At 32.3% G+C, this 144,179-nt stretch overlaps 1 protein-coding gene across 1 annotated transcript; it reads left to right on the top strand.

The window, feature by feature from the left end:
* Positions 1–33,885: 33,885 nt before the first annotated feature.
* Positions 33,886–134,036, top strand: LOC140452764 (multiple C2 and transmembrane domain-containing protein-like). Its single transcript, XM_072547090.1, has 5 exons — positions 33,886–33,994; positions 102,291–102,573; positions 102,816–103,142; positions 107,339–107,546; positions 133,950–134,036. Exons 2-5 carry the CDS (start codon positions 102,407–102,409, stop codon positions 134,034–134,036), a joined length of 789 nt encoding a protein of 262 aa, XP_072403191.1. The 5' UTR covers positions 33,886–33,994; positions 102,291–102,406.
* The last annotated feature ends 10,143 nt before the right edge of the window (positions 134,037–144,179 follow it).

Genomic DNA, 144,179 nt, shown 5'->3' with positions numbered 1-144,179 from the left:
TTTTTATCTACCAAATTTCGAAAGTTCAACTTGCATAGTAAATTAGTGGCTCAGACATACGATGGAGCTTCTGTAATGTCGGGAGAAGTGAATGGTCTACAGGCAAAAATTAAATCTATAGCGCCTCAAGCCATGTTCATTCATTGCTATGCACATGTATTTAATTTAGTTTTAAGTAACGCATGCAGTTCAATTCAACAAGTTAAAGTTTTTTTCTCAACCTTATCCGGTTGGAGGAAATCGTATACCTTCTAATGTAGCAACTCGCTGGAATTTTACTTCACGCGCAGTTCTCACAGTTAATAATAATAAGGATAAATTACTTGAGACCTTTGATTTTATTATTAATAGTCGCGATTTTGATGACAAAACAATAAGAGAAGCAGTAGGTTTAAAAGCTTTTTTAGAAGATCCTCAGAACATATTTTTTTTAGAAATATTTTCGTTGATTTTTCATCAAACTGATACTGTTTTTTCCATTCTACAAAATAGAAATACACACACTGTTAAGGCCAGAAATTTACTTCAAAATACCCTAAGTAAAATACGTGAATTTAGGAGTAACAGTACTTATTTTGATACAATTTATGAAAAACTGGATACCGCTGCGTTACACTCGAAACGTCGTCGTAAGGGAGTTGAAATGACTGATAAAACTCAACAATTAAGGCAATTTTTTTTTGAAATTCTTGACATTATAGCAACCCAAATAGAGGTTAGGTTTTGCGACGTTGAAAAATTACATTTCTTTGATCTGTTGAATATATCAAAATTTCCCATTTTTGCTAAAGAATTTCCTCATGATCTATTAAAAAACTTGACAACGCAGTATAATATTTTTGATATAAATCAACTAAAAAGTGAGTTATCCGCTATGTACGGGAATGATATAATAGAAAATTGCGCAAGCCCTTATGACATGTTAACTTTTTTTCACGATTATGATTTAAAACTTTGTATGCCAGAAGTTTTTAAATTATTATGCATTTGTGTTGTTTTGCCAGTGACAAGTGCTTCTGCAGAAAGAAGTTTCTCCGCGCTAAAAAGGATTAAAAATTACATCAGAAATACAACTGGACAGACACGATTGAGTAATATGGCAAAAATCTCAATTGAAAAATCATTTATAAAATCACAGGATGAGAACGTTTTTATAGACGATGTAATAGATCATTTTGCAGAACAGAAGTCTCGCAGAATTCCTTTAATTTATAAAAAACTTTAAATTTTAGAACTCAGTTTTCCTTTTAGAATTTATATTTTTTGAAGTGTTTCTAAAATAATTATAATTTTTAAAAATCGTGAAATAAAAAACCAAGAAACAAAATTTAACCCTTTGTTTAAGTTTATTTAACGTAAACGGCCTCACGTTATGATGTCACAAAATCGACCTTCCGACTAACATCTTACGACGAGAACGATCAATGGAGATATGCTAGACCGAAGCTTCAACTGAAGGGATATGTGAGAGCGTGAAGAAGATGGCACTAGATTAGCAGTCGCCATTTATAACACTTACTAACAAATCTCCCAGATAAAAAATACCTACTAACCCCCAAAAAAATATAAAAATCCCAAAAAAATTAATAAAAAATATAAAGATTCAAAAAAAATATAAAATAATAAAAAATTCACAAAAAAATTATAAAAATAAAAAAAGGCCACGGGAGAGGCCACCTAGATCCTTGAGGCTACAACTTGGCCGCTAACCAAGGTGCAGGCTCGAGGATTAGAGCTCCCTCGTTTTTCGTTCGCTTTTATCTCACGATACGAGATTTCATGATAAACCGGAGTAAGTCGCTTAACGACACCTTGGGTATCATTTAAGTTACATTTATGAGCACGCTATTACACATGGTGCTCATAAATACAGCTCAATCGCGGACTTTTTCAAAAAGCAGTCAGCCCTTATGTTGCACCTTCAGTGCACATAAGGGAGGGTGGAGGAGGGCTTAGGAGAGCTTTGAGGTGAGGATGACTTTTGTTGATCCGCGCGCGTATCGTCAGAAGTCCTTCTCACACCAAGTCATTGTTTGCTGGCGCGAGCAATGCCTCCTTAGCCGGGTATGACTGGAGCAAAGAGAAGCTAACCATAATAATAATAATTTTCCTTAAGTGTAGTGTGCCTCACCATCTTGTACTATCACGAGCCGCCCCTGAGGATATGATATAACTATCAAAATAGGTGATATAAACGGTAGAGTGGGCCAAGAAGTAAAATACTGTGTGAAGCGATATGGATTATGTGGATCCTTATTAACGTAGGTGGCTGAATTCTGTATCAATGAGAAACTTTTGACAATAATTTGTTTAAACTTCCTATTATATTTTGTACATATAGAGGTCATCAAGTGACAATAGTAGCAAAAATTGTCACAAACCATATACAGTTGTATCGTCGATGAGAATGAAATTAAAAACTGTAGGTAACGAGCCTATGTAAAGATGCATGTAAATAACCAAAAAGAAAGGAAATGAAACGCAAACAATAGAAGACCATATCCACTGCTGGAGCGAAGTTAAAAAGGAATGTAGAGCAAAGGCAGGAGTGGGAATACTAATCAAAGATAAGTGGAAGAACAGGGTTAGAACATGGGAGCCAATTAACGAAAGGGTAAATAAAATGCATGTTCTGTCTCATTATAATTCACTTCATGTTATTGTCGATTTTATTTTATTATTTTAGATTCATATCGGTCATTCGTAAAGATTGGGTAAATTAGCTTCCAGAAATCTATTAAAAGATTAAAATGTTTGTCAGTTTTACATATTTCTGGTGAAAGTTTGTAGATTAAACCCTCCGTTTAGAAAGTAGGTACCCGGCAAATTCGTCGGCTATTATTGTCGCAGCCGCTGCGTCTGTAGATTGTTTTGATAAGGACAATATAAATAAATTTGTAGTGTACGTTATTTCCAAAAATAAAATCTTATAGTTTATAGAAACGACCCCCCTCCCCTAGGGGCTTTTGTTATACGTTTTGTAATGTATTTTTAGTAGTAGCATTCGACACTCAGTTCTGTAAACATGTATAGTTATGCAATAAATAGTTCTATTGTCGTCGTACATTATTTAAATTTAATAAAATAATATTTTATAGCAAATATAACTCACGATAAACTAATCGTGGGTCGTGACAATGCATATAGATATATACGGTAAAGAGACAGTGATACTCGGATTATATGCACCAACAACCGATTCTCCGAGAGTAGAAAAAGAAAATTTAACGAAACAACTTCAACACCAAATAGAGCTAATTAAAAATAACGTGGAGATAATTAAAACAGGAGACCTTAACGGCAGAACCGGAAGAAAAAGAAAACGATAAAGTAGTGAGGAGATTTGGAGAGGATGAACAAAATGATAACGGAGAACGTTTGATTGAATTATGCGAACTAAACAGCTTAAAAATTACCAACGGATTCTTCAGACATAAATATATTCATAACTATAAAAGAATAATCAATAAGAGAACTATACAAACAAACTCTAGACCACAAATTAATAGAATTCAGATACAGAAATATCAAATATACATACGAGCATATAAAGGTGGATATAAAACAAGCAGTATTCGAATCTCTTAGAGAGAAAGAACATATAACAAATAAAGAGCACTATTATGAAATACACGAACCAACAAAAAGAATAATTGAAGAAAAAAAGCAACTATACAGAAAATGTCTGACTACAAACAACGACCACATTTACACACTGGAAAAACTGTTGGAAAAGAAAAAAGCAAAAAATTGAGATATATATTTAGCATTTGTGGACATAAGAAAGGCCTATAACTCTATACCAAGGTCAGAACTATGGGAGGCAATGTAGAAATTAAAAATACAGAGAGAACTCATACAAGCTACAAAAGCTCTGTATAAAGAAAATAAAGTGTCCAATAAAATGGGAACAAATATCATAGGAGACTTCACCACAACAAAAGGGCTCCTACAGGGTTATTCCACATCTCAAACCTTATTCAAAATATACTTATAGAAAGCCTTGACTACATGGAAAAGAAAATGCGAAGGCATGGGAATACCGGTACGAAACGAATACCTATATACGATAAGCTTTTGCAGACGATCAAGTATTAATTGCACAAGACCATGAAGACCTCAGTTATGATGAAGAAATTACAAGAAGAATATACCAAGTCTGCTTCAGTATGTTACAAAGGATTCAGCAACACAAGCTCTAAACTCTTTTTGGCTTCCGAAGGATTTCCCACTAAGACTGAAAATCTACGAAAAATCCTTCTAGAATATAACGATGCCTAAGGAATTGATAAAACTGATGTGTAAGCTGATCTTGCCGATTTTAGGTGCTTTCTCACTCAGGAAAGAATTATTCACCTACAAAAATTAAGGAAAAGTCACCGAAACTACTATTTCGTTGCCTCTCCATAACGAAATTTTTAAATAATATGACGTGTTCTGTGGGACTAGAAACCTCACATTTTTATAATGATGATAACTTTAGCATGGTTCTGATTAATATTCGTTCTGTAAGATATAAAACAGATGAATTATTTTTGTTTCTAGAGGAATTAGAATTTCTCCTAATAGTTGCGGTAACCGAACACTGGCTTGAAGTTAACGAGCCTTTTTTTTTAGAAAAATATACCACAATTGCTAGGTATGATCATGCAAGTTCAGCTCATGGTGGCACCCTAATTGTTTCTACAAATAATGATTTCTCTCGTATAACAAAATATGACTTTCTGTTGAATGAATCCTTTTTTAAGTTTTCATTGGTTTATATCAAGTATCTAATCTATACATTTATAGATTACCTGACTCTTTTACAGAAGTATTTTTTCAGAACCTGTTAAATTTGTTAGACGATCTGCCTAATAAAAGCAGAAAGATTATATGCGGTAACTTGAATATTAATTACGCTGTTGGTTATGCTACCCAAGTATCCTTGGTCAATATGTTCGAATCGTATGGTTTCACAATACATGTTAATTCTTCAACAAGAATTACTAAAAACAACATCTACTATATTTGATTATATTGTCTCAGGTGTCCCACCCCTTGATGTACGTTCCACAATTATTAATGCAGACTTATTAACCATGAAGTAGTGTATACAGAGTTTAACACTTTTAACAAACAATCCTCAAAAACCCAACGTTTAGGTAGGATTTTTTCCGTTCAGAACTTTCGTAAATTCCAAAATTTATGCTTGACTTCTGGGTGGCATTTTCCCTCTGTAGACGTGTAGTATAATATCAGTGATTTTTTGTATAGGCTTGTCTGTATTTTCAATAAGGCAGTTCCTCTAACTAAAATTAAATCAAAACATCACAAACCCTGGACTACCAAGGGTATCCGCATATCAGCCAAGAATATGCGTTCACTACGGTACATTAAAAAATTTACTACCAATATCTTTGTCACTAAATATATCTCCAAGTACAGAGGATCCTATCTAAAACTTATCAAAACAGCTAAAAAAATGTACTGTTACGATAAATATGACGGCGTATAAAACTGTAAATATTTTATTACTAATTCTTTTCTATTTCTAGTAATTTCGGCGCTATGTTGAAAGACCTGTTTACCTGAATGATGATGAGTCACCCACGATTCGAAATTTTCAGGGCAGGCCGAATAAAACTAGCACGGGTGACTTTCTCGGCTCTTCGATGGGGGATCGCCGCGATTCTTGAATAACGTGATTTTATATTTAAAGAGGAATTTTGTTGTAAACAGTTAGTTTTTGAACATCACGTTGAGTTTTTAAAATATAACGCACGTAGATAAATTATATAATTATTAAGTGTAAGATAAATTAGTTATATTGTTCAAATGAAGACTTTAAATAAACTAATAAGTGTTATAAGTGTAGAACGTATAATAATAAATAAAAATAATAAATTAGAATAATAAAAACATTACAGTACTATGAGAATCGTCTGGGAATCTTTAAAAATGTTGCAAGGGAAACTTGGTTCCTAATAAATGATCTTCGAAATTTAACTAACACAGCTCAAACATTTTCTCTTCCAAACCCTGAAAATCTAAATGAATACTACGATAATGTGAGTAAACATATAACATCAGCTATTTTGCTACAACAAGATCCTACTTTCTAGCTACCCAAGTCAAAAAAGGTCTCGAATTTATTCTTAATAAGGCCAGTTGATAAATCTGAACTGATCCAAACAATCAGTAGTATTAAAAACAAATCTTCCTGTAGTACTGATGGACTATCCATAAAAATTTTCTTAAATCGCGCAAATAATGTGTTGGAAGTACTGGTTTCACTAATTAACGATTCTTTTGAAAAAGGTACATTTCCAGAGTGCCTAAAGACAGCCATTGTTGTTCCTCTTCATAAGGGTGGTAATAAATCTAATGTTTGCAAATATAGACCTATTGCCTTACTACCTGTCCTATCTAAAATTGTTGAGAGGCATATAAAAGCCCGACGTATGTTCTTTCTCGTTGAAAACAACATTTTACACACAACATAAAGTCAGTTCGGCTTTTTATCTAATAAATGTACCAGCGATGCTATGTTTTTTGTACTACATGAGTTCTATCAAGCACTAAACAATAATATTTATACTGGCACTGTTTTTTGTGACTATGCCAAAGCTTTTGATTGTGTAAATTATGACATTTTGATAAAAAAACTACATTTCTATGAAATTCGGGGTATTTCTTTGAATTGGTTCCAATCTTACTTGAGGAATAGAAAACAACTAGTTCGAGCAAATGATACTGACTCTAGCCATAAAAGCATTGTATGTGGAGTACCACAAGGTTCAGTACTGGGTCCTCCACTTTTCCTTACCTTTATAAATAACATCAATAACTTAAAAATCGATGGAATTTTTTTTTCTTTGGCTGATGATACCAGTATTACCTGGAAGAACTCTAATATTGCAACGCTTCATAGAATTATAAGTTCTGATCTACTTAAAATAAAAACCTGGTCGGACTCTAATTTACTCTCTTTTAACATGAATAAGACAGTAGCATTATCTTATAAAGGAGCTCTTTAATCCTTGCTTCTTAATAACAGCCAGATCAGTATAATTGATTCTGTAAAATTTCTTGGTATTTTTATAGACGGCAACCTGAAATAGTCCCTTCATATCGATTTGTAAAGTAAGAAACTAGCCTCAGCCTGCTATACAATAAGATCTGTTTCGAAGGAAATGAATTTAGCATATTCCAAAATAACATACTTTTCTTTGTTCGAGAAGGTAAGTCTATCTAGGGATCACTACGTGGAAAAAACAGAAAGGCAGGAAACAACGTTCTGTTCACTGGCCATCCTCACAGATAGTCAGGCAGTACTTAAGGAACTCAATTCTGTAGAGGTCAATTCTAAGCTAGTAGGGGATAATGTGTGTGCCCTAAATAAACAAGGAGACCGTAGCAAGGTTACGTTAGCCTGGGTACCGGGGAACGAGGGTCATAAGGGTAATGCAAAGGCAGATAAAATAGCCAAACAAGGCTCATCAATTCCATTCATTGGACCGGAATCCTTCTGGGGCGTTGCAAAGTCAGTAACAAGAACGGCTATAAGAAGGTGGGTAGCTCCCAAATCTCTGAAATGGTGGAGGAATTCACAAGTTCAAAGACAGGCGAAACAGTTTATTACAGAACATTCGTCAAACTTGACGGTAGACCTAATAAGCAAAGACAGGAAAACAGTCAAGGCCATAGTAGGTCTTCTAACAGGGCACTGTAAGCTGAATAGACACTTAAAGCTGTTGGGATTATCAGATTATGACCTGTGCAGATTCTGTCACCTCGAAGAAGAAATATCAGAGCACATTTTATGTCGGTGTGACAGTCTGGCAAATGTTCGGTTCTGTGCATTAGGAGAAGAAAATCCACTGGCAAATAGCCACATGGAAGTTATAATCCGCAGCTATTAATCTTTATAAAAAGGATTGGGCTAGAAAATGTTATCTAAAACTAGAGGACCATAATATATCTGAAAGAATCGTAGTCAAATATGCCAAAAGGCCACCTATCTAAATCTATCTATCTATCACGAAGGGCTGTAGCGCGAACTGATGATGATTCTGATTATGTAGTCAACAATTGATTTTTAAGGTAAGTCTTTTATAAACGTTTCTGTAAACCCACTATAGTCTTGAAATCACCTGCTATTATAGTATCTTGATGAACTTTGAATATAAATATTAGAGTGCTTAAAAATAAAAGAATATGTTTTGTTAGTTTTCCAGACACTCATCATTAGTTGTTTATTTATATGTACATATATATATATATATATATATATATATATATATATATATATATATATATATATATATATATATATATATATATTGTGATGATGTTTTATTATTTGTGAATTATGTTTTAATGAGCAATGAATGTTTTTTTTTAATATATATATATATATATATATATATATATATATATATATATATATATATATATATATATATATATATATATATATATATATATATATATATAGGGTTTTTATCGCGGTTCTCAAAGAATTAGTTTCTAAGCACTTTTTGAAATTATCTTTATTGTATCTATTATGAAACACACATATATATTTAACATAGCCAATGTAAATTTAAAATAAACTATCTTTAAATTGAAATTCTTATGAAACTAATTAAATTATATAGACAATGTAAATTTTAAACAAACCATCTTTAAAATTGAAATTGTTATGACACTAACTAAATTATATTAACAAAATTTTGTACCTTTCTGTCACTGAATGCCTAAATGAAACTGTTCTCTAAAATAAAGATTTTAATCACCACTCAATGTCTTCGTTCTCAGCTTCGGTTATCCTTGTTTTTGTGAAATTACTTTTTCCAATTATCAGCTTCCACCAATTTAAATTATTTTTCTTCTTAATAGCATTTATATTTATTCTTCTTTTTAATACACCAATATCCAATCACCATATAACTATTATAATTTGATTTCTACTAATCTCCAATCATAATGTAATTTTTAATTTCTTCCAATCTCCAACCAATATTCTTCTATTATACTTTCCAATACTATCAAATTTTAATACTAAATCACTGATTATTGCATACTTTATACTTTCTTCCTAATTCTGACTGACTAATCTTGAACTTACTGAACAACTGACTTCACTAACTGTAACTAACTGTGTCTGTCTTCTTACTAACTAACTGTCTGACCATTTTGAATCCAAATCACCGAGTATTTATATCTTTTCATTGTTTCAGAATCATATGGCAAGAAATCATATTCGAATTGTTCTATTTCCTAAATATATGAATGTTCTCGAAAAAGTATATGTTCGATTATGTCCATTTCACAGACATAACCATATTCGCGAAGGTTCTACCGTAAACAAAGGTTAAATTCTGTGTTCTAGAGAATTCTTTGCTTTTCTATCGAGAATTTTATTGACATTTAGGCTTTTCAGATCAGAATATAAACTTATATGTAAATTAAACAACCTAAATTAATAAACTACACTATTTCAAATCCGTAATTATATGTAAATTAAACATCTCAAACCAATAAATATCCCCACTTCTACATTCGCAACCATCACTTAACTGTCTGTCACTTATTCAGAGTATATTTGGTTGCCTATGCATATAGCTCACTTAAATATATCATAATTATTAAAAAAAAACTTTTTACACTTATTATATGTTAATTTCTTAAGAATGCCCTTACATAAATATATTTTATAATATTCTCTAGTATATAACTTATTAAAATAACCAAATACTTTTTATATCTAATATTACCTAGTATATAACTTATAAATTATTTTTTTTAAACACCATCTTTCTTTCTCCTGTGTTAATATCATCTATTTATATATATATATATATATATATATATATATATATATATATATATATATTGTTATGATGTATTGTTTGTTTGAATGATGAGCAATGAGTATTTTTAATAATATAGGGTTTTAATCGCGGTTCTCAAAGAATTAGTTTGTAAGTACTTTTTTTAAATTATCTTTATTATAACTATTATGAAACACATATATATATATATATATATATATATATATATATATATATATATATATATATATATCTAACCTAGCCAATGTAAATTTAAAATAAACTATCTTTAAATTGATATTCTTATAAAACTAATTAAATTTTATAGACAATGTAAAATTTAAACAAACTATCTTCAAAATTTAAACTGCTTTCACTGAATGCCTAAATGAACTGTTTTCCACTATATAGATTCTAATCACCACTGAATGTCTTCGTACTTCGGTTATCCTTGTTTTTGTGAAATTACTTTTTCCAATTATCAGCTTCTACCAATTTAAGATATATTTTTCTTCACCAGCATTTATAAACCACCAAGCAAACCAGCAAAACAGCATTTATATTTATTCTTCTTCTCCATATACCAATATCCAATTATTATAAGTTGATTTATACTAATCTCCAATCATAATATAATTTTAATTTCTTCCAATATTCTTCTAATATACTTTTTTAATTTTCAATAATTATTTGTGTATAATTATAAATGTGCATAATTTTTAATCTTCATTTAACTCACTATATTAAACAATTGGACTATTTGTAACTGATTGACTGTCTTGAAAATTCTGAACAATTGACTTCACTAACTAAATGAGTTTATCTTCTACTAACTTTCATAATAAAACTGGCCATCTTGAATCCAAATCACGGGTATTTATATCTTTTCAATCTTCCAGAACCATCTGGTAAGAAATCATGTTCGATTTAGTTCTATTTCTTCTATATGGATGTTCTCGAAAAAAGTATCTATTCGATCCACCGACATAATCATTATTCCAGAATGTTCCAACATAAACAAAGGTCAAATTCTGCATTCTGGAGAATTCGTTAATGTTCTATTGATAATTTTGTTGACATTTAGGCTTTTCAGATCAGAATAAACATTTAAATCATTAAATATATATAAATTAAACATTTTAAACTAACATTATTATTATAACCCCACTTTATATTCCTAAAAATTCTTAATTTCTGTCAGTCACTTACTGTATAGTTGGTTGCCTATTCACATGGCTCACTTAAATATATTTACAACATTAAAATACAACTTTTTACAATTATTATATGCTAATTTCTTAAAAATGCCCTCACATAAATAATTTTTATTAAATTCTCTAGTATATAACTTATTAAAATAACCAAATATCTAATATTATCTAATGTGTAACTTTTAAATTAATTTTTTAAATAATATCATTTCAATATATATATATATATATATATATATATATATATATATATATATATATATATATATATATATATATATATATATATATATATATATATATATATATATAAACTCTTAAATATTGGGGATCTGCAAGAAAGACTCTAATGAGTATCAATTGTTTTGCCGAACGTTTTCGCCAAAGAGAATTAATTTGGCTTCTTCAGGGCTGAAAGAGAATAAATTATAATTAGCTACTATATATTATCTATTGAAAACATTATTGATCTTACCGTAACTTAGAATTGTAGAGTTAGAATATTAAAAAAACTTTGCTAGTAACATAATGGTGTTTTTTGTTACTATGTGCAAAATAACAGTTTTTTTTAAGGTTTGAAATGTATGGTAGCTTTGAACTTAAAACGCAAAGGTTTACTCAAGGTTAATCGAAAAACCTTGGGGAGATAGTAAAATCTAGGACCATAGCCATTCTAACTATGGAAGGATTTGGCTAGTTTCTCGTCAATAATTTTGTTGTTTTTAAGTTTAGTGATATATCGGATGATTTTTTTGGTGTAAGTTAAAGTGGGATTGCAAAGAAGTGGATTGTATTTGCTATCATCTAGGAGTTGTTGGCTCAAGTTAATGTATTACTTCTCTTATCATAAGGATTGTGGCATTATCTTTATCACTAGTTACTTCCATTAAACAAGCAAGGGACCACTCCGTTAGTCACTACCTGGTACAAAAAAAGTGGCTAGCAACCGTTTTTTAAACTACCATTCGACAAACCGAATTAGATATAAAATTAAACCTGCTACAAGCCCTCAGCCTTAGAGTACACATGTTGACACAACCGCTTTATAAAGAAGAATCTCTCAATCTACTGAAGTACATTCTCATAGTTAACTCCTATCCTGCATCCATCATCAATAAATTTTTATATTCCAAAAACTATAAGCAGTCCATAACTGAAACACCCAATGGGCTAACATTAGCGTCCATTTATAACAAAATACAGGTGGATAGTTCTCCTCTCACTCCTGAACAAACTACAAAATATGCTTCACTCCCGTACTTCCCACAAATCAACGAACAAGCTAAACAAACTTTTCAAAAACTTATGTGTTAAAATAGCCTTAAAATAGACTACAACCTTAGGAAAGTTATTTTTGAAGACAAAAACTCCATTGGCCCCTCTAGAACAAACTAATGTCGTCTACAATATACCCTGGGCAGAGTGTAACTCCTGCTGCATTGGCCAGACCAAACGCTCTCTTCAAGGACTAACGTCCCACAAAAGCAGCATTAGGATTTCTAAACCATCTTGTGCCCTTACACAACATACCATTTCAACTAAACACAGTATCGATTTCACGCAAACCAAAATACTGTGCAAACAACACAATATTGTCACGAGCGATCCATCCTTAAAATATGCCAAATTATAAAAACATCCAGCGTCCCTAAATAAAAGAACCGACATCGACAACTTGAGCCAGATATATCACTCTGCCATCATACAAAACAAATAAAAAACCCCTTACAAGACATGAACTTTATTCCTATTCTTCTTCCCTGTTTCTTTTTTTTTACTCCAAATTGGTACATTTTCCATTGAGTATAATATATGAAATAAAAAGAGGTAAAAAAAATAAATACTTTTTTAAAAAAGATCGGTCCTTTCTCGTTTACCAATTCTCTCGATAATCGTACCTTACTGTGATGAAATTATGGCATTATACAACGGTTAGAAAACAATCGAAAATATTAGTGTGGTTTGACTCACGAAACTGTAAAGACCTTAATAGGCGAGCGGTTTACCCCTATAAGCAGAGCATCAACCGACTAAAATTTTTTTTGCATTTCTAATGCACCAAACCTTTTTTATTCGATTCTATATATTTTTCCAAGATGAAATGTATTTTTTTTTTAATTTTTACAAGTGGGCCGGCAATTGTTATTAACAAATAACTTATACAAAAAAGCAATTTCACCGAATTGTTTCGGAATCAATTTTTTAGGTGCATCTCATCAAAATAAACACTTTTTCTTTCTTGATAATTTTTCGAAAAATGCTTCCTTTTCGAGTTATTTGCATTTTTTTGTTGAAAAAATGCCGTAATTAGTGATTTTTGGGATTTTTTTTCTAAAAAACTTCTATATTAATTGCAATTTTACAAATAGTTTTATAATCTTTAAACCGTCGAGTACAAGTTAGAATATTTTGACAAGGATAAATGTTTTCTATCTCGCTAAAAACGTGGACCCAAATATTTCGAATATGCCTTTCGAGAGTATCCCGCAAAGCGTGTGCAGCGGTTGAGGTGCTGTAGGCGCTAAAAAAAATGCATCTAATGAAAAATTACCACCTTCGAAACCAGCATTATTACAACATTACTTAAGAGCAAAGTGGCAAATAAATGAATGGGTTCAAGCAAAAAACAATATTACTTCATCTCTTGATCCATTAACCCATGGTTGGACAATGGAAAATAATTGTTTCGATTTTAATTATTTTGAAGGCGAAACCAGTTTAGATATGTTACAAAAGTATGCTTGTCTGCTCATGTACCGGAAAATGTTCTACGAAAAATTGTAATTGTATTTCCTATAATTTAGAATGCTGCGCAGTGTGTGCATGTACACCAGAGAATTGTAAAAATGTTAAAGACGACTCTATTGAAGACAATGAAATCAGCTTATTAGATGGAAATCCTGTTGCTGTTGACGAAAATTTTCAAATTATTGACAATGAAAACGATGTATAATTAATATTATATTTTAATTTTATTATATTTTTCAATGAAAATTAATTATATATTGCTTAATGTATTTCACTATAATAAAACATTCAATAATATAGTCACCACGTATATTAAAAGAAAAATTACATTATTATAGCATTGTAAAAAATTAATTTTAATTGTTTAATTATAATATGTCTATATAAAAATAATTAGAAATATCTTTTTTTTTAATAAATTGTACGTAATATTTGTATTGAATTATTTTTTTAAATTTAAACAAATATTTCTACGTGCCGCACGCCTGTATCGCCGCAACCGCTGTACACACTTAGCGGTAGACTGCTCCCAAAATCCCAAAAATCACTAATCTAAAAAAATCCCAAAAATCACTAATTAAGGTATTTTTTCAACAAACAAATGCAAATAACTCGAAAAGGAAGCATTTTTCGAAAAATTATCAAGAGAGAAAAAGTGTTTATTGTGATGAGATACACCTAAAAAAAATTGATTCTGAAGCAATTCGGTGAAATTGCTTTTTTGTATTAGTTATTTGTTAATAACAATTGCCGGCCCACTTGTAAAAATTAAAAAAAAATACATTTCATCTTGGAAAAATATATAGAATCGAATAAAAAACGTTTGGTGCATTAGAAATGCAAAAAGAATATTAGTCGGTATATTGTGTTTCTAAGCGTCTTTTGAGGAGTAAACCGCTCGCCTATAAACTAACATCCAAACGAAGCCATCGGTAAAAATAAAAATATCACCAACAAATAAAATAAATGAACAATAGTGCTTACAGTTTTTCTTGTGTTTTTTAGTTAGTTAGTTAAGTTTTAATGTTAAGTTATCGTATGTTAGAGTTTTTATAACATCTAAAAAAAACCTACAAATTGTTTTTGTAAGTATGAACCCCGTTCGTTGTTTACTTATATTCTAAGATCATTTCAAAGCATATGTATATATATATATATATATATATATATATATATATATATATATACATATATATATATATATATATATATACACATATATATATATATATATATATATATATATATATATATATACATATATATATATATATATATATATATATATATATATATATATATATATATATATATATATATATATATATGCTTTCTGTGGTTTTCCGGATTTGACTCCGCGTTGAATAATTTTGGTTTGGAGAAAAACCATAATTTTGACGACGTTTCGACAAGATTGCACTTGCCGTTGTCAAGTCAGGTAGTAACGTTTCTCGCTGATGCTTAAAGTAGACTACTTCAATCAGTTTACTTTTTTTCTGTTTAAATTGTGTAAATTATTTACTAATAATCCTAATACATATGTAGTTGTCTCTAGGTACAATCACTTACAAATAATGTTTAATACTATGAAGAAAATCCGAAACCGTATTTTAAATTTCACTATTTATTGTTTCGCAAAATCTATTGATAACTGCACTTGAAGTATACTCAATGATTATTTGTAACGTTAACTTTTGTAAGGTATCATAAGTCATTTCGTAAGACGAATTAATAAGAAAGGATAAAAAGCATGACATCATGTCATGTGGCTAGTTCTAACTTCTTATAGACGTAATAACTGCATTTTCAATTAAACAAATTTCTCTAAAATCGAAAGTACTTGAAATAGCGCCATCTAGCGCCTAGTAGCTGTAGTTTAGACATGTTTTCTCACGATGACCTTATTACCAGCTGTACATACAATTTCAGTTTGATTTAGGTGTTGGTCAAAAAGGGTTGGGGTGTGTGATATCCCGGTACATCAGTGTTGTAACTTTTAATTGTTTTATGTTCTAGAGGTAAATTTACATGACATTTTTGATATTTTTTCGAGATGAGCTATGATTTTTATTTTTCTTTCACAGTAATCACAGTAGGAGACAAATGGAATACGAAGATCCAAAATTAACGTAGGCAGTCCTGGCAGAAGAAGATCATCATTGCGTAAAAATTAAAGATAACGGTACGAAATATCAATGAAGCCATGATAGAAAATAAGGCAGTCAACTCTATATCCAACCATCGTTAACGGTTTCGAAACTGTGTTTTGAAGAAAACCGATAACGAAATTTTAAGTTATATCAAAAAAATCAAACTGGGTTATTTCAAACGCATTTCCCTCTCTCTCTCGAATATCACTACAGTCTAAATCGAGCATTTACCTTTTCCAAACTATGCCTCTATCCTTGTCGGTCCCGGGCCAACCTTCCCCAAGTTCTCACGTCTATAACAGCAAATTTGGCGCGTCGGCTGCAACTAGATCCTCCCACTTTTTCTGTATGTGTTACAATAATCATTTTATTTTAATTGCCTAGTAAGTGAATACAATTTTTACTAGTGAACTGACGAAAAGTCGCATATTTTTCGAGAAAATCATAAAAAACCTTCAGAAAAAGTTAACAAATTGGCTGGTGTTCTCGGAAATGTGAGTGTTAGGCCTTTATTTTTTTAAGAAAACTTAACAGACGATCTTACTATGATTGAAAAGACCATTGAGCCTATTATTACTGTCGAGTTACAAACACAAATTAATAGTTGTAATATATAATTTAGTCTTAGTTTTTCCCCGTCTAATTAATTTTTTTTATTTACTTAAATATTTCAATATCGCGAACACATTGAGTGATATGAATAAAAAATAGTAAGTGCTTCTACTCTACGTCTATTTTTATAAGTTGTTTTATAAATAAGTAAGTTTATTTTAAACAATTAAAGCAGAATCATTTACTTACTTTTAATTCATAAACAGCATTGATTTAATTAAGAAATTCAAGAATCAGAAAGAGTATAATAAACATTCACCTGCGCTTGTTTTGCCAACGGTCGATATTTTATTTGAATTTTAATCTATAGAATATAAAGACCAAAGTATCTGCTCACAATTGAAGTAAAATATTCAAGCTAAGTGATAGAGGTAACTTACTCCTTGCTTTGCAATTTATACCAAGACTAACATTCTCACTCCAATGAAATAATGACAGTCACATACCGTATCAAACGAGATCTCGGAATAGGAAAATCATAGTAAAGAATAAATAACTCTAACTTTACTCTAACTCTAACTCTAACTAACTTCATGATTTTTTTTAGATTTTTTTTATTAACAAAATCTCATCAGCCAAATATTGGCTATTAGCGAAACAATAATAGCGAACAATAATTTGCATTACATTTATAATGTTAGTTTAGATAGCATTTAAAACGTTGATTGAGGTTAATAAACTTTTTATGTTTGAAATATTGTACTGTAGACCTAAAATATCGCTAAGTTTGTTTGGTATATTGTACAACATGCGCTTTGGCGTTAATGCTGGACATTTCTCTAATATATGTTTGATTGTTAATTTTTTATCACAGTTGTTACATCTTGGTTCTTGTTTTTTGGAGAATACGTAGCTATTAGTTAATTGCGTATGACCCAGTTGGAGTCGCGTTAATATTACCTGGTCTTTTCGACTTGTTGGTGATGTAGGCCAGGGTTTAATATTTTTTTTATTTCGCGTAGCTTGGCCGATGACACTTTACACTTTTCTTCCCACATATATCGCACTTTATATTTAACCGCCGCTTTTACGTCAGCACTCGTAAATGTTGTAGTATACTCCGCACTATCACTACTTGCAGCTTCTTTTGCAGCATTTTCTGCCTCTTCTTTTCCTGGAAATCCAATATGTGATGATATCCAGAATAACATAATGTTTTTTCCATTCAGTTGAGCGGTGTGGATTTCTTCTTTTATCTTGATGACTAGGATTAATTGTGTACACATATTGGATTGACTGTATGGAACTTAGAGAGTCTGTGAGTATAATATAATTGGTATTATTGGATGCGTTAACAGCAAGGATGGCCTGGTATAGAGCATATAGTTCAGCAGAGTAAATGAAGCTCCAGATATTATACGTAAAGATAGGTTGTGAAGACTGTCAAGTTTTTTTAGCAGTGTCTTAGTGGCTGTAGAATACACAATAGCCAATAGACATGTAGAATAATGTAGAATACACATAATCTAATTTTGATCTGATTAGTGTTCTGTATAACATTAAAAGTATTTGGCGATACGCACCCCCTTCTTTATTTGCCAGAGTTTTTAAAAGATTTAATCGCTTGTGACAAGATAAGATCAAATTGGTTATATGAAGTTTCCAGCTTAGAGTTTCTTCGAACGTCATGCCCAAGAATTTTATTGCCGTTACACGTTTTAGGTTCTCATCACATAGTCTTAGGTTGGGGGTGTTTGTGATATTTTTCTTGGAAAACAGGATGAAATAAGTTTTTTCAGTGGAAAAACAGAAACCTGTTTTTTGTTACCAGAGTTCCAAGTGTTTTATAAAGTTCTGTGTGTGACAAAATATATTTTGTATATTTTTATCTTTGCAAAAAACTACAAGACCATTGACGTAGACGTGTGCCATTATAGGCGGTTTTAGATTTTTAAGAATATCATTGATTGCCACTATAAAGAGCGTAGGACTTATAACCGATCCTTGAGGAATGCCATTTTCTGGATTCATTATATCTGATGTAGTGTTGTTGGATGTTTTAACTATGTAATTTTTTTATTATATAATCGTGTCAGGCTGTATCGAAAGCTTTTGATATGTCAAAGAAAACTGCTAGACATTTATTCCTTAGTGCGAATGCTTCAGAAATGCCACTTTCTAAATCTAGGATATTACCTATGGTTGACCTTTGCTCTCTAAAACCACTTTGTTCTGGAATAATTAAATCTTGTCTCTCCAGGTGCCATCTTAGACTATTATTAATATTTTTTTCTAGTAACTTACACATGACGCATGTTAAAGATATCGGTCGATATGACTCAGAACTTGTTTTAATACTATTAGGTTTTTGTATAAGTATAACTGTTGATTCATGCCACTTTTCAGGAAATCTGTGCTGTAGCCAAATATTATTAAACAGATTTAGAAGTTGTTTGTGAGCGCTATCTGGAAGCTATTTGCTAAAAATACTAGGAATATCGCCCGGGCCAGCGCTAGTTTCTTTGAGATTTGATAATGCTTCTGTATACTCTAATTGAGAAATGGGTAAATTTAACGGTTCATCTGTGTTAGGTATAATGCTAATTTTCTTATTTTTTTCTTGCTGTTTGTAATTAACCAAAAATTTTTTATAATTAGTATTACTGGATCGGTTTTTGTATGTTTTAGCAAAGATTTTGACAATCTCAGTATTACTAGTAACTGCTTTTCCATTTATTTCGAGGCTTTTAATATTCTGATTGCTATTTAATACGGATATTCTTCGGACTTTGTTCCATACTTCAGTCATGGGAGTGTTTGCATTTATCGTTGATACATATTGAGTCCATGACTGGCGTTTGGCATTTCTAATTGTCTTTTTGGCTATAGCACGTTGTTTTCTGTATTAAATTTTATTCTCAACAGTTTTGTAGCGATTGTAGCAACATGGTTGCGTTGTTTTATGCATGTGGTCTTTCCTATTAATTTTTCTGCTGCTTTTGTGATAATGGTAACAAGATTCTTTAGTGTCTCTTCTATATTTCAGGTACTTTTAAATGTGGTCATACTGCTTTTGATTAAATTGCAAAAAAGATTCCAGTTAGGGTTTTTTAAATTCCATTTTGGAGTAAATGTCTATCCACATTGGTTTTTGTTACTATGAATAAAAAGTGGATAGTTATCACTGTTGTATAAGAAGTCGAGCTTATCCCAGGTGAGCTGTGGGGTCTGACCTGGTTCGCATATCGTAAGGTCTATACATAAAGATTCACCATTCTATATATTAAATCTAGTGGGCCTGCCATCGTTTAAGACTGAAAGGTTGGTCTGTTCAAATGTCTCTTCTAGCAGTTTTCCTCTAGTATTTATAACAGAAGAGCCCCATAAAAAGTTGTGGGTATTAAAATTGCAACAAATAAGTCTGGGTTGGAGAATGTGTTGTAACAGTTCAGTTAATGCTTCTGAGTCGACTTGCGTTGATGAAGGTGGCTATAAGTTACAAACGTAGATATTTGGACTTGAGTTAAGTTTAATGCAAATTGCTTCTAAATTAGTTTGGAGAGAAATTACAGCTGTTTAAATTAACTTTTTTACAAAGATAGTCTCGGCCGCTGGCTTTTTCTTGGCTAGTTCGATTTTTGCAGTAAATTTTAAATTGTTTTAAAGCTTCTGTTTTTTCATTTTTGAAATTAGTTTTCTGAAGACAAATTATATCTGGATTGTATCTAGCCAGAATTATTTGGAGCATCGGAAGGTTATTGTAATAGCCGCTAATGTTCCATTGCAAAATTGAAGAGAAGCCCGTGTATAATAAATAAAAACTGAAACTTGGAATTTGTTTCATTTGTCTCCCAAAAAAGAAAAATGCTAGATAATGCACCGACCACCGTACTATAGGCTTGATGTCTCACACACTTAAATTGTTTTTAAAGATCACTCATAAACGCATTTACAAAACACTTGATATGGATATTGAAGAAACTCAATTTGGATTCCGTAATGGCGCAGGTACCCGTGAAGCTCTATTTGCATTCAACGTACTAATCTGGAGATGCTTGGATGTGAACCAAGATATGTACGTCTGTTTCATAGACTACAACAAAGCTTTCGACAAAGTCCGGCACAAAGAGCTAATGGACATCCTCAAAGCAAAACAAATACAACACAATGACCTTCGAATTATAACAAATCTATATTATAAACAGCAGGCACACATACACATTAATGAACACACATCAGAGGAGTTCGAAGTTAAAAGAGGAGTGCGACAGGGGTGTGTATTGTCACCACTACTATTCAATGCATACTCTGAAGAAATTATGAAAAGAGCTCTTGAGGGAGAAACAGCAGGAATCAAGGTCAATGGAACACCAATTAACAACATTAGATATGCGGACGATACTATCATAATAACAGACAACCTCGGAGACCTCCAAAAGCTAATGAACAAGATAGTTGAGTATGGAGAGGAATATGGATTATCAATAAACACCAAGAAAATAAAATTTATGAGGATATCAAAAACCCAAAATAATGGTGAAAGCCTGACAATTAACGGTAGTGCTTTAGAACAAGTTGAAAACTACCACTATCTTGGCATAATAATTAATCACACAAACGATTACTCCAAAGAAATCAAAGTTCGAATAGAGAAAGCACGTACAAACTTCAATAAAATGAGAAAGGTACTTTGTACAAGAGAACTAAAATTGGACTTGAGAGTTAGGCTGGCAAGGTGCTATATTTTCTCGACTCTGCTTTATGGGATAGAAGCATGGACACTTAACGCGTCGACTGCTAAAAAGTTGGAAGCATTTGAAATGTGGGTGTATAGAAGAATCCTGAAGATATCATGGACCGACCATGTAACAAACAACGAAGTCATGAGAAGAATCAACAAAAGAATGGAAGTATTGTAAACCATCAAGACACGAAAACTGCAATACCTGGGGCATATTATGCGTAATGAGAGATACAACCTACTTCAATTGATTATACAAGGGAAAATCCAGGGCAAGAGAAGTGTAGGAAGAAGAAGAATCTCATGGTTGCGTAACTTGAGGGAATGGTACGGATGCACATCAATTGAACTATTCAGAGCAGCAGCTTCTAAGATCAGAATAGCCATGATGATTGCCATCCTCCGTCGCGGAGATGGCACGTGAAGAAGAAGAAGAAACTTGGGATCGTTACAGATGTTTATGACTCGATCCCTGAGATAACTCACTTTCAATCTTTGATGTCTCACTATCCAAGTAAAGTCATCTGTAAATGTATCAGTAGTTTCTTTTTTATTTTTGTACATCTAGATTTAATGGACCTTTGTTTGAAGTAAGGGTATATTGCTGTTAGCATTTTCACTAAAGCTTCTAAATCGTTAGTGTAGTTTTTTATGACGCAGACTGGATCCTGTGCACCATAAACATTTTCAAATAGATCGGATATTTAATTAAAATCAAGAATAAATTAAGGGTTTTGCTCTGAGATGAATGCCTTGGCCAGTTCCATAAGTATGTGAGTTGGTGTCTTTTCCTTGCTTTTTTTTTGGTTTTTTGGATGGAGCATCATTTGGTTTAACAAACGGGTCTAGACTTGAGTTTTCTGAATCAGCGTCTTGCGCTGGAGGAGGTGTGACTATTTCTTAAAAACTGCGTTTTGAGCTATTTTGTGTAGACTGGGTTGTATCTATATTGATGATTGGTTGTGCGGTTGGAGTTTTTGAGGGGTTAGTTGGAAGTATTTGGGTAGGTGTGGATTGCGAAGATGTTTGGGAGTGATGATTTTCGTTATAATTTTCAGAAACTGATTCTTGGGCTGTTTTGCAATTTGCTGCAGTATGGCCTTGCCTTTTACATGAAAAACATACCAAGGAATCTTGTGACAAAAAATCCTACAGTTGGTGTTATCATAATTAATTAATATGGATTCAGGTATTAAGGCAAGCGGTGGTGTGATAAAAAATTGTCGTCTAAAACTATAAACGTGACTGAATTCCGACAAACCGGCACTTAATCTTGAGAAATGACATGGAAGACATGGTTTTAAAGCCCAATTTTTTAACGTCCTTTTATATCAAGCCGACTTATGATAAATACAATAAATTCCTGTGAAACGGCTCTGTTTTATATAATTTTAAAGAGTACTTACAGAATGGAAGAGAACACACTCTTATGCACTTATATTGTTAAAATAAAAAAATTTTAATCAATCATTAAGTTTTTGTTTGGAGCTGACAAATTCGCACTAATTAGTATACTTGTCAGGACCGAACTGTTTCTTTGGATTTATTATAAAACAACGAACCAATAATATATAAAGCCATAAATAAAACACTTGGCAAATAGGGAAATAATTATTGCACAAAGAAAACAGTACATTTTTTGCCAAGGACAAAATGAAAATAAAAAATAGTTTTGACATTTTAAACACTATAATTGACATTTGATTTAGGAGCAGACTAAACTGGCGGGCAAAAATTACGTCACTTTGAAATTGTGATGCTCTGTATCGGTACGTTTGCAAATCGTAAATCAGTTTAGTAATCAATGGGGAATAATTTATGTTTGGAAAACTGTCATCCGTCGCATATGTTACCTGTCAGGTATTGTGACGTATTTAAGATTTTTATATAGCGTGCGTTCGCTGTAATTCAAAATTTAAATATAAAAATTCACATTACGTTCCATGTTTTTCATTTTAGCTTTAATTTGTTTTCATAATACCTATTCATTGCATAGTGTACTGTCTATTTAAATCGTTTAAGGTGGCGCACTAGTGTACAAATATTTACGTTATTGTGCTACCAATACGAAGCACTTGTTACATGTAATCTCGTGTCTCGCCTTCTACATGAACCACTTGTATACACGTGTTATGGCAAACTATTATTAAAAAATGGTAACTAAAGTCCTTTTACCCTATCAAGGCCGATATGCAACTAAGATATGATCAGTAGGCTTTAAACAGTGGGGCGTTGATATTTAATTCCGATCGATTGAAAAGTAAAAAGATGTAATTTCCTGTATTTTTTGTTCAGTAATAATATTGGATTTTACTGTATAAAAGGCAAATAAAAAGCGGGAAGAAATATTTCAAATACTTGAATTTATTTGATATCAAATGTTCATTAAGGTCTCTATTAGTCTCTATTTTGCGTAGAGTGAAAATTATACGCATGGTTTTGCATGTAGAAAAATTGTAAAATACTTGCCAACTTGCTGGTATGTCCAAATTTAAATAAAATACATCCGAGACTTTACTTTCTGCAGACATTGTATTAAATATAACCTTGAAACAAAGTGGCACTAAATCATTTTCAAGTTTTCAGCAAAACAAAAGGTTTAAACATGTGTAGTCCAGTAATTAATACCAAAGCTATGGAGAGTATGCAATCCAGTAATTAGATCGAAGGTACTTAATCGTTTAATTAAAACACACCTCAAAGTCCGAATTGAATTCCCGAAATACTTTTCTGTTGCTTCTTTTTAGCAAACGATTTGTCCTATTCACTATATGATATTTAACTATCAGAGTCGTCACTTCTGAATTGTCTATCCGAATAATTAGAGGCCGGACCTCATCTATAACTCGCTCGGTTTAAAAAGACTGAACAATTATGACTTTCGTATATCTAATACAATTTTGCCATTGTTATGCCTTTATTTGTTTTAGCTATTCTTTCCATAAACTAAGAACGCTAGCTTCATCTGTTGTTTTAGATGTATGTTTATAATAAAACTTTTTGGCTATCCTCAAACTAACTCGATAGTATTAAAGTGGCAATGGTGGGGCGGAAGTCAAAGAACTTCGTGGCCATATTTAAGAGCCATTTGGTCAGTGACAAATTTCTTTTGAATTTTGTGCTCTCCACCCCTTTGAAGAAAATCGACTTTTAAAAATATGTCACTGTTATAAATTTTCTTTTCTGTCAACCACAACTTTAATTCTTCTTTTGTCCAGCTGCTTGAAGGAAACCTCTCTTCTACTTTTGAGTGGTGGATGCATTATACGGTCGCTCCGTATGAATGGTCGCTCCAATTTTTTTAACAACTTTTCTTCAAACCATTCTTCAAAAATATTTGCATCCATATTACCGGTAGAATTTTATTAATTACTAAATTCTATTACAAAACTTCCTAGTTAAAATTACATTTAAGTAAGTGTCTATGTCTAGAGGTGAGAATTACAAGGTACAAAGCAATGGACTTATAATTAATTGATGTTTTATTTGTAAGATTATAAATGGGGATTGAACGCTGTTGAACACGTTGTCTAATTAAAATATTCACCTCATATAGATCGTTAAGTGATTGTTTGAAGTTGAGTAAAGTGTAGTACTCATTTATTAGCTACCAGTAAAACATATACGAATATGCCACAAAAATGGAAATAGTTAAAATAAGTAAATAGAGATTTTTGGTACAGGTGAAGACATGACTACTTGTCATATATACAATGGCGATTAGATGAAACTTCACCGGCAAAGTGGCTACTAGCGAAGATAATAGAAACACATTCCAGAGCCGCAAGTTTTACAAGTGTCGTAGTATTTCAAAAGGCAAACGGAAAAATAACTACTCATCATATACACAAGTTATTACCAAGTATGGGAACCCAACTCAAGAAAGACAACTAGATCACGTAAGATATGGAAAAAATTTATTTTTTGTATACTATTTCTAGTATTTTTGAAACCGTCAAATGCAGAATTGAACAAAATATATGCTCCATCGTCCGGATTATACTTAAAGCATCTAAGCAGTGTATACATAGATCGAGGAATATTTAAAATGAAAACACAAATAGAAGAAAATCAACGAATTTTAGACGGTAAACGGAAGACAGAGTCCATTGTACAAAGCCTGAAAGATATGTGTCAGACAAGCAATACATTAAATTGTGAACTAGTGAATAAGGAACTAAAAAGTGAAAACTTGAAGGTAAGTAATAATGCTATTATCTATATATATATATATATATATATATATATATATATATATATATATATATATATATATATATATATAGATATATATATATATATATATATATCTATATATATATATATATATATATATATATATATATATATATATATATATATATATATATATATATATATATATATATATAGAAAAAGTAGTCCAAAATTTTTTGACTAGTTTGGAAAAAATATATGTAAATACTTTTTTCTTTTTGGGTGTGGTAGTCAATAAAAACAGAGCTTTGCTAAGGCGTACTATTTATTCTTGGATTCAGAATAAATAGTACGCCTTAGCAAAGCTCTGTTTTTATTGACTACCACACCCAAAAAGAAAAAAGTATTTACATATATATATATATATATATATATATATATATATATATATATATATATATATATATATATATATATATATATATATATCTATATGAACCTTAACAGTGGTAGCAGCGTTTTACGAACGTTAAGCTAAGCAGAATAAAAATTTAGTTTTTCTAGGATGTAGTTATCTGGCATAGACTGTAACTACTGCGAGAAGGAGTGGTATTGTTCGTCTGTGAAGAAAGAGTATGTGGTATTCTTAATTTTAGGGAAATATGCTGTTGATGATAATTCCGTCCATTCACTGAACCAAAATCAACTTCAAAATCATCCTTTACCTATAGCTGCTCTAGTCCATTTCCTACCAATTCCATCACGTCAGTTCTTTCATCATCATTTGAAACTCACTTTCTCGTATGAGTTGAAAAGTGCAATCTTAAATATTAGGCTACAGTCACACGTTACGTTGCTAAAATAATAGTCACACGTTATATTGCAATAAATGAATTGCCTGATGAATTGAAACTGAAGATTGACAATCAAAATGAATCGAAAAACGTTGCTAGTTTCTACGTGCGCAGACCTGTCGCAAAGTTCAAGGATATCTATGCTCCCTAGCTTGGTTCGCTGCAACTATACCGTTTTCACGCGGGATTCAAAAGTACGCACTTTTTCAATCTAAAGGTAAGGTTTATCTACAACGTATAAAACTGTGCAGATACCAGGTTGTAAAAAACCTCGTGGTTGTAGCGACTGGACTGGTCTTTAAGCTCCTGGGTCCGTTAAATTTTGTATCGGTGTAGTTCCAAGTAACAATAAAGTTCACTAAGTTGTGATTTGTAAAGGCCGAGGTTTTGTGAGCTATGTGAAATTAACTGCCTCGAATTTTACTACATATTCTAATGGATAGTGGCGACGTTTTCAGCAGATCTTGCGTTTCGTCGATGTACGGTTGTTGGTTGATTGTTTACTGAAATAGTATACTAAAATTATTGTTTACTGAAATAGTATACTAAAATTATTCACTATACTAGGAAAAGTCCTCTCGTTAAGACGACTATTGTGTCCGTCCAATAAGAGAAGGGAGCAGAACTCTGCCCGAACAAAACACTCATATTCATAAATCAATTTTATCAGTCACACGTGTTGTTGTACATTATAGGCTAGATCCATCCAAGGTGATTTGGCAAAAAAAGTCTAAATAAACAACAGCCAATTTGACAGATATGGTTACATATGGACATCAATAATATGGTTACTACCACCTGTCAAATTTCGGAGGTTCCTGTTGGAAGTACCTACACAATCTATATTTAAACTACTGATTTTAATTTCTAGGACCGCATTTCACACAAATCTTGCTGTTATAATTCTATGAAGTTTACCAATATTACCTTCTGCGTTATGTAGGAATAGTGACAACACAGTAGAATAGGAAATAGGACCAGTATGCGATGAAGAATAAAAGTTAATTGACCTTTTGAATGGATAATTGTTGTCTCTACTTACCCCTGTCTGATTATTATTATATTGTTTACATCTTCTATGTCTACCTGACCAATTACACTTAATGTTTTGTTACTTTCTCAATATTGATCTTCTGAAGCTATTTTCTTGTGGCATGTTAAAGTAATTACTATTTAACTGGGAATAAGCCACAATTAAAAGTTTAAGTACGTTTATTGACGTTTCAATTTCCTCTTCGAAAATCGTTCTTAAAACACAAATATTAGTAAATTGATATAATTAGTTACAATATAAATTGATTAGTAAATTAGTAAATCAATCTACAAATGTTTGTATTTTGAGAACATTCAAACGTCAATAAACGTACTTTAACCTTTAATTGTGGCTTATTCCCATTTAATTACTAATTACTGTTACTTTCCTGTTTAGAATCATAATTGTATTGTACTGATCTATAACTCGCTCGATATACGAGATTAATTATATCGCTCGAAATATCGTACTCGACGAAGATTTGGTAGTTGATTCTAATCCCAATTTTTTTATTTCTAGAACTATTTTCTTGTGGCATGGCAAGTGAAATATTCTGTTTTTATGTGTGTTACGTCCCTCCACACATAGTCTTAGTTTTTATTAATAATTTTTATTATTTTATTTTTATATTTAATTCTTTAATTAACGTGTGTGCATGTCTTGTCAATCGTGAATTAATACGGACCTGTACAGTCCGCCCCCCCCCCTAAAATGCTTAAGGGAGCAAAGCTACGGGACGACACACACTTCAATCTTAGAAATAGTCTTGTATAAATCGGCGCGATAAACACTCCAGTATTTTTTGTGTAACCTGACCACGTGACCTTTTGAGAAGATTCTGTTCCCGAGTCAACCCAGTGCACTGAGGAAGAAGAAGAAGTATTACATCAACATCACAGGTACCGTAATTTAATTGCATACACACACACAGTATTTATATTAATTGATAAATTTATATATAACTTATTTTCATATTAAAATTATGTCAGCACCTTTAAACAATTATGAGTGAGTGTTTCTTTTATAAAATTTAAAGCTCAAGTCATTTGGTCCTTCAGATCCACATTAAAATTAGTTTAAAGTAATTTATTTAATTAAAAATTTTATTATTAATTAAATATTTTAAATAACTTAGGAAATTTTTAAAAACGCAATATTTATCGAACGATTTGGTTTTAAAAATATTTTATGCGTATATTTCTAGTTACAATTAAATAAATATATTTTGGATTTTGTTTAAATAATACTTGGAGTGTTTTTGTTTGCTCGATTATACATAGTCACATATAATAAATATTTATTCCTACTGATACTTATTGAGTTTCATAACTTTAAAAGTATTACATATATTACATATTGAAGTACATACTCAATTTATTGAGATCATTCTTTAAAGGTTCTTTGTGTTACATAAATTTCTCTTTCTATAAATAATAATGTCTTCCAAAAACTCAAATAGAATTGTTCGTTTGCGTGCATTGAGAAACGTTGACATTTGTAAAATTAAACAAATGGAAAAGCTGGCAGATGACGTGTTAGTTGATGCTTCATTAGTTCCAGGGTTTCTCTTTGCTGCAAAAGATTACGAAGCTATCAATACTAGCTTTAATAATCAACATACTGAATTAATTAGTTTAATTGCTGTCGAGGATGACGCAAATTTGGATTCGGAGAAATTAATTAGATTTGAATTTGCTAATAGTATTAATAAAATAGCTTCTCTTTATTTTAAACAATTCTTTAATAAACAATACTACTAGTGGAACTCAAAATGTGTCCGCTGATCCACATATTAGATCAAAAACTAATGTAAATCTTCCGAAACTAACTTTAAGTATATTTGCGGGCGAGATTACCGATTTTCCCACATTTATAGATTTGTATAATGCTCTTGTTCATAATAATTCTGATCTTTCTAATATAGAAAAGTTTAGTTATCTTCTGCAATCACTTAAGGGAGTACCTTACAATTTAGTTAAAAGCATTCAGCTTCAAGATTCTAATTATATAATTGCTTACAACACCTTAATTGATCGCTATGAAGGTAAACGAGACTTATCTAGAGCATTATGGAAAAATATTCAAAATGCCAGTGTGGTTAAAACTGATGATCCTATCTCACTTAGAAAATTATTAGATATTTTCAATGAAAACTTAGCTTCTCTAGAAAAATTACTTTTTTCTCCCTCTCAATGGGACTTCATTCTAATGAATTTACTGATGGACAAATGGGATGTAGAAACAGTTAGAGCTTTCGAATTGCATTTTGCTTCAAAAAATGTACCTTCCTATGAGGAAGTTTATTAGTTCGCATTGCAACGTTGCACTTCATTGGAGTCGTATAAAAGACAAGTTAACAAAAATGTTAAATCTATTAATTCCGATACTTCTAATAACGTAAGGTATTCATCTCGTCAAACTTCTACATTTTGACCAGTTCTGTCAAAAATAAGTGTCTATTTTGTGGTTCGGATCATGCTTTATTTTAATGCAATCAATTTCTTGCTGAATCACCTCAAAAACGTTTTGACTTTGCTAAACTCTTCTTCTTCTCACAACGAGGTTGCTAGTTCATCTAACGATCCTATGCTCTCTGTTTCCGCCTTATCAAATACTTTGACAAATAATGTCTTGCTAGCTACAGCTACAATTCATGTTCTCGATCGTTTTGGTAAAGCCTTGGAAGTTAGAGCCTTATTAGACAGTGCGTCTCAAGCTAACTTCATTAGTAAAGAATGTGCAGACAAATTAACATTTCTTCGTCTTATGACATAAACTTTCATTGCGAGATAGATGCAATAATTCTTCCTCAAATCTGTCAAAATATGCCAACTGTTCCAATTTCTTTAGACAACTTGCCTTATCTTCAACATTTAAGGTTAGCTGATAAAATGGCAAATATTCCAGGTAAAGTTGATGTTCTATTAGGAGCAAATATCTTTCCTTACATCTTAACAGAAGGCATTATTAAAACCCGTAATGATCAGCTTTCAGCTCTTGAAACAAGTTTCGGTTATGTTTTGATGGGAAATATTCCACCTACAAATATAACAAATATTCATTCGTTTTTTACGTCATTTTCTGCTAATGATTCTGAGCAATTAGATGCGACATTAAAACAATTCTGGGCCATTGAGGAAGTACCAGAAGTTAAATCTTATTCTCCGGAAGACTCATTCTGTGAGAAGCTGTATACTTATACCACTTGTAGAAATTCCGAGGGCAGATTTGTAGTAAAGCTGCCTTTCAAAAACGAAATACCTTCTTTTGGCGACACGAAACGTTTAGCCTTACAAAGATTTAGTTCTTTAGAGCGCAGATTTGCCAAAAATGAATCACTTAAGATTCAATATTCAAGCTTTATCAAAAGTTTCATAGATAATCATTATTTAAATCCTATTCAGCCAAGTACGGCAATAAATAATGCTTATTATCTACCACACCATTGTATTTACAAGGAGTCCAGTACTACTTCATTGCGCGTTGTGTTTGATGCTTCCGCACACGCCCCTAACTTTCCGTCTTTAAACGATACGTTATATTCAGGTCCAAAATTACAAAATGATCTTGTAAATTTATTGCTTAAATTCAGTTTTCATAAATATGTCTTAACTGCAGATATTAAATCCATGTTTACTCAGATTCTTATCGCTCCTGAGCAACAAAGATTTCAAAGAATACTTTGGCGTTTTTCGGAACAGGAATCTATTGCTGAATACGAACTTACTCGGGTTACTTTCGGTGTGTCTAGCTCACCATATCTTGCAATTCGTACTCTACAGCAGCTAGCACTCGACGAACCGGACTTGCCTGTAGCCTCATCTATACTCCTAAAAGATACTTACGTAGACGATGTGGTGACAGGAAAGGATTCTTTAGAAAATAGTGTTCTTGCTATAAAAGAATTAATATCTTTATTGAAACGTGGTGGATTTGAGTTACGAAAATGGGCAAGTAATGCCCCTCAGTCTCGCTAATATTCCTTTGGATCATATTCTGCAACAGTCTTTTTCATTTGACTTAGATCAATCTTCGTTGAAGGTATTAGGACTTGGATGGAATCCATCATCTGATGATTTCTTTTACAAAATTTTACCCCTTCAAGCTTCCTGTACAAAGCGAAATCTCTTATACCAAATAGCTCGCATATTCGATCCTTACGGTATCCTTACTCCTGTCACTTTGATAGTGAAGACTATTATTCAACGTCTTTGGCTACTTAATTTAGATTGGGATGCAACTCCACCTTTGGAATTTACTTCAAGGTGGGAACAATTTAAAATTGAACTGCCTATACTATCTAAGTTTACTATACCTCGTCATATTTCTTTAAATGGAATTATTTCCTGTGAGCTTCATGGCTTTTGCAACGCTTTTTTACGTGGATCTTCTGCTGTTACATACCTTCGTGTGTGTTATGATACAGGAGTCATCAAAACTTATTTTCTTTTAGCAAGAACAAAGGTATCTCCTACCAGGGTACAAACTATTCCTCGTCTCGAACTCAATGCAGTAGTAATTCTTAGTAAATTATTATCTTATATACTGCAGACTCTCACTATACCGTTTAGTAGAATTTACGCATGATCAGATTCGACTGTTGTTCTTCATTGGATTAATTCACAGCCATATAAATGGAAAACCTTCGTCAGTAACAGAATTTCTTATATTCAAGACAGGATAGCTTCAAAACACTGGCGATATATTCCTTCTTCATTAAATAGTGCGGATCACGGATCCCGAGGACTTTTCCCTGAGGATTTCTTAAATACTCCTGCTTGGTGGGTGGGTCCGGAGTTTCTTCGCACTACTGAAGATAACTGGTCATTTTCCTTGACCAATTTTATCGAGCCTAACTTAGAATTGAAACAGAAAAGTTGTCTTTTGTCTTTTCCATCTGATGAATTTGTCGATAATCTCTGTAATCGATTTTCTTTCTGTTCAAAATTAAAACGTATCTTTTCCTATGTTCTTAGATTTGTTGGTAACCTAAAATCAACAAATCAACGAACAGTTGGAAGGCTTTCTATTCAGGAACAAAGTAACGCCACTTATCAACTAATTAGATTAGTGCAACAAAGATATTTGAAGGAGGAAATAGAACAGGTTAAGGGTAATTCTATAAAATTCAAATATTTGAAAAAATTAAATCCCTTCTTTGATTCACATGATCTCCTCAGAGTGGGAGGAAGACTTAGCCAGTCAGAATTAGCGTATGACAAGCGCTTTCCTCTTCTTTTACCTTCCAAAGGTAATTTTATCAAATTACTTATTTCGGAAATTCATATTGTTCATCTACATGCAGGCATTCAAGGTACACACTTCGCCTTGTCACAAAACTTTTGGATAATTTCATCCAAACGTGTTATTCGTAGTGTTCTTTCAAAATGTCTTTCCTGTTGGAGACTAAAACCTCAAAATTATCAGCCACCTATGGGGGCTCTTCCCGACCTACGGATATCCAATGCCAAACTATTTTCTTGCGTTGGCGTCGACTTTGGCGGTCCTTTTCTGATACGAGCCAATAAGCTTAAAAATGATAAACGACCGAAAGCCTATATTTGCCTATTTGTATGCTTTGCCACTAAGGCTTTGCACTTAGAATTGGTATCTGAACTTAGTACCGAGGCATTTTTAGCCTCATTTAGACGTTTTATAGCACGTCGAGGACGTTGCTCTGTTGTCTTTTCTAATTGCGGAACAAATTTTGTAGGAGCAAAATCCTATTTAGAAGACATTAAGTCACATTTTGATAAAAACGACGTCATTACATGGCATTTAAATCCTCCGGCAGCTTCCCATTTTGGTGGATTGTTTGAAGCGGGTATAAAAAGCGTAAAAACACATGTGTCTAGAGTCATAGGCGAACAGGTCTTAACCTATGAAGAATTCAATACATTACTCATACAAATAGAGGCTGTCTTAAATAGTCGCCCTTATGTCCTGTCAGTAATGATCCAAATGATTTTTCAGTGTTAACACCTGGTCATTTTCTTACACTAGAGCCTTTAAAGATAATTCCCGATCGGGATTACAGTGATGTTCATTTAAATAGACTAAGTCGTTGGCAATTGCTGCAACGATTACATGCAGACTTTTGGCAAAGATGGAGCAGAGAATATTTACATACTCTTCATCAACGCTCGAAGTGGCATAAAAATGAGGGTAACCCTAATATAGGTACACTCGTACTAATACGTAATGAGACCAAGCCTCCCTTACAATGGCAAATGGGTCGAATTAAAACTTTAATTTTCGGTCAAGATGATATTGCTCGCGTAGCTATCGTACAAACCGCGAAAGGTGAACCTTTGGTTAAGCTATGCCCTTTGCCTTATATTGACTAAAAATGCAAATATGCATTTTGGTGGGTGGGAATGTTAAGTCCCTCCACACATAGTCTTAGTTTTTATTAATAATTTTTATTATTTTATTTTTATATTTAATTCTTTAATTAACGTGTGGGTATGTCTTGTCAATCGTCAATTAATACGGACCTCTACAGTCCGCCCCCCCCCCTAAAAGTCTTAAGGGAGCAAAGCTACGGGACGACACACACTTCAATCTTAGAAATAGTCTTGTATAAATCGGCGCGATAAACACTCCAGTATTTTTTGTGTAACCTGACCACGTGACCTTTTGAGAAGATTCTGTTCCCGAGTCAACCCAGTGCACTGAGGAAGAAGAAGAAGTATTACATCAACATCACAGGTACCGTAATTTGATTGCATACACACACAGTATTTATGTTAATTGATAAATTTACATATAACTTATTTTCATATTAAAATTATGCCAGCACCTTTAAACAATTATGAGTGAGTGTTTCTCTTATAGAATTTAAAGCTCATTCAATGGGATCAAGCTACAATTAATTTGAATGAAAATTATGTTTACGAAGGTTAATAATAATAACACTATTATTACATTTAATTAGAAAAGAAATAAGTTTTATTGTTTTACATGTACCGGGTGGTCCAATAAGCCGATCGCTCGACTATAATATATCAGAAACTATTCATGTTATAACTTTAGGAGAAAAAATTCCTTAGTAAAAGTGGCCAAGAGAAATCGCTGGAAACTACTTTCAAGTTTCTGAGCTAACCGCTAGGGGGCGTAACCTGTGAAGAAAACTTTGAAAACCAGTTTTTTGGGAAATATGTCGAATTATACCAAGTGTTAAATAAGTAAACTAGAAAGAGACCTACATTCTACAAAACTGTTCAAGTACTTTTTTTTATTTTTTTAAATAAAGGGTGGGGGAGAGTGGGAAAGTATTTGTGGATAAATAGCTATAACTTTGGTTTGGATCAACCGATAACAAATTAGTTTCATTAGGAAGAGTGTGGGTGAATTAATTTACATCTACTATAAAATAGTTGCATTTAGTCTTAATTGTCATAGGTAGAGGGTACTTTCGAATAGGAAAAATTAAAATTTGTTTGATTTTACAAAATGTTTAATGGAAACACCTATTTATTGTAAATTATAATGGAACTGGATAAAATTCGTAACAAAATGGCGCCAACGCATGTTAAGAGCTTCTGTCGAACTCGAGATATGAATCAAAACGCATAAAAAAGTCAGTAGGTACTTTCAAATTTTTTTATAGCAGAAGAATCTTAATGTTGATACCTAATTTGACCATTATTATTTCATATGATTAAAAATAGTGTTTTCGAAACTAAGTAGGCTACGACAATACATTTGACTGGGAGTTCATATTGTTTATTTATTCACAGCAAACAATAGATTGTTAAGAAGTGTTATATTATAATTCGAATTGAAGATTGCACTTTTTTCAATAGATATTAATATTGGTAATATTAGTAATTAATTATCAGTACTAATAATTCGTGAGTATATTAAATGCAGAATTGTTTGATATGATTGGAGTTTATTTCGAATGTCACCAAAATGCCGCTATTGCCTCACGTATATATTCTGTAAGATATCCTGACAGGAGACATTATGGCAAAGAAGTATTTGAAAGAAAGGCAAGAAGATTAAGAGAAACTGGTAGTTTTCATCGACCTTGTTTTAAACGACGTAGTAGAGGTATGACGGAAGATAATTCAATCAATGTTCTTGCTTTAAATCAACAGAATCTACATATAAGTAGTCGGCAAATCTCTATAGAATTAAACATACCCAAAACTACTGTTCTAAGAATTTTAAAACATCACAAGTTAGTTTTTCATATTATAAATTGAACGTTTAGGTTAGAAACTTTTAATTTCCTTTAAACTTTAGATTCAACTGTTATTTTAATATTTCGATAAAAACGGCAACACAGCGCTTTTATTTATTTATCCGTTTCTTAAAAATACTTATGCACGATTTGTCTTGTGGATTGTGGCATTGTGGAATTGTGGATTTTTCAATATTTTTTGAGTTTTAGTAAATATAGTGGTTTCTTTTTCACCAATATTTGTTGTTCTGTTGTTTAGACTGCATTCTTATCATGTAGTTTTCCACCAAGCTTTACATGAGAGAGATTTTGATGTAAGGCTGGATTACTGCAATTAGATGTGAGGTTTTCTAGAAGAACAACCGCATATCATGTCAAAGATTTTGTGGATAGATTGTAGCGTTTTAAATTTGGTGGAATATTTTCGTTTTTCTGTTTGCAAATGAATTTTAAAACGATCAATATATTATGGCATTTTAAGTTGAGATTCTTAATATCAAGTTTTGGTATTCAGTTGTTTTTGTCGCTGAACAACGATTTGTTTTCATTCGAGTCCCCTAATATAATATTGCAAGTCAGGTATACGGTTTTTCTAAGACGTATTAACTGAGAATATTTTTTTGTCTTTGTTTACATTAATATTCCCCTATTCTCTGTATGTATTGTGAGGTAAAAAATTTCCAGTTAACCAATTTAAATGTAAATAATCAAGAAGTTTTTTTGTCGGTTCGTTGCTAAGAACGAGGTCAAAAAAGGGTAGATTGTTTGTTTTAAGTTTGTAGGTAAAAACTAGCTTTGAGGTGCGAGGGGGATTTATTTTGCGTTGAAATTTGTAAAATGTAAGGCATCGAGGAGTGAAGCAAGAGAAGTCAGAGTAGAAAGATGTTTGAGTAAATAAGAATCGCAAGTCGATTCAATTTCTTTGTGTTATTAAGACCGGTTAAGGTGATAATACTCGTTGCAATATGGCAGTTTAGAACAGAGTAATCACCATAAGATTTGTGAACCGGCACTGAAGAAATTTTGTAAAATGTTTATATAGGATGTCCCCGTCGTCAGCTTGCTTCCTCCACAGAAGGTATTTCTTCTTGTCTTTTTTTGCCCATTTTTCCAGGAGATTTATGCAAGTAACCCCTTGTTTTCATATTTTGGTAGTTACCCCAATCTCAACCCCCTTGCCATTCACTTATCTACGACCCCAGCTCTCTAACAACCCCCTGAGTGCCGTTCGCACAAGTAACGATTGTTTTGCTTGCCTTATCTTCGCCCCCATAGTTTCTGTCCCCTATTTCTACCCCATGTTCTTACCCTGAGTTAGGCAAAATATTTATTCGTTACAAGACGAGGCTGCGTTTATTAGTGCGGGTGGGGTTAATCTGCATAATATGCGTTATTGGGCTGAAGAAAATCCGCACTGGATACATGAGGTGCAGGTTCAAGGTAGATGAAGTCTTAATGTTTGGTGTGGTATAGTTGATGGAAAGATCGTAGGTCCATATTTCTTTGATAGAACTTTAAATGGAGAAACATATTTGGATTTTCTGGAAAATCAGTTGCCTGTTTTATTGGAAGATATTTCACGCAATAAATAGTATATCAACAGCTGAGATTGAAGAAGCTCTTATGTCTACGCGCGAAGGATTACATCTTTGTGTGGACAACGATGAAAAACAATTTGAACATTTAATTGTACATTAAGTTTTAATGATCGATATATTTGTATGACCTCTCACATATTTAATTTTAAGTTATAATAAAGGGTGAGTCAATACTATACTTATTTATGTTTATGCGTTTTTAGTCATGTCTCGAGTTCGACAAAAGCTATCAACATGCGGTTTGCGACATTTTGTTACGAATTTAAGCCAGTTCCATTGTAATTTACAATAAATGAGTGTTTCCATTTAACATTTTAAATAAAAACAAATTTTATTTTTTTCTATTTGAAAGTACCCTCTATCTAGGACAGTTCCATTGTAATTTACAATAAATAGGTGTTTCCATTAAATATTTTAAATAAAAACAAATTTTAATTTTTTCTATTTGAAAGTACCCTCTATCTAGGACAGTTCCATTGTAATTTACAATAAATAGGTGTTTCCATTAAATATTTTAAATAAAAACAAATTTTAATTTTTTCTATTTGAAAGTACCCTCTATGGAGTCTTATCAGAACAGCCAACGAGTAAAGACGTTAAATTCTAATTATTCGTTTACCTGTTTTTGCAAAGTTAAAAACGCGTTTTGTGAAAGTGTTTTATTTTAATGATAAACATTGGTAAGGTACCTTTATTTTAAATAATATCGAAAACTATATAAATAGGCCAGTATTTTATGGCTCCAAATAATTAATATTTTGGCAAACAAAATATTAATTTTTACATCATGGCATCATCATCTACGTCAACTCAGCCTAGTTCTGTACCAGACCAACAACCTGTGCAACCTAAAAGTTACTCTTCCGTTACCAGACAACCAGCTACTAGTGTTTTTCCGTCAAGAAATCAAGCAATCGTATTCGATGCAATAGACAACACTAAAATTGAAGATTACCTTCACAGTTTAAGCCTAATAGTTCGACCAATCAACATTATTTTCTGTTCAAGGCTATCCAACAACAGAATATGCATTTACTTAGCAAATGAAAAATTGGTCGATGATTTTATTACCAACCACGGAAAAATCAACATTAATCAACAGTTCTTGCAAGCACGTCGACTAATCACCCCCAGCCAACGACTAGTACTTTCTAACGTATGTCCGTCCATTCCACACTTAATCTTGGAATCTGAATTGCAAGCACTTGGTATCAAGTTTTTGTCACCCCTATCTTTTCTACGGATAGGGACTTCAAGTCCTGAATTCCAGCATATATTAAGCTTCAGGCGGCAAACCTACATATCCCCTTTAACCAACCATACCTTACCCGATTCTTTTGTTATTACTTATGAGGAAACATCATATAGAATATACTTATCTCTAGATAACCAGACTTGCCAAATATGCAAAAACACCAAGCACTTAGCAAAAGACTGTCCAGCAAAGGTATCTGTATCAGGCGACACAACTTTTATACCTCACAATATAGAAGTCGGTCAGAACCCTATTGATAATAGTAACAATCAGGTGACTAAAGAAGTAACTAGTACCATCCAACAAAATCAAACCCAACTGAAGAAACAAACTGTGCAACATAAAACACCAAGTACAAAACTCCTAACTAATCAAATAGAAACAGATTCAGTACCACAAAACGCACAGTTTCTGAGCGCTCTACACCGTCCCCAACTCCTTCATCAGAACACCTCTTTGAATTACCAAAAACAAAGAGAAAAAGACTAAATTAAACCAAGAAAAGAAACCAACAAAGACGCTAGAGGAAATGCTAAAACCAACAGAAGAATTATTTAACGACCAAAATTCCAATTATCCCTTAAACTATGAACAACTAATAGATGTCTTCGAAAACTGTACAGGATCTTTGGACCCACTAAGTATCGCAAAAATATATACCAATGAAATTTCTGAAGTCACAGATCTACTGACAAAAATTTACTCTAAACTAAATGACAGAAAAATTAAAAGTAGATGCACCCAAATTAGAAATAAAATTCTTCGACAAATTGATCCAAACTTCCATATCGAGGCAGACAGCGATACGCCTGTAGACACATACTAACATAATAATAGTATTTAACAGTTTAATTCAATGGAATCTAAATGGGTATTACACCCATTTAGAAATGTTGCAAATATTAATCTCAAAATACAGACCAATGATTCTATGTTTACAAGAAACTAATTTTAAAAGCAACACTGCACATAAACTAAAAAACTTGTTTAGTTAAAATTGTTTCTTTAAAAATCGACAACATGCTAAAATAGCCAGCGGAGGAGTAGCGATATACATAAAGCACGACATTGATAGTATAGAAATACCATTAAAAACAAACCTCAAGGCAATTGCAGTCAGAATCAAAGACGTAACTACCTTTTCCGTATGCAACATATACATTCCCCCCAACCAAGAACTTAACCATAACGAAATATCGGACCTCTTAGATCAAATATCTATTCCACGACTAATTGTCGGAGACTGCAACGCACATAACCCTTTATGGGGTGTAAAATAATTAACGAGTCTCGGTAGAAAACTAGAATCCCTTCTGGAAAAATTTAACCTAAATCTACTTAATGATGGACAAGACACCCGTTTCGACATTAGATCGGGTGAAGGTTCTGCTATTGACTTGTCTATATGCGAACCATCAATAACTCATATGCTTTCATGGGATGTATTACTGGAGCCATCCGATAGTGATCACTACCCTATTATAATCCATAACGAAGAATCATCTACAGCTATACCTGAAGTAAAATGGAACTTGAAAAATGCTGACTGGAAGAAATTTCAAAACCACATCCAACACAACTTGCATGTCATAAACCAAAACAGTAATGTGAATGAAGAAGTAGATTTTATTACAAAACTGATAATAGATTCAGCAGATAAAAATATTGGAAAAATTAACTTCGCCAGTAAATTCCATCCAGTTCCTTGGTGGAAACAAGACTGCAAACAAGCAATTAACAATCCAAAAAAGCGTTTAATAAATTCAAACGACAGAAAAATGAACAAAACTCTTTAGAATTCAAACGACTACGAGCTATAGCCAGATATACTATCAAAAAAGCAAAGCGCGAATCTTGGATAACATACGTTTCAACAATTGACAGTTCTACTCCAATGACAACTGTATGGAAAAAAGTAAAAAGAATATCTGGTACAAAATCATACAAGTCGATAAATCTGTTAGAGCAAAATAATGTAATATATAAATCTCAAAAAGAAATATCAAATATACTGGCATTAGGTTATGAAAAGAACTCAAGCGATGTTCACTTCACACGAAACTCACCTACCCATCTAAAGAATACTTACTCAGCATATTCAACCTAATTTTTTCGAAAAATGTATTTCCAGAATCCTGGAGAAATTCAATAATAATTCCTATTCCTAAACAAAGTAAATCAAAATCAGATGCCGAAACATATAGGCCAATATCTCTTACTTGTAGTATGTGCAAAATGCTAGAGAAAATAATAAATAACAGACTCATATGGTATCTGGAATCAAAGAAATTAATTATACCAGAACAAAGTGGCTTCCGAAAACGTCGTTCTACTGTAGACAACCTTATTGATGTAGAATCGGAAATACATGAGGCTTTCGCAATCAAACAACACTGTATTGGAATATTTTTCGACATTAGTAAAGCCTACGATTCAGTATGGAAATATTTAATTTTGAAAACGCTCAGCGAATGGAAAATAAGAGGCAATATACTCAAATACATATCAAACTTATTAAAAAATAGACAATTTCAGGTCAGAGTAGACGGCGTATATTCCTCAACAAAAAATCAAGAAAATGGTATACCACAGGGCTCGAAGCTTAGCACTACTCTGTTTCTTGTAGCTATGAATTCTATTACCGCAAAAATTAAACATCCTGTAAAAGCTAGGCTATATGCAGATGATTTAGTTATACTTTGTAGAGGAAAGAACCTAACAACTATCCATAACCATGTCCAAAAAGCCATAAATCAAATTGAAGAATGGTCATTCACAAGTGGTCTTCAGTTCAATACTCTCAAAACCAAAGCAGTATGTTTTACGAAAAGTCACCAAATACAACTAAAGAACTAATATTTAAATGGAGAACAGCTTAAATATGTAGACGAAGTTAGATTTCTTGGTATGATCTTTGACCAAAAACTAACTTGGAAGAAACATTTAGAATATTTGAAAAAGACATGTCAGCCTGGAATAAATTTGTTACGATCACTCGCAAACAAAAAATGGGGCGCCGACTCTTCTACATTACTACATATCTACAAAGCTTTAGTACGCTCCAAACTGGACTACGGCTCAATTGTTTACAACTCCTCCAAAAAATCGTAATTAAAAACAATAGATGTTATTCAAAATACAGACCTACGAATTTCCTTAGGAGCACACTACACAAGTCCAATACAAACTCTATACTGGGAAACTGGAGAGATTCCACTCGCATTTAGAAGACAATATCTAAGTCTTTCTTATGCCGCAGCAGTATCGTCTAATCAAGATAATTCTGTTATACACAACGTATTCGCTGACCGCTTCAAAAGTTGTTTCCAAACTTCAAATCGAACTGATCACCCTTTCTATTACCGCCTACATACCTACTTGTTAACAATGGGTATCCATTTTCCAGACACCTACGATATCTCCTCAATTCAAACCCCTCCTCCTTGGACAATTCGACTTCCCTCTACTGACACCAGCTTATTGCGCCTAAACAAATCAGAAACGCCAGCAAGTCAAATTAATCAAGAATTTCTAAAAATATTAAGCAAATATGGTAGCTGTTTCAAAGTTTACACGGATGCCTCCAAAAACGAAGACGAAACTGGGGCAGCAATCTACTCATCAGATTATACAGAAGCTTACAAATTACCTTCATATACAACGTTCTCAGCTGAACTGTATGCGATACTAAAAGCACTAGTTCTGATAGTTAACAAAAATAAAAAGAGAAATATCATTATTACAGATTCTCTCAGCTCAATAACGGAATTAAACCAAGTCTACTGTAATCATCCACTACTCCTTCTCATTAAAAAGGAACTAAAACATGCAGAAAATATAAACATTAAAGTTAATTTTATATGGGTACCGTCACATACTGGAATCGAAGGAAACGAGGTTGTAGATAAAATAGCAAAAAATGCACCGACTAACCCAAACGCAGAAGAGAATACGAAAGTTTTTCACACCGATCTGAAAGCATTCTTTAAAGAAAGGATTAATTCAATATGGCAGGATACATGGAACAACTCCCCAACCAAGCTGTACGAATTGATAAGAATAATGAATTCCCAAAATTTAACAATAGAAGACAACAAGTAACCTTCACTCGCCTCCGGATTGGCCATAATCGGTTAACACACGACTACCTACTAAAACGTACTGATAAACCTGTGTGTGATATGTGTAAAAGTGTCTTAACGGTAAAACATTGTTTATTGCAGTGCCCCAAGTACGATGTGCAACGCAAAATGTATAACATACCATCAACATTAAATAGTGCTCTTGGAAAAGACAGTAATACTAAAAATATTTTCGCATTTCTCAAAGACTGCAAGCTGATATCAAAAATCTAATATTTTACTGTGTATAGATCTAGGTTTATTTCTATTTATGTACTGCTATAGTTAATATTCTATTGTTAAGTTCTAACTCTGTATCACAATCCATACACGCTAATAACCCTGCGTGGTTGATGCGTCATATAAGGAAAAAAAAGTACCCTCTATCTATGACAATTAAAACTAAATGCAATTATTTTACAGTAGATGTAAATTAACTCATCCACTCTCCTTCTAATGACACTAATTTCGTTAAAATCGGTTGGTCCAAACCAAAGTTATAGATATTTATCCACTAATACTTTCCCACTCTCCCCCACCCTTTATTTGAAAAAAATTAAAAAAAGTACTTGAACAACTTTGTGCAGAATTTAGGCCTGTTTCTAGTTTACTTATTTAAAACTTGGCATAATTGGGCATATTTCCCAAAAAAAACTGGTTTTCCAAGTTTTCTTCACAGGTTACGCCCCCTGGCGGGTAACCCAGAAACTTTAAAGTTATTTTCAGCGATTTCTCTTGGCCACTTTTACAAAGAAATTTTTTCTCATAAAGTTACAACATAAATAGTTTCTGATATATAGCCGAGAGATCGGCTTATAGGACCACCCGGTACAGGTGCTAAGGTTTACAAAGACCAGTGACAAATGACAAGTAAGTAGTTAGAAATTAATGAAAATAAAACGTGTTGCCAACATACATATAATAGTTATAGTACTAAATTGTACATCAACAGCCCCTCTCGATTCTACAAAAGTACAAATGAATTAAGTACAAACTGCAAACAAAATTACAATAAACTAAAAAACTGTATAATTAAATATTAGTTTCAGAAATATTCAAACAATTTCTCAATAATTCAAATTGAGTAGCAAGCAGTGCCTTGGTCATAATATCAGCTAACTGTTTGCTTATAGGAACATACCCAATAACAAAATTTCTTTGTTTACCATATCTTTTATGAAATGATGTTTTACGTCAATATGCTTTCAGCGTTTAGTCTTATCAGTTTGAGCCATTTTTATGGAACCTTAAAATGATGTTTTACGTCAATATGCTTTTAGCGTATCAGTTTGAGCCATTTTTATGCAACTTTGATTGTCCTCAAAAATTTTAATAGGATATTGAAAATTAAACATTACTTTTAAAAGTTCACATAAAAACAAACATTCAATCGTACACCCAGACAGAGTCAAATATTCCGGATTGCCGTCCGATATTTTGGTTTGGTTTCGCTTTTTACTTCAATATACAACTTTATATTCGTACATATTACTTTTTACAAGCAACTTGTATTGTTGGCTTACGGCATTACGAAAACACTTTTTCTGCCCCCTGTTTTGCCTTGAATTCTGAGTCGTAAGATACCATAATTTTCTCCACGCATTATGTGTCTAAGATATGGCAGTTTTCTTTATTTTATTATTCTTTCAACTTAGATTTCTTTCTTCATTTCTACTTTAGCGTTCACGATTCAACTCCACAGTATAGTAAATTGTATACGTCAAATTCAGTCAATCGTATTTATATAACTAATGTAAAAACTATCCTGCAAAGAATTTTTTCATTTTTAAAAAATTATCATGTGATTTTTTAATTCTATAATAACTTATAACTTATAACTTATAACTTTTATTTCATCAGAATAGTTGTTGATTACATTAGAGATGTTTTGCGTAGTGTGTAAAAATGTAATTTTCATTACAATCAATTAAGGATTAATTCCGTATAAACATATTTAATTTGCTTAATGGTATCTTTTTCTAGGTTCCTTGATGGTTTTTTTATGACTCTTTATTATGAAACATTCTACATATCTCCTCTGCTGGCGCTACTCCTTTACGACATTTTTGTCTCCTACCCAATTAAACCGTTGCCTTAATTACCATAAAGCATTTCCTCTAATAAAGAGGATTGCAGACGTTTGTCTGTCCATGAATTTCTGAAAATACTCCTTCACTTTTCGATAGTGGTAAGACGATTTAATGTTCTGCAATTTTCAGCGTTGTGTAGGGCCCGTTTTATTACTCTTGTTAACATAAAAATTGTGGAGAGTTCCACTTTAAGAAAATAATATTGCGGAGATAGGGCTATGTATTTCTTATGGACAATAGAAGCATAGCGATATCACGACAAACACAAGGACGATTTAGAGTTGTATTATTTGTAATTTCGTTTCCACAGACATAAATTAAAATTAGTTTTTTAACATAATTGACCAAAAATGCCCATTCGAAACAAGAGATGAAAAGTAGGGAAAATGATTTAAATTAAATAAATAGTATTTATAAAAGATAATTGTATTTTATATTATTTTAATTATAATAACGACAGTTTATTTATTTTTCGGTGAGAATACCATATGCCATGAATCATGGAAATAAGTAGAAAATATTTCTTAGCTAAATTATGCATTTTGCCGGCTATTAAAGATTAGCTATTAAACGGACCTTTTTTTATAAATTGTAGCGAGTTTAAATAAAACATGCGGTTCGAATTTATATAAGTATACTTCCTTCTTAAATCTGAGCTTCCCGATCAGCAACTCTATATGTAGGCCCAGGATGGCGGAATCTACAGGCCTCTCCAGCTCTGCATGACCCCCTCAAGAAGAAATAACAGTCTACTGACTTTAAAGGACACGATCTCTTTGGGTTAATGCAACATACAGTAATTCTTCAAGATCACTTCAAGCATGCTTCTGACAATCTTCCAATCCAGATTATCTAGTGCATGGCCTATCTTGAGTAAGGCCAAATTCTTGATTTCATAATTGCACACGATTTTCTTCAAATTAGTTAAAGTACGCCATATATCCCCGTAGCTTGCCCTGTCTGTATACGACTTCCTGGTCACCATATATAGCAAAGATTGAGGGTCATCTTCTAATCTCAGTACTCTTCCAATTTTAAGCTGCTGATTTTTTAACTCGTCTAAACTACCGAACTTCTTATAAAATACAGATGAGATTCCTTTAGTCATCTCAAGATCTTGGACAACACAGTGGGCTAGACAGACGTTATGCGGAACAGTAAAAAGATCCTGCTGAACTTCTGTCGTCACGCCGAATCTAGCACTCTTTCTCTCTGCCTAATTTGACATAATTTCATTAAAGCTTGGTCGTACTATTATTATTAAATTCATACCATCAAGCAACTCTCAAACAGTTGCTTGAGAGTTTTGGCAACACTAATCTCCATAAGCGCAATGTTATTTTCTTAACTTAAAACAAAGATTTTAAAATTTAGATGTTGGTCGTCAACAACTCTCAGAACGAGGAGACTGCAATCGTTAGTAAAAATATAATATCCTGAGCCGAATTATGAGCTAAATCCTTAGATTGATTACGTCTTATAAAACCATAGGTTCTAAAACATAGTATAAAAGCGTACGCAGATGCTGATCTATTTTTTGATCACAACCTCTTTATCGCTGGCTTCTGACTTTAATTATAAAAGATGCAAATAAATGACAAGAATATAAAACTGAATTGAAAAGTTAACCTTTAATCGCGTTAAAACATTAAAAACTGTTACCCTACCGCCACCATCGGTATGATATACCGCTGTAGGTAATAGTTACTTTGGCGATTGCATACATGTATATATTAAAAAAAACTATGTTTTGTTGATTAACGTGTCTTTGATAAAATAATTTTCATACTTTTTTTGCAAGACAACATCTCCCAGTCACATTATAGTCCTTAATCATTTATGGTTTGCTAGTCTTATGATTATTTTTTGGAGACTGATGCATGGATGAAATAAGTAATACTGCCTTTTTTGTTGGGTACATAAGAAAATAAAGAAATATTTTCGACATATCTATACAGTTTACTACAGATTTCCCTTTGTCTGTATGATAAGAAGTAAGAAGGAATTTTCAGCTTGTTTTTTATAATGTGCTCATAAACGTTGGGTTTTTTTGTAATTGTGTTACAACTTACTTACAACTACTAAACTAATTGTCTGCTGGTATATTTCGGTCACTCTTTTCTTTGGCCTTTGGTCACATTAACTGCTGGAGTTTTTTTCTTTTGATGGGTAGAAAGTAAAAACATGGAGTTGGTTCCAGTTTACTTCAATTAGCCTATTCTATTCAAATCCGACTCTCACCTTCAAGATGGTGACTGCTGTTAAATAGAGTAACCCAATTGGAGATCAGGTATCCAACCCGGGTGGAAAGTTGGATCAGGAACTGACGAGAGCGGATTAAATGGTCCTCCGAAAAGGGGGTTGTGCTATGGGCTGGCGTTCTGTATACGTAAAAATTTGGAGCTACGAAACAGAAACTATTGCCTCGGAACAGGACGGATAGGAAATATAAACGACACTCACAACGAAATAAGGACATTTGCATGGGAACGTGAAATGTGTTGTTGGCACAGAGCTGGGATAGCGACGAGAGCCATTAGACAACTACAAAATTATAACATAGATAGAACACCAATACAGGAAATAAGATGGACAGCAACAGTAATTCTGGAAATGGAAGATACTATAGCCTTTTGGTCGGGTAGTGAGAATAGTGAACTGTTTTTTATTATTAATCTAATTTATTGTTTTTTATTTATTATCAAAGGTTCTACACTTATAACACTTATAAGATTATTTAAAGTCTTTATTTGTACAATATAACTAATTTATCTTACACTAATAATTATATAATTTATCTACGTGCCTTACATTTTAAAAACTCGACGCGATGTTCAAAACCTAACTGTTCCTCTAAATAAAATATCCCATATATATATATATATATATATATATATATATATATATATATATATATATATATATATATATATATATATAACTGTTTTGGATGGGTTGGAGTCAATAATAGGGCTATTGGTTAACTATTTTTTTATTCTCGAGCTTTCAATTGTGTTTACAATTATTATCAAGAGCTAAAAAAGACAAAATACTTACAAGGTTGAACTAAAAAGAAAAAACAATTTTTGTTAACTTACCAAATAAAAATTAGTTTGGTAAGTAAAAATCACTGCTTACATCTTCAAAATATTTAATACAAAAATGTTTTTATCTAATAAATGTTTCTCTGAAAAATTTTTATAATTTTGAAAACATTTTTTTAATATAAGAATAATTGAATTTATAAATAAGTTCAAATAGCAACCAATTACAAATAGCCTCAATGTCATAAATGCCAACATAAAATTTTTATTTTTGACAATTATATTGCCAAAAGTAAAACTTCGTTTAAACATTCTTTTTTGTTTAGTAACAAAAAGAATGTTTAATTATTATTGACTCCAACCCATCCAAAACAGTTATATATTTGTTCCAGACGAGTCACAAGTACTTCTTTTTTCTTATTCTTGTAGAAAAATATGGGTTTTTTCGATGACAGCCGAAACGATTATGGGCAATCTACAGTCAGAATTCTGAAGGATTGGACTAGAATTACCATCAAACTTGCTGCTTTACACAATCAAAAGACCTTTTTGTTGAAGTGTAGATCTAATGGATGTTTCCCTGGACATGTTACAAATGGCCTAGTTAATGTAAATTCCCTTTTACATCATCGGACTGGGAATATTCACCATGATGCTTGGAAATTATGTGACAGGTTTGGAAGAAATATTATTAATTTAGAAATTAAAATCGCTTTTGCTGATATAAACTTTTTTGAAAGAAAATTACATGAGTTACGTACCAAGGCCTACAATATCTTAAATTTCCACACATTTAATGAATTTAGTCGTAGACAAAGAATTAAATACAACACAGAATTTCATAAAATCAAAAAAATACAAATTAATAAGTTCAATAAATTAAAAATAGAAGCTTTTGATAAGATAAAATTTCAAGAAAAATGGTTTAAAAATCTAACATCTATTCATTTTCCTTTTGAAATTAAAAAATTTTTAGCATTAGGACCTAAATTTTCTTTATGTCCTTCCAAATCTGATATTAGAGTTCCTAATTTACTTTCTGATATTGAATCAATAATCAGACCACTTAGTGATAGTCAAAAGGATGTTGTTAGATCTAAATGTACAAACGTTATTACAAACTTTTTGCATAAAGAAGTCAAAGATCATTTTTTAAATAAATACTATATGCAAACTAAACTTTTTCTTAAAAACCATCCTGAAATTTATATTGTTAAAAGCGATAAAGGTAACGTAACTGTTATAATGTACAAAGAGGATTATCTACAAAAAACTGGAGAACTCTTAAATGATACTAAGTATTACACTACACTTGGAAGGAGTCCTGTTTGTACTTTGCAACAAAAAGCAAATTGTCTAGTATCTAAATTAAACATAAAGAAATTTATTGATAATAAAAAAGAAAAAGAGCTCAAAATTTATAATTCTATTGCTCCACGGTTCTATGCTCTGCCAAAAATACATAAACCAACTTTATCTATGAGACCAATTGTTTCATCTTTATGCCCTCCTAATGGACCAATAGCCCAGCTCCTCACTGACATCTTAACTAATGCTTATAATTTAAACAACAATTTTTACATTAAAGATTCATTTGATTTTAGTTCTTTCATTAATAATTTCCAATTACCACAAAATTATGTTTTAGTTAGTTTTGATGTAACATCTCTTTTTACTAATTTGCCTTTAGATTTAATCATAAGTAGTGTTGAAAAACATTGGAATGAGATTTCACAACACACTAATATTGACTTATTACATTTCAAAACACTTATCAACTTTGTTTTTGATTCTAATATTTTTATATTTAATGGTGTATTTTATAAACAAATTTTTGGTAGTCCTATGGGATCTAGTCTTTCACCCATTCTAAGTAGCTATGTCATGGATGATGTTATCAGTGATTGTATCAGTAATTGCACTTTTTTCATTCCTTTTATTAAGAGATATGTAGATGATTTAGTTTTGGCACTTCCTAAACACAAAATTCATGAAACAGTCAACATTTTCAACAGTCATAATCAACATATACAATTCACAGTTGAGGAAGAGGTAGATAATTCTCTACCATTCCTTGACATGAGAATTGTAAGAAATACAGACAATATGTTGAAAACCAGATGGTTCAGAAAACCCATATGTAGTAATAGATTTATAAGCTATTACTCTCACCATCCAAATAAGATGAAAATGAACCTTATAACAGGATTAAAAGAATGTGTTTAAAAACTTTCTCATCCAGATTATCTACAGGAAGATCTTCAGTTATTAAAAAATATTCTAATTGAAAACTCTTATCCTCCAGATATGCTACATAGGATGCTTTTTTCTAATATTGGTAATATAAATAATTTAACACCATTTTTTGCTCAATCTGAAAACATTGTATCTAACAATCAGAACATCTATTATCATTCACTACCTTTTATACCATCATTAACACCTAAATTAATACAAACACTAAAGGTTATTGACAATATAAAAATAGCAACAAAGAACATCAAAATTATTTCATCTTTATATTCTAAAACTAAATATCCTATAGACAAATTTGAAAAAACGAATTTAGTATACAGCATTAGTTGTACTCAGTGTGAGGCTGAATATGTTGGTGAGACCGGAAGAAATCTTTCAAATCGCATTATTTCTCACAAAAGTGATTGCAGAATTAAAAAACCATCTTGTGCTTTGGCAGAACATGTAATCGATAAAGACCATATTATGGATTTTGATAACATTAAAATTTTATGTAGTGAAAGTAATAAATTTAAAAGGACTTTTTTGGAAATGGTTTGTATTAGCAAAAATGATAAGAGTTTAAACAAAAGATCTGAAATTCAAAATTTAAGCAAAATTTATAATTGTATTCTTTCTTTATGATTTATATATAAAACTTGTAAAATGTCATATTTAATTCTCCATATATCTGTCACATTCTTTCAGACATCTGTCAACGGTGAATAAATCTTCTTCTTTTTGTTACTAAACAAAAAAGAATGTTTAAACGAAGTTTTACTTTTGGCAATATAATTGTCAAAAATAAAAATTTTATGTTGGCATTTATGACATTGAGGCTATTTGTAATTGGTTGCTATTTGAACTTATTTATAAATTCAATTATTCTTATATTAAAAAAATGTTTTCAAAATTATAAAAATTTTTCAGAGAAACATTTATTAGATAAAAACATTTTTGTATTAAATATTTTGAAGATATAAGCGGTGATTTTTACTTACCAAACTAATTTTTATTTGGTAAGTTAACAAAAATTGTGTTTTCTTTTTAGTTTAACCTTGTAAGTATTTTGTCTTTTTTAGCTCTTGACAATAATTGTAAACACAATTGAAAGCTCGAGAATAAAAAAATAGTTAACCAATAGCCCTATTATTGACTCCAACCCATCCAAAACAGTTATATATTTGTTCCAAACGAGTCACAAGTATTTCTTTTTTCTTATTCTTATATATATATATATATATATATATATATATATATATATATATATATAAAATGCCGTTATCTAGAAGGATCGATGACCTTCCCCATTAGAACGGAATTCGATCGAATAGACGAGAGGATCACTCAAGGACTGGTCTTTCGGCGAATTTACTAGAATTCGGTCGACGGCTGGAACTGGTTTTAGTGTAGGGGTTCTTTGGATACTGTTTACTAAAAAAATACTTATTAGAAAAACATGTTTACAGTTTTGAGTCATAGGATGCGTCATTATCTATCGTAACAACAGACATGAATACGGATGTGTTTTTGTCATTGCAAAAAGACTAAAATCAGCAGTGATAGATTTCAAGCCAATAAACGAACGAATCTGCTATATTTGACTAAAGGGTAAGTGGTTCAATCTTACAATATTCTCAATATATGCCCTAACAGAAGATGCCGAATAAGATAGAAAGGATGAATATTATGAATTATTCGACCAACAGTATAAAGCTGCTCCAAAACACGACGTCAAAATAGTGTTGGGAGATTGCAACGCTTAACTAGGTTAGCAAGATTATTTAAGAGAAGTAATTGGTAAACATAGCTTGCATTACACAAAAAATGATAATGGACACCGGCTAATACAATCTGTATCTGTAGAGTAGGGAGGGTGAGTTAAGTTTCACAGCACTTAGGCCACAATTCACCCCTTGTGCATCCTCCCAGGGAGCTGTCAAACTTAGATCATTGTCGATCCTGCCATTTCTAGGAAGGTGGATAAGTCAGCAGGAGACATCTCTCTTATGTAGGCCAGGACTCGCCGAACGCGTACTCTCGTATTAACGATAACTCCGAGCATTCACATAGGAAATGCTCTACAGTTTCTTTTTTTCGTTCACACTTCCTACATAGAGGTGTGTCTGCTAGGCCCAGTGTGTGAAGGTGTTTGCTTAGTTGACAATGACCAGTCAAAAAACCAACTGTCAAACGTAGGTTTTTCCTGGTCATTCCCAAGTACTTCTTTGATGTTGACTCTTCCAGGTTACTTAATGTTACCCTGGCAAAATTACACCCTTGCCTTTCTTCCCATCTTTTTACGGTTTGCGTATGGGAGTGACATTTGACAATTTCCACGATTATTGTAGTTGACCAACCAAAAAGATCCCCAGGTACTAAGAGTATTAGGCCTGCCGCCAGCAATGCGGTTGCCTTTATTCCTATTGTGTCCTTTAGCCCACCTCAGGATGATGGTATTACCATCCGAAGCTTGAGTTAGTGACTGGTGACACTACATTACTAACCCTGATGTGACACGTGATCTATTCAAGGTTAGTAGCGCTTGTCTGCTATTTGTGCAGATCATTATAGTGTTTCCTGCTATACATTTTTGGGTTATCTCTTTTGCGGCTATGGAGATACTAGTCAGTTTTGTCTGAACTACGCTGGCATTTTTTCCCATACCCCACTTTATCCTTAGGTTTAGTGATCTGTTCTCTATCCCGCATCCTTTGCTTTTATTTTGGAGCAATCGGTGTATATGCAATAGGCATTTGCCACGTTTGTCTCCCTATACTGTCTTGTTTTGATTTTGCAGGGTTTGTTAAAGACAAACTTTGGTTCAATTGAGTCGCATCCTGCCTATAGCAGTGGTAGCGCACCCAGCTCTTCCCGCCAGAAACGAGTTCTCAATTGTCCTATTCCTACATCAAGGTTTGTACCAGCTGAGCGCAGTCGCATCATTGTCACTAGCGCCACACATATTTGACACATATATCTATAGGCGTGATGCCAATGATCAACTCCATTGCAGCAGTTGGTCTAGTTTTCATGGCACCTGTTATATTTATGCAAGAGATCCGCTAAATACGGTTTATTTTGTTAACCGTTGTTGCCTGTAGCACTTTTGGTACCCAAGCAATAGCTCCGTAAGTTACTTGTAAGTAAGCATTGGTCTAATGACAGCAGTGCCCAGGCGATCACCCTGGGCGAAAGGCCCCAGGCGCGTCCGACAGTTCGTCGACACTGCTTATAGGCAATATATGCTCTTTTAGCTCTACCATCTAAGTGTGAGTTCCATGTTAACTTCCTCTCAAGGGTAATACCAAGGTACTTCACCTCGTCAGAAAAATTTAAACTGTAGTTTAGAATCCTTGGGGGTATTAAGCCCGTGATTCTTCTTTTCCTGGTAAAGAGGACTATCTTTGTTTTTTTTTACGATTTACAGATAGTGGGTGTTCCTTGCACCATATTTCTATTAGTCGGAGAGCAACTTATAATCTCTCACATAGTGTGTTCTCAAACTTACCGCTTTGCGGGACAGCAATATCGTTTGCATAGGCTATTGTGTAGAAACCGTTGCTGCTGAGCTGACCAACCAGTGTATCAAGAATTATGTTCCAGAGGAGTGGTGATAGCCCCCCTCCCTGTGGACACCCCCTCGTAACCATGCCTCTAATAGAAACGTCTTCTACATTTATGCTTATTGCTCTATTAGAGATCATACTAAATACCCATTCGCTTACGGCCAGAAGAACATTCCTGACGTTGAGCTGTTGGGTGATGGTTGGGAATGTGGTTTTATCAAACGCTCTCTCAATGTCTATGAATATACCAAGGGGAGGATTTCTTATTATCCAGCGATCTTTCAATTCTTCTCACTACATGATGCAGTGCAGAATCGGTAGAACTTCCCGAAGTATATGCTTGCTGATTTGGGTGAAGTGGGTTATGGACCAGAACGGGAGTTAGTGACGAGAGCCATTAAACAACTACAAAAATATAACATGGATATAACAGCAATACAGGAAATAAGATGGCCAGCAACAAGAATTCTGGAAATGGAAGAGACTATAGCCTTTTGGTCGGGTATTAAGAATAGTGAACTGTTTTTTATTATTAATCTAATTTATTGTTTTTTATTTATTATCAAAGGTTCTACACTTATAACACTTATAAGTTTATTTTAAGTCTTTATTTGTACAATATAACTAATTTATCTTACACTAATAATTATATAATTTATCTACGTGCGTTACATTTTAAAAACTCGACGCGATGCTCAAAAACTAACGGGTCCTCTAAATGAAATGTCCCATATATATAAATAAAATGCCGTTATCTAGAATGATCGATGACCTTCCCCATTAGAACGGAATTCCATCGAATAGACGAGAGGGTCACTCAAGGACTGGTCTTTCGGCGAATTTACTAGAATTCGGTCGACGGCTGGAACTGTTTTTAGCGTAGGGGTCCCTTGGATATTGTTTATTAAAAAAATACTTACTAGAAAAACATGTTTACAGTTTTAAGTCATATGATGCGTCATTATCTATCGTAACATTGCCCCCCCTCTTAAAATATGGTTCCTCCTGGAACCTTGTCGGGACTGGAACTGGAACGGTATGCTGGTATCGGCAACTGGACCCTCTTTTACTTCCAGTTGTATAAAAATGACAAAGGACGGTTTTCTCTCCGCGCCAGTAACTATGCGGATTGCAACAGTCTAACACCTGGACTTCGGTGGCTTTAAAGATCACCTCCACCATACTTCGGATAACCCTCCAATCTAATTGGCGGCGCCCTAACTTTGGCATGGCTAACTTTTGCACGTCGGACTCTAGTACGTGCTCTCTCAATTGAAGTAAGGCTTCCCATACATTGGTCACGGGCAATGTCTTTCGTTACCAGGTAGAAAAGGTAACGTGATGCATCTTGGAGTTTCAAGGCTTTCCCGGGAGCTGGGACTTTTCATTGAAGTTCTGGAACTCGACCGAACTTCCTTCGAAATACGGATGCCAACCCTGGTGCGTCTTTAATACTGGCCAGAATGGTAAGGGCCAGCGAGTAGTCATCGAGAAGCGCGAGTAGATCTTGCTTTTCTTCAGTGGTAACACCATGTCTTGCTTTACCGGTACCTCTATAGGCACCCCTTTCCCCTCGGAATCTTGCTTATTCGGTAGATGACATCGTTAATCTTCTCCATAATGAGTTATGGACCTTCCCTAAACTGCTGCAATTTGGGAGAACAACCTTTTCGCTTTTTGGGATTATAGAGCCCGACTTTGTCGTTCTTCTTAAAGGACCCCTTTTCGGCTTGTGTATCGAACCGTTTCTTTATTCGGTCGCTACCGATCTGAAGATGCAAGCGGACCAACTCGTGTACATAGTCCATTCTTCTTCGTAATTCTATCACATAATCTTCACCTGCTACATCTTCTCCAGGTCGACACCCAAACTATATATATATATATATATATATATATATATATATATATATATATATATATATATATATATATATATATATATATATATATATATATATATATATATATATATAGGGAATAGGGAACACATGATGCGTTCGAGTTTTTGAGAAATAGTAAGGTCGAGCAACTATAGAAGGGTGAAAAATCATAATCCTACGTTATGCCGATGACACTGTTATATTGGCATCTTCACCAAAAGAACTAGAAGAAATTATGAATAGTCTGGGCAAGGCTAGAAAATCCAGAATACCAAAGTAATGATCATCGAGAGAATCAGAGATAAGAAACTTGGCAGCTTATGAAGTGGTCAGACAATTTAATTACTTAGGCTCCGTTATTCCACCTCCACCATCAGTGGAAGATGCGAAGACGAGCTCCGTAGACGCGTCACAATGGCCAGATCGACCAAAATATACTGAGATATTTTGGATTTATATGTAACTAGAAGAAGAGAAGGCATGGAACGAATGATAGTTGAATAAGGCAACGTTACGGGCAAAATATCCAGAGGAATATCTCCAGTACGATGGTTGGACCAAATCACAGCAGAAATAATTGGACAGAAATAGTCAAACAAATTACATGACGCCACTACATCCTTACGAAGGAGAAAAGATAAAGGAGGAGGACATACCAAAACTCTATAAATTCTCTTATGAACATTTACACTCATCATATTCATATTTATATTAACACAGTAATCAACACACAGGTTTTTTGTTATACGAAGTCGATAAAATAAGTTTGGCAACACAGCAGTGGTCTGGGTTTATACTATTGGATACAAAATTTTGTATACCCTGGCCTGGGATGATATGTAGGACCGATTGGCCTGGTTTTGTACTAGAGATGTATATATATATATATATATATATATATATATATATATATATATATATATATATATATATATATATATATATATATATATATATATATATATATATATATATATATATATATATATATATATATATATATATATATATATATATATATTGAACCAAAAGTATTTGCTGACAACGTAAGGAAGTAAACGTTAAATAGTAGGTTTGCAGCAATAAAAAATGAAAAACTACTAGATAAATGCAATAATAACAAAAACAATAATTTATCAATTGACATTTAAAAGAATTTTGTCAAAATAATGTCACGTATTTATTTAGAATAATTAAGTGTTTTTGTATTTACAGTAATAATTTTTTTAAATTTTTAAACATAAAAATAGTTTTTATATATTAAAAAAGATGAGAGACTATGATAAATTTTATCAACAATATAACACATCTTCGTTGATACAACCTCGTTAAGTTTGTAAGTAGAAACTATTTTTAATTAATTATACCAACACCAACAATTTATTAATCACATTTGTAGCTCCCTGATGAAGGACATAACCAATGTCCGAAAGCTTGGAATAAAAATTTAAAAGAGTACACGGTTTCATTTTTTATTGCTGCAAACCCACTATTTAACGTTTACTTCTATATATATATATATATATATATATATGTATATATATATATATATATATATATATATATATATTGTGATGATGTATTGTTTCTGAATGATGAGCAATGAGTGGTTTTAATAATATATATATATATATATATATATATATATATATATATATATATATATATATATATATATATTGATACGATTAGGGTTTATAGAAAATAATTTATAAGTTATATACTACATAATATTAGATATTTGGTTGTTTTAAATAAGTTATATACTAGAGAATTTTATAAAAATTATTTATGTGAGGGCATTTTTAAGAAATTAGCATATAATAATTGTAAAAAGTTGTATTTTAATATTGTAAATATATATAAGTGAGCCATGTGCTTAGGCAACCAACTATACAGTGGATTGACAGATAGAAATTAATCATAATACGAATATAAGTGGGGTTATAATAATAATGTTGGTTTGAGGTGTTTAATTTATATATATTTGATGATTTAAATGTTTATTCTGATCTGAAAAGCCTAAATGTAAACAAAATTATTAATAGAAAAGAATGGAATTCTCTGGATCAGCGGAGATGACCATTGTTTACAGTCGAACATTCTCGAAATAATGATTATGGCGGTGGATCGAACAGATATTTTTTTCGAGAACATCTATATAGAAGTGATAGAAAAAATTGGAACATGATTTCTTACCAGATGGTTCTGGAAGATTGAAAAGATATAAATACCCGTGATTTGGATTCAAGATGGCAGTTTTTAGTTAGAAGTCAAGCAGTTTATTATGAAAGTTAGTAGAAGATAGACACAATTAATTAGTGAAGTCAATTGTTCACAGTTTTAGTAAATCAGTCAAGCAGTTTTATAAGAAATATGAAAGTTAGTTGGAGATAGTCCAATTGTTTAATATAGTGAGTTAAATGAAGATTAAAAATTATGCATATAATTTAATGCACATTTATAATTATACACAAATAATTATTGAAGATTAAAAAAAGTATATTGGAAGAAATTAAATTATATTATGGTTGGAGATTAGTATAAATCAACTTATAATAAGTGGATATTGGTATATTGAAAAGAAGAATAAATATAAATGCTGTTTGCTGGTTTGGTTGGTGGTGTATAAATGCTGGTGAAGAAAACTATATCTTAAATTGGTAGAAGCTGATAATTGGAAAAAGTAATTTCACAAAAACAAGGATAACCGAAGTACGAAGACATTCAGTGGTGATTAGAATCTATATAGTAGAAAACAGTTCATTTAGGCATTCAGTGAAAGAAAGGTACAAAATTTTGTTAATATAATTTAGTTAGTGTCATAACAATTTCAATTTTGAAGATAGTTTTGTTTAAATTTTAGATTGTCTATAGAATTTAATTAGTTTTATAAGAATATCAATTTAAAGATAGTTTATTTTAAATTTACATTGGCTAGGTTAGATATATATATGTGTGTTTCATAATAGTTATAATAAAGATAATTTAAAAAAGTACTTACAAGCTAATTCTTTGAGAACCGCGATAAAAACCCTATATATTATATTATTAAAAATACTCACTGCTCATCATTCAAACAAAAAACACATCATAACAATTTGGCGCCCAACGTGGGGCTCTCTATTTAAAAGAATTAGTTTGGGAAGATAAGTGCTCTCATATAATTAAATTAATTTTCATTAGAAAGAAAAAATTATAGATTTTATTTTTAATTATATTTGAACAAGTAAAGTCTCAAAATGTCTCAAGGAAAGAAAGGTACAAGAAGCAAAAAGAATGAAGAAGATGTGGAAGTAGAAACACAACCTATACAAGAGGAGAGTTTAGTTCAAGTTCCACAAGATACTGCAGAAATGAATCCAGAAAGAGAGGAAAATGTCAATATGGCAGCTTTGATGTCATTAATGATGCAGATGAACAAGACAATAGAAGAGAATTCAAAAGAAGTCAAAAAAGACATGAAAAAAATGGAACAGAAAATGGAAGAGAATACGAAGAAAATGGAAGAGAATACGAAAAAAATGGAAGAGAACATGAAAAAATGGAAGAGAATTATAGAAAATTAGAAAAGAAAATAGAAGATAATAATAATAAAATTGTAAAGCAAATAGAAAAACAAATGGATAAAAAACTTGAAGCTGCAGAGAAAAAAGTAGCAAATGAAATAAAAAGTATACGGAATGACTACAAGAAAAGGATAGACAATGAGAGGACAGAAGTAAAGAGGATTATTCAAGATAATAAGATAGATATAGAACAGAAAATAGAGTTACAGAAATGTAACTTAGAAGTAAAAATTAACGAAGACAGGAGAAACACAGAAGAAAAATTAGACGATATACAACAAAATATCCAAATAAATTGTAATCAAATAAGAAATGTGGAACAGAGAATAGATGATATTTCACAAATGAGAGACATAGGGAGACCTTACTTAAATTTAACAAATGAGACTGGGATTAAATTCTCTGGTAATATAAAAAATTTGCATCCTAGAGTATACATAAATAGTTTAAAACATAAATTAAGATTTGTGAATAATATTAATGATATTAAAGATTATATTAGAATGACATTAAATGACAATGCAGCAACTTGGTTTGCTAGTATTGAGAATGATTTAGATAATTTTCAAACATTTGAAAATAAATTTTTAAATTATTATTGGGGTGAATTAGAGCAAGCCAAGTTTAGAGAAATTCTATATTTTGGAAAGTATAATCACAATTTAAAATCAAATATGGTAGATTATGCATTAAAACTGATAACAGTTGCAAAATATTTAGAACCACCACTTAGAGAGGATGAAACAGTCTTAAATGTATCTAGACATTTTGATGCTGATGTTGTCCAAACAGTAACTGTACAAAATATTCAAACAATAGATAGTTTTATTAATTTTATTCAAAGAATACAAAGAGGCAATATGACAAGTAATAATAACAACAGAAAAAACAATAATAACTTTCAATATAATAAAAATGATATTCAACAATATAGACAATCATATAACAATAATACTAGGTATGGTAATAATTTACAAAATTTTAATAATAATAACAGTAATCAAATTAGACAAAATTGTAATAACAATACTAGTTATAATAGACAACATTTTAATGACAGTACTAATAATAATAGACAAGATTTTAATAATAGAAGAAATACAGAGCGACCTAACTATAACAGACAGGTAAATTGTGTTCGAAGGAATAGAAGCTGCGAAGACAGGGAACAAAATAGTACAAGGCAGGAAAATGTGAGTAGAAGTCATAGTAGGGAAAGACATAGGACATCAGATCCAAGTGGTCAGATACAATCTGACAATTCTAATAATCAAAATTTTGTGCAGTAAACTTTCTGAATTACAAGTTAGGCCATTGCTATTATGAAAAACCTTCTGAATTTATTTCTTCAGATGAAGAGAAAATTATTGAATCTATTAATTTAATTTATATAAATGCTTTGGCCAAAAATAAAATGATTAAAATTATGATAGATACTGGTTCAGAAAGTACATTAGTCTCGGAGAATTTTATTTTTAATACATTAAAACTATCAGATATAATAAAGATTCCAAAAATTAAAATTATTGGTGCAAATAATAAGAAGTTGGGTGAAATTGATAAACTAGCCAATTTTAAAATTAATATTCTTAATAAAGAAATTAATATGCAAGGATTTATTGTCAAGGATTTATGTGTTGATATATTAATGGGAAATGATGAATTGGAAAAGAAGAAAGTAAAGATAGATTTTGAAGAAAAAATGGTAACTTTGGAAGGGCAAATAATTAAATTTATGCAGAAAGATGAGGTAGAAGAAGGAATAAGAGTTGATAGGATATTATTAAAAGAAAATAATGATATTTATGAAGAAGAAATGTATTTTGATGATAGGGAAATGTCCCAAAAGAATGTAAAGAATAATTATTGTAGTGAATATTTAAGGAATGGAAATTTTAAGCAGATGGATGCCTACGAGGCGGAGTGCGTAAAATTGGAAGCAAGGAATAATGAGTACATAATGAAGAATAATGTTATTTGTAAAGAAGAAGATATGATAAAAGTTTTAAATTGCCCTGAAGAATATAAATCAATAGTCATTTCCATATTGCAGCAACACAAGGGACTTGTCAATAAAGAAAATAGAATTGCACAAAATTATATCCATAGTATAAAAGTTAAAGAAGAAAAAGATTTTAAAACAAAATCATACCCAATACCATATAAATACAGAGAAGAAGTAAACAAAACAATTAATAATATGTTAGAAGATGGGATCATTGAGAAGGCAGACACACGTTTTATTAACCCCATAGTAGTAGTACGAAAAAGATCAGGTGAAATCAGGTTATGTTTGGATGCAAGGAATATTAACAAGATTACTGAAAAGCAATTTGAAGCACCAATGAGTATAGATGGAATATTAGGAAGAATTACAGGAATGTCATTTTTCACTAAAATCGATTTACAGCATAGTTTCTGGTTAATACCTCTAGAAAGAAAAAGTAGACAGTATACAGGATTTCAGATAGATGGAGTAGTATATCAATTCAAAGTAGTACCATTTGGACTTCAATCATCTTGCAGTGCTCTATTTAGATGTCTTCATGATATTTTGGATCAATATGAACATTTTGTAATTCACTACATTGATGATATATTAATTTTTTCTAAAACGGCTGAAGATCATGAGAAACACCTAAAAATTATAATAAATAGATTAGACAAAGTTGGACTAAAAATAAATCAAGAAAAATGTACATTTTTTCAAAAAGAAGTCATATATCTAGGTTATAACCTTAACACTAAGGGAATCGAAATGGATCCAGAACGGACACAAGTCATTCAGGAATATAAAACACCACACAATTTAAGAACTTTAAGAGGATTTATTGGAATAATTAATTATTATAAAAGGATGATACCAGATCTAAGTATAAAAGAAATTCCATTACTTGAACTACTGAGAAAAGGTGTAAAATGGAGATGGGATCAGAGAAGAGAACTAGCATTCCAAGAAATTAAAAACATTTTTCTGTCAAATTTGAAAATATACTATCCTGACTACACACAGCCATTCATATTAAGAACAGATGCATCAATAGAGAGATTATCAGGGGTATTATTGCAAATACATGATGGGGTCGAATACCCAATACAATTCATTTCAAGAATTACAAATCCACATGAAAAGGGTTACTCAGTTTCAGAATTAGAACTAGCAAGTATAATACACTGTGTCACAAAATTAAGATTTTATTTGTTGGGTAATGAATTTACAATAGAAACAGATCACCAAGCTTTAACGTCTATATTAAATAACAAATATGGAAACAGTAGAATACATCGGTGGAGTCTAATACTTAGTGAATACTGCTTTGAAATCAAATACATTTCTGGAAAATCCAATATAGTGGCAGATGCTTTATCAAGGTTAGAAAATACATCACAAAAAGGGCAGCGAACAATAAAAATTGGATTAAATCAATTAGTAGAAAGTACAGGATTATATTCTAGAGAAGAAATTATAAGAGATCAGATCAATTTGAGTGAAAAACAAAAAGTCCTTAAGAAAGATGGAGTTTATTATAAAATAATAAATGGCATAGAAGTATATGTAATAACTAGAACTTTAGCAAAGAAAATATTGAAAAATTTACATAACAATTATATGCATATTGGTTCAAGAAAGCTATGGATGCTATTTAGGGACAATTATTTTGCAAAGAATGACATAAGTATAGCAAAGGAAATTACTACCCAATGCCCAATATGTCAACTAAACAAAGAAAAGAATTTCAAAAACCAGAACACATATAAATCTAATGTTGTATATGAAAAACTAAATACAGTTTCCATGGATTTTATTTCAAATTTAGTTCTCAGTCCAACAGGAAAAAAGCATATACTAGTGATAGTTGATTTATATACAAAATTTATTAAACTATATCCCTGCTCTAGAACAAATGTTAAAACATTAAATTTATATATTAATCAATTTTTCGAAGAAATAGGACCATTTAGAAATTGCATAATAGATAATGCTACATATTTTAACAACCAAAAATTTCGGACATTTTGTGAGAAAAAGGGAATCAACATTCATTTTACAAGTATCAGACATCCTCAGGCAAATCCTGCAGAAAGATATATTAAAGAAGTTATAAAATATTTAAGGATACTGTGCCAAAATCAACACGAAACTTGGCAGCAACATATACCACAAGTAGAGTATTTTTTAAATAATACACATAATTTGAATACAGAGGAAGTACCAGAATATTTAATGTTTGGCCATATAGGAAACAGAAAGTGGATTAGTGAATATAATCAGGATATGTTAGAACAAGTAATGCAGAAAGTGAATAACCGAATTAGGAGGAAAGCTGAAAAATATATCAGAAGACAAAATCGAAATATAAAAAAACCAATCACATTTCAAAAAGGAGACCAAGTGTTAATTCGTTCACTTAGAAAAAGTAATGTTAAAGAAAACCGTTGTAAGAAATTACAACCAATGTTTGAAGGTCCATATACGATTGAAAATCAGAATGGACTAAATAGTTATGTGTTAATAGATGCAGAGAACAGACTAAGAGGCATATTTCATATCAACGACATTTTTCAATATCATGAAGAGATTGAATAATGATTTCTATACCTTTAACACAAATATAATAACACTAATAACTTACTGATATATCCATTTTATTCAATAGACTTGATTTGTTAAATGGTAGATGGTAGATTTCATTATTTTGAATCAATTTGACATCATACTTGTTGAATTTTGTATATATGGAAATTAATTTGTACCCTAAAAATCATAATTTGGGGTTAGATACAGAATTGATTGTGTAAATGTCTTTATAAAAAGTAAAAACTTACCAATTTATATTGATGAAAGTTATTTTGAATGGAAATAATTCCTAGATTTTGTCTATAAATAAACAGAACACCATATCCATTATATTTTTAATTAAGGTTATATTTTATTCTCGCCATTTGACATGACAGTTTGACCATAGAATAGCCGAACTGTGCTCCGTTGTTCTCTGTTTTGACATAGACAGCGAACAGGGATGTATTTAACACATTTTAAATAAAAAAAAATTGATTTATTAAATTTAATAAGGTATGAGAAAATTAATATTTAAAAAAATAATAAGTAAATTATTTATTTTAAATATTATTTTGGGGTATTGATACGATTAGGGTTTATAGAAAATAATTTATAAGTTATATACTACATAATATTAGATATTTGGTTGTTTTAAATAAGTTATATACTAGAGAATTTTATAAAAATTATTTATGTGAGGGCATTTTTAAGAAATTAGCATATAATAATTGTAAAAAGTTGTATTTTAATATTGTAAATATATATAAGTGAGCCATGTGCTTAGGCAACCAACTATACAGTGGATTGACAGATAGAAATTAATCATAATACGAATATAAGTGGGGTTATAATAATAATGTTGGTTTGAGGTGTTTAATTTATATATATTTGATGATTTAAATGTTTATTCTGATCTGAAAAGCCTAAATGTAAACAAAATTATTAATAGAAAAGAATGGAATTCTCTGGATCAGCGGAGATGACCATTGTTTACAGTCGAACATTCTCGAAATAATGATTATGGCGGTGGATCGAACAGATATTTTTTTCGAGAACATCTATATAGAAGTGATAGAAAAAATTGGAACATGATTTCTTACCAGATGGTTCTGGAAGATTGAAAAGATATAAATACCCGTGATTTGGATTCAAGATGGCAGTTTTTAGTTAGAAGTCAAGCAGTTTATTATGAAAGTTAGTAGAAGATAGACACAATTAATTAGTGAAGTCAATTGTTCACAGTTTTAGTAAATCAGTCAAGCAGTTTTATAAGAAATATGAAAGTTAGTTGGAGATAGTCCAATTGTTTAATATAGTGAGTTAAATGAAGATTAAAAATTATGCATATAATTTAATGCACATTTATAATTATACACAAATAATTATTGAAGATTAAAAAAAGTATATTGGAAGAAATTAAATTATATTATGGTTGGAGATTAGTATAAATCAACTTATAATAAGTGGATATTGGTATATTGAAAAGAAGAATAAATATAAATGCTGTTTGCTGGTTTGGTTGGTGGTGTATAAATGCTGGTGAAGAAAACTATATCTTAAATTGGTAGAAGCTGATAATTGGAAAAAGTAATTTCACAAAAACAAGGATAACCGAAGTACGAAGACATTCAGTGGTGATTAGAATCTATATAGTAGAAAACAGTTCATTTAGGCATTCAGTGAAAGAAAGGTACAAAATTTTGTTAATATAATTTAGTTAGTGTCATAACAATTTCAATTTTGAAGATAGTTTTGTTTAAATTTTAGATTGTCTATAGAATTTAATTAGTTTTATAAGAATATCAATTTAAAGATAGTTTATTTTAAATTTACATTGGCTAGGTTAGATATATATATGTGTGTTTCATAATAGTTATAATAAAGATAATTTAAAAAAGTACTTACAAGCTAATTCTTTGAGAACCGCGATAAAAACCCTATATATTATATTATTAAAAATACTCATTGCTCATCATTCAAACAAAAAACACATCATAACAATATATATATATATATATATATATATATATATATATATATATATATATATATATATATATATAGGGTTTTTATCGTGGTTCTCAAAGAATTAGTTTGTAAGCACTTTTTGAAATTATCTTTATTATATCTATTATGAAAAACACATATATATCTAACATAACCAATGTAAAATTTAAAATAAACTATCTTTAAATTAAAATTCTTATGAAACTAATTAAATTATATAGATAATGTAAATTTTAAACAAACTATCTTTAAAATTGAAAATCTTATGACACTAACTTAATAATATTAACAAAATTTTGTACCTTTCTTTCACTGAATGCCTAAATGAACTGTTTTCCACTATATAGATTTTAATCACCACTCAATGTCTTCGTTCTCAGCCTCGGTTATCCTTGTTTTTGTGAAATTCCTTTTTCCTATTATCAGCTTCCACCAATTTAAAATATTTTTCTTCTTAATAGCATTTATATTTATTCTTCTTTTCAATATACCAATATCCAATCACCAAATATATTACATAATTTTAATTTTCAATTAATACTTCTTCCATTATCCAATCACCATTTATACATAACATAATTTTTAATCTTCAATAATATTTTCTTTAAACTGTTTCTTAATCTTCATTGAACTTATTATATTGAACAATTGGACCTTCTGACTGACTATCTTGAACTTACTGAACAATTGACTGTAACTAAATGTGTCTGTCTTCTAACTAACTTTCTTACTAACTGACTGGCCATATTTATACCTTTTCAATCTTCCAGAACCATCTGGCAAGAAATCATATTCGATTTGTTCCATTTCCTCCATATCTGAATTTTCTGGAATAGTCCATTTCGCAAACAGGCCATATTCTGTGATCTAGAGAATTCTTTACTTTTTTATCGAGAATTTTATCGACATTTAGGCTTTTCAGATCAGAATATAAACTTAAATCAGTAACTATATGTAAACTAAACATTTTAAATTAACATATAACCCTATTTCACATTCTCAATTATTATTTTTCTGTATGTCACTTAAATGTATAGTTGGTTGCCTATGCACATGGCTCACTTAAATATATTTACAATATTATAATTATTAAAATAAAACTTTTTACACTTATTATATGCTAATTTCTAAAGAATACCCTCATATAAATAATTTTTATAAAATTCTCTAGTATATAACTTATAAATTAATTTTTTAAACACTATTTTTCCTCCTACGTCCAATATCATTTCAATATAATATATATATATATATATATATATATATATATATATATATATATATATATATATATATATATATATGTATATATATATATATATATATATCTATATATTTATATAAATATATATAATATATATCTACTATTATAGATGGTGGTAAACAGTTTGGGCAGAATTAAGTTTTATCTGATCCAGCTGCTTTGCTGGTTTTTTAATTCCTAAAGGGTGTTTTCTGTTTTTGAAATTATCTGTGTCTGTTTAATATTGGCTACGAAAGGAGGTATGTTTATCATCAAAAAGATCAGAAACGTAAGTTGTCAAAACTTCTTGTATGTCTTGTGTATTAACAAGTACCTTATTGCTTTGATATACTGCTTTTTTTTCTGTATGTTGCCTGTATTGCCTTGCTTCTCTTCGTGCTTCTTTGGTGTTTCATGTTGACATTTGCATTATTTTTAATTCTCGGCATTGTTACATTACATCTAATATCTCTTGAGTCATTCATGATTCATATTTTTTTTATTAATATGTAATTATGTTCTTGTGCATCCAAAATTACATTTTTAAGCAGACTCTAAGTGTACTGTATCCTTTGTTCAATGATTCTAGGTTCCGCCTCTGTATTTGTTCTCCTCATAATTGTTCATTGAGTTTGTCATAAATTATTGGTTCTTTTTATCGTCGTTTAGCAATTAAATGTTGAGTTTTATTATATTTTTGGGAGATCTTAATGTATAAAGGCATGTTATAGGTAGTTTAAACCACCTGCTAGAGATACAACTTTTTCTCTTGGCAAAATTTCGCTACATTATCCCTTCTTTCGCTTCTTATTTCTCTTGACTACTTTTGCGTTGAAGTTCCCTAATATAAAAGTGCTTTTGTCGTTTTCGGTATGGAATAAAAATTATTTTATTTTCCCGTAAAACGATTTAATATCTTTTTTTTTATTTAAATTAATGTGTCTCGACTGCAATGGCCATTGACACAAACAATATTGTATACAATAATTATTACAATAAATACATATTACTAATTGCTACAGTAAGTTAATCTATAAGCTTAGAGCCTATGACTAAATAATACAACAGTTTTATCACTAAGATATAAGTTAAAGGTAAAATACATGGAAAACAAAAGGTCATAATCTATTGAACAACTGAATGTCTTTCAAGAAACCAATTAGGTTAAAGACTTGATCGGGCGAGTTTAAAACCTCTTTGATATTTGACTTAAGTTTATGTTGCACTCTGTGTTTTGCGTACCGGGGACACTCGATCAGGATATGTTTCACGGTTAATACACTTGAGCAGATTTGGCAATTGGGCTTCGACTCGGATTTCATTAAATATTCATGTGTGAATCGGGTATGTCCTATTCTTAATCTTCGGATGACAGCTTTTTCATTTCTAGACATATTTGGAAGTTTAAATTTTTCAACAGTCTGCCGGATCTCATGTAATGCACTCTTGATTGTGTTCCAGTGGGTTTGCCAGGTATGATACTGTTGTTGCTTGAAAATTTGCTTTAGGTCATTACGGATTTGAATGTGTTGAGCTTTTGAGGATTGACTGTTTACACAAGAAGCTTGCTTGGCTGCTTGGTCTGCTTTTTCATTACCGGGGATGCCGACATGGGATGGTAGCCAGATGATCGTGACATCTACACCTTGAAAAGCGAGTGTATTGTGTGTCCTATGGATTTCTTGAACTAAGGGATGCTGAGAGTATAGGCTTTTTATCGATTGTAGTGACGACAGGAAGTCTGTGCATATTGCTTGGTTTTTGATTTAATATCTGATTCTGGTTTATTAGCGGTTTCAGAATAGTGTTGTGAATTTATTAAAAGGTTCAATATTTATAACACTTACGGATTTAATTTATTTCTTTATTTATATTAACTTATCTAACAATAATTTATTATATCCGTACGTAACAAATTCGCGAGCGCGGGTCTTGAGAATTAACTGGCCCTCCATATAAAAATGTTGTATTTATATACGAAATCCTGATATACTAGAACAGCATCGAAAGATCGCATTGTCTTGCATCGAAAAATCGAGAAGCATCTAGTTGGAGAATTCACCATAATTTGAATCTAGAACCTCCGGCGAAATTTCTACAACAAAACAGAATATTAGTCATCATATATTTTACAGTTATTTTTAGGCCAGGATTTTTATCGTAACATTGCCCCCCTCTTAAAAGATGGTTCCTCCTGGAACCTTGTCGGGACTGGAACCGGAACTGTATGCTGGTATCGGCAACTGGACCCTCTTTTACAACTTCCAGTTGTATAAAAATGACAAGGGACGGTTTTCTCTCCGCACCAGTAACTATGCGGATTGCAACAGACTAACACCTGGACTTCGGTGTCTTTAAAGATCTCCTCCACCATATTTCGGAAAACCCTCCAATCTAATTGGCGGCACTCCAACTTTGACATGGCTAACTTTTGCACGTCGGACTCTAGTACGTGCTCTCTCAATTGAAGTAAGGCTTCCCATACATCTCGGTAGGTAGGTTGGTCACGGGCAGTGTCTTTTGTTACCAGGTAGAAAAGGTAACGTGATGCATCTTGGAGTTTCAAGGTTTTACCGGGAGCTGGCACTTGGCATTGAAGTTCTGCAACTCGACCAAACTTCCTTCGAAAGACGGATGCCAACCCTGGTGCGTCTTTGATACTGGCCGGGATGGTAAGGGCCAGCGAGTAGTCATCGGGGAGCGCGAGTAGATCTTGCTTTTCTTCAGTGGTAACACCATGTCTCGCTTTACCGGTACCTCCATAGGCACCCATGAATTCCTCAAACGTGAGGTCAGACACATCGTGGATTTGGTTTACTTCCACTTCTTCAGCTACGTTGTGGTCACCTTCGAAAGACGCCAACCGGTTATGGTGTACTATCATCGGCTTTCCCATCGGAATCTTGCTTATTCGGTAGATGACATCGTTGATCTTCTCCATAATGAGGTATGGACCTTCCCAAAACTGCTGAAATTTGGGAGAACAACCTTTTCGCTTCTTGGGATTATACAGCCATACTTTGTCGTTCTTCTTAAAGCAACCCTTTTCGGCTTGTGTATCGTACCGTTTCTTCATTCGGTCGCTAGCGATCTGAAGGTGGGAACGGACCAACTCATGTACATCGTCCATGCTTCTTCGTAATTCGATCACATAATCTTCACCTGCTACATCTTCTCCAGGTCGACACCCAAACTCTAGATCACAAGGTAGTCGCATTTCGCGTCCGAATAGGACTTTCGCTGGTGTCTGGCCTGTTGATTCGTTAACAGCAGATCTGTAGGCCATTGTGAAGAACGGAAGGTATTGGTCCCAGTCTCGCTGATGATCGGACACCATCTTTGTCAAATATTTGCCAACTGTCCTATTCATCCGTTCTACCATACCATCAGATTGCGGATGATATGCTGTAGTTCTTGTTTTCTTCATGCCTAGTCTATCACATATTCCTTGGAATAGATCGCTTTCGAAGTTCCTGCCTTGGTCACTATGGATCTCCAAAGGCACTCCAAATCGGCTGATATATTCTTGGATCAACTTATCTGCAACGGTGGCGGCCTTCTGGTCTGGAAGTGCGTAAATCTCGACCCACTTAGTGAAGTAATCCATTACTACCAGCATGTACTTGCCTCCATTTTCACTTTCTGGAAATGGCCCAGCGATGTCCAAAGCTATTCTTTCAAACGGGCTTCCAACATTATATTGTCTCATAGGAGCTCTCCTTTTTCGGTAAGGCCCGTTACTCGTGGCACAAATAGTACATTTCTTACACCAGTCTTTTACATCGTCGGAACTGTTCATCCAATAAAACCGTTCCCGAATTCGCTGAAGGGTTTTCCTTACACCAAAATGCCCTCCCGATGGACTGTCGTGTAACTGACGAAGTACTTCGGCTATTCTGCTCTTTGGGATTACCAACTGTCTTCTCTTCTCTGAACCGTCATCATTTTCCAGGACTCGTTTAAGCAAGCCATCTTCGATGATAAATGAGTCCCACTGGGCCCAATACGTCTTAACTACTGAGCATAGGTTTGATATTTCCTGCCAAGGTGGTCGACGGTTTTCCTCTTTCCATTTTCGGATTTTCTGTATAACTGGATCTCTCTCTTGTTCTTCCCTGATCTTAGTAGGCGTCCAGTCGTCGTTGACAATCGTCGATCTTAGCACTGCTGCTTCCTTGGATTCCGTTTTGTTGCAGTGGGAACACTCTGCTGAGCATGGCCTTCTGGAAAGAGAATCAGCGTTTCTGTGGCTAACTCCGGCCCGGTGCTCAATCTTAAAATCGTATTCTTGGAGTCGTTCGATCCACCTGGCTATCTGACCCTCTGGATTCTTAAACTGCATCAACCACTTAAGGGCGGCATGGTCGGTTCGGATTAGAAACTTTCTTCCATAGAGGTATTGATAGAAGTGCTCTACTGATTTCACTACTGCCAGAAGTTCTCTTCTCGTGACGCAATAATTCCGCTCAGGTTTTGAAAGAACTTTACTAAAATATCCGAGGACTCGTTCCTGTCCTCCTTGAATCTGAGACAGCACTCCTCCAATTCCCACATTACTTGCATCTGTATCTAAGATGAACTCTCCTTCTGGCAGTGGATACCCTAAAATTGGTGCTGTTATTAAATGCTTTTTCAAGGTCTCAAAGGCATTTTGGCAGTCTATATCCCAGCGGTATTCTCTTGCTTCCTCTGTAAGTCGCGTTAATGGCTTAGCGATATCTGCAAACTTCTTAATAAACCTCCGGTAGTAAGTACATAGTCCAAGAAAACTTCTCACTTGATGTTTGTCAGTTGGTTTTGGCCATTCCTTAATGGAATCGATTTTTCCCTTATCCACGGCCACTCCTTCTTTACTGACTATATGACCCAGATAATTGACTTTACCTTGAAATAGCTGGCACTTCTTGGGGTTTAGCATCAATTGGGCAGCTTTAAGTCGATTAAAAACGTTTTCTAAATTCCTCAAATGATCTTCGAATGTCTCCCCCAAGACGATTATGTCATCTAAATAAACCAGGCATGTTTTCCAAGATAACCCTCTCAACACATTTTCCATAAGCCTCTCAAATGTCGCAGGAGCATTACAAAGTCCAAATGGCATAACGTTGAATTGCCACAATCCAGATCCTGTGGTGAAGGCTGTCTTTTCTTTATCGACTGGGTCCATTTCTACCTGCCAGTATCCAGACTTTAAATCTAAAGTAGAAAACAATTTACTTCCAGCCAATGTGTCCAATGTGTCATCGATCCGAGGCAGAGGATAACTATCTTTCTTGGTAACGTTGTTCAGCAAACGGTAATCCACACAGAACCTCGTCGTTCCGTCTTTCTTCTTAACCAGGACCACCGGAGAGACCCATGGACTCGTAGAAGGTTCTATCACCCCGTCTTTCTTCATTTCCTGAACAATCGTTTCAGCTTCCGCTCTCTTCGCCTGTGGTAATCGTCGAGCTGTTTGACGAATTGGCTTAGCATTACCAGTATCAATTTTATGCTTAACAATGGTAGTTCTTCCCGTCTTTCCTCCTTTCGGTACGAAAATATCACGATACTGCCGAAGAAATTCCCTTAATTTCCTTTTCTCCATCTGATTTAGAAACTGTCCTGCAACTGCAACCATTTGGTCGAATTTGTCGTTGGAATTATCAGATGTTGTCGCCTGACGGATTATGGATGTCACAGGTACACAAGTTCCTACCTTTGTCTCTTTCTTGATGGTCACTGGGTAGTCGTTGACATTGATAAGTCTCACAGGAATTTCTTTAGCCGAAGTCACCAATTCCTTTCCAATTATGATTCCACGGCCAACCTCATCGTCGTGGTTCCAAGGCTCCATCATAACAGGTCTCCCTTCGTCCACAATTCCCTGTAGCCGCGCTACTATGATCGTTTCGCTTCTCGCAGGCACGACTGTATCTTCTTTAATGGCTGCTTGCACAGTGTTGTCATTATGTGGATGGAGAAATACCTCCTCGTTGCCAACTTTGATTACCTTATTCTTAAAATCCAATTGGAATCCATGCATATTCATTACGTCCATTCCTAATATAACATCCTCTTCGATGTCAGCAACTATAACAGTATGGACAAACTTTTCTGCTCCAATTCCCAATTGTACCTGGATTTCTCCATGAATGTTGGCATTTTCACCTGTAGCGGTCCGAAGTCGCAACCTCGTTGGTAACAGTTTCTTTCGGCTGTTTATAACTGTTGGACGTATAATGGTTCTGGTCGCTCCGGTATCCACCAACAACGTATGTCTTTTACCATTTATTTCTCCATCTACATATACACTATCTTCACGACATTTCAAAGAAGCTATTAGTATAAGAGGGTCTTTGGAAAAGTTCCGGGTCGAAGCTGCTCCCCTAAAGCCAACTCGTTCTGGTTTTCCTGATGGTGAGTTTCTTGATTTTATGGTCTTCGTTTTCTTGCATGTAATAATTTTCATCATATTAACGAGCTGGTCAAGTTTATCTTCATCTCCTTCCTCTTTTACAGTCCTAACTTTACTGTATCCTCCAGAGGCCTGCGTAGCTGACTCGTATTCGAGGGCGGCGGATAAGACATCAACCAGCGTCTTGTGACGAGCTAATCGCAGTGTTCTCTGCATTTCATGATCACGAGGACCATCAATAAACGTTTGAACGGCCAATTTTTCCATCATGTCTTCGGGAGCTGTTGGATAAGCATATCGTACTAATCTGGCAATATCTACCTCATATTCTTGAAGAGCCTCATCTTTCTTCTGTCTACGATTTTTAAGCTGTGACTGATATACATGCTCCAAATGTTCGTGGCCATATCGCATATTTAACCTCTTCTTCAGTTGTTCGAAATCATCGGTCTCCTCTACGGCTATGGTCTGAAGCACATCTAAGGCATCTCCTCGAAGGGCGATAGTCAGGTTTACAGCCTTTTCTTTTTCAGACCATCCATTTGCTCTTGCGGCTGATTCGAACTGTTTCATGTAGTTGTTCCATGATGAATTTCCGTCGAAAGTTGGGACTTTAACATGAATAGAACCTCCACTTCCTTCAAATTTCGGCCGTGTCTCCAACTTAAATTTCGTCTCGTCTTCTTTTATCTCCACTGTAATCGGATTGTTACCTCTCTCTGCTGTCCCTGTTTCCTCCATCTTCTTTTCCATCTCTTTCCATATCTTTTCTTCGAAGGCTAACATATCGGCAGCAACTTGGTTTTTTAATGAAGATATTCTATCGTCCAGGGCAGACATCTCAGAAGTGACTTTAGAGATTTGCGAAGAGATGTTAGCAGAGACTTTGCTTTCCAGCGAAGAAATCTCGTTAGAAACTTTGTCTTCCAACGAAGCGATGTCGCCGGAAACTTTGGCTACATCAGAAGAAACTTTCGAAATATCGTCAGAAACTTTGTTCTCTAATGATGCGATATCACCGGAAACTTTGTTCTCTAATTTCGAAATCGACGAGATGACAGCATCTTCAAATATATAAGTCTCTGGATCTAGTCCTTCTTCTAGCAAAGCGTTCTTTAGTCGTTGGACTAACTCAGCCTTTTTTCCGGTAGAAGCTAATTCTCTGTCTTCAAGATGTCTTCTTAAATTAGTCACTGTCAGCTCATAAATCGTAGCCATTTTCACAATTTATTTTATATCACACTTGTATTATTATTATAAGTCTAATTTATGTTCGATCCCACTTCTGACACCTTTTGTTGTGAATTTATTAAAAGGTTCAATATTTATAACACTTACGGATTTAATTTATTTCTTTATTTATATTAACTTATCTAACAATAATTTATTATATCCGTACGTAACAAATTCGCGAGCGCGGGTCTTGAGAATTAACTGGCCCTCCATATAAAAATGTTGTATTTATATACGAAATCCTGATATACTAGAACAGCATCGAAAGATCGCATTGTCTTGCATCGAAAAATCGAGAAGCATCTAGTTGGAGAATTCACCATAATTTGAATCTAGAACCTCCGGCAAAATTTCTACAACAAAACAGAATATTAGTCATCATATATTTTACAGTTATTTTTAGGCCAGGATTTTTATCGTAACAATAGACTTAAATAATATTAAGATTATTCGGTATTGCCTTGATTAATATCATAATTGTCTAACCAGAAACTGGTATAAAATTTGTTACCTAGTGATCTGTTATCGGATCTAGCATAATAATGGCTTAGATCGTCATTTTTAGGTTGGTAAAACGTATAATGATTTACTTGAACTTCTCGGTTGTTTCATGATCTGGTTTACTTCTATCCACGATATTTATTTTCATTTCATATTTCCAGCCTAAACATTTCATGGTTTGTATTATGCGTCTTTTCCTACATGTCAATTGTTTTAACATTTTATGTTCTGACTTTCATTGGCTTACTACAATCGGTTTTTGTTATTTCTCTTTTTGTCCTCGTAAGTATTCTTAGCACACCCGACCATTTAAGGTCTGCCACGGACTTAAGACTTTTATTTCTTCTGCCGTAATTGTTTTTGAGCAATATAAAGTGTTTATTTCTCCTTAATTTCCACACCGCTTTACAAGCACCATTCTATGGACTCTACTCTGCTGCTTGGTGTCTAATTCATAATCGTAAATTTTTTAACTTCCCGCCCGTGATCAGTTTTGTGTAACCGTCTGCCGCTATTCAATTTTTTTGCCATATCTGACTACCTTCAGTATATCTCCATATCCCATTAATATTTACAGGGATGTTTTTGAGAATAGATTTTTCAAATGTTAGATCTGATTATGCTTAATATTTTAATCTAATCTAATTGTTATGTACAATTTAAGTTATAATTCTTGTTTACGAGAAATCTTGCCAACAAAAATTTGCATTGTAGTGGTATTTTAAAAAAAATAATAATATACTAAAAGGTTTTTTAAGCAAATAATTTTTTATTACTGCTCACTATAGTACAAGGATACATTTAATGAGTACGTTGTATACGAAACAGCGGCTTCGCGTGTTATAGTGATACTTTGATTTACAAGTTACCGTTGCCAGCTTAATTTAATAGAATTCGAATGGACTTAATTTAACGGGGACGTTGCCGGTAACAACATTGATTTAAAATAGACGATATTAACCAACTCTCCCATAAATCACGTACGTAAAGAAAATTTACATTTGTAACGTTTGAATTAAACCTTAAAAGGAGGATACTTCCAGCCCCCTAACTAAATTATTAACGGTGTAAGTAATCCCCCACTTGTTGGTCAATAGCTACCAGTGAAATAACTGACACGTGGTAGGGCAATTCATTGCTATGCAGTTGAAAAATTTACTACGAAGGCGGAAGAGCTAAATTAGTCAACTGTATTGAGACATGAAAAGAAACAGGATGACTACAACATTAAAGATCTGCATGGCTATCCTTAGTGAAATTTATCATGGATCTGTAGCATTTGAAAATCCCCTCGTATATTTATTAAATTAAAATCCCCTTAATATATGCATTATAATAACGAAGGATTTTTTCAATGTTTCTTAGTTCGTATCTTTCAATTTAAGACCCAAATAAAATTTCGTTCTTTTCACGTCGCCGTCGATAATAAATCATTTTATTGTTGGTTTATGTCACAGGCGCAAATTCTTCGATATTTCTTTGTTCAAACCGCCCGATATTGCGTTTTCAAATTAATAATTTACGTCTTAATTTCCGTTGTGTTTTGTTTATACCCAAAGTGCTTTGTTTATTTCAACTTATGCGATCAATTTTTAAAGATAATTTCGTCACTTTCGCAGGAGCCACTGTCAAAGACAGTTGGTATCCGTGTTAGTCCGAATTTTCTTCAGATTCGTAAATGTGTTTTTATTGTTTCGTTTATTATGGAAAATAAGTAATTTTGTGGCAGTTTTACAGTTAAAAGGAGGTTTGAAATGTAGGCGATAATAAGCAGATGTATTTGGTTAGTTGGAGCTACGATGGTTCCAGTTTTTTAAGAAGCCGTGTCAGAGGTGTGTTCCAGTACCCCAACTTTCAACCTTAGATTTGTATTCGTCCTAATTAAGAAGTCCAGTTTACAACTTAATGAGTGATTGTGACATCCAGGTAACTCTTATTGTTTGTTAAATTTTCAAGTAAAGACAGACATTTTTTTAGAACAATAATTGCTTTCGTACCAATTTAAATTTTTGTTTTCTAAAAAAAAAATTGTAAATTTTAGGTTTTAACTTTAGCTGTCATTTTAATTGTTGTTTTAAAATTAATGTTAATTTATGACAGCTCGTTTTAGTATTTTTAATATTGATTTGTTTTGTTTTTTTTAAAGGTTAACCTCCATGCAATTTTGTAAGTTTATGTTGTATCTCCAACTCGTAGAGTTTGTAAACAGATAGGACACATGTAAGTTTTTCTCTGTATTTTGTAATTTGTAACTATTAATATAGTGTTTTATATGTGTCTATTTTGTGTAACTGTTTGTGGCAAGACACAATAAATGTTAAATTTTGTTTTCTTAACATTTTGTTTATTCTTTTTTAACTAACCCTTTTTTGAGTTTCCATTTGAAATAGACATGTTTTGCATTTTGTTTTTTTGTTCCATATTTTTGTAGTTACCCAAATCCAAACCCCTTGTCATTTACTTATCCACTACCCCAGCTCTCCTAACAAACCCTAAGTGCCGTTCTCACAAGTAGCGTTTATTTTGCTTGTTCTATCTTTGCCCCAGTAATTTCTACCCCAATTTTGAACCCCATAATCTTACCCTATGGTAGGCAAAATATCTTCGTTACAAAAATGTCGCCCAACGTGTGAGGCGTTTGAATATCCCTGCACCATAAGTTGTCTTAACAAAGTAAGACAGATTCTTTTCCCCCAAGCCAGATATCTTTTTCAATTCTTCCCCGAGTTTTTCTGCCATTTATATGAAACCCTGTCTTTCAGATAGTGCCCCGAGTGTCCCACAAACTGTTTGTTTATGTATTTGTATTAAGATATGTATTTTGTATCAACATATGTATTGTTGTTTTTCTATGTAATGTACTGGAAATTTTTGTATATGTATTTTATGTGTATTGCTAAATGAAAGCAAATGTTTTGAGATTGAATATTTAGATATGAATTTTAAATAATGTTTTGATATTGAAATGATTTTTAAAAGATATTAACAGTAACAAATAATACCGTTATTGCTGTATTTATTTTTGATTGATTTGACATACTTTACAGAATAATCGGTTTTTGTAATTTCAGTTTGTTCGGTCATTTTGAGTAGATGTTTGTATTGTTCGAGTGACTTTTCTTTAAGCTGATGAGTATAGTTGAGTTTTGCCCTTTTGTCCCAGTTGTATTTGTATTTTGCCTTTTGCCCCAGCTGTGTAGATGTGTTTTCCCCTTTTGTGTCTCCTGTCTTGTATCTGAATGACCACAAGTGTAATACTCGTGATCGGAGATGCTGTTTAGTTTCTGTTATATATATATATATATATATATATATATATATATATATATATATATATATATATATATATTAAAAGAAATAAAATAAAACTTAGAATCAATTTAATTTTACTACCAAAACGACGGGTTTCGCTTTCTACACATTGCAAAGCATCTTTTCAGGTCAAACAATACAAAGTAAATTAAATGCTGAAATTGTAAAAAAAAATCATATTAGGGTGCTGTCTTATAAAGATAAAGTTCAAAAAGGTTATAGTAATTATACCAATATTACGTGTGTGGGTTTATTAATATGCATAAAATTGATTTAACAGACAATGTGAAAACCCACAAATTGGTAAGAGATAAATTATTGAATTGTAATAAATAAGTAACAAACAAAATACCACTTACATTCCGGTACAAGAAGTTTAAGTTATTGATTCGTGATACATAGTTCAAACTATCCTGTATTGCTGATGTTGGGTGATCTTCGGTTAATATTGTAACTGTCTGACAATTAATAAGGAAGTTTCTTGAGGGGAGAGATATTAACAAATGAAATAGGAGTAAGGTATATGTGATTGTTTGTTAAATGAAAGTGATGTTTTATATTATTTATTTATATTTATTCAAGAGATATATTTTGGAAATATGTGCCAATTTATTGATATTTTTACAGTAAAAGTACAGTTGTGTGACAATGAATTAAATTAATTTAAATTTAAATTAATCAGCACCCAGTATCCAGGAGGGTAGAGTATTTTCTGTTGCGAAACCGATCGTTTTGGGTAGTAAAATTAAATTGATTGTGAGTAAGTCTAATTTATTTATTTTACCTATTTGAAATGGACTCAAACAAGCAACACATTCATGATTTTAATGGAAGTATTTTTTTGTAGTTTAGTTTAGTTTACATTTAGTTTAATCCAATTTTTTGACTTTTAGAGCACCTTTCACTTGTTCTTTTGTCAAAAACTTATTCTCATTCTCATCCTTAAAGTACTGACCAATTTTAGGTAAATTTTATTTTTTTTCATCAGATTTTATTTTTCTCTTTCGTTTTTCGATACCAGTTAAGATATTTATTAGAACTAGACATGTTGGTATTTAATTTTCACAATTAACTTTACTTTGCCTTTATTTGTAGGTTTAATAAAAATAAAACTACGAAAAATCTAATACACAAATGACCCATTAGCACAGTAATTAAACGAAAAATGTTTAATACATACTTACTTGCATAAGAATCTAGGACATCCCCTAACACCATACGTCGTTAAACTGCCAGCGCAATAAAAAATGTATTTCAATTAACTAAGTGTTCATAGACCAGTCTGTGAGAAAATCATTGATTTCATATAAAAGTCTGATATAGATATTTAAAGGTTTTAAAAGTTATATGAGGAAAAACTTATGACAAATTCGTGAATTTGCTTTGTTCGTCATCAGCTACCGCTCATAGTCCTTTTAGAAATTTAAATACCTGTAGTAAAGCAACCAAAGGATTCGTTCTAAAATTGATCGTTTTTTTAGGAATGTGTTTAAATCTTAATTATTTTTTTGAATTTGTATATTGGTTATATCTAAAGGTAACTGATTTTAAGTACTTATACAGAATTTATACCTTTTAGCAAATTTTGTTAAAAACATTATTTCACATATGAGCTCGAGTTTGGGGGACCCTTCAAGGCAGGGGCCCGCGGCATTGTGCCACTCCTGCCACGCCGTAGTTATTCCTTTGGAAATAAGTGACGTAAACACACAAACAAACAAAAATTTTGAAAATGATTTCTGTAGTGGAAGTCGAAACGTCAAACATTAGTTAGCTAAAAATATAATTTTCGATACAATCAGTTCTTGCTTAATCTCATATAGACATAATTATTTTTTATGTAGTTCATAGTTGTTTTTAATACATTTCATTTTATATCAGATACTTTAGATTAATTTATTTGGCAAAAAATTAGTCCGTTCCACTGGTTCAAAAGCAAGACGGGAGGTTAAACTTCTACACAGTAACAGAAAACTATATATATATATATATATATATATATATATATATATATATATATATATATATATATATATATATATATATATGAGGCTGAGGCTACCAGCGGGGTCACAGGTGGCGGATAGTGGATGGCCTTCAGATATGAAGGTTAGTTGCGATTATACTGAATAAGCAATTCCCGACCAAGCAGCGGCGATACTGGAGGGTGTAGTGGGCATGCCTTAGGAAAGCATACCTTATAAAATACTACAATAGCCCAAGGAAAGTATTGTGACATGGCGAGCATTGCCGCCATTAAATAAGCATAGCCTAACTCCCTTACCTTACCGACTGACTGCCGGGATACGCAGTCCCTCTCTTGTTAGTCAACAGCTTCGGGTGGACGAACTGAGAAGAGAATAAAAGCACCCCCTTGTCCCTGGAATAAAAAATTGTCCCAAATGGCGGATGAGCCGATAAACGGCCAACGGCATGAAGATATAGTAGGCAACGGAAAACCACTATATTAAAGATCCCTAACGATATTCCAAAAACAATCGTCAATGCAAGCAATAACGACGAAATAACAGTTACTGATCATGGATTCGGACCCCAAGATCCGGCAGAGGAAGATCATAGGGCTTCTCCGGTCGACAACAAGCGAAATCCCTATAAAAATTCTCTTAAGTTAAATAAACAAAAAATTAAAGTATACACGTGGAATGTTAAAACGTTGTATGAAGCAGGAAAGCTTAGAAACCTCTTACTTGAAATGGACAGACTCGATGTTTCTGTATTAGGAGTCTGCGAAACAAGATGGCCAAACAACGGGCAGTACAATTCTCAAGACTATCGGATTTATTACTCTGGGACAAACGATGAGTCACATCAAAACGGTGTAGCGGTCATACTAAAGAAATCACTTGCAAAGTCTGTAAGAAAATTTGTCTCATTATCAGACCGAGTAATGCTAATTCAATTAGCTGCATTCCCAGTGGATATAAATATAATACAAGTATACGCACCTACTGCGGACAAAGAAGATGCCGTGATTGAAACATTTTACCGACTTATATCGAAAGCCTTAGCTGTGACAAAAAAACATGAACTTACTCTTATCATGGGGGACTTCAATGCAAAAGTGGGATCAGAAAGTACTCTCAATATTACTGGAAAGTTTGGTCTAGGACAACGCAATGAAAGAGAAGAACGGTTGGATGCAGTTCTGCCAAGAGAAAAAATTTGTATTATGAATACATGGTTTTGTCTACCAAAACGTAGACTATATACTTGGAAGTCTCCAAGCGATCGAGGAGACAATATTGTAAGAAATCAAATTGATTATATAACAGTCAATGAACGATTTAAAAACTGCATAAAATCGGTCAAGACCTACCCAGATGCCGACATTCGGTCAGACCATACTGTACTGTACTCTACAATCACAGTTAAGCTAAAGAGAGTATGTAAAAATCAGAAAACCTTCAAAATATCACTAGATACACTCCAAGACCCATGTACTCTAAATAAGGTTTCTCAAGAAAATAACGACAAGTTTCACGAAATTAGACTAAAAGTTACCAACAACATAGATGATTGCTGGGAACAAATGAAAACGACAATAACCACTGCATTTCGAGAAAATCTTCTAAGACGACCAACAGTTAAAAATGACTGGATGACACCAGACATCTTAGATCTAATGGACGTTCGGAGGCAGTATAAATCCATAAACAGAGAAAAATACAATGAAATACACAAAGAAATCCGAAAAAGAATTAAAGTAGCAAAAGACCGATGGCTACAAGAATCCTGTTTAGAAATTGAGAAACTGGAGCAACAACACGACAGCTTCCATTTGCATAAAAAACTCAAAGAATTAACAGGCAAAAACAGAACTTATGGGCAAAATATATTACAAGACTCTGTTGGTAGAATTTTAATTGATAAAAAAGAGCGCTGTACCGAATGGGAAAATTACATAATAGAAATTATTTAACGATGACCAAATAATCTACCAAGAAATAACATCTAACCGAGATACAGCCCCACCGATTCTAATCTCAGAAGTTCAGAAGGCTATCGACCAAGCGAAACGAATTAAGGCTTCTGGTCCTGACGAAATACCTGCAGAATTGTTAAAACTATTAGATAATGAGAGTGTTGCAATTATCACATCCTTCTTTAATAAGATATACAGCAGCGGCAAATTACCAGAAAACTGGTTAGAATCGATATTTATAACTATTCCCAAGAAAAAGAATGCCAGACAGTGTAGCGACTATCGACTTATCAGTTTAATGAGTAACACGCTCAAAATTTTTATGAAAATATTACATTGTCGCATATATAAACTTTGTGAGGGGATAACTGGTGATGAGCAGTTTGGTTTCCGAAACGGTATGGGTACTCGAGAAGCTCTTTTTTGCATGCAAATACTCTTACACAAGAGGATTGAGTTTAGGAAAAATATTTACGTATGTTTTATAGATTTCGAAAAAGCCTTTGATAGAGTACCACATACATTATTATTTCAATGCTTAGACTCACTTGGTCTGGACACGTATGACATTAGATTGCTTAAAAATCTTTACTACAATCAGACCGCTTGTGTTAAGGTGGACCAAGAGATTTCAGCTAAAGTTTCTATTAAGCGTGGTGTCAGACAGGGATGTGTTATGTCACCGATGTTGTTTAATGCCTACACTGAACCAGTTTTTGAAATAGCGTTAAATAATCGCCGCGAAGGTGTTAAGATCGGTGGTGAAATTATTAACAACATCAGATACGCCGATGACACCGCACTAATGGCAGAGAGTCTAGAAGATCTTCAAACCCTGTTGAATGCTGTAAACAACGAATGCACTGAAAAGGGCTTAACAATCAACGCAAAAAAAACAAAATGGATGGTGGTCGGAAAAATTAATATCGAAGACTCAGTATAAAGATTAGATAACAAAATCCTGGAAAGGGTGAAACATTTTAGATATCTGTGTAGCTGGATTGACTGCAGGGTTGAAAGTGACGAGGAAATTTCGACCAGAATAGAACTCGCACGGAAAAACTTTATTAACTGGCGTTCTGTATTATGCAGTAGAAGTCTGTCATTGACCACACGTCTAAGAGTATTGAAGTGCTACGTCTGGTCCACTTTGTTCTATGGATGTGAAACCGGGACAACAAAAATAAAAAAATCTTAACAAATTAGAAGCGTTTGAGTTATGGTGTTACCGTCGCATGCTCAGAATCCCGTGGACAGCAAACATATCTAACGAACGCGTGCTAGAGACCGTGCACAAAGAGCGAGCATTGATCAACATCATCAAAATGAGAAAGGTCCAATACTTCGGTTATATAATGAGAAGACCTAAATATCGCTTACTCCGGTTAATCATTCAGGGCAAAATCAAAGAAAAACGTTGGGTCGGAAGAAAACAACTGTCCTGGCTGCGTAACATTAGACAATGGACAGGTCGAACGGTCGAGGAACTGTTTCATCTAGCTGCCGACCGAGAATCATTTCATCAGCTTATCAATATGACGATAGCTAAATAGCCAACGCTTGAATACAAGCACGGCACAAAAAGAAGAAGATATATATATATATATATATATATATATATATATATATATATATATATATATATATATATATATATATATATATATATATATATATATAAATAAATGGCTGATCTTTAATAATTTTTTCTACGTTGAAAACAGCCTTCATTAAATATCAGTTCACCCGTTCCAGATAATGTGGTTCAATGGATTCTTAAAAACGCAACTTTGACAGATGGCGCTGTGTAGGAAGTATGTGTTTGTGTATAAAGAATACATGCAGCGGATGTTAGTGGATTTTTGGAACCTTATTTTATTTTATTGAGTTCCGTATATTATTCATTGTCAATTTAAAGTTTAATTTTATAAATAAATAAATTAGTTTGGTAATATAAATTTATTTCCAGAAAATCCCGTTTTACTGAAAGTCGACTATTTTACTAGAATATTTTGTATTCAAGACTATGTTTATTTTAATTTTCAAGTTCTCGTTTATTTCCTGACTTTATCTTCGAAAAATAAAATAGACTGAATCTTATAATGTGAATACAAAAACTATACAACTTTTACAAAATTGTCAACTTTTTTATTAATAATATTATCTATGCACGTTAATAATGTTTTCAGCGGCAGATTGTAACAGCAGGAATATACGGGTGAGTTTTAAGTACGACATTGATCGATAATTCCATTATGGTACAGAATATCCCAAAAGTTATATAGAAAAAATGTAGACAGTGATATGCTCCAGGCTTGGGTAATATGCCGAATTCGACAGCGTAGTTAATAACTACGCCATAAAGCAAAGATACATTTTTTAAATTAGGTTACCTTGTCTATTTTCGCATCTTCCCCTTTAAATTTAAAATCCCTGTTCTTAAATGATGGGGTTTCACAATACTATACAAGGTATTTTACGAGTTATGGCAATTTTTATTTCTACATTGGTATGAAATAAACGTATAGAAGGAGTATTTAAATAATTAGTTTACATAATAAGCTAAACTATATGTTTTGGTGTTCAAATAATTTTAACAGAAATCATTGACTAATAACTGTATACAGGGTTAACTACAAAAAAATTACAATTTTCGCATATTTTTGAAATGTATAACCCATTGTTTTATTTAAAAAAAAAACAAATAAAATTCCTAGTGCCTTTTTATGTACTGAAAATGGCATCTGAGATGGAGATATGAGAATCATAAAAGAAATAGAAAATTACCAGGTTGAACCGGGTTCATTTTTCTAAAAATTTAATTTTCCACAATTTTTACAAGGTAAAATATTTTGTTTTCACGATCTGCCGTTATGACTTTTTTCTACTACTAGTAAGTAGTAGGAACTACTAGTAATCATTGGCCCATATTTTTTGACGGCCGTGTGAATGGTACTATATATCTGGATTTTCTGAATAATCATTTGTCATTACTACTGCAAAATGTTCCACTTAATATTCGACAAAGGTTGTGGTATTTACACGGCAGTGCTCCAGTTAATCACGTTCCTCTTATTCGGCGGGTGGATTGGCAATAGAGGACCAACTGTGGCCACAGCAATCACCAGAATTGTAAAAAATTGATTTTTTCATATGGTGCTGTATAAAAAACGTTGCGTACCAGAAGCTTTCGACAATGCGAGATCGTATAAAAATATAATCAGAGAAGCTCTTAATAATATTTGCTTTCAAATGTTAAGAACTGCGGCTCGGTCATTTGAAAATCGGTTACAAACTTGCATAGACGTTGGCTTTGAACATTTTGAACATTTACTTTAGACTTATTTCCTTTATACCACAATTATTGTTACAGTTATTGCATTTTTGTTGGTAACTGACCCAGTGCCAGCAACATGATTAATTCATTTTTCAAAAGCTCTTTTGTTTGGCCCCTTCCGTTAAATAAATCGTTGTTTCTGGAGGTAAGTAGAAAATTTCTCGAATTTTCTCCTAATACCCAGAATTTGTTCTTTATTTTAAAAATGAGAATAAAGTTCTGCTGTAGAAGAAAATAACAGACATGTCACACAGAACGCTTAAAAAGATAATAATATAAAGACTGTTATTTTTTCAAGTGGCCTTTTACTTATTATTAATTGCCCGTCACAATCGAAAATTATAAATGTTTTATTAAAACTTTCTTGGCAAGGAGCTCTTTTTGTATATAGGGTGCGTATTTCATAGCAATGTTAAAAAAACATGGATATAATTTGATAAATATCCTATATGGTAGCGTAAAACTTCATATTGTAAAAACAGGGATTAGAGAGGAATTCAAATATGAGCGCATAGAGTGTTCCATTTAAAAAATATTTGCTTTACCACGTAGTTATTAATAACCGTGTAGGAGTCTATATATTCACTAAGCCTGGAGAATTTCTTTGCCTAAATTGTTTCTAAATATCTTTTTTGGATAGTCTGTTCCATAATGGAATTTTTGACCAGTGTCACACAAAAAACTTACTCAATATATATTGATAGGCGTATTTCAGTTGGTGTTACTAGATAGATATTGGCGGTAATTACTTAAAAATGTTTTGTTAAATATCTTTGGATAAAAACGAAACTTCAAAAAGAGTAATTATTTTATTTTGAATTTAAATTACTTTGCATTATCCGCAATCAATTTTTTAACTTTCTAGGTTACGCTTTTAATTCCAAGGAAAAGGTTCTTCAAGTAATTTTGATGTATTTTCTAAGATTGAGTAACACCATGGTTTAGAGAGTATGGTTTATAATTTTTGTTCGAATCGATAAAAATGTCGATTTGCTTAGTTTGATCTAATATCGTGTTCGGAAATTTTACCGGATTTTTACGTCCAAATTTATATATTCGATTTTGTCACTGCAAACCGTATACCGCTACGCTTTATAAGATTTGAATTAAACATCAGTGGTGCCATTATTAGCAACTATACTATATTATAGTAGATATACCATAATTACACTCATTTTTACTATGTAACATGCCTTTACAATAATCTTTAAAACTATTATAATTTTTCTAAACCACATTTTTAGACCGAAAAAACAAATTTTTGTAATTAATTTTTAAATGTTTTTTATTTTATCGAAAATGTTGATACAGTAGAGTACATTTCAATATAGCGCTCCTACCGCATAAAACATCAACTACTTCAATTGAATCATGTAAACATCTGCAACCTACTCAGTACTAAAAAAATTGAGAAATATTCCTAACCACTATTGTGATCTATATACTCGATAACTGGTATTTAGATTACTTATTCTTTATTACTTACCGAATTATCGGTAGAACCAGTTACAAGTCAGTAATCATATTTTCAATAATTATCATTCAATCACTAAGCCGTTACAAAAAATAGTATTACCATGCTGTAATGGCATTGCTGATCTTATTGTTGGTATCAGGACTAATTTTGTCAGGTCAGGCCATGAAGTTAAGGTATCTACATAGTAAAATGTCGTGCACCCTCCGTGCTATAACATGCTGGACGAGCCATACAGTCTGTAGTCCACACCACGAGGTATAAGCGGGAACGCAAAGTGTATCAATACTCTTATGAAACGCACCTTGCAGATCGTAAGGGCCTTTACATTTTACTTTTTAGCTTGTATTGAGTAAAATGTCTTTAATTTTTCTTATCAATCTCTCTTGGCTAACTCTTGTTTCTTCCGACCCCGAATGGCTATTAGGATTCCGAGGGCAGAAGGGTAACTATATTTTCTTCTACTACAAACTCTAGTAACCAAACAATTATTGGTATAAGTATTCTCTTACTTGTTCGTTAACAGCTACGGGTGGAAGAACTGACAGTGGAAGAGCACTTTATTACTCTTAAGCTGACAAATTGAATCCAAAGACAGAAGAGCTACATTTTTTAACCGCATTGAATTATTGAAAGCCACGAGATGACTACCACATAAAAGATCCGTAAGGATATCTCCAGGACACCATAATCCTGGCGATCCATGAAAAACATTCGAAAGAAATGGCGATAAGTACCGGGGTCTCCTTAATTGGGAGAGGACAATAAGACTCCCTCGAGACTCCCGGTCAGCCTATAAATATCCTTAAAGTAAAAAGGATCGATAAGTGAAACATTCGAGGCATGTAGCAAGCAGACAGGATAGCAAATCATTTTCTGCAATGCGTACAAGTTAGATGGGTAGATTCTGGAGTAATAATTATACATGAAGACCATATCATTTATTCGGGAGATGAACCAGAAATAGAAATGGCGCCCTTATAAGACAGAGATGTGTTATGGAAAATTAATTAAGTCCCTTTTAATATAAACATCATTTAAGTCTACGCACTGACATCCAATCTATTGAAGCAGAAATAGAAACTTTCTATCTGACTCCAGAAGATTACCTAAAACTGAAAAAAACTAACCATTACGTTGGGCGATTTAAACGCCAAAATAGGACAAGACAGTCAAGAATTTTGTGCAGATATATGATCTTATCACAGGAAACGAAAAATGAGAAAGAATGATCCAATTCTGACAAGACACGGATATGCTTGTAATGAATCCATTTTTAAAATTACATCCAGGAAGACTTTATACACGAAAAGTACACAGTGATACTCTAGAGCGAAATAATGTTGATTTTATCAACAGAAACAAAAGATGTCTTCTCGTCTCATAGTTTATTAGTTGTAAATATCAATATACCATTCAAAATAATTCACAGGAAATAAGGCTCAAAATTTACTAAAAAAAAACAACTTCCTGGAAAAACTAAAAACAAAGCTTAATAAGAATTTTGCGAAAATAGTTGAAAACACTAGTAGCAACATAGAATAGTGAAACAAAATGAAGACATCTATTACCATACTTTTACGTGAAAATCTTTTAACGGTCTTGGGAAGATTCTCTGTCTTAGAAAATGGACTGGTCTAACGCCAGCTGATCTATTTCGAGCTGATATGAATAGACGACGTCTTCTACACTAATGTCTAGAGCCTGATCCACTACTCTGAGCCGCGTAATGTAGGTTGTCTAGTATGAATTTGAATCGGGGAAATTACTGACAGACTCACGCATGACGTCCGACATCGGATAATCATTTTTTACTAAAATAGATGTTATAATATTTATTTTTCTTTCAAAAACGAATTGTGATTAGAACAGGCAATTGTAGCTATCATATAATGATTTAATAACTCCCTTTTTAACATTTATGTTGTGATTTGATTTATAATTCAGATATATGTTCATATGCGCAACAAAAAATATTAAAAGCCAGAGCTTTTCGAGGAACTAACCATCATTTAATAAATAATTTTTATATAACTGTGCTGAATAATGTATTTCGAAACGGGGAAATTATTCATTTATAGATATTACAAAGAAAAGGTCTCTAACACGTTTTTAAGCAAGTCAAAAAAAATCACGTTAAAAGGCATGAATGAATCAAATATGTAGCACCATTTTTGTAGATGTATTATTCAAAACAAACTGAAAAGTTATTACTATAAACAGGGATCTTGATAGCTGTGGCCATGCTTGACCTAAATAAAACAACGATTAGATAGAAAAAAAATTCACAAATTTAATTAAAATTATCTATATATTTTAAATGTTAATATAATTTGATACATTGATTTGTATATGTAATATTTTCTAAGTAAGTTGTTATATAAATAAATAGTCTATATATAAATGTACCATTAGATAAAACTTTGAAAACAATTAGGACCAAATTACAAAATGATAGATTAAACTAGAACCAAATTTAAATGTATCAGCTATAACGGAACTGTTGACATTATCTACTGACAACACCTATTTTTATCTAAACAATGATTTCTATAAACAAAATTTTTGGGCTATGCTTTAAATCCATTATTAGCTAATATATTGATGGAAGACTTCAAAACAAATATTCCCAATCAAAATTTAAAGCCCACAATATGTTGGAAATATGTAGATGATCTGTTGGACACACTTCTGATTAATATAAATAAAAGGTAAAAAGGAGGAGTCAATAAAACTTACAATGGAAAAGAAATAAAATAAATCGTTGCCTTTTCTGGATGTTTTAATCTCAAAGGAAAATAGTGGATATGAGACTCATGTATACAAAAAACCAACACATATGAACATATATCTAAATTATAAATCAAATCACAACATAAATGTTAAAAAGGGAGTCATTAAATCATTATATGATAGAACTAAAATTGCCTGTTCTAATGACAATTGGTTTTCGAAGAAAAATAATTATTAACATCTATTTTAGTCGAAAATGATTATCCGATGTCGGATGCCAGGCGTAAGTCTGTCAGTAATTTCCCCGATTCAAATTCATAATAGGCAACCTACATTGCGCGGCTCAGAGTAGTGGGTCAGGCTCTAGACATTAGTGTCTTCTACTAGCAGTAGAAGCTATCATCTTAAAGAAGAAACAATTCTGTATATTTTTTTGATTGGAAGCAAGAATATTAAGAAAATAGATGTTGCAAATAAGGTAAGAATTTTTATTTATTTTCTTGCTTAGTATTTTTAATAATTGCTTAGTAGTTTAATTTCTTATCTAATTTTCGTGTTAGTTTAAAATTTACCTCTTATATTTTAAAATAAATTATCTTGTAAATATTATGATTGCATTTAACTTATGCTATTAACTTTTGATAAGTTTAGATTTTTTAATTTTATAAATTTTTGCTTAGAACATATTCTTGATTTACATATTGATATCTGCTTGGATTTTCATGTAATTTGCATTGTACACAACTATTTAGGGTACACTGTATAGTGTGTTTGAAACAGCAAGAGAACGGCTTATTTGGTGGATGAGCCCCATATTGTGTCTTATAAGACAACGATTCTAATATCCCTTGTTGTTATTTTTGTCTCTTTTATGGCGGGACGTAAGGGTGTCGTCGTACTGTGACGTTAAACGGCTGATTAAAATTAAGGAGATGACTAATACAAAAACATAAAAAAACGAATATAGAGGCATATAAAGGAACATTAGATCGTGTTTTTGTTGCTACTATTGAAATTTTGACGTACGAGACGTCAAATGAAAGGGGACTGGAACTCGGGGTAACAGAGAGAAAAACATGACCAAATTGGGCAATTATTCGGTATCTTTATTCTGCTCAGGGTCGTTTTTATCTTTACTTTGCTACATTTTTGCAGTAAAAAAAATATTTTTTCGTATTATTTTAATGTGCACTTGCCTTTTGCATCGATTTTTTTATCTAAAAATGTTAATTTTTCTGCCAATTTCAAATATTTATTTACAGTTAGTAATCATATTAAGTTTACATTTTGCACAATATTTATTTAAATTATATTATTAACTTGTATAGAATCTCCTTTGGCACAGATACATACTTATACAGATTTGTGACACACTATATTGTTTACTAATTGATATAGTTTTATTGTTTTTTTTAAATCTGTCATTTTCGTCCAAAAGGACTTCCAAGTTACTGCTATTTCAGTGTTCTCAAATATTATGACTTTTATGTTTGTCCTCTGCTAATATTAGATACATTTGTTTTTAGTTTATTTATTTTCGTTTCATACTTAATTCAATATTCTTCGTGTTTTAAGATATTCTATGTATCTCTTTCTTATTGTTAGCTGCCAGCAATTACCAAATTTAGAAAGTAATACTTGTTGTGGTTTTTAAATCCTCAATGTACTTTCTTTTATTTATTTACGCTGTAACCACAAGGGTTATTAGCGACCTAAAAAATACAATACAGGCAAAGTAAGAAAAAATTACAATAATTGATACAGTCCTGAGCCTTTAAGATAACTTATTGTGTTTTTAATATTCATGTTTTTTCCTAAGGCTCCCTTTATATTATTTTTAATAGTGTGCTTCTTTCTTGCTACTTTATATGTTTTGCACTGAGTTAGTCTATGCTTCACGGAGAGTATTACTTGACAATTTTCACACATTGGCAGCACAGTTCGCTGCCAATACGAACTTCGTTCGTAAAGAGGTGTTTATGTGTAAAGTTAATGTGCCCTAACGTGTTATTCACACTTGGTTGTGTCTATTCGCTGTGGATTGGAGCCACGGTTTCACTAATTGTTTGATTTCCTTGAGTTTATTTTGTGATACACTTCACTTATTTTGCTACGCACTTAACACTTTATATTTTATTTGTGATTTGAAGTCATCTGAAGAAACCTCATTAATAAGAATGGAGTCGGAGTTGATTTCGAACCTTTCAACAGTGAACACGTTATCGCTTTAAATCAATTATATTGTTAATTGATATTTAATGTTGGTGTTTAATACAGTTGATAAAATGTAAAATAATATTTGTATGTTTGCATATGAAGTGATTAACAGTCAGTAAGTTTTTTATTCTACATATTGAATAAATAATTATAAATTTTGGACTATCTATCGTCTATAAAAAATTTCAACTAGTAGTGTTTTAAAAAAACTATCAACAACTACAAAATAGTTTATTAGTTTTTCGTTTTAAATCCAGTTTCACCGGCCAGCTGTAAAGCTGGCCACAGACGTATTAAATCCTTCAATAATTTTAATACGTTGGAGGAAAATTAAATATGGCTACTAACAGCAGCATCTCACCTACCTCACTACTAATGTCTGAAACAAACTCTACTAGCTCAACGTACTCATCAGCAGTAGCAAATATGCAGTTCCCATCGAAAGAACAAGCGATTGTCTTCAGTGCCTTGGATAATACTAAATTGCAGGACTATTTAATTCCATTGGGCAAGATAATTCAACCTAAGAATATAATATTTTCATCCAGATTATCAAATAACCGTATTTGTATGTATCTAGCAAATAAAAAAGTTGTTGATGACTTCATGACAAACCACGGTCATATAAAAATTCAAAATGTAACTGTACAGGCTAGAAGATTAATCACCCCTGCGGAACGTATTGTTCTTTCAAATGTGTGTCCCACCATACCGCATAGTTTCTTAATCAACTACCTACAAAATATCGGACTTAACATGGTATCTCCAATAACATTTTTAAAAATCAGCGCTACATCACCAGAGTATAGTCATATTCTCAGCTTCAGAAGACAGGTCTATGTAAGTCCTCATAGTATAGAACTACCTGATTCGTTTACTATAAATCATGACGAAACAACATATCGAATCTTTCTGTCTCAAGATAGTATGGTATGTTACAACTGCAAAAAGACCGGACATACTGCCCATCGCTGCAATGAAAACTCACAAGTTCATGTTGAAGAATGTTCTATGGATTCCTTTGCCAGTGAAATTAGCCAACCTTCAACGTCGCCGTCTAACCAAACTCTACCTCTATTATCACACCAAAGCACCATTTTACAACATACCGAGTCAGAATTACCCAATGTAAATACAGAAAAAACAGAAAATAAAGAAACGCATTCAAAACGATCTATAAATGAAGTCATCTCTCCAGAAACTGACACTGCACCTCAAGAAAGCCCATTTGTAACACCAAAATCTACAGGAACTCGAAAAAAGCCAAAGAAAACTAAACTTGTAGAAACGCATTCGGATTTATCCTTTTCATCCAAAATAGAACCAGCCAAAACCTTCATTAATAATGACGAACCACCATTTCCACTGAACAGTGAACAATTAGCCCTCCTACTAGACAACACTGCCGGCTTATTTAATCCTATAATCTCGATCAAGGATTTCACTCCTGATTTGCTAGGTGTCTCCCACATGTTAAAACAAATCCGTCCCTATTTAAAAGAAAGGTCAATAAAATCGAGATTAACTAACTTAAACAAAAAAATATTTGCTTATCTTGGAGAGGTGGGCTCTGAAGTAGAAAGTGATGCATCACAAACCAGCACTTATTAGCAGCTACCGTTTAGTTTTTATTTTTTTTTTTATTTAATTTTTTTTATTTCTTACATTCAACTCGATCATACAATGGAATATCGATGGATTCTTCCATCGCTTGGCTATGCTACAGATTATCATTGCCGAAAACTGTCCAGACATAATCTGTCTCCAAGAGACCAATTTAAAACCTCAACAGAAATACAGTCCTAAACAATACATATGCTTTCGTAAAGACAGGATGCTTGTTAGCCATGCTAGTGGTGGTGTTATGACATTAGTAAAAAAATCTTTCGATGCAAATTTATTTCCCGTAGTAAGCAATTTAGAAGCTATAGTCATCAAAATTGATTCCTTGATGTCATTTTATCTATGTAATATCTACATTCCTCCCAACTCACAGGTAAATTATGCAGATATACTGCACCTTATACACCAAATTCCAACACCACGTATAGTCGTCGGTGACTTTAATGGACACAATATAATATGGGGATCTTCTAACACAAATAAGATGGGAAGAATAATAAAAAACCTAATACATAACGTTAATTTAAATTTTCTTAATGATGGAACCTCCACGAGGTTCAACTCAGCATCAGGAGAATCCTCGGCAATTGACTTAAGTCTCTGTGATCCAATTTTAACTCCTTGCTTATCGTGGGAAGTTTTGTCCTTCAACTACGGCAGCGACCATCACCCCATAAAAATCTGGAATACTAACGCCCTACCGGAACCAAAAGACACCTTTGTCTTAAAATGGAAAACAGAAAAGGCTAATTGGGTGAGTTTTTCAACATATATTAATAATTCCGTAGAAAGCTGTGAAATAAATTACTGTGATATCGATAGAACAATCACCAATTTTAATGACTTAATACTAAAAAGTGCAGAACTCTATATTCAAAAAACAAAAAAAATTCACAATCATCATCCAGTACCATGGTGGAATAAGGATTGCAAAGAAGCAATACAGCAAAGTAAAAAAGCTTTCAATAGGTTTAAACGGTACAAAACCCAAGAAAGTAAAATAGAATTCAAACGATTAAAAGCTAGAGCCCAATTAATCATAAAAAATTCAAAAAAAGCCTCATGGTCAAAATACGTCTCAGAAATAAATAGTTCTACTCCAATGAGCGAAGTTTGGAAAAGGGTAAAGAAAATTTCCGGTTTAAAGTATTCTTCATCAATTAACACTCTTAAAATAAACAATACCACAGTCTCTCCTTCACAAGACATTGCTAACACTCTTGCTTTCACATTTGAACAACATTCCTCTAGCGAAAACTACGACATTAATTTTAGGGACTACAAGCTAAAGAAAGAACGCACCATCTTGTCTCTAGAAGAATCCCACGAAAACCCCCTATCTCAACCTCTTACTATTATAGAACTAAATAACTACTTACAAGATATGAAAAACTCAAGTCCAGGACCCGACAATATTCCTGTCGTATTCCTGAAGCATTTATCAATCTTAGCAAAACAACATCTACTGCAAATTTTCAATCAAATTTGACAACAACGACAATATCCGTCTATATGGGCAAAAGCCACAATTTTGCCTTTTTTAAAATCCAGAAAGCCTCGACTTGATCCAGAATCATACAGACCCATCTCTCTAACATGTGCCATGGCTAAATTAATGGAGAAAATAGTCAATGCCCGGCTTATGTGGACACTGGAAAAATCTCATTTCTTCTTACCAGAGCAAAACGGCTTCAGACGTAATCGGTCAGCAATGGACAATATCGTAGACTTACAAAGTGATGTCCAAGAAGCGTTAGCAATGAATCAAATGTGCATAGCTATTTTCTTCGATATAAAGAAAGCCTTCAATACGTGTTGGAGATTCAACATCATTAAAAAATTGCACGCATCCAATATTAGAGGACACTGCTTAGCCTATATCGAAAATTTGTTAAAAGACTTTTTTTTCCAAGTAAGAGTTAATAACGTTTATTCTGATTTTTATAGTGCAGAAAACGGTACCCCACAAGGCTCAGTACTTAGTCCTACCCTATTCCTAGTTGCCATAAACAACATATTAAACAAATTACAGAAACCTCTCAAAGCTCGCCTCTATGCCGACGATTTAGTGGTATACATTAAAGGAGCACAAAAAGAATCTATGTGCAGAATAGTACAGACATTTTTAACCCAACTAGATGAATGGACAGCTAGTACAGGCTTCGAATTCTCCGTTACAAAGACAACTGGTATGGTGTTTACGAAAAAATCATGCATTACACCAGTCCTTTATCTTCACAACAGCATAATTCCCTTCCAAAACTCCGTAAAATTCCTTGGTATGTGGCTGGATCAAAAACTTTCCTGGAAAAAGCACATACAATATTTGGCGCTAACATGCAACAAAAGACTCAATTTGCTTAAAACCGTATCAAATCGTTTCTGGGGTTCCGACTTCTCTACACTACTCCTTCTGTATAAAACACTAATTAGATCCAAGCTCGATTACGGTTCAATTGTTTATGCCTCCGCAACCAAGAGTACCCTAAAACCATTAGATACAATCCACAATGCCGCACTTCGGATCGTTCTCGGAGCTTTTCACACTTCACCCATAGAAAGCTTACATTCCGAAACTGGAGAACCATCATTGCAGTATAGGCGGGCACTTTTAACACTTTCACATGCTTCTTCTGTAGCTGCTAATAAGGATCATCCACTCTTCGAAAATACTTTTTCTAAAAACAATCTTGACTTTCTCTTTAATAAACCTCGTACTGGAAAACCTTATTACACACGAGTAAGATCAATTCTAAATAATTTTGACACAACAATCCCAGATGTATTTCACTGTAACATCCAACATCCGACTCCATGGCTGATAAGCATCCCAAATTGCAACACCTCTTTAATAGAGTTGTCCAAAAAATGCAATAACAACATAATAATCAAAAACAAACTAAATGAGATTCTTGAACGAGACTACCTTAACTGCACAAACATCTTTACCGATGCATCTAAATCTACTGATGGCATTGGTTGTGCTTTTGTTACTCCAACGTCTACTTTCAAATTTAAGCTACCGCCTAGCTCAAGTGTTTTCACCGCTGAACTGTTTGCTTTGTACCGTGCCCTAAAACATGCAAACCTCTCAAGAATTCCAAAACCTCTGTTTCTCACTGACTCGCTCAGCTCTCTTCTTGCAATACAGCATCTGTATCCTAAACAGCCATTGGAGCAACTAATAAAAACTGAACTACAAATCGCCCAAGAGAACCACATAACTCCTAAATTTATATGGATCCCATCGCATATAGGAATTATCGGCAATGAAGAGGCAGACAGTAGTGCTCGTGATGCAGCAACAAGTGTGGAATCTGAATTAGTGCGCGAGAGTGTGTGTAAAGATCTCAAATCGTTTTTTAAACAAAAAGTGATGGGTCAGTGGCAGCGCGAATGGTTTCTATCGCAATCTAAATTAAGATCGCTAAAACCAGATACGCGACAGTGGAAAACTAGTGCTAGCACACGGTTTATTCAAACGGTTCTAACGCGCCTACGTATAGGACACACTAAGATAACACACTCGTATTTACTTTCGGCCAGTGAACGCCCGCTGTGCGACCTATGTGTTACGCCTCTTACCGTCGTCCATTTGTTAATCGAGTGTCCAAAATACCATAAAGAACGTTCCATAAACAATATACCAAATACTCTACCAGATTTATTAGGAGAAAACTGCCACGTAAAAAACTTATTAAATTACCTAAGGTCAATTAATATCTTGTATCAGATTTAAAGTTTTGTTTACTGTGTAATGCCGCTAATAACCTTTTGGTGGATGCGGCAATATTTCTTCTTAATAAAAAAAAAAAAAAAAAAGAATGGAGTCCTGGGTGAAGGATGCTAATGCTATTTCCTTGTATACCTAAATGTGATGGAACAAACATGAACTTAACAGTGATCTTATTATTATTATTTTTTAGAATCTTTGTTTCTGATTGAATATGGAGGCAATTGGAGTATTGGTATATAAACGTTTGATAATGCGAAGTGAGCTTAGCGAATCGGTTATTATGAGAGACGGGGACTGTTTCGACCCTTTTATGTAGATAACTGCTTGTAATACTGCAAAAAACTCTGCAGTGTATGATGAAGTAATGGGATTGAATTTCAATTTTAAGGATGTATTGGGTATGAGGATAGCTGCACCAACACCGTTTGAAGATTTGGATGCGTCAGTGTATATCTTATAGTGATTTTTATAAGTAGGGTGTTCTTTATTACTAGCTGTTTTAGAAGAATATTAGAGAGGAAGGTATTTGCATCGTAAACTTAGGTGTGGTTCTTCTGTTAAGCATTGTAGACTTTCAACTGGTGTCGTTCGAAACGCACCTGTAGCTATTCGTAGAGCTGTGTTTTGAACAGTTTCTAAGGTTTTTAATACTGATACTTTACTTGATGAATAAACTATCTCACCATAGTCGAGTTTGGATCTGATTAAAAATTTAAACTCATCTAATAGTGTACTTTGATCTACTCCCCAGTTTTTGCTGGAAATAGTTTTCATTAAATTTAATTCTGCTTGCCATGATTTTTTAAGTTCTTCTGTATGTTTTTTCTAGGAGAGCTTTTGGGTAAAACCATACCTAAAAATCTAATATTATTTGTAAAACTGAGAGTTTTTGTAATCCGATAGTCCTAGACCACAATTTTAACTAATTGATTATTTGTTGTAAATGTTTTTAAATAGATGTAGAGTTTTTTCCTTTGGCAAGTAAAACTAAGTCATCAGCGTATAATAATCCTTTAGCAATCGGTGAGCATTGTTGAAGTATGTCGTTTATGGCTATTAGAAAAAGGGTTGAGCTTATAACTGATCCGTGTGGTACTCCGTTCTCTTGAACTTTTTTATCTGATTAAACATTGTCTGATCGAACTAGGAAGTTGCGAGATTAAAGAAAATTTGAAATAAATTTTAACATATTGCCTTTGATAATGCAATTTTGCAATTTTGATATGATGTTGAATCGCCAAACAGTATCATAAGCTTTATTAATATCAAAAACGACTGCGATACAATCTTGTTTATTTGCAAATGCTTCATGTATTCCTGACTCTAAGTCTATTAGGTTATCTATAGTGGATCGATTTTGCCTAAATCCGCTTGGTTGTGTAATAAGGAGTTTTTGTTGTTCTAAATAACATTTCAGCCTTTTATTTACCATTTTCTGTAACACTTTACATATAATATTGGTTAAAGATATTGGTAGATATGACTCAGGCGATGTTCGGGATTTCTTAGGTTTAAGAAGTTGTAGTATTATTGCTTCGGATCAAGTTGATCGGAAAACCTGGTTACTCCAGATAAAATTATAAAGGTTCAGCAAGTTCTATGAAGAAAAAAGAGACGTTAAGGTTGTGAATCTCATGTCCATCGAATCACAATATATTTTTTTCTACGTTGTTTTTATTTATTTTAAAATTATCAGTGTAATTTTCATCACTGAAATTTAATTCGAATTGGTCGGCTAACATATCTACGATTTCTTTTGTATCACTAATTATTTTGTTATTTTTTGCTTGAAAAGGAATCTTATATGGTTTGCTTTTGCCAGAGATTTTCCTTAAATTTCTACAAACTGTACTTATGCATGAAGAGATATTTAGAGATAAGATGAATTTTTTTCAGGATTCCTTTCTATTCTTTTCTTCTTTTTCTTCGTTTTTTTGTAGTCCGTTATATTTTTGTCTGTTTTATGATGCTTTATTCTATTGAAAGCTTTCCTATACACTTTTGTAGCTTGGCTGCATTCAGGTGTCCACCGCGGAAAAGGTTAATGTCTCTTTAAAATTTTTGTTTTTCTTACATACGTCTCTGCAGCTGCTGTGATGGTTTGTAAAGATGTACTTTAAAACTTTCAATATCGTTTGATGATGTGAAGTTGATTTTGTTAATCTCCTGTTCGATCTGTTTGGTAAAGTTAGTCCAATCAGCATTTTTAATATTCCACTTTGAGACAGGCCATTCTATATTTGTGATTTTCTGATGTGTTAAAGATATTATAATGTGGTAGTGGGGTAGAACGTCCCATGTTAACGTAGTGGACAGAACTGGGTCACACAGAGAAATATCAATTGCTGATGATATGCCATTTTGTATGCTGAATCTGGTTGGTTTATAGTCGTTAAGTAGATTCAGATTTTGGGATGTTATAATATCTTCTATAATTCGTCCTGTCGGGTTCAGTTTTATGGAACCCCACATCGGATTGTGTCAGTTATCATCTCCAACGATAATTCTAGGTGAAGGAATTTGTTCCAAAATAGTTGTTAAATCTTCTTGGGATATAGTTTTATGTGGTAGGATACACATATTAGATATACAAAATTTTTTGATGTACATTTATTGTGATCGTTATTAACCCTGCGTTGGTCGCATGGTGCCATTTTACCATTTACCATTTTACTTTTTTTTTAACATTTTTCACAATATTACTCACATTGGCAACTACGCTCATGTAATACTTCCTACTACTATTGTGTATAGAATGTTTTACGCAGAATTGTGATCGAGCAACCGTCAGTCTATTCCAAGTATTGATTAAACGCAGATGTCGAGAAATGAGCGATTAGCTCACCCGCGACTAACAACGTGATGATTTTGGAAAGCTACAGAGTAATTTTTGTTGGATTTTTTAATTGATTTTGTGTTTTAAATTATATAACTTTAAAATATTATTGTGTAATGGATCCTAAAAAAGAGGCCAGACTGTTAAAAATATATGAAGAATAAGAGCAAGGGGATTTGTTACTTGAACAGACGCAAGAGCAAAATTTGGACGATGAAGAAAGCGACATAGAGTCAGTAGAAGTCAGTTCTAATCATGAGACAGACTCAGTGTTTTCGGCCGATGATACGACAAATACTATTTCAACGTTTTGGTCTGAAGATGGTCCCAAATATATCGGCAGAGACAAAAAAACCCTTTGGAAAGTTCACCGTGAGCGAAAACCTAGCCGTATTCCACAGCACAATATTACTAGAAAACCACCGGGAGTGAAACATGCGGCAAAGAATGTTAAAACTCCATATGAAAGTTAGAACCTGCTCATAAGAGATGATGTTATTGAAGAAATTGTGACGTGCACAAATTTGAACCTACAGAAAATTAGAAGCAACTATACACGCAAACGAGATGTTTTAGATACTGACTGTGACGAAATAAAAGCAGTGTTTGGATTGTTGTACATGGCAGGAGTTTTGAAATCCCCACACACCAACCTAAATGACCTATGGAGCAACGATTCTACAGCACCAGAGTTATTCAAAATGGTAATGCCCCTGAAACGTTTCTCTTTGTTGCTTCGAGCACTATGTGCTGATAATATTCACACAAGAGCTCAACGAAAATTAATTGATAAGCTATCTCCAATAAGAAATATATTCCAGATACTTATAGAAAGAAGCCAAGCCTGCTACATGCCTGGTAAGAACTGTACTATTGACGAAATGCTGGAGGGTTTCCGTGGAAGGTGCAGCTTCAGGAAATATATCCCGAGTAAACCAAACAAATACGGGATAAAAATATTTGCCTTGACTGAGAGTCGTGTATTTTATACTGTGAAAATGGAGATTTACGCAGGAAAGCAGCCTGATAGTCCATTTTGTATTGACAACAGTCCAGCCAGTGTGGTGAAACGATTGTGTGAACCCATTATGAATTTAGGACGAAATTTAACCTGTGATAACTGGTTCACGTTAGTTCCTTTGGCCGAAGAATTAAAAAAGAAAAAAATAACTTTAGTTGGGACAATTAGAAAAAACAAACGTGAAATTCCTGAAATATTTGTTGCAACTAAAAAAAAGCCAATTTGTAGCAGTTTATTTGCTTTTGGTCGTGAATGTTTATTAGTTTCGTACGTCCCAAAAACAAATAAGAATGTCCTGCTTTTGTCAACCCTCCAGGAATATGACAAAATTAACGAGGAAAGTGGTGAAGCTTGCAAACCAGTAGTAGTTACTTTTTACAATCAAACAAAATCGGGAGTAGATACAGTGGACCAACTGAAGAGTCTTTATTCAGTGGCAAGAATCACATGTAGGTGGCCGTTGACTGTTTTTTTACTATGCTAATCATCGCTGGAATAAATGAAAACATTATATTTAGGACAAATGTATTAGATTCCTGCCAACCAAGACGTGAGTATCTGAAAATTTTACCCAGACAACTCATTACCCCACATATGCAAAAAAGAGCGGCCCAAAACTTGCCATTTCTGCTAACTTTGCAAATTAAAAAATATCTGAATCTCTTCCTTTGACACAGAAACGAGATGTTCCTGAGGAAAATCAAGCAGGTGCAAGGCCAAAATGCTCCTATTGCCCCAAGAAAAAAAATACAAAAACAGCATCAAAATGCGCCAAGTGTTTCAGAGCAATTTGTAAAGAACATACAATCACTATTTTCACAGAGTGTGAACGCGACCTATTTGAAAAAAAAGGAATGAGGCGAAAATTTAGGATGCTGGTTTTATGCTAATTTTGACAACATCCTGTATAATAAAAAAGGCAACTTTACACTGTAAACGATAATACTATATCTGGTTAATAAGCACCTAAAAAATAGAAACTTTTATTTAAATTACGTTAGCGGATATTGAATATTATAACATGGTAGAAAAGTGTAATTTTCATATAAAAATCATTATAACTTAAAAACGGTTCACAATAGGATAAGGAAACTATAAACAAAAAATATTCAAAATAACGAAAATATTTCTAAAATTAAAAAATTCATTAAATAGGTCACTCTTTAAAACCCCTTCATACCAATTTTCATTAGTCAGTTACCTTTATTTCTCGAGATATTTCTAATTGGACATTTATCTGCCGCACCCTGTATATTAATAATAAGTACTTATTTTCAGGAAAGATTGCAATTCCGCTTCTACGAATACGAAATGGAGAAAAAACGTGGTTTGCTCTAAAGGATAAAAAACTACGAACGAGGGCGAAAGGAAATGGACCACAAATTCTTCTAGAAATGATAATTCAGCGGAATCCTATGAGAGCGTGTATAAGAACTTTAAATCCAAGGGAGGAGAAATATATGCAAACTGAAGTAAAGTTTAAGCGGCAAGTTTTTGTAAAAAATGTTCTAAGGCTAAAAGTATTTGTTATGTATTTCTTAGAAGTCGGCAAGCTTTTCCAGTAAGTAATCAGATACTTCTTGAATACATATTTTTATCTAACGTAAGTTTTTTCAATAATGATCCTAAACATTAAGGCAATTTTTTTTAATTTTTTCCTTTTTCCTTGCATTATCCTTAGAATTATTCTTGAAAACAAGATAATATTTTTTCTTCACAACTCCATCACATTATGTCCCATGATATACCTATTGTATTTCTAGTTAATTGTAAATGTGCTGTAAATCTTATTTAATATTTTAGAAATTGTTTTGAATGGGAGTCAAAACTACAAAGTTTTGCGGCATTGGTAGTTTGGATTATACTTTGCTACTATTTCCAACCATGGATGTTTCCGATATTAGTTCTCTTGGTATTCTTAAAACAGTATATAGTACGATCTTTATTAGGACCTTTACAAGTCCCGTGGGATGAATCGCAGGATTCAGAAGGAGAAGACGACGACGAAGAAGACAAAGAGAAAGAAGAAAAGAAAAGTCTGAAAGAACGTTTGCAGGCGATTGAAGAAGTAACGCAGGGTGTTCAGAATGCGATTGGATGGATTGCATCCTTGTTGGAAGGTATTAAAAAGTAAGTTATTAATTATATCAAATCATATTACAAGACAAAAATTTACATAGGATAAAAATTATGTCTGTTTTTTTACATAGGTGCATATTTAATCCATTTTTAGACACAGCTGTGCCCATATTCTCTTCGATGGCTGTCCACCAATGATCTTGTCCCTATTGTTGTAGAATTTTTCTTATGATCATCCCTCTATCTCATGTAAAAGCGCGTTTCGCAGTCACTCGCAGTAGGCGCAGCATACGGCTATTTAAATCTTATGGAACCTTTGAGCTTAGTGTTGCCAGTTTTAAGTAGGCGGAAAGACTTAAAATCCGTCCAAATAGAATATTGCAGAAGTCCCAAACACCTTGACTTGAAAATCTGTGTTTTGGTTTTATTATTTTTAACTTTGATCAAATGAAAGGCAGATATCGAGCACAGTTTATTAATTCAATATTACCCAAGTACTTTCGTTTCCTAGAGCATCTTCAGGGGCATTTTGTCAATTTTGGCCTATCCAACAATCTGTTGAGAATATCATAAACATAAAATTGTACATTACACTACACGACACAAGGACGACCAGTTTAAAATTTTAATTTTTTTTTTTAAACGGCTAAAAGGAAGCGAAAGTACTTGGACAAGATTTAATTAATAAACTGTGCTCGATATCTGCCTTTCGTTTGATCAAAGTTCATTTATTCGAGCATTCGACCTAATATCAATTTATTATTTTTAACTAATTCGTAGATACTATGAAAGGTATTTATACGATAGAACAAATACGCCACAGGACATAGGTCTTTGTTAGAACAGTTTTAAGTTTTGTATTTTGCTCTCATTTATCATCCGTAGCGTAAATGAATGATTACGTCTTCTCTGTCCTTTTTTATGGTGTTGAATCGTGGACCTTGAACGCAGATATGTGCAGAAAACTGGAAGCATTTGAGATGTGGCTATATCGGAAAATGCTTAAGATCCCGTGGACTGGCCGACTCACAAATGAGGAGGTCCTCAGAAGAATGAATAAGAGCCGGGAGATACTGGCCAGCATCAAATCTCGAAAGTTACAGTTCTTCGGACATATTATGCGGAGTGAATCCAGATATGCTCTCCTTCAAGCCATCCTGCAAGAAAAAATATTTGGAAAACGAGGTCCAGAAAGAAGAAGAACATCTTGGTTAAAGAACCTTAGAATCTGGTTCAATACAACATCTATTCAGCTTTTCCGCGCTGCTGCAGATAAGATAAAGATTACCATGATGGTCGCCAACATTCGTAACGGATAGGCATATCAAGAAGAAGACCTGAATGATTACAGGCCTCTTAAACTTCTTTACTAACGAATCTTTATCTTCATAACTACAAATAATTTAAATTATCATTTAAAACCGTACGAAATAATAAATGTTAGTTTATTTTTACCTATTACTTTTTTTAACCGATCTTTTAGACACTTTAGCCATTCTCTTTCGACTTCCCTTGTTACCATCTTTTACACAAATACTAGATATAACGTCTTCCATTTTAGTAAATTAACATGCAGTGTCTGATCCAACTGTACAAACAAACAACTCTCTATAAAATACCTAAGTAACAAAATACATTCTTATACAGTGTGACCCATTTAGATTGGAAACACCTCTATAAAATTTGAAGTTGTTAACCAATTTTAACCAAATTTTTTTTAAAGTCATGTAATAAAAGGTTTATTGCGGGACAAAATATGAAATATTTAGTTAAATTTTCAGGGCATTCTACGATACTTTTTCTTCGTCGAAAATGGAGAATTTGTATTAGCGATTTTTTTATTAAAAAAATTTCTACGCCACTGGATTTAGAGTGGCTTCAAATAGCTATGACAAAAATTTCATTAAGATATATTTATTAATAACAAACTTATGACAACTTAAAATTTTAAAACTCACTAAGAAAAAAACACTCTGTATTAACGTTAAAAAAACATTCTGTATTAACAGAAACATAGAAACATAATTTTAGTTTAATCCTAGTTGCCTCTACCAATCCACCATCTAATTGGATACATTTGTCGTAGCGTTTATGAATATTTCTAATCAAATTTCTTAGTTGTTGGGGAGTAATTTCTGCACATGCCTGTCGAATTCTTGCACGAAATTCGTTTTCGTCTCTTGCACGGGTTTGGTAAACTTTTTGTTTGATAACTCCCCAGAGAAAGAAGTCTAAAATTGTGAGATCTGGGTGGCCAATCTATCAACGGACTACCCTGGCCTCTCCAACGGTTCGGAAAATTTTCATTTAACCATTGCTTCACGGTTCTGGCGTAACGAACAGAACACCCATCCAACTGGATATACAAATTTAATCGTTTATTAATTGGAAGCTCATGAATAGCATCCCACAAGTCGGTGTTTAAAAATTCTAAAAAGTTCCGTGAGTTCAAGTTTTCTTTAAAAAAGAAAGGACCAATAACTCGCTCGTTCAGTATTATACCACACCAGACATTGATTTTTTGAGAATACTGGCTTTTACAGTTTATTACCCAATGGGGATTATCTGCTGTCCAATAGCGACAATTCTGTAATGATACTATTCCTTTTGTAGTGAAAGTGGCTTCGTCGGTAAACAACGCGTTTTTTTAGAAAATTTATATTGTTTAATAATTTCCCTTGGGCCCATAAACAATATTCTAAACGTTTTGCTTCGTCGCCTTCTTGTAATGTGTGTAAGAATTTTGGTTTGTAAGGTTTAATATTATTTACCTTAAGACATCGTCGAATACTCTCTCGAGGCACATTCAAATATAAACTGGCATTCCTTAAACTGGCATTAGGGTTATTTCTGAAATGATCTAAAATGATTTTATCATTTCCTCTTCTTCTTTGTAACGGGTTATTTTTTAAAATTAATTTTGATACTGCACCATATTCATTAAATATTCTATTTATTTTGTTTACCGTACCGCAGCTATAATATTAGGACGATTCACATGTCTGTCATTAAATATTGTACAAACTCCCCTGGCACTTCTATCGTTATCTCCCAAAAGACGTATAATTTCAATTTTTTCTCTCAAACTTAATCTTGCAGCCATGACACAAAATATTATTAAAAGAATTTGAAGTAAATATTGTTGCAGATATTATGCATAAATTTATGCTAGCACTGAAATTTGTATGACACAAATAATATCAAACAGTAATATCGTTGTCATGGCAACTGAGATTTAAGTTGTAGCATGTAAAGTTAATAATAATGTAAGTGCGTTACTTGCATTAAATTTTTATGCTATTTTAAACATTTTTTTGTCTATAGTAGTGGTTTATTATTAAAATTATTTGAAAAATAATTAGTTTTATGGTTATCTGTTGATACAGGGTGTTCTTTTTTGACACGCAGCTTAGTGAGTTTTAAAATTTTAAGTTGTCATAACTTCGTTATTAATAAATATATTTTAATGAAATTTCTGTCATAGCTATTTGAAGCCACTTTAAATCGAGTGGCGTAGAAATTTTTTTAATAAAAAAATCGCTAATACAAATTCTTAATTTTAGACGAAGAAAAAGTATCGTAGACTGCCCTGAAAATTTAACTCAATATTTCCTATTTTGTCCTGCAATAGACCTTTTATTACATGACATTAAAAAAAAAATTTGGTTAAAATCGGTTAACAACTTCAAATTTTATAGAGGTGTTTCCAATCTAAATGGGTCACACTGTACATAATAAAATAGAAGAAAAAGAGGAATAAAACTGTGATTGTCATCTTTTGGTAATTTGCGCAAACTAAACAAAACTTTCACAAAGATATTATTTCAAGCATTTATTGCAGTTTGGTTAAATAAGATGAATTTATGTCAGTTTGCCTAGTCTTAAATTGGGATTTATTGCATTTTTGTTTGGTTTTGAATTATTCATCTAGCAATATAGGTATATTGGATTTAAAGAACATTGCCTGAAATGAATAGCTCACAATGTAGATTGAACTAAACCAAGTTCTTTGTAGTATTTACTTAAAAAATGTCTAAAACCTGGATTTATTGCTGATACCACAAATAAGGTACTCGTATTTTATGTACCTAATATAGATTAAATTTACCATTAAAATTTACCAATTTAATTTTACTGAAGCAAACAATATAAATTTAGTTTAGTAATTTTTTCTTTTTTATCAAATCTTTGTTACGTGTTAGAATATTTCTAAAAATATATTTTAATAATTTTTAATTCATTTTCAGTATGTTCAACTTCACAGTTCCTTACTTATCCTGCATAGCCATATTCCTGCTGGTTGTAGCAACGGTAGATTTGTACATCTTGCCAATTAGGTACTTACTAATGTTATGGGGTATTAACAAATTCTTTAGAAGGATATTGAGACCTTATTCAGTGCCCAATAATGAAATTCTCGACCTTTTGTCGAGAATTCCAGACGATGAGATGTTGGTGAGTATTTTTAAATATTTAAAATAACCACAAATATGTTAAGAACTAAAATAAGACATTTTATACTTGTTTTAATATATAAAGTATAACTAATGAATTTATTTTGTATTCGAGGTAAACCTTAAATAAAGCTTTTTGTTTACAATTTTTATTAATATGTAAAAGAATTTACGGTGTAAGGGAAGAACTATATTATTTAAACAATAATTTTGAGAACTTGTGAGATCTTGTCAGTAATATACAAAGCAGAGTTTATAGATATATTATAAAAATTATTATAGAAAACAAAAGAGGAAGCAAAAAAACCAACTGACTTCAAAAGTGAAAGATTAACAGTAAAACATCTTTATAAATTCACTTAAATAAAAAAACGGAGCATATTTTAAAGCTAAACTAAATAAGCTTTGGTGGAAAGCCAAAAAAAAACTAAAACCAAAATTTAATTAAAAAAATTAATTAGAACACATCTGTATCTGTATCTGTAGGGGAGGGCGAGTGAAGTTCCACAGCACTAAGGCCACAATTGACCCATTGTGCATCCTCCCAGGGAGCTGTCGTCCTTAGCTCATTGTTTATCTTGCCATTTCTAGGAAGGTGGACAAATCGCCAGGGGACATCTTGCTTTTGTGGAAAGGTGTGGGCCAGGACTCGCCGAACGCGTACTCTCGTAGTAATGATAACTCCAGGCATTCACATAGGACATGCTATACAGTTTCGTCTTCTCCGTTATACTTCCTGCATAGAAGTCTGTCTACTAGCCCCAGTATAAAGAGGTGTTGGCTTAGTTGACAATGACCAGTTTTGAAAATTTCCGCGATTATTGTAGTTGACCAACCAAAAAGTTCCCCAGGTCTTAAGAGTCTTAGACCTGCCGCCTTCGTAGCCAATTGGTCAGCAATGCGATTGCCTTTATTCCTATTGTATTCTTTAACCCACCTTAGGATGATGGTATTCCCATCTAAAGCTTGAGTTAGTGACTCGTAACACTCCATTACTAACCCTGATGTGACACGTGGTCTATTCAAGATTAGTAGCGCTTCTATGCTATCTGTGCAGATTATTATAGTTTTCCCGGCTATATCTTTTTGGGTTATCTCTTTTGTGGCTATGAAGAAACCAGCCAGTTCTCTCTGAACTACGCTGTCATTTTTTCTCATACTACTACTACTATCGGTTTACAGCGTTCTCCGACGCCTTTCGACTCCTAACCGCCATTCTTCTCTATTTAACCATAGGCCTGGAGGAATTTCTCTTTCCTCTAGTTCTTTTTCAATTCCCTCTCTCCAGCTTCTTCTCGGCCTTTTTTTTTTCTTCTTCCTTATGGTGTACACGTCAAAATCTGTTTCGGAATCCTGTCATCTGGCATTCTCTGTACATGGCCGTACCATATTAACTGTTTTGTTTTTATGTCATCAACTATTGTATGCTTGACTCCCATCACTTTTCATTTCTTATTATTCATTTCTCGTATTCTTTCATTTGGTATACGATCTCTTCTTGATTTGCCTTATGCTCTTCTCCAGAAGTCCATTTCTGTTGCTAGCTAGTCCATTTTTGCTCATACCCCACTTTATTCTTAGATTCAGTGATCTTGAGTATATCCCGAATCCTGAGCCTTCCCCCATTTTGGAGCCATGCAATACACATTTGCCACGTTTTTCTCCCTATACTGTCCTGTTTAGATTCTGTAGGGTTTGTCAAAGACCAACTTTAGCTTAATTGAGTCACAGTCTGTCTGTAGCAGAGGCAGTGCATCCAGCTCTCCTCGCCAAAAACGAGTTCTTAAATATCTCATTCCTACATCAAGGTTTGCACCAACTGAGCACAGTTGCATCATTGTTACCAGCGCCAGCTCTGTAACATACAGTGTAGGTAAAAGTTTATGGTCGGTATGGACCTTATGTGAGATGGAGTAAGAAACACCTATTTAAAAAGAGATAGGTATATTAGGTCAGCCCATTATATCGTCGAAATAGCATTAGTGGAACTAAGAAAAGAGGAGAAGTTCAACGTTGCCAAACTTATTGGTTTTATTTGACCTGTTGTCTTTTTAGCATTTTAACAACGTTCTAAGATAATCAAATTTGGGCGAATTGATTTAAGTGGCAGCTTACTGTTTTTTATTTTAAATTTGCCACAATTTTTCTTTACAATAAGTTTAATTTAACATTTTGATTTCCACTTCGGAAATCGTTTAATGTAAATAAAATTTATTAATGTTTCGTATTTTAAGTACGATTTCCGAATTAAAAATCTAAACATCAAAATAAGCTTATTTTAAAGTCACATTGTGCCTTATTTCCAATAAAAATAATAAAATGCATATAACTCCACAATAAATAAACCTTCATACGAAATTATTTGGCAACGTCTCATGTCGCGTAGTCAAAGCACCCAATCAAAGTAGGAACACAGGTAACGAACGAGTAGAGGTGGGCATTCTTTTTTTTTCGAATCCTGAGAAAACTTATAAATATTTTTGAAAAATTTAAAAGTCTCTGAAAACTTCTATTATGTTTATTTTAATAAGTTACAGGGGCGAAAAAAGAGAAAATTTAGAATGATTTTGAATTTTAAGTATCTCATTCAAAAAAACTTTGTGTTTATTTCGGCCCTCGGCAATAATGTCACCTTTCATTCTGCGTTTAAATTTTTCAAAAATATTTGTTAGTTTTCTCAGGATTCGAAAAAAATTAATAGATTTAAAAAGCGTTGGCCTGAAATTTTGCGTCTACGCTCTTAACGCGACTAAACCGATTTTCGTAAACAATAACTATGATTGTTTAACAGTAGTTTCAAGTAAGAGAGTACCTGCATAAACAAACATAATGGCTATTATCGTTTATGTGTATATTTATTGAAGTAAAAGAAACTAATGAAGGATATATTTATTATAACTTGAAAACTAAACTAAACAATACAAATAGTAAATCGTACTTACATTTACATTACACGTTATTATTAAATCGCGAATCGTCTAAATTGACATTTAAAAACGTAAGTTTTTCTACTTTATTTCTTGTTAACCGTGTTCTTCTTTTATTAAAAATTAAACCAGATTTTTAACATCTGTTTACATTTACAATACTTTTTGCTAAACCCGATATTAGTAATTGTAGTACGTTGGATACTATGGATGTAAGGTTACCGTTTGCTAAAATTTTATTGCAAGATTCTTGAAGGCAGCGTACCATAACAATCACTGAACTACCCTTCAAGTATTTTTTGCCACTCATTGTACTTGTTATTTCTTTAAAAGGCCGTAAAATTTGGGAAAATTGAGAAAAAATAATCCAGTCTTCATTATTTAGATTTGGTCCAAGTCTAAGTCTGTATTAACTAATACAAAAGTGGAACGGATTGCCTCTTCTAACTTGGTCATTCTTTTTAACATGTAATAGGTGAAGTTCTACCTAGTTTCCACGTCTTGGATTGGCCGTTTGGGAACTTTGTTATGTTGTAATTGATACTTTAAAATCCTTTCTAAAGATAAGGTACTTTTTTTGACATGTGTTTTTTTAGAAACTGAAATTTGAAATTAGTGAAATAATTTCACTAATTTCAAAAGCGATCTTTTCTGAATTATGGTTTCCAGAAAAATGGCAGCAGCCTAATAAAATCGTTTTAAATTCAAAATTTTCGGTTAAATATTGTCCTGTTAATGCGATGTAACTCTCAGTTACTCGATATGTCCAAAGGTCAGTAGTAATACAGATATTTTCTACTTCTTTAACAACTTGTGATCTAATAATTTGCTTAGTTTTGGTATAACATTCCTGAAGTAATGAGCCTGACGTAATATCGTTTAATAATAATAATAACGTAATAACGTTTATATCCAGGAATCCACCCTGCAAGCTTTTTAAAAGCTCGTTCTTCAACTATGGAAAACGGATGAAACGAGTATTTGCATAGGTTTATTAAATCCATATCTATTTGTTTCTTTTGTATTAAACTAATATTTTTATTAATGGAAGTATCCATCACCTTTTGACGCTTGGGTGGCGGTGGCAGTATGTCAGTACTTGTAGTAGAAGTAGTCGAAACGGACAGAAATACGTCAGGAGAAGTTTCAATCATTGCAATATTCAGAAAGTGGACCATAAAAGCTGCATCTTCTACAAATGCGCATTTTTTGAAAATAAAATTATTATTCTTATACTAGGTCAATAATTTTGACTAAGAAAAATAATTCATAATTGAATATTTACAATAAATAAATCCTTTGACGAACTATCAATAAAGATTTGAAATCGAAAATGCAGATCAATCGTAAATCGACACTCATTCATTCATCAGAATACCTAGTTATAAAAAACAAAAGAAAGAGTTAAGAAGCTGGTTACTTCTATAAAAAAAGAAAAAGAAGATTGTACTAGTGAAAATCAACCAGTACAAGAAAAAGAAACTGATAAAGATGACTTAAGTCCATGGTGTATTTTTGATGAATTTATTGGACATGACTCATCTAAACATACACCTGTATCTAGAGATATAAAAGAAGTCGACATGTATTTGTCTAATGATATTAACCACAAAAAATTTCGAACGGTGATTGGAACTGTCCATTACAGTGGTGGAAAAACCATCGCCATGTATATCCTAACTTAACCACTATATTCATAAAATAGTGTATTATTGTAACAAAATCTGTTCATTGTGAACATATATGTTCAAAATCTGGTTTATTTTTAAACAAAAGAAGAAACAACAAGAAAAGTGGAAAAACGTATGTTTTTAAATGTCAATTTAGACGATTCGCGATTTAATAATGTGTCATGTAAATGTAAGTACTATTTGTATTGTTTAATTTATTTTTTAAGTTATAATAAATATATCCTTCGTTAGTTTCTTTCAATATAATAGCCAATATGTTTTTGTGTACTCGCTTATTTGAAACTACTGATAAACAATCAACTAGTTACAGTTTACGAAAAACGGTTCTGATAAAAATGTCAACGACCCACCTCTAGTTTCTTAGGATCGGAACCAGAGATATGAAAAATATCTCTGATCGGAACTAACCGGAACTAATCGAAACTCATCGGAACTAATCGTCTTACTACTGGGCAATGGGCAGCAATAAGAAATATGGAGGGGAGACCAAGGAGAAATATGATTGTTATCTTTGTCTGTTCGCCGAAAATATGATTTTATATCTGCGTTAGATATCCTGTTAAATTTTACCATCCCGACCATAAACTTTTACCTACACTGTATGTCTAGAGGCGTGATGCCAATGACCGACTCCATTGCAGCAGTTAGTGTTGTTTTCATGCTACCTGTTATATTTATGTAAGCCCTGCGCTGAATATGGTTTAAAATTAAAAGTAAAACTGGAACAAACCATGAAGTGGAGATATCCAGGAGTGGCTAGTATAACTGTTGAATACAAAGCACGTGGTGTTCGTGTGTATTAAGGTATAAAAAATGCTTATTAAAAGCTTAAAATTTTTATTTTAAAGAAGATCTTTTCGGAATTGAATTATTCCATCATCAGTTTACTAAAAGAGAGAGTAAAAATACCAATATTAAAAAACAAGTAAGTTAAAATTTAAATATATAGACAGAACACGCTGGTTTTTTACTACTTACATAAAAAGTTGTTAAAAACATTGTATGGCCACATAAAACATTGGAAGGACATCCGTATTAAAAAACTATCCTCATGGTATTTATAAAGGTAAATGCAATAGACTGTCAATTTGTTGATTAATAAAAACTGAAAATGGGGGCATCTTACATGACCTTCTGTAGCTGGTGAGGTTTTATCGACTTACTGTCAACGCCACTTAAGTTGGCGAGGCGCACAAACCCAAAATTGAAGTCCGCTTGGGGTGGATTAGGTGGTTGTCATCAGTCTCCTCCCAGTAGTCAGGTGCGTAACACAAAAGTGAAGTGCGGCTGTTATTTTTCAGATTTCTTATTATTTTGGATAGTTAAGTGTGTTTGTGGCAGTTTCTTTAAATTATGGCTTTAGAAAGTAATAGAAAGACTAATTCTGTTATTAATGGATAATCTCGTGAGATCATAATTATATAATGTGTAATTATTTCAAAAATTTTAAGCTTGAAGCAGATTCCTTTAAAACTGTGAAAGAAACAACAGCTAAAGCAACAGGTAAGTTTGTACAATAAATTAATTTTATTTCGCTATCAAATGAACTGAAAATAATCGAGAGTTTTTAACTTTGCCTTTATATTTTATTAGTCATATCTGCCCAATTCATTTTTTTTAGTTGTATAACGTACTTTTGTGGTTGTATCATATGGCATTCTTCTTTTTCATGTGCAGTACTCGATTATCGAGCGTTGGCTATCAAATTGGCTATAGTAATTTTGTTGACGGCAGCTCGTAAAAGGGATGCAGAGGATTTGTTAAACCCTTCTCTTAAGGACCCTTAAGCTAGCGGGGACACATGAGCGGAATCCAATTTAACCTACGTAATATTTTTTCACGCATTTTTCACTAATTTATTACCACCCTAATAATTTTTCACCACCAAACCAACCTTAAGGGGAGCGATTCTGCTGGCTTAAGATTCAAGCTAGCAGAATTCAAAAAAGAAACTTTTTGTTGATGGCATATTTTTTCACCCATTTTTCACTAATTTATTACCACCCTAATAATTTTTCACCACCAAACCCCCCTTAATGGGAGCTATTCTGCTGGCTTAAGGTTCAAGCTAGCAGAATTCAAAAAAAAACATTTTGTTGATGGCATATTTTTTTACCAATTTTTCACTAATTTATTACCACCCTAATAATTTTTCACCACCAAACCAACCTTAAGGGGAGCGATTCTGCTGGCTTAAGGTTCAAGCTAGCAGAATTCAAAAAAAAACTTTTTGTTGGTGGCATATTTTTTCACCAATTCTCCACTAATTTATTACCACCCTAATAATTTTTCACGACCAAACCCCCCTTAATGGGAGCGATTCTGCTGGCTTAAGGTTCAAGCTAGCAGAATTAAAAAAAAAACATTTTGTTGATGACATATTTTTTCACCCATTTTTCACTAATTTATTACCAGCCTAATATTGTTTCACCATTAAACCACCCTTAAGGGGAGCCATTCTGCCGGCTTGCGGTTCAAGCTAGCAGAATTAAAAAAACATATTTATAATATACCACAGTGTTTTGCTAGGTTTTTACTAATTTATTACCACCCTAGTAATTTTTCACACCTAAACTACCCCTTGTGATAAGTCAATAATTCTGTTAGGTTATAATTTAACGTGAAAATAATCTTTTTTTACAATTTCACTATCCTCTACTTATAACTGACATAAAAAAGTATTTTTACCCTGATAAGTTTCCATCTCTAAACCAATCTTATTTGGAAACGTTCCTGCTAGCTTATTATTCGAGCCAGCGTAATTTAAAAAAATTATTTATGATATACCACAGTGTTTTGCTAAGTTTTTACGAATTTATTACCAACTTAGTCATTTTTTATCCCTCGACTAACCCTTAGTGAAAGTCAATAGTTCTGCTACGTTTAAATTAAATGTGAAAAAGTTTTGTTTTATAATTTTACTAAATACTATTTATAAATAAAATAAGAAACTCTCTGGTTAGTTTTTACTAAATGTTAACCAACTTCACCAATTCCACCATCTACACATTTACGCTGGTTGAATGCAAAGCAAATCTTTTCTTCGGAAATATGAGATACTACAGTATTTTGCTGGATTTGAACTAATATATTACCATCCTAGTAATTTTTCACCCTTCAACTACCGTCTATGAGGAGTCAATAATTCTACTACGTCGGTTCACAATTTGTTGATAGCTCACTACAAGTTTAACCCTAATTAGAAAACTGAAATACAGAGAGGATAGGTAATACGATATAATAGTAAAAACCAACCTAAAACTGACGGTTTAAGACGTTTTCGACTAACCCACCTCATATCTGAAGGAATACAATACCTTATAATCCTATTACGGGGGTATTTTGAATGGTTAGAGATAAACGACCAGTGTCGTAGAGTATATGATTGAAACATTTATTGGAACTAAATAAATATATTTTTTAAATTGTACTTATGTAAATTGTATTTTTTAATAAAACTTATTTATTTTATTCAAAAATAAAAAGTTTCTTGCCATTTGTAAAAGATACATTTATTTAATTAAGGAAAAAGGCGCCAAATGTCGCCTGGCAGAATTTCCAATGTGTTTTAAATGTATCCATTATTTTCGAATCCGGAGAAACCTAATAAATATTTTTGAAAAATTTAAACGCAGAATGAAAGATTACATTATTACTCAGGGCAGAAAGTCCCTGAAAACTTTTACAATACTTATTTTAATATGTTATGTAACAGGGGTGAAAAGAAAAGAGAAAATATAGTATAATTTTTAATTGAAAATATTGCATGCAAAAGAAACTTTTTATTTATTCTAAAAAATATTTCATTCTGCCTTTAAATTTTTCAAAAATGCTTTTTAGTTTTCTCAGGATTTAAAAAAAAATGGATACGTTTAAAACACATTGAACATTTTGACAGGCGACATTTTGCGCCTTTCCCCTTTAATACCTTACGATTACAACTACTATTACTTACCTTATATAATTACGTTTAGAAAACTATTCAAATTCAAAATAAATAGGACCAACTTCGGAATCCGAGTCGTCTTGAGGGTTGATAATTAGGTTAATAATCTCTACGGTCGCATCAATTATGTTATCAAGATCCCACATTTTTGGTTCTTCTTCTATTACATGTCTTACTGCATCTTTCCAGTTTTGTTTTGTAATATGTTATAAAGACTCGTATAACAATTCACGTACAGCTTGTATTTTATATGACGTATTTTTTCTAGCCACATAACTTTTCATTTGTGCCCAAATGAGTTCAATTGGATTTATTTCGCAGTGGTAGGGTGGAAGTCTAAAGACTGTGATGTTTCGCCTTTCCGCCATTTTGTCAACTACGTATTTCTTGAACTTAGATTTGTGTTGCCGGGCAATTTTTAAAAGTTCTGCTTTTACCATTCCATCTTCGTAAGGCAGATACTTATTCCGCAGCCAGTCAAGAATATCCTGTTTCTTCCACGCATTCGTTAGAAGTCTTTCTACTAGTCGTGAATGATAAGGTGCATTATCTAATACTATAATTGAATTTGGTGGTATGTGTTCATGTATAGGTATATGGAATAAAAAATCACTCACGCACTGCATATAATTCGCAAAAGAAATATTCGAGACGCTAATTACTGCCGTAGACGCGGAAACACCGACGAGCCGTAAATTACATGCGATCAAAAACGTACTAAACAAAAAAATTGTTTTCGTTCGTAATAACTTCACCCTTTCAAGTTAAGTTTCGAATATAATTATTTATATTATCAAAAATCTGGGGAATTCCATCTTAATTATCTTGCAACGAATAGTACCTTCGGATATAAATTCCAGGTTTTCTAGTAAAGTGATTAAACGCGAAGATTAGTATTGAAATATCCAAAGAGATAAGGTATTCTCATTTACAAAATTGTTAATGGTTAAATTCTTATATTTATTAATATAATATAATAACCAACATTAGTCGTGAAAGATTTAATTGTTTTTTTGCTAAATATATTAGTATTAAAATATTATCAATATTATATATAACAGTATTAAAACATTATATTATTATTTATTGAATAAACACCTTAGGAACGCCTATGATTTACGACCGTTTTATGAGTTTGAGGCATATTTCGTGCTCTCAACAATTTGTGAACGAAGAATACGTTAAAATTTAAGGTGATAAAAAATATATTTTTATAATTTTACTGTATTCTACTTGTAATTGAAATTATAAATTGCTTGCCTGGTTTTTACTAAATTTGATTCACCCTTATAATTTTTGACCCCCTAAGCCTCAGTTAATGGGAAACATTCAACAAGATACACATTGACGCTAGGTGAATAAAAAATCTTTTTGAAAATACAAGAGTGCTCTGCTAGAATTTTACTATATTTTTACCAGCCTGTCATGTTTTTCTCAACTACCCTAATTGAAAAACATTTTCAAATGTTATTCTATACTAACTAATATTTATTTTTTCAATGTTTAAATATTAAAAATATGATAACACTTTATTCCAAAAACTATAAATTTTACCTGTTTTAAAAAATTGACTCTGATTCGAGTCGTATTACATGGCTCAGCGAAATCGAATCGTTAGTCCCTTTTATGAATATAAAATAACTGAAATCAAGTTGAGTTTTAGTAAATACAATGGAATTTTTATATTTCACAGAATAAATTACCAGGTAAGAAATATTCAAATTGAAATAATTTTATTACGTGTATTACATTATTTATCTGATTGTAAAGGAGGGTCGTCGGGACCGTGCGCACCTATTGTTAAAGGATTTGTATTCATTAGGTAGATGAAAATTTGAAATAATTTAGGTATTTAATATTTTAATATTATTTAAATAAGAAGAGTATTAACGATGGGTCAAAACATAATTTTAAGATTAGGTGTATAACATAAAGAATTTATATTGGAAAACATTTTAGGATATAAATATTTTAAGTAGGTATATTCAAATGAGACCGAAATTACCGGTTGGTCAGAACAGCTAATATAGATTATTTGTGTAGTAAAATAAATTTATATTAGCAGCATTTTAAAAATTTAAAGATATTTATATTTTAATTCTTTGTCGATTTTTCATTCATTGTCAGTTGAATATAGGTAAAAATTAAAGGTTATTACAAAAAAATATTAACTTATTTATTTTGTTTATGGAAATGTTTGAAAAAATCGCCCACGGAGAGATCTGGTTTCTCGGCACAATCCACACACTCATAAATTGGGTTTTTTCTTATTTTCAGGATAGGACATACTCTGCATCTTTTCGTTTTCGTTTCGCGTTTGTCCGATTTATTAGCAATTATTTATAGGTAAATATTCGCGTGCGATATTCCGTCTTTCTTTGCTTTTTTATAAATTAATTTACGAATTAATTCTAACCTTGATATCGTCTTTTATGTCTTTTGTTTAGTATATTGTTTAAAACTAAGTCTAACTTTCCACGGTACCATCGATTCATCTAGCGATAATTCTTTTACTGGATAACGCAGAGCAGTTAAAAAGTCTATAACTGTTCTTATTCTATAAAACCGATCTTCAGGAATAACATTCGGCCCCATTGGATTATGGATGAAGATTAAGCACCTTAAAATTATAAGAGAAAGATCTCTTTCGATGTTCTGCAAAAAAGATTTTAAGTTGAATAGTGGATCTGTTTTCCAATAACCCTCCAATCTTGAAATCCGTATGTGTCAGTGTGGAAGATAATTCCCATAAATACTAGAAATTGAAATAAGGAAAGTAGTTTACATCTTTAAATGCTAGAATTTACACAAACACCAACTTCACCAACTTTTTTATATGCTAAACATTGCAATATTGTTGTTTTGTACATTGCCTATTTTTTAACAAAATTTTACAACTTAAAAAGGGATCATTCCCGTGAGTTGGCTGTATATCATATAGTTAAAAAACTCGAACATTGAAGTAAAACACTGTTGTGATTGGTATATTTAATTAAATTTTAAAAATCCTAAAGGATTAAGTTCAAAACGTTTTCGGACTTATCAGTCCATCTTTAGTGAAATTTGTAGTATTTTAGTAAGTAATTAATAAGTAATAGGTAAGTAGTAATGTGTTTTTCACACACACACACACACACACACACACACACACACACACACACACACTCGCACACACACATACCGTGTAAATGTATTGAAGTATTTTTGAAAAAACAAATTTATTTAATTTTTGTTAAAGGGGTAATAAGGGGTGAAAAATTACTAAAGTTGTAATAAATTCGTAAAAACCTAGCAGAACACTGTGGTATATCATAAATTTTTTTTTAATTCTGCTAGCTTGAACCGTAAGCCAGCAGAATCGCTCCCCTTAAGGGTGGTTTGATGGTAAAAAAATATTAGGGTGGTAATAAATTAGTGAAAAATGCGTGAAAAAATATGCCATCAACAAAAAGTTTTTTTTTGAATTCTGCTAGCTTAAACCTTAAGCCAGCAGAATCGCTCCCATTAAGGGTGGTTTGGTGGTGAAAAATTATTAGGGTGGTAATAAATTAGTGAAAAATTAGTGAAAAAATATGCCATCAACAAAAAGTTTTTTTTCTGAATTCTGCTAGCTTGAACCTTAAGCCAGCAGAATCGTTCCCATTAAGGGTGGTTTGGTGGTGAAAAAATATTAGGGTGGTAATAAATTAGTGAAAAATGGGTGAAAAAATATGCCATTAACAAAAAGTTTTTTTTTTTAATTCTGCTAGCTTAAACCTTAAGTCAGCAGAATCGCTCCCATTAAGGGTGGTTTGGTGGTGAAAAATTATTAGGGTGGTAATAAATTAGTGAAAAATTGGTGAAAAAATATGCCATCAACAAAAAGTTTTTTTTTTGAATTCTGCTAGCTTGAACCTTAAGCCAGCAGAATCGCTCCCCTTAAGGTTCGTTTGGTGGTGAAAAATTATTAGGGTGGTAATAAATTAGTGAAAAATTGGTGAAAAAATATTACGTAGGTTAAATTAAATTCCGCTCATGTATCCCCGCTAGCTTAAGGGACCTATTCTCTCAGGTTTCTAAGCCATGACGTTCTTCTTCGACCTGTCCACTCTTCTTCCGTCTACCTTGCCTTGTATTATTAAGTGGAGTATATTATATCTCTCTGGGTATCGCATAACATGACCAAAATATTCAAGTTTGCAACGGCATAGCTTTTTAAATAAATATATTTTAAAATTTTTGTGAAATTATAATTATTGTATGTACATCGGTCTTACTCTCGATAATTGAAAGACATTTTTTAACATACTTAAATTATTACACCTATTAGCACATGAATATATTGTGTACTGTCTTATGGTATGCCAGTAAATATAGACTTTTTTATACTTACATACTTGATAAAATGAATCATTGTAGTTATTTTTACAGGAATTTCCATCAGAAAAATCGAAAGGATAACAAGAGACGCAAAATGTTCTTTGAAAAATACCGACAGAGTCCAATTTGCCAGTCCAGGCAAAAAACGAGTAAGGAGATCAATCATAGATTTGACGGAATACCAAACAAGAGACATTCGCAGAATAATCTACGAATTTTATAAAACAGACAAATGTCGGGTTACGGTAAAAAAATTAAAACAAAAAATTCATAACGATTTGGATATCACAATTTCACAGACATCTCTAAGGCGACTTCTACGCAAAATGTAATTTCGTTGGATGAGAACCGAAGACAACTGAAAATTACTTATAGAAAAAAGTTAAATACGAGCTTTGAGTATAAAATATCTCAGGCAAATCAAACATTTTCATACTCAAAATAGGCCAATTGTGCATGTTGACGAGACTTACCTACACAGCGGTCATACTTTTTCGAAGAACTGGACTGACGAATCAACAAAGGGATTATTTTCTATAATTTCTAAAGGTCAACGACTAATAATAGTGAATGCACATAATTATGGAAAGTGGTACAAAAACGTTTAATACCTAATTGACCTAACTCGGTACTAGTTTTTGATAACGCATCTTATCATAGTATTCAGTTAGAGCGGGCGCCTACATCAAACTCAAAAAAAATTAAATGATAGAATGGTTAATACAGAAAAATATTTCATTTATACCCACCGCTTTAAAACCGGAATTATATGAAACCATTAAATATCATAAACCTTGTCATGTAAAATACAAGTTCGACGAAATTTTACGCGAGCATGGCCATATTCCTTTGCGTTTACCTCCGTACCATCCTGACCTAAACCCGATTGAACTTATATGGGCTACAGTCAAAAATAATGTAAGCCAGAAAAACGTTACATTTAAATTAGCTGACGTACAAGAACTGGCTGAGGAAGAGTTCAATAAAATTGATGCAAATGAGTGGAGAAAATGATGTGACCATGTCATTAAGAAGGAAGATGAATACATGGATAGCAAAATAGTGGTTGATAAGGCCATGGAAATAGTTCCTAATATTATAAATATTAACAGCGAATCTTCCAGTACAGAGTTTTCTTTTGATGATAAATATGAAGAAAATTAACCATTAGAAAATTATTTTCAGTTACTATTTTTTACACTTGATACTCCTTATAGTGTTATACTCAAACCAAAATATCAAAATTAAATAATTACTATGTAACAATTATTAATGCAATACCCTCCATTTAATATGAAAGACAATATCGACGTAGTTTTATTTGTTAATTAAATACAGTCATAATTATTATTGTGTTGTATGTTAAATTAAAGAGATATTATAAACCAGTGGCTTTCTATGGTTAGAATTGAAATGTACCCCCATCCCATTTCACACAAATTATCTGCATTCAACAGTTTCATTCATCGTTTAGAAACTATCCCATTATCCAACATTAACTACAACCAAGAACTAAACATAATCAAACAGATTGCTTTCAATAATGGCTATAACCCTGATATCATCCATAAACTCATTTACAAAAAGAAACGTAAATTGCTTCAAAAATCAGCTTACCCTAACATTACTTTAGATTCCCCATCTTACTTCTCATTACCATTTCACTGCCCAACACTCTCCGAATCAATCAAAAACACTATCCTGAATTCTGTTGAAAATATTAAGATTTCCTTTAAAGTTAACAATAAATTGAGTAGATCATTATGCAATAGTAAGGACTCTATTGACTTCAGCAAACGCAGTGGAGTTTATAAACTTCAATGTTCTGACTGTGATGCCACTTATATTGGTAGAACTTGAAGATCTCTAGTAACCAGGGCCATTAAACATTCTAAGTTAGAGAACACTTCTTCTTTTTCCCATCATCTTAAATATCACAATCACACAATCAAGGTACCAGATGATATTTCTCTTCTTCATAACATCCCAGGTAGAGATTATCTCAAACTTGACCTTTTTGAGGATTTGGAAATAGTCAAGGAAAAGAAAAATAGTCCCAATTGTGTTAATCGTCACACCATCATCAACAGAGACTTCGTCCCACTTCATCGACAATTATTCTCCTGATCTAACTTTCTTTCTTTTAACTACACATCCAGTTTTACTTACTTCTACATTTCTTTCTATTTTTCCATAGCTTAATATCACCCTATATAATCCGCCATACTTAACTTTATTCTTGTCACCATTAATACACTAACATCCCCCCTTTTCCAATATCCAATTTCCCATCCTCTCCAATAACTACCATCTAACTAATCACACAGGTTTTCTTTTAAATACTCATTTTACATCCATCAATCTCTTATCACAATCAGTTTCAGTATAGCCAGCTTACATCTTTACATTCATCTCCTATTTCCTTTTCTTTCTTTTTATTTTATTTCTTTTTCTTCGATTCATCTTCCATAAATTTCAAACCAACTTTTATCTATACTTACTTCATACAAGGAAACAATTAGGTAATAACATTCTTTTTATCGCCTTTAAACTGATTTATTAATTTCAACTACATAACTTAAATTTTGCCTTACCCTGGTATACCAAATTTATTTTACATCACAGTCACTCATTGTTTTACATTCTCCCACCTTTTTAAAATACCAAAAATTGCTATTGATCCTACTACACACAAAACACAATTCTTCACTAAAAACGGCCTATTCACAAACTTAAGCACAATGACTTTCCTACTACATCATTCCACTTGACATTGACGGGTACTAACTGATTTTTCATACCATCTTTCTATCAGTTAGCCCAAGACTCCAGCACAGATCAGAGGTAATGTAAGTCGATAAAACCTCACCAGCTACAGGGGGTCTTGTAAGATGCCCCCATTTTCAGTTTTTATTAATCAACAAGTTAACAGTCTATTGCATTTACCTTTATAAATACCATGAGGATTGTTTTTTAATACGGATGTCCTTCCAATGTTTTTATGTGGCCATACAATGTTTTTAACAACTTTTTATGTAAGTAGTAAAAAACCAACGTGTTCTTTGTATATATTTAAATTTTAACTTACTTGTTTTTTAATATTGGTATTTTTACTCTCTCTTTTAGTAAACTGATGATGGAATGATTCAATTCCGAAAAGATCTTCTTTAAAATAAAAATTTTAAGCTTTTAATAAGCATTTTTTATACCTTAATACACACGAACACCACGTGCTTTGAATATGGTTTAGTTTGTTAATTGCTGTTGCCTGTAGCACTTTTGTTACCCAAGCAATAACTCCGTAAGTTAGCATTAGCCTAATGCGTCTTCTACATTTATGCTTATTGCTCGATTAGAAAGCGTACTAAATATCCATTCACTTACGGTGAGGGGAACATTCCTGACACTGAGCTGTTGGGTGATGGTTGGGAATGTGGTTTTATCAAACGCTCCCTCAGTGTCTATGAATATACCTAGGTGAATTCTTTATGCACTATCTTCTTCCACTACTTGATGCAGTGCAAAATCAGTAGATCTTCCCGAAGTATATGCATGCTAATTTGGGTGAAGTAGATAATGGACCAGAACTTCATCCCTTATGTACCTCTTGCATAGCCTTTCCATCGTTTTCAACACAAAGGATGTTAGACTAATTGGTCGGAAAGCCTTTGGTAAAGTGTAGTCCATCCTACCTGGTTTTGGTATAAAGACCACACATTCCTCTTTCACTTCCTAGGAATATATCTCAGAGATAGATCACCATAGATAGAATTAGAACATTAAATATTGACTCAAATACCAAGATAAGGTAATAAAATTTTATTTGGAACAGCTTTACGCCTACTAATGGACTAACTGGTAGTACGATAATGTGATTGCCGCTCAACAAAAATACTATATATACGCTGAGATTTGTAGACAATGAACTAGTTACATAGGGAGAATTCGAAAATTCGAAAGTTGATTGAACAATCGATAAATGATCTAGTCTTGTCATAAATATTGATACAATGTATTAAACTAAAAAAAATTAAAACTATTAAGTTAATATAAAAAATATTAAATAGAAAATAGCAAATTGGTAAGTATTAAATGGATATAATTATTATTAAATAAATTAATTAGTTTATTTATTACAATTATATTTAGACGGATTATAAGTTTAAAACAAACATGTTATGAATGTATAAAAAATGAAATAAAATTTGAAATCATAAAAAGACATTGGGTATTGGTTAAATATTGAATATAACTTACCACAGAGAAGATTTAATATAATAAATAAATTTTCAATCCAAGCATACCTTTTTATAGATAAACGATATTTAAAAAAATATGCCACCACAGAATTGTGGCAATGCCAGAAAAGTGTGACATGACGGAGCAGAGTTACCAACTGATAGATTTACTGACTATTAAATAAAGGCATAAAAAATTATATGTTTCATGTATGTGACATACAAATAACTGCCTGTATGGCAAACTGCCGAAGCCATATAAAAAAAATACATACAAATAAAATCTTTACGACCATCACACTTAAAAGATTAACAAACAAGATTGCATTTCGACCTGGTCAAGTAGGCTTTAGACCAGAATCCTCCTGCATAGAGCACATTAATACTGTAAGGGTAATAATGCAACAATTGGTTAAATAGAACACACCCCTATACATGGTTTTTGTTGACTTCGAGCGTGCCTTTGACAGCTTATCTCGTGCTGCTTTATGGAAAATTTTAGAGCTACAAAAGATCTCGCATAAAATAATTTCCATTTCCATTATATAAAGTCACTGAACACTGAGGTCAAATGCAGCGTGACACACAATGGAGTCAACAGCGACGAATTTGACATACTTACTGAAGTCAGACAGGGATGCGTGTTTTCTCCATTCTTTTTAACATAGCAGTAGACTATGTTCTCTCCAAACTAGACTCCGACACAAGAGGGATACAGAGGACGTTAATCACACGCCTAAGCGATTTGAAATACGCCAACGATATCTGCCTGTTAGACAAAGGTTTGAAACTTTGCCTAAGTGAAGCCAAAAAAGTAGGTTTGAAAATAAATATTAGTAAAACCAAATCCTTGAGAGTAAATGCAAGGAACAACACGCTATTTACTATCAACAACAAGCAGATTGAAAATGTGAAAAACTTTACGTATCTTGGAAGTGTCATAACAGAAAGTGGAGGTACAGAGGACGATATTCGTATGAGGATACGAAAAGCTCAACAAGCATTCAGCATGCTTAACCCTGTTTGGAGATCTGACGAGTATACTACAAGGACAAAGTTCCGCATATTCCAGACGAATGTCATGTCTGTTCTACTCTACGCATGTGAAATCTGAAAAGTGACAAAAACCCTTACAGATAAACTGCAGGTCTTTATTAATAAATGTCTACGACAACTTGTTCGTATTTTCTGGCCTAACATCATCAGAAACGAAGATCTACTACACCTGACCGAACAAAAAAGGGTAGAACATCAAATAAAGTCCAGAAAGTGGAGTTGGATTGGTCACACACTCAAAAATAATTAAAGTATTGCAAAGATTGCCCTAGGGTGGAATCCCCAAGGAAGAAGAAAAAGAGATCACCCAGTACAAACTTGGAGAAGATTCATCATGGACAAGATAAGAGGTCAAGGAAAGTCTTGGAATGAGGTGAAGGCCTTAGCGCAAAATAGAACCCGGTGGCGCGTTTTCACTAAAGCTCTATGCTCCACTTGGGAGTTCAAGAACCTTAGAAAAAATAAGGATTAAATAGAATATTTAGTTGATTGAAGAATTGACGCCAACTATTTTTAAAATAAAAATAGTAAAATGAAAGACAATGTCAATAAATGAATACAATCAAAATAAAATAAAATTAAAATTAAAATAAAATAATTATTAAAAGAAAAATAACGTAATAAATATGAGACAAAGGTTTGATACATAACGTTACAAAATTGATATTTTATTTTACGCATATTTTAATTAAATTTAGAGTTTGATATTATTGTTAAAGTTAAATAACAGAAAAATGTTTGCTATTTATTTATGGCAAACGTACTTATAAATGTTTAATTTTCTAAAATATAGGTAAAATATGGATATTCATGTTATTTCTCAATTTTTGTGCAAATAATATTAAAATAAATAGTTTCTTAATATATTTGTGGTGTTTTTTCGGTTGCAATTAATTTAGGTCTGCTGGTGTCATATGGAAGACGGTCTAACAATATTAACTGTATTGGGATATGGTTAAACTTCATTTTAGCACAAGGTATGATAAAACTGAATGGTAAATTAGGTATTGTTGTAGTAATTTATGCAATTCTTTTATTAATTTACAGTTAGATTTGCTTTCAAAACAAATACTTTTTTATTTTTAAACGTTACGGTTTTTACATGTAGTGTTTTACTTCAAAATAAAATCTTTTACTAGTAAAGTGAAAAATGTCAAATAAAGTTTTTTAAATACAGCCGACTCGCGTTAATTCAAACCTGCGATAATTCGAATCTCTCTATAATTCAAAGTTATTACGAGTTCCCTACAAAATCTCGTTATATTTCGAACTAAATTAACACATTTTTGTGAACTTGGTAATTCGAACGAAAAAATCATTGCTATATAACAAAACGACGCGTTACTTCTAACTCATCGGCATTTTAAAGTTGCAGAGAGAAAGAGAGGGAAAGTACAGTTCAAACTTGTATCAACGCACTTTTGTTGTTGTTATGATTAATTTGACTACACACTTCTCACGAATTGGTTTGTTTAGTTATTAGTTACTGTTACTCTTTGGTATACAGATTAAAATCTTGTTAGTCATGAGCCCTAGAAAGTATAAATGTTTGACGATTGCTGAAAAGAAGAAGTTAATCCAAAAAGTAGAGGAAGGTGAGAAGAAAAGTGATGTTGCAAAAGAATTTAAGATTTCTCTGAGTACTCTCTCAACTGTAATAAAGCACAAGGAGAAAATTAATGCTGCTCAATTTGCTTGAGTACGGAAAGAACTACTAAACGTGAATTTCCTCGTCTGGAAGAAAGTCTGGTTATTTGGCTAAGACAGTGTAGAGGACAAAAAGTGTCTATTAGCGGAAACTTGTTGAAGCAAAAAGCAAAAGACTTCGCGTCTACTCTAAGCATCAAGTGAAGAGTGGCTTACAAATTTCAAAAAGAGAAATCTAGTTGTGTTTAAAAAAGTTTGTGGGGAAAGTGGAAGTGTTGATGCTGCAGTTTGCTTAGATTGGCACGATAAATTGAAGACCTTGATTGAAAACTATGATGTCCGCGATATTTTTAATACTGATGAAACTGGCCTATATATCAAATGTTTACCGGACGTAAGTTTACCGGACGTAACTTTAAAAGTAAGACGCTTACTTTTAAAGATGAAAAATGTCATGGGGGAAAACATTGTAAAGAGAGGTTAACAGTTTTACTTGCAGTAAATATGGACGGATCAGAAAAACTTACACTTTTAGTGAAATTGCGATGTTTCAAAGGTGTGAAATCGTTTCTTATGGATTATCGTGCTAACAAAAAAGCTTGGATGACGACAGAGCTTTTTAACAATTGGCTTTTAACAGTTAATGAGGACATTAAAAAGCAAAAAATTTTACTATTTTAAGCATTGCACTGTCCACAACAGTCCTCCTACATTTTAAAACGTGGAACTCTACTTCTTTCCGTCAAATACAACTTCAAAATTGCAACCATTGGACTAAGGGATCATCCATAATTTTAAGACATTCTATCGCAAAGAAATTGCTAAGCTCGTTTTAGAATCTCTTGACAAAGCTAACTGAAAATATCACGGTTTTGACAGCTATTTTACTGATTGACAAGACATGGAGAGGTATAACACCTCTAACAATTCTCAACTGCTTCAAAAAATCCGGTTTCTTACAAGAAGATCAGGAAAATCTTCCAATACTTATGCAACCAGCAATAGAACCATTAGTTGACATTAGCGGTGTGAGTGTTTCTGACTTTGTTGTCAGATTGTCTCATTAGATACCTTACAAACCTTGTGTATACAAAATGAAAGAGATGAAAAAGCATGTCAGGCACTTTTTTTCTTAAAAAAATATTGATTAATGCACAATAAGAATACATACATGTATGTACACGAATGTACTTCTAAACTTTTGTCATTGTTATAGAATAGCAGTTAATAAATAATCATTGATCAACACTTAATAATTCGAAGTTTATTTTTTTTTTACAAATTTCGAATCATTTGATATTTCAAACACTCAATAATTCGTAATATTTTAAGAGTCTCTCGAGTTTCGTATTAACGAGAGTCGACTGTATAGAGTGAAGAAATGCGTTTTACAAAAATTAACTGTTTAAATTAATAAAGGCTTTTATCAAGTTGCGTATATTGCTGATAGCAGAACTGCTTGTATATTTTAGATAATCTACTCGTCAAACATGATGATCTATGTAATTACCTTAATGCTCATGATATCCATTTTTGACATAAGACTATTATTCATATCCCTATTTGTATTATTCTGTAACAAGTTTATTTATTTACCTTGTTATTGTCATTAACCTGTTGTACCTATTATTGTCTTCTCAAGTTCATATCCCTATTTGTATTATTCTGTAACAAGTTTATTTATTTACCTTGTTATTGTCATTAACCTGTTGTACCTATTATTGTCTTCTCAAGTTCTTAGTTCATTTATCTGAAATCATACGGCTACAATAAAGTACTTTCTTGTTTCACAAATTCTTATTTCTTAAAGAAGGTAGTGCCATATCCCCGGACTGAGCCTGCAATGACCTGGTCGTCGGCAAGTTCGAGAGCAACGTTATTCCTAGCCGTTTGTTATCCACTACGATCAGCAAAAGCCTAATGTCTGAATGTATACCTGCTGTCCAAGCTATCTAGTTCCTTAATATACTCATGGCCCAATAAAATGTCACAAGAATATCTCTTTCACTTATCTCGGCTGAATGAATGCCAAGCAAGGTTTTGTCACCTTCGGTAAACCTGTGCTGGCTACCTTCAAAGGACATCAGAGGATATTTTCTCCTCCTTCTCACATAGATGGCACTTTAAGTTATCTATTAATCGAAGTAGATTCTTTCGTCGTGAACAGTAAATATGGTGACCGCCAAAGAGAATTCTACGATTAAGGATTAAATAAGAGGAATAAAGTTGTGAGACTTTTAAATGACTCTGCTACATAAAATCTAGTCTATCTCACACTTTCACAAGTTCTTTAGTAGCTCTAAAACTTTTGGGTGAGAAGCTTCTTAATACTATCCCGGTCAATACTAAATATTACTCCAATCATAGGTTCCAGTCTGGCACTCTTCCAGTGGAGGCAGTGACGACGAGACCCGAGTTTCAAAGACCCCAGCTGTTCATTACCGTCTACACCTAAGTATTCCGGTACCCATACCAAATTGTTGAACTTGTTTGTACATAGTTATAGCTAGGGTCCCTTTGCATTCCAGAACTAGCTTGAAACTAACTCTGCTGTCAGAATGGCCTAAATTCAAGGCTGATAGAAATAGTCCTGCCAAGACAAGTCCTAATAACTATCTCGTAAAAATTTCAGCATGAAACGTTAATGCATACCAAACGAGAGCCTGGGCCTAGTTTTCGGTTCATTCACTTAACACGATCATAAAAATAAATCGATGAGCGGAATGACGGACTATGCTGTCCTGTATTATGAAAAGTATGGGATATTACTCTACGGCCTGCTTCCAAAAGTTCAATGACCAATAAAATATACATTCATTACTGTAACATTTAAAAATTTTGTTAAATAAATTTATTTTAAGTTGTTAATTTTTTATTAAAATGGTTTAAAAGGTTTATATATTCGGTAATGGTTACTTCTAAATGATCATAAGCACCAAAACATACTTAATATTTTGTAAATGTTTGTTGCAAGAAATATTGTTTATTATTATTTTATAAAATATTTTAATACACTAATCAAAAAATATTTTCCTGGTTTTTACTTCATCATTCAATTCCATTTAGTTATCTTTTAACTTGAAACATTGTCCGTCGATAGCAGTATATAAGAATATCACAAATACTTTGAGGATGTAAACCACAATCGATGAGTGAAAAGTAACTAGAAAATAAATGATAAGTTTAAAATAAATTCAAAAAGTTGCATCAAAAAATACAATGCATTGACCTTTATTTTTGGACTCTTTTTTTAAGAACTTCATAAATTAGTCTACTTTCCATATATAATCTTCTCAATTCAAAATATGTGTTATTTATTTCGGAAGCTTTTTCTTATACACCATGATGTTGCGCTTTCTGCGATCATTCACCAATGATGTATTGCCGCCTTTGACTTCCTGTTCATGATATCTATTTATGATACCTATTGCAGAATTCTGGACCAGATAGTAGAGATTCACTGGATCGGTACCATAAATTTTTGGAGTCACTAGGGAATCTTCAACATGTATTTGTCATCTGCTATCTAGTGCTTATGTTAGTATGATTTTTAGTTTTAGATAAGTGATGGATTCAATCGTTGCTTGACGGAAGTTAATTGTAAAACATTTTTTTCTACACTTTCACAAAATTTGTTACAACTGATTTTTACTACAGCTGTTTCGGCAGAGTGCCTTACTCAAGGGATGTATTTTTACTTTATAGTTGATAATTAAATAATTTGAACAGGGGAGAGTTGTTTATTTTAAGTTGATCGTTCAGATTTATATATTTATATTTTTTAATTTATTTATTTCTACAGAATATAATAAAGATAGCCTAAAGCCTTTATTTTAAATGGGGAGAAATTAAAATTGGTCGTTAAAAGAATGATTATTATCTATAATGTGAAGTGCGTACGTAGAATCTGTTTTTCTGTTTTTCGATTATTAAAAGCCCTTTTGTGTTGTGTTATACGTTTGTTAAAGGTTCTATCAGTTTGACCGATGTAAGTTTTTGGGCGGTCACCACGTGTAAATTTGTATACCTCACTGTTTAAGTGCAATTTCTTTTGGCTCTTGTTGTTCTTAATAATTTTGTTTTGAAAGCTGGTATTATTGTTTTTTTATGTGTTTGGCTATTTTTGTTGATATCTTGCCTATATATGTAATCAAAGAAAAGGTACTGGGCTTTTTATTTAATGGTCTTTAGTCTTTCCATTCTTTTGAATCATTCTTTTAACGACCAATTTCAAATTCTCAACATTCAAAATAAAGGCCTTTAGCTACCTTTATTAAAATTTATGGAAATTAATAAACTAAAAAATATAGATATACTTCTGAATGACCAACTTGGGACAAACACTCCTCTCCTCAACTTATTCAGTTAAAGGCTATAAAGTGTAAAAACATAGTAAAAGTACATCACATGAGAAAGAAATAAAGTTCTCATTGTTTTATCATTAAATTTAGTTTTGGCATCAAGGTCCCTTGACTGGCACATTTCCAGTAAGAAAGCCTGGTATGCTCCTGAGTTGGTCCTTGCTTATTTTCTTCAGAAATTCACCCCTAATATGCATGTGTATAGCCAATATATATTTTGCTATATACTTGACCAGGTATACTTATCAACTGGGAGTTATGTTATGTTCGGATCCAATATATCTGATTGCGGATAGTGCTTTTGGTTCTCCTAAGGTCGGCCATGGACCGAAATATTTTATCTAATCCTGTTTTAGCACGTTCATTAGCTCTTGTATTGCCATATATTCCTCGATGTCTTAGTACCCATATTAGTGTGACACTGTTCTCGGACTTTCCACACTAGCCTAAAGACTATCTTAGACCTTAGCAGCCCTGAGGGCTGCTTAACTATTTGTGCTCTTATCGATTTCTGTTGTACACTGCAAGATTAAATCAATCTCTGCCTAAAATATAGAGTTACTTACTCCAAGATGGAGTCTTAGATATCCTGGTGTGGTTACTTTCACCCAGATCCGGTATTCCCTCCTGAATTTGATTTCGCATTACTGCATTCGTGTTTACTTTGCTGTTTGCTTCTGTACATCCGCTTTAGCTCTTATGTAGTATTGATATTATGCAACTGAATTGGCGTCGTTTTGCCAAGCGATGTACAAATTACGTTTGTTATCTATGTTTCTGAACATTCTGAACATATTCTGTTATCATTTTCATTTAATTATTCCTGTTTTCTTTTAATATATCCAACAGTTTCTTTAGCAGATGAGAGTATTGCTGACTTAAACTTTGACCAATGCTCCTCAATGTCGTCAAAATATATATCAATGAGCTTGGCAGTCAGTATTTCCTTCAATTTTGTCAACTTTTCGTTGTGCGTAAGTCCAGCAGTGTTAGTTTATTTCTTACTTATTTTCTTACCAATTAAAAAGACGATTACGTCTTATCATGAAGATGTGAAGAGCCATGATATACCGCACTAGTCGGTAGTCAGTCCAACACTGATCCGTACTGGTTAAAGCACTTGTTAGTAGACATGAGCATTGAAATCTCCCAATATAATGAGTTTGTCTGCTTGGGAAGAAGTCTGTCCAGTTGAGATTAAAGGCACTCTTTCTTCTCATCGTACGTCTAAATATAAAGTGCATGCGTATGTACTAACTACGGTTGCTCATTGTTTATTTACCAGCTTAAGGCGGAGTGTCATAAGCCTTTAATTTATTCCAGAAGGAATTTAAAGATAGTCGATGAGGTCGTTTTTTATAACAAAGCTTAAGCCGTGTATTTGGGTTTTATTTTTTGCTTTTTCCTTCCAAAAGAAAGCATAGTCACCGCCATGTTCTTTAAGGTGACCTTCTTCTACTTTTATGGTTTCACTCAGCGCAGCAATATCGATATTAATTTTTTTCAGTTCACGAGCTATTATTATTATTTCTCGTTGTTGCTTATAAATTCTGTCTCATAGCAAAAGTTCATAAAACTCTTTAAATTTTCACCTCAAAGTAGTGCTGCATCTGGACACTGTTATCCAGCCGGACTGTGACTAGCGAAAGTACTTTTTGCAAACATTTACTTTACTACTTTATAAAAACTTATTGAAACTGATATCAGTTTATTTAAATACAAGTTCTCTTGTTATAAATATAAAAATATACGGAACATTCCATTTATAAAAAGGTATTTTTGACGTCAGTATTTAAAGGTGATCGATGCCGTATATGTCTTGTATCATAAGAAAAATTCAAATTAAAAGTAAAATCCGACCTATGCGAAGAATTTCTTCACAAATGATATTGGGAATATTTCCGACTTTTTTCCTTTTTTTTGTATGTACTTTATGCTTATCTTTTACTTGCAACATGCATTTAGATTCATTGTATATTTGGAATTTATTGCTATTGATTTGGTATGTAAACATAATTTATTCACGTAGTTTAAAAGCTTAAACTCTTTTTAATCTAAAATACACATTTTATTATCGATCTAAATTTAAAAATGACACCTTCAGACCTACATTAAATTACTGGGCTCCGGCCTCTCGACGCATTTGGGCCGATTGACAGTTATTCGATGGTACTTGTAGCTGGACTACAAGGACCTCAAGCTCCTCATGAACAACGAACCAGCCGATAGACGCCGAGAACCGAAGAAGAAGCAAAATTCTTCCTAGTGGTCACTAACCAGTGTCAAAGACAAATGGAAAGTGGCACTTCGACAAAATCCATGAAAAGTCTGATTAGCATTTACATTATTAGTCATCTGTAGCTAGTGATTTTGTAAAATTGGTAGACGGTGTTAAACAACTGAAGTTTCCGAATTCAATTAAATGGAAAAAATATTAGCTAATATTATTATATATTAATCTATTTATCTGATGTTGAATTAAAGCTATTTTAAAGTTATGACCCTATATTACGATTTATTAAACGTATAAAATTTATTATAAACAAATTTTATCCACATAAAAAGATTTCAGTTATTTTCGTTTACTATATGTACCTAATGTTTGATATATCTCCCCAATTTACAAAGAGAATAAATAAATAAATCTTAGGCACGTTAAACTATACTTCTTAAATTACAAATTGCCATTTAGTTTTCTATCTTCGCCAATTTATTCCAACATAAATGCAACTGCTAACTTTAAAAATGTAACCAATAAATTATCAACTGCGATATTTGTTGAATAAGGAATTTATTCAACATTTTGTATATGGAATATATTAAAAATAGTTATTAAAATTGGTACAAAGTAAAGGCGAGATTACAAAAATATATTTAAATACACAGTTTGGTTAAAATCTATTAGAATATCTGGAGAAAATATCACAAAATTATCCTATAAGGTTGTTCTTCTTGTTCATGTTTCATTCCTATCTCGAGATTGGATATTATAGATAAGACTAAAGGTAATGGATTTTGACAAGAGCTATGACCTTGTAAATAACAGGTAAACTTGTGTACTGTATTGGCATGACTCATAGCTCTTGTTAAGATCCATTACCTCTATCTTAATTTTGGTTAAATCGACTCCCATAGGTTATGTCCTGAAAAAACGAGGATAACCAGTTTGTCGAAATTAAATTTAGGTTGCATTGCATCTGGTACCGTTTTAAACTTTAAATGATTATTATTTAGAGAGCCTCTCCAGATTTAATCCCAGTACCCTTTCGACCTGCTTCTGGCGTCTTATTCGCTTTCAGTATGCTCCTTCCTTTGTCTTTTTTTTTCCATTTATATTTGTAATAGAGGAAGGTCTAGTATACCCTACATAGAGTTGGTTGGGGCAGTCGACATAAATCCTGTTGTGATTCAGCATTCAGCACATTTGCTGCATACGTAATCGTAGGTCTGTTATTGTTATGGTTATGGTAGATAGGGGCAGGGCCCATTTGTAAGCCCTTCAGATACTTAGGCCTCCTAAAATGGATTCATTTAATTACCTCTATCATACGGGCTAGACCCATAAGGATCTAGTCTTTGGCGTTTCTAATGCCCAGACTACTCTGGGCGAGAGGGGCCAGATTAAAGGGTCCAGTAAAGAAATGGCACTTTATCAGAGTGACGTTATAAAAAAGGTAGAAAAAAATAAAATTTTAAAGAGGCAAAATTTTATTACAGCATTATTTAATAATAATAAAAATAATAAATGTCTTTATTAACAACAGATTTAATTTTCTTTACAATGAAATATAATATCAGTAGGGCCAGATTCTGTGGCACACAACTGCTCTTCCACCTAACCCCCCGAAAATAGGATAGATAGACTATATCTAAATAATGAAATTGTATTTACAATAAAACATAAAAATATTAAGTACATATTTAATTTATAAATTATAAACTATTTATTTTTTTTTAATTCTTAAATTTTTAAATTACAGTTCAGCGAACAACTGCTCATAAATCAATCTCTTGAACTTGAGTCTAGACAGATTTTTAATATTTTAGGATAAACTGTTAATATTGCAAGCAATTGAATATGAAAATGAACGTTTAAAAAAGGATGTTGTATGTTTAGGTAAAGTAAGGGTATTCTTGTGTCTAAGATTAAGATTATGAACGTCCGTCCTATAAGTTATTCGATTGTACAGGTATGGTGGAATTCTCTCTTGAATTATTTTATGGTAAAAACATAAAGCATGGAGTTTCCGACGATTTTTCATATTTAGCCACTTGACTACAGTGAAAACATGACTTATCCTTTGAAATTTCCTGATGCCAAAAATCAAACGCAAACAAGAATTTTGCAATTTCTGTATTCTCCATGAATCAAATTCAGTGAGACACGCATTATAAAGCACGTTACAATAATTTAATTTTTATAATACCAGAGCATTACATAATAATGACTTTGTGGCCCTACTTAATAAATTGCGATTTGTTACAGTAATTTTAAAACGGCGTAAGCTCGTTGTAAACAAATACTTACATGATATGTAAACCTTAAATCTTCGTCGAACCAAACCCCAAGGCTTTTAATCTTTTTGCTAAAAATTAAATTGTCATTTTCTAAGATAATTCGATTGGCATAATTCTATAAAAATATTTTCCTATGGAGATTCCTCCCAAAAATGATACCCTGAGTTTTTAATGTATTCAATTTTAAACAATGATTTTGAGAAAAAATCTGCAGCTGAAGTTCATGATTTATTGCATTTACCGCTTGATTACACTCATTTGGATAAAATGACATATAGAGTTGGGTATCGTCTGCATAATAATGTTGTGAACAGGACAAAAACACAGAAGGAAAATTAGATGTGTGTATAGAGAATAAAATTGGACCTAATATAGATCCTTGAGGCACATCAGTATTAAGATCTAGAAATGAAGAAATATTTTGATTAAGTTTTACTGCTTGACATCTATTAGAAAGATAGGATTTCTTTAGATCAACTGCTCTCGCTTCTAGACCAATATATTTTAAAATAGAGAATAACAAATTATGGTTAATTGTATCAAAAGCTTTTGAGTAGTCTAGAAGAATTAGAATGGATATTTTGTTTTGGTCATAGGCTCTAAAAATATCATCTGTAATATTTAATAAAGCAGAAAGACAGCTATATCTGGACCTAAAACCGGACTGCATAATAGGGATTATGTTGTTATTTTTTAAATGCGTTTGTAACTGAATATCAATCACCTTTTCCAATATTTTAGATAATGTATGCAGTACACTTACTGGTCTTAATTCATTCATGCTTTTTGTATTTTTAGTCTTCGGTAACGGAATAACATGTGCCCGTTTCCATTTAGTGGGAAAAATTTAATTTGTTAAGCAAAAGTTAATGATATGTGTGATATACGGTAGAAGAAAGGGAATACACAGTTGAAGCGTTAATATGTTAATACCATCATCACCAATAGCTTTACTTTTAATATTATTAATAATATGTAAAATATTAATTTCAGATACTGTTTTAAAGGTAAGAGAAGAACGGAGGGAATACTTAAAGTTATTTTCATAGAATATTTGTGTATCAATGTCTGCTTTTATGTTTGGTATGACTTCAATAAAGTGTTTATTTATCTCATTTGCATTCCACACGTTTTTAATTTAAAAGTTATTTTTAATTCTGCAATTGGGATTCGACTCTGAACATAGTAGCTAATACGTGTTTTAAATCGAGCTCTCATAATTAATTTAAAAACTAGTGAAATACTAAAAATATTTTCGTTAATTAGTGATCCAGCAGTGAAATAACAAAAATAAACACAACAGAGATAGTAAGTTACTTTAAACATAACAGTTTTTACTATTATCAAATATTATTTTGGATAACCTACAAAATCTAGGACAGGTATTTATACCAAACCTGTTCCACTGCAGACTAAAAAGGTTGTTTGCCAGGACCGTACTCCAGTTACAAATGATAATTAAAAATGGATAGTTCTATTCAATCTGAAATTCCTACAACTAACAATACACCAAACAGCTCCTCATCATATCAATTTAATGGATCACCTACATATTCTTCCGTAACCAATCAAACACAACAATCCAATATATTTCCATCAAGAAAACAAGCAATTATTTTTGATTCAATTGAAAATACCAAACTAGATGATTACTTGTCCGCTTTGAGTCATCTGATACAACCAACCCAGATATCCTTCTGTTCAAAATTATCAAATAATAGAGTATGTATTTATTTAGCAAACGAAAAACTAGCTGAGGATTTCTTAAACAGAAATGAAAAAATTCAAATAAACCATCAACTCCTACAAGCTCGTAGACTAATTAGCCCCAGTCAGCGATTAGTATTGTCCAATGTCTGTCCGTCAATCCCACACTCAGTCCTAATATCCGCATTAAATCACATGGATTAAATCTTCTGTCACCTATAACATTCCTAAGAATAGGCACATCAACACCACAATTCCAACATATTTTGAGTTTCAGACGCCAAACATACATATCTCCACTAAATAACCAGCCCTTACCTGATTCTTTTCTTATCACATATGAGGAAACGACATACAGAATTTTCCTTTCATTAGATAACCAAGCTTGTCAAACATGTAAACAAACCAACCACTTAACAAAAAATTGTACAATGTCTACTGCGATTACAACAGATAATTCAACATCAAATAATCCAGTTCCAAATATAAACCCAATTGAAAATACAACTAATCTATCAACTCAAAAAACCCAGACAAACACTAAACAACAACAATCAAAAGAAGAAAGCACACAACAAGAAACCCAACCACAAAATAGCCAACAAGAAAAACCACACATGCAGCTAACCAAAGAAGATTCAGAAACAACAAACTACCCAAAAATAGATATAGAAAATAAGGCAACGCATATAAACACAGGGAAAGCACAAAACAAACGCACAATCTCCCAAGTCTCTCCACCAGCTACTACATCTACAGAGGAACCTACTTTTATTACACCAAAAAATAAAGAGAAGAAAGTAAAATCAGATCAAAATGTCAAACCACAAAAAACACTAAAAGAAATGCTAAGATACTGTAAACCTTTATTTGAGAACCCAAATTCCAACTACCCTATAACTTACAAACAGTTATTAGACTTTTTTGAAAACTGTGAGAACTCACCAGACCCGTTAAGTGTCACCAAAATGTATACAGAAGAAACAGCAGAGGTCACAGATCTATTAACTAATATATACCCTTACCTAAAGGACCGAAAAATTAAAGTCAAATGCACTCGAATAAAAAATAAAATATTAAAGCAAATCAACTTAGACCTTCAAACAGACTTAGAAAGCGACGCATCAATAGAAAATTAATAACACATCATTTTCAACTCTCTAATTCAATGGAACATAAATGGGTATTACACCCATTTAGAAATGTTAAAATTACTAATTTCAAAACATAAACCTAGTCTGATATGTTTACAAGAAACCCACTTCAAAAACAACAAAGCTCATGACTTGAAGAATTTCAATTGTTTTTTTAGAAATCGAGAAAATTCGAAAATTGCAAGCGGAGGGGTAGCAATCTACATAAAAGATAGCTTTGACGCTAAACTGATAAAACTCACAACAACTATTGAAGCAATTGGAATTAGAGTCACAGACACAATTTCTTTTTCAATTTGTAATATTTACATTCTCCTCAATAAAGAACCCGATTCAAAAGAAATTTCAAACTTATTAAATCAACTACCTGCTCCAAGGATAATAATTGGAGATTTCAATGCACATAATCCGTTATGGGGTTCAGCAAAACTAACATCTCTAGGTCGAAAAATAGAAAAAATAATAGAAGAAGTCAACCTAAATATTCTTAACGACGGACAACATACGCGCTTTGACACAAGAACAGGTGAAGGCTCTTGTATAGATCTATGTATTTGCGAACCATCAATTACACATACTCTTACGTGGGATGTGTTACCAGATCTATATGATAGTGATCACTACCCTATCATAATAAGCAATGAACTACAATCAACTACCCCGCAACAACTAAAATGGAATTTAAAAGGCGCAAATTGGACAGAATTTCAAAATTACGTTGAAAACAACCTGCAAAACCTAAATGACAATGTAGATATAGACAAAACAATATACTCTCTGACAAACGTAATCACAGAATCAGCAAAAAAGTACGTTGGAATAATTAAGTACGATCACAAACATCAGTCGATACCTTGGTGGAATCATGACTGCAAAGAAGCATTAAAACAATCGAAACAAGCTTTTAATAAATTCAAACGACAAAAAACTCAAGAAAATTCTATAGAATTCAAAAAATTAAGGGCAGTCGCTAGGTATACCATTAAAAAAGCCAAACGTGACTCTTGGAGAGAATATGTCACCACAATACATAGTTCAACTCCTATAACAGCTATATGGAAAAAAGTCAACAAAATGTCTTGTTCCAAACCCCATAAATCAATAAACTTTTAAACTCAAAATAACACTATTTATAAAAGCCCAGAAGAAATATCCAATATACTAGCATCTACTTATGAATATAACTCAAGTAACTTAAATTATACTTCCAATTTCTTAAAAATCAAAATAAAAGAAGAAAAAAATCCTATAGAATATTACGATCAAAACATTAACGATCTCAATATACAAATAACAAAGGAAGAATTAGAAAATGTATTTCAGAATTGTAAGAACACTTGTCCTGGACCCGACAATATACCGTTTATATTTCTTAAAAATTTATTCCCTCAATCTAAAGAACACCTACTCAAAATCTACAATATAATCTTATCCAGAAACGTATTTCCTAAATCATGGAAAAATTCAATCATAATACCTATTCAAAAACCAACTAAACCAAAATCAGATCCACAAACATATCGACCGATATCACTCACATGTAGCATAGGTAAAATATTAGAAAAGGTAATAAACAATAGGCTTATGTGGTATTTAGAAGCAAACAAATTAATTATTCCAGAACAATGTGGTTTCCGAAAACATCGCTCAACTTTAGACAATCTCGTTGACTTAGAATCAGAAATCCACGAAGCATTTGCAATAAAACAGCATTGTGTTGGAATATTTTTTGATATAAGCAAAGCATATGATACAGTTTGGAAATATTCAATCATTAAAACACACAGCAGCTGGTTAATAAGGGGTAACATATTAAAATACATTTCAAATTTTCTTGAAAACAGACAATTTCAAGTTCGAGTTGACGGAACATATTCTCAAACAAAAATTCAACAAAATGGTATACCACAAGGATCAAATTTAAGCACAACTTTATTCTTAGTAGCAATAAATTCGATATTAACACAAATTGAAAACCCCGTCAAAGCTAGATTATACGCTGACGACCTAGTTATTTTCTGTAGAGGAAAAAACATAGCAACGATTCACAATCACATTCAAAAAGCGTTAACACACATTGAGAAATGGTCAGCTACAAGTGGACTTCAGTTTAACACTACAAAAACGAAAGCAATATGTTTCTCAAAGAGAAATCAAATCCAAACAAAAGAATTATATCTACACGAACAAAAACTAGATTATGTAGAAGAAATCCGATTTTTGGGTATGACGTTTGATAAAAAATTAACTTGGAAGACACATATTCAACAGCTAAAAAAATCCTGTCTACCTGGTATAAATTTATTACGATCCCTTGCCTTTAAAAACTGGGGTGCCGATTATTCAAGTTTAATACTTATTTACAAATCCATAATTCGATCAAAACTTGACTATGGAGCCATCGTCTACAACTCCTCCAAAAAAACACATTTGAAGTCACTGGATATTATCCAAAATAGATGTCTACGTATTTCTTTAGGCGCTCACTACACAAGTCCCATTCAAAGTCTTTATTGGGAAAGTGGAGAACTTCCTCTTTCTTTCAGAAGACAATATCTAAGCCTAACATATGCAGCGGCAGTGTCATCAAACCGAAATAATCCAGTACTGCATAACGTTTTTACTGATCGATTTACAAATAAATTTCAACAAACACATCAAATTGATCATCCTTTTTACTTTCGTATAAAATCATACTTATCCAAATTAAATTTTCAATTTCCAAAAACCTATGATACCTCTTCAATCCACAACCCAGCACCATGGACAATATCTATTCCTGATATCGACATCAGTCTAACAAGCCTAAGAAAATCAGAGATATCATCAACCGTCATTAAACAAAAGTTTTATACACTATTAAACAGATATGGCAATACCTACAACGTATACACCGATGCGTCAAAAAATGAAGACAGAGTTGGAGCAGCAATTTATTCGGAAGTTCTTCAGTTAGTTTCAAATTGCCATCAATTACAACCATCTTTTCGGCTGAATTATTTGCAATCCTAAAAGCACTTTTGTTAATACAAAACAAAAACAAAGAAAGATATATAATAATCACAGATTCTTTAAGTTCATTATCCTCACTGACTCAATTGTACTGTGACAACCCCCTTCTACTTCTAATTAAAAAAGAACTTAAAAACATTGCAAATAAGAACATCCAAGTTCACTTTTTATGGGTGCCTTCTCATATAGAAATTGAAGGTAACGAAGTTGTAGATAAACTGGCTAAGAACGCACCAACTAACCCGATGTCCGAAGAAAGTAATATATTGGTACAAAACGACTTAAAACCATACCTAAAACAAAAAATAATTCAAAAATGGCAAGAAACTTGGAACAACACTCCATCAAGGCAATACGAAGTCAACAAACATTCACATCTCTGGAAACCAAAAATAAAAGACAGGAGAGAGCAAGTGATACTTACCCGTCTCCGTATCGGCCATACACGACTTACTCATGACTATTTATTCCAGCGCAAAAATAAACCAGTGTGTGAAGTGTGCAACAGTGCTCTAACGGTTAAACATTTTTTAATACAGTGTCCCAAATATAATAGTGAACGACTAAAATATAACATACCCAACTCCCTAAGAGATGCCCTAGAAGAAAATACAGACACCCGAAAAATATTTTCCTATCTTAAAGACTGCCAACTCCTTCAAAAGATCTAAAATGAACATTGTAACATACAAAGATATTATTATTATTATTATTGTAAACTAATGTATATTTTACTTATTGTATCTATATTGTATTAATCTAAATACGCTAATGACCCTGCGTGGTTGATGCGTTAATAAAATAAAAAAAAAAAAAATTCTGCAATTATTTACCAAATATTTTAAATTATTCCACATCTCTTTAGAAGATTGATCATGTATGTTTTTAAAATATGATTTTTTCTCCCTTATAGTCATGGCTGTTACTAAGTTATGCAATACTTTGTAGTCATTCCATTGAGTTATATTTCTAGTTAACTTGTAAGCAGTAAGTGCTTTATCCCTATCTAACATTAATTGCCTGATGGTATTAGTTAACCATGGAGCATATTTCTTTGAGATTTTAAAAGTTTGATATGGAACATGTATGTCAAGTAAAGTAATGATATTATTAGAAAGAAAATAAAGTCGATTTTCTGGCATTTCTGGATTTTTCTGGTCTATATCTGGCAATTCATATATTATTCTCCATGGTATAGATTCCAGATCAGATTTAAATTGACTGTAATTTAAATTTTTGAAATTCCGAGTAGTAATAAATTTATTTGTATTAGATTTGACATCACAACCAAATTTTAAAACAACCAATTCATGATCGCTTATTTCTGGGATATGTTTTACTTCAATAGACAAGATTTTATCCTCAGTAGAAGTGATTACATAATCAAGCAGAGTCGATGTGAACTGGGTGATTCTAGTTGCTTGATTTACCATCTGCTTTAGTCCAAGACCATCTAATACATCTGTAATGAACTGTGTGGAATAATTATTGGTATTTAACAGATCAACATTAAAATCGCCCAAACAGAGTAAATGATCTACACTTGGCAGTACTGATCATAAAGTTGTTTCCAAAACTCCAAAGAAAGTTTTATAAAATGCTCCATAAGGATTATATAAAACACCAATAGCTAGTGTTTCATAACAAAGAGAGAGTTTTAACCATATCTTTTCAATTTCATTTGATGACTCAATCATCACATAATTTATATTACATTTTATATAAATACCTACATCTCCACCTGTGTCATTTTTATTCCTGTCGACTCGCTCAAAGTTATAGTCAGGTATATTAATGTTTTTACTGGATATTGATTCCTTTAACCATGTTTCACTTATACCCAAAATATCTAAATCATTTTTCAAAATAAGTTCTTTTACATCAATAAAATGCGCAACTAGCGATCTAGAGTTTATATGAGCATACTTTAAACTACTCATGTTACGCTTAGATTAGATCCTTACTAAATTGGTACAAACGATTATGTAAATAATTTAAGCAAAATTTGTATATGATTA

The sequence above is a fragment of the Diabrotica undecimpunctata genome, chromosome 11, assembly GCF_040954645.1.
Source record: "Diabrotica undecimpunctata isolate CICGRU chromosome 11, icDiaUnde3, whole genome shotgun sequence".
NCBI classification, from domain to species: Eukaryota; Metazoa; Arthropoda; class Insecta; order Coleoptera; family Chrysomelidae; genus Diabrotica; species Diabrotica undecimpunctata.
The sequence above is the reverse complement of the archived record's forward strand: the minus strand, read 5'-3'. Positions and strand labels throughout refer to the sequence as shown.

Bases quoted from the DNA above. Each gene is read 5' to 3' on its own strand.
- LOC140452764 (XM_072547090.1), top strand. From the start codon at position 102,407: ATGATAATTCAGCGGAATCCTATGAGAGCGTGTATAAGAACTTTAAAT. The intron at 102,574-102,815 runs GTAAGTAATCAG...TTAATATTTTAG, and splicing joins GAAGTCGGCAAGCTTTTCCA to AAATTGTTTTGAATGGGAGT. The intron at 103,143-107,338 runs GTAAGTTATTAA...ATTCATTTTCAG, and splicing joins TTGTTGGAAGGTATTAAAAA to TATGTTCAACTTCACAGTTC.